Source organism: Pristiophorus japonicus, chromosome 23, assembly GCF_044704955.1.
Source record: "Pristiophorus japonicus isolate sPriJap1 chromosome 23, sPriJap1.hap1, whole genome shotgun sequence".
Lineage (NCBI taxonomy): Eukaryota > Metazoa > Chordata > Chondrichthyes > Pristiophoridae > Pristiophorus > Pristiophorus japonicus.
In genome coordinates this window covers 40,093,650-40,237,828 of record NC_091999.1, presented here as the reverse complement: position 1 = coordinate 40,237,828, position 144,179 = coordinate 40,093,650, and the positions used below count along the sequence as shown (strand labels likewise).

The following is a 144,179-nucleotide window of genomic DNA, read 5'->3' as shown; positions in this document are numbered from 1 at the left end:
TTCTCTCCCTCCTGAATCTGCGCTCAGGTTCCCATCCCCCTGCCAAGCAAGTTTAAACCCTCCATAACAGCATTAGCAAACCCCGGGAGGAAAATGGTAGGGGCCCTGTTGAGGTGTGACCTTATCCGGCTTGTACAGTCCCCAGCCCCTCAGGAATCTGTCTGTTCACCCTCGCCCCTCAGAATGTCCTGCAGCCTCTCAATGATATCCTTGACCCTGGCACCAGGAAGACAACCTACCATCCTGGAGTTATGTCAGTGGCCGCAGAAAGGCCAGTCTGTTCCTCTAACTATTGAAACCCCTTTCACTATTGCCTACCTGACCTTGCCCTTCCCCCCGTTCCGTACAGTTGAGCCACTCATGATACCTTGGACTTGGCTCTGGCTGTACTCCCTGAGGAACCACCAGTACAGAGAGTGAGATGCACTGAGAGGTGTCCTGCACTACCTGCCTGGTCCTCCATGTCTGTCTGGGCAGTCACCCACTCCCTCTCTGCCTGCACACTCTTATGCTGCGAGGTGACGACCCCCTGAAAGGTGCTATCCACGTAGCTCTCAGCCTCGCGGATGCAGTGACACTCGCTGCTGCTCAAGCTCCGAAACCCGGAGATCGAGCTCCTCCAGATGACGACACTTATTGCACATGTACTTGACCAGGACACGAGAAGCGTGGTTGTTCCACAATGACAGGGTTTCATCTGTTTAAACAAAAACAACTCCACTGTTATTCCCTGAAATAATCCCCGCTGCCCGGCCTGAATGAATCCATGTCATTCCCAAACGCTGCAATGTTTGCTCCACCTCACAGGGTTCCATCTCTTGAAATGCACTCCCCCAGCCAAAGTGCCTTGCCCAGTCCCAGTGCATGCCTCCCGCAGCCAAAGTGCCTTACCCCAGTCCCAATATATGCCTCACCCAGCCAAAGTGCCTTGCCCAGTCCCAATATATGCCTCCCCCAGCCAAAGTGCCTTGCCCAGTCCCAATATATGCCTCCCCCAGCCAAAGTGCCTTACCCCAGTCCCAGTGCATGCCTCCCCCAGTCCTGTTTCTCAGCACCACCTGCATGGAATGATTCGGGGACGGGGGGAGGCTAGACAGTGGGCGGGGCTTGTCGTCTGTCCGTCACAAAGTGCAGAACCAATAGTTCCCTTCGGTTAAATAAACCCCGGGGGGGTTCACACAACCCGAGTGCGGGCCCAGGCCAGAGTGACGACACTCCGCACCATCCGCTTCACACACACCCGGGCTCGGGCCCAGGCCACGACTCACAGCCCGCAGGCCCCGTGTTCACCCCCCAGTTCCAGGCCCGGCACACACTATTGGACCAGCCTGGACTCACCCTATTGGGCCAGCACAAAAGACCCAGTATAAACCGAGACAGGGTCTAGTGTAATATAAACAGGGACAGGGTGTAGTGTAATATAAACAGAGACAGGGTGTAGTGTAATATAAACAGAGACAGGGTCTAGTGTAATATAAAGAGAGACAGGGTCTAGTGTAATATAAACAGAGACAGTGTGTCGTGTAATATAAAGAGAGACAGGGTCTAGTGTAATATAAACAGAGACAGGGTGTCGTGTAATATAAAGAGAGACAGGGTCTAGTGTAATATAAAGAGAGACAGGGTCTAGTGTAATATAAAGAGAGACAGGGTCTAGTGTAATATAAACAGAGACAGGGTGTCGTGTAATATAAAGAGAGACAGGGTCTAGTGTAATATAAAGAGAGACAGGGTCTAGTGTAATATAAACAGAGACAGGGTGTCGTGTAATATAAACAGAGACAGGGTCTAGTGTAATATAAACAGAGACAGGGTCTAGTGTAATATAAACAGAGACAGGGTCTAGTGTAATATAAACAGAGACAGGGTGTCGTGTAATATAAAGAGAGACAGGGTCTAGTGTAATATAAAGAGAGACAGGGTCTAGTGTAATATAAACAGAGACAGGGTGTCGTGTAATATAAACAGAGACAGGGTCTAGTGTAATATAAACAGAGACAGGGCCCAGTGTAATATAAACAGTGTCAGGGCCCAGTGCAATATAAACAGAGACAGGGCACAGTGTAATATAAACCGAGACAGGATCTAGTGTAATATAAACAGTGTCAGGGCACAGTGTAATAGAAACAGTGTCAGGACCAAGTGTAATATAAACAGAGACAGGGTCTAGTGTAATATAAACAGTGTCAGGGCCCAGTGCAATATAAACAGTGTCATGGCCCAGTGCAATATAAACAGAGACAGGGCACAGTGTAATATAAACAGAGACAGGGTCCAGTGTAATATAAACAGTGTCCGGGCCTAGTGTAATATAAAGAGAGTCAGGGCCCAGTGTAATATAAACAGAGACAGGGTGTAGTGTAATATAAACAGGGACAGGGTCTAGTGTAATATAAACAGAGAGAGGGTCTAGTGTCATATAAACAGTGTCAGGGCCCAGTGTAATATAAACAGAGACAGGGTCTAGTGTAATATAAACAGAGATAGGGTCCAGTGTAATATAAACAGAGATAGGGTCCAGTGTAATATAAACAGAGACAGGGTGTAGTGTAATATAAACAGAGACAGGGTGTGGTGTAATGTAAACAGTGTCAGGGCCCAGTGTAATATAAACAGAGACAGAAGGGCCCAGTGGAATATAAACAGTGTCAGGGCCCAGTGTAATCTAAACTGTGTCAGGGCCCAGTGTAATATAAACAAACAGAGACAGGGTATGGTGCATTAATAACTAACACAAAGCCTAGTTTTACACTAGAAACAAGTCTTTAATATTGAAGTAATTTTTTGGCAATAATAATTGAAAGAGGTGATAGTGTCACACTAACAGAAGCCTTTAACACTTTAACAATACCAGAAACAGACTCGAAAGAATATAACAGAGACACAATCTACAGTTATCATAATAGAGGTGTGCACTCGAACTGGAACTACAGGGGCAGGTTATTTTCAGGTCAAGTGTAACAATTCCAGAGACAGGGTCCGGAGTAATAACAGCAAATGCATGGCCCACTGTGAGAGTAACAAAGACAGTGTTTGATCTAATAATAACAGAGGCAGACTCTCGTGTAAAATTGAACACAATGCTGGATCGAGTGTGATGGTCACACAGGCAGTGTCTAGTGCAACAAAACAAAGATTGGGTCTCCTCTAATAGTGTGTGCAAGTCAGGGCCTATTGCTATAACCTCATTCACCCATCCCCATGTGCTCACTGACCTACATTGGCTCCTGGTTAAGCAACGCCTCGATTTTAAAATTCTAATCTTTGGTTTCAAAACTCTCTATGGCCTCGCCCCTCCCTATCTCTGTAAACTCTTACAGCCCCACCACCCTCCGAGTTTCTGTACTCCTCCAAATCTGTCCTTGCCCATCCCTGATTTTAATCGCTCCACCATTGGTGGCCGTGTCTTCAGCTGCCGAAGCTCTAAGCTCTGGAATTCCCCCCTAAACCTCCACCTCCTCTTTCAAGGTTCTTTTTAAAAACTACCTCTTCGATCAACCTTTTGGGAATCTGTCCTGATATCTTTCTCTGTGGCTCTGTGTCAAAAATGTTTTCTTATTGATATCGATTGTGTTAAGCACCGTGAGATGTTTCATTGCATTAAAGGCGCTATATTAATGTAAGTTCTGGTTGTTTTCTTGTTGTAACAAATGCTTTGCCGAATGTGTGATAAGAGAGTCAAGGCCCACTGCAGTATGAATGTGTGGGTCAGTGTAATAACACCGGCACGGTCTAGTGTAACGGGAACAGGGAACAGACCCTGTCAGCCTGGGCTCAGTGGTAGCACTCTTGGCCGAGTGAGGGTTCAATTCCCAATCCAGAGCCCGAGCACATCATCTAGGCCCAGACTCCAGGTGTCAGTACAGAGGGAGTGCTGCACTGTCAGAGGTGCCGTCTTTCAGGTGAGATATTACACCGATGCCCTGTCTAGATTTTAAGTTGGATGTAAAAGATCCCACGGCCACAATTCAGAGGAAGAACAGGCGGAGTTCACCCCAGTGTCCTGGGCAATGTGTATCCCTCAACTTACATCACTGAGAACGGATTGTCTTGTCATCATTACATGGCTGTTTGTGGGATCCTGCTGTGCACAAATTGGCTGCGGCATTTCCTACATTACATCTCCTCCCCAAAACCCCCTCACCCAAACCCCTCCTTCACCCCTACTCTCCAACCCCTCCTTCAGCCCTAATCTCCAACCCCCTCACCCCAACCCCTCCTTCACCCCGACTCCCCAACCCTCCTTCACCCCTACTCTCCAACACCCCTCACCTCAACCCCTCCTTCACCCCTACTCCCCAACCCTCCTCACCCCAACCCCTCCTTCACCCCTACTCTCCAACCCACCTTACCCCAACCCCTCTTTCACCCCTACTCCCCAACCCTCCTCACCCCAACCCCTCCTTCACCCCTACTCTCCAACCCCCCTCACTCCAACCCCTCCTTCACCCCTACTCTCAAATCCCCACTTCACCCCTACTCTCCAACTCCTCACCCCAACCCCTTCTTCTCCCCTACTCCCAGCCCCTCTTGTGTCTTGAATTGCCTTCACTGTAATGGAAACTGACAATTGGAACCGGTCAGGATTTGAACGATATTTACAACAGATTCGAGATGTTCTGGGGAGTCAGAATCTTTCTCTATTCTGCCAAATTGAGGAGTTAGATGACCAACTTTCTCCTGTGAATATAGAGCTGGAGTATTGGGTCGTGATGTATTCACTAGTTCATCCTGTTGACTCTAAATATTAAGTCTTGTGGTTTCAGACATCAGATAATCAAGCTCAGGACAACAGATTGACTTTTACTGATGTTATTAACAGCACTGCAAACATACAGACAGTATAGTTACCGGATCCGGAGAACAGGGATAATGGAGTGGGTTCCCAGGGCTCCTCTCCCCAGGTGTGTCTAACAAGCTGCGGTTACACTGGCGATATTTATACTGAACTTGTTTGCTACATTCCAGATCTGACGCTGCTCAAACCATAACCACAAGGATATCGGTGCATGGTTCTGCCTGTGACCACAGGGCTGTGTCACTGCCACACACAGATACTGTTTCCTTGTTTCACATCTCCATACAAACACCATCACTTCACACATCCCCTTTCGACACAATTACAGGGGATATAAGCAATGACATGAGCCACATTAAACTACAAAAACATTTCCTGATAGCAAAGGTTCAACTGGGATAAATGTTCAGATATTTTCTGTTCAGGCAAAATGCAGAACAATCCAGCAGCTCACCAGCACCTTAACAGCGTCTCATCGGCCGACAGGCTTTCATTAAGTACATTTGCTGAGTGCATTTAAATTTAAAACCAGGTTTGCAGGCGTGATGCTCCATTCACACATCGAAGGTGAGAGAGATGCTGTGGGGCACACACTAAGTCCAGTATCTGAAAGTGATTAACAGACTGGGTTTTGTGTTTAGTGATCCCGGGTGTGTTGCCGACACCTTCCCTTGATACCAAAGCTCGGAGAGGGACTTTGGAAGGTAAGGGGAACTGGCACTTGTCCCTGAGAGTAACCGAAGGTATGAGAACTGAAATAATCCAGAGTTAGAAAGGAGAAAAGGTCCCAAAATTGAACAGTCGGTAACAGGACATCAATTAGAAACAAATACTCAACTGTGCGTTTGAAACAAAGCTGACCTGTTTTTAAATGGGACATGGGATATGGGTGTCACTGGCAAGGCCAGCTCTCGGCCAATAGGAAGAGCGAGGGGCGGGGCTGGAGGACTGAGCGAGCAGTTGGTCCTCCAACCAATCGGAGTGAGCGAGGGGCGGGGCTTGCGCCCCCCCCCAGTGGGCGGGGCTGGGCCCGGATCTCCCACACTGAGCATGACGGGCAGCGGCGGCCACAGTTGGTGGAGCCCGGATGATGTCGGACAGGAGACAGTCGACTGTCGGTGCGGGGCAGGAATTGGAGCCACGAGTGGGCGGGTGAACGTCAAACACCTGCTGTGGGCCCCAGGCCCCAATCACAGCCCAGAGACCCCGGGTTTGCCTCGTGGTGACAGGCCCGGGTCAGCGGGGTCACTGGCCGACATCTTGGACGGGTTAGAACATCAGAAATAGGAGCAACAGTGGGCCATTCGGCCCCTCGAGCCTGCTCCGCCATTTAACACCATCATGGCTGATCCAATCATGGACTCAGTTCCACTTCCCTGTCTGCTCCCCATAATCCCTTATCCCCTTATCATTTAAGAAACTGTCTATTTCGGTCTCAAATGTATTCAATGTCCCAGCTTCCACAGCTCTCTGAGGCAGTGAATTCCACAGATTTACAACCCTCAGAGAGATTCCTTCTCATCTCAGTTTTAAATGGGCTGCCCCTTATTCTAAGATTATGTCCCCTAGTTCTACTCTCCCCCATCAGTGGAAACATCCTCTCTGCATCCACCTTGTCAAGCCCCCTCATAATCTTATACATTTCGATATCATCATCTCTCATTCTTCTGAATTCCAATGAGTAGAGGCCTAACCTACTCAACCTTTCCTCATAAGTCAACCCCCTCGTCCATGGAACCAACTGAGTGAACCTTCTCTGAACTGCCCCCAAAGCAAGTATATCCTTTCGTAAATATGGAAACCAAACCTGCACGCAGTATTCCAGGTGTGGCCTCACCGATTTCTCGTATAGCTGTAGCAAGACTTCCCTGCTTTTATACTCCATCCCCTTTGCAATAAATGCCAAGATACCATTGGCCTTCCTGATCACTTGCTGCACCTGCACACTATCCTTGTTTCATGCACAAGTACCCCCAGATCCCATTGTACTGTGGCACTTTGCAATCTTTCTCCATTTAAATAATAACTTGTTCTTCGATTGTTTTCTTCCAAAGTCCAGGAGCTCACACTTTCCAACATTATACACCATCTGACAAATGTTTGCTCACTCACTTAGCCTGTCAATATCCTTTTGCAGATTGTGTGTGTCCTCCTCACACATTGCTTTTCCTCCGATCTTTGTATCATCAGCAAACTTGGCAATATTACACTCGGTCCTTTCTTCCAAGTCGTTAATATAGATTGTAAATAGTTGGGCTACCATCACTGATCCCTGCGGCACCCCATTAGTTACTGGTTGCTAACCAGAGATTGAACCATTTATTCCGACTCTCGATTTTCTGTTCGTTAGCCAATCCTCTATCCATGCTAAATTATTACCCCCAACCCCGTGAAATTTTATCTTGTGCAGTAACCTTTTACGTGGCACATTGTCAAATGCCTTCTGGAAATTCAAATAAACCACATCCATTGGTTCCCCTTTATCCATCCTGTTGGTTACATCCTCAAAGAACTCCAGCAAATTTGTCACACATGACATCCCTTCATAAATCCATGCTGACTCTGCCTGACCGAATTTTGCTTTTCCAAATGTCCTACAACTGCTATTTTAACAATGGACTCCAACATTTTCCCAACCACAGATGTTAGACGAACTGGTCTGTAGTTTCCTGCTTTTTGTCTGCCGCCTTTTTTAAAAAAGGGGCGTTACATTTGCAATTTTCCAATCTGCTGGGACCTCCCCAGAATCCAGGGAATTTTGGTAAATTACAACCAATGCATCCACAATCCCCGCCGCTACTTCTCTTAAGACTCGAGGATGTAATCCATCAGGTCCTGGGGATTTATCTGTCTTCAGTCCCATTATCTTACTGAGTACCACCTCCTTAGTGATTGTAATTGTGTTACGTTCCTCTCCCACCCTACAGCCTCTTGACTATCCACTATCGGAATATTGTTAGTTTCCTCTACCCATGTCATTGGTCCCGATGTGGACCACAACCTCCGGCTGTTCACCCTCTCCCCCCAGAATGCACTGCAGCTGCTCAGTGACATCCTTGACTCTGGCACCAGGGAGGCAACATACCATCCTGGAGTCACGTCTGTGGCCGCAGAAACAACTGTCTGTTCCTCTGACTATTGAATCCCCTACCACTATAGATCTTCCATTTTTCTTCCTCCCCCACGTGCAGCTGAGACACCCGTGGTGCCGTGGATTTGCCTCTGGCTGCACTCCCCAGACCCACCATCGCCCATCGTACTCAGAACAGAGAACCAGTTGGAGAGCGAGATGGACTCAGGGGACTCCTGCACTACCTGCCTAGTCCTCCTCATCTGTCCAGGGGTCACCCAATCCCCCTCTGCCTGCACCTTCTTAAGCTGCAGGGTGACCACCTCTAGAAACGTGAGATCCCCGTAGCTCTCAATCTCATGGATGCACCGCAGTAACTCCAGCCGCCACTCAAGCTCCAAAACGCGGAGCTGGAGTTGGTGCAGCTGGAGACACCTCCTGCACATGTGGTCGTCCCGGCTGTGTGAAGCTCCCAGGATTTCCCACATGCCACAGGATGTGTAATCCACGGGACTGAGCTGTCCTGTCATCCCTCTAGTTACACTCGCAACTATCAATGGAACTAAACTCTAACCTTTGAGAAATTCACCCAGCAACTACTCAGCACTCCGCTGATTTAATTAACTGGCTCTCCCTTAGATAATAAAGTTCACATATATTTAGTGGCAGATCTGACTTCCAACAATGCCAAAGGTTTCCTACTGAAAAGCAAAAGAAAAAGATTTACCAATCCACCAGCCAATCACTGACCCGCTTGGCTGTGACCCTGCACCAGCTGGTTCCTCCCGGAACTCTCCCCCCCCCCTCCGCATCCCGGACCGCCCCTCCACCCCTCTCCCCCCCGGACCGCCCCTCCACCCCTCTCCCCCCCCCTCCTCCCGGACCGCCCCTCCTCCATTCTCACCCCCCCCCCATATACGACCCGTCCTCCCCTCTCCCCCGACGGCCCCTCTCCCCCCCAGACAGCCCCCACCCTCCCACAAATGGCCCCGACTTAATGAAATCCTGTCGGCCTATGAGACGCTATTAAGGTGTCGGTGAGCTGCTGGATTGTTCTGCATTTTGCCTAAACAGAAAATAACTGAACATTTATCCCAGTTTAACCTTTGCTGATATGAAATGTTTGTGTAGTTTAATGTGGCTCATGTCCTTGTTCATGGCGGCTGTAATTGTGTAGAAAGGGGATGTGTGAAGTGATGGTGTTTGTATGGAGATGTGAAACAAGGAAACAGTATCTGTGTGTGGCAGTGACACAGCCTGTGGTCACAGGCAGAACCATGCACCGATATCCTTGTGGTTATGGTTTGAGCAGGGTCAGATCAGGAATGTAGCAAACCAGTTCAGTATAAATATCGCCAGTGTAACCACAGCTTGTTAGACACACCTGGGGAGAGGAGCCCTGGGAACCCACTCCATTATCCCTGTTCTCTGGATCCAGTAACTATACTGTCTGTATGTTTGCAGTGCTGTTAATAACGTCAGTAAAAGTCAGTCTATCGTGCTGTGCTTGATTATCTGGTGTCTGAAACCACAAGACTCAATATTTAGAGTCAACAGGATGAATTAGTGAATACATCACGACCCAATACTCCAGCTCTATATTCACAGGAGAAAGTTGGTCATCTAACTCCTCGAGTGGGCAGAATAGAGAAAGATACTGACTCTCAGAACATCTCGAATCTGTTGTAAATATCGTTCAAATCCTGACCGGTTCCAATTGTCAGTTTCCATTACAGTGAAGGCAATTCAAGATACGAAGGGGCGAGGGGGGGGGGGGGGGGGCACAGCAGGATCCCACAAACAGCCATGTAATGATGACAAGACAATCCGTTCTCAGTGATGTAAGTTGAGGGATACACATTACCCAGGACACCGGGGTGAACTCCGCCTGTTCTTCCTCTGAATCATGGCTGTGGGATCTTTTACATCCAACTTAAAATCTAGACAGGGCATCGGTTTAATGTCTCATCTGAAAGACGGCACCTCTGACAGTGCAGCACTCCCTCTGTACTGACACCTGGAGTCTGGGCCTAGATGATGTGCTCGGGCTCTGGATTGGGAATTGAACCCTCACTCGGCCGAGAGTGCTACCACTGAGCCAAGGCTGACAGGGTCTGTTCCCTGTTCCCGTTACACTAGACCGTGCCGGTGTTATTACACTGACCCACACATTCATACTGCAGTAGGCCTTGACTCTGTTATCAGACATTCGGCAAAGCATTTGTTGCAACAAGAAAACAACCAGAACTTACATTAATATAGCGCCTTTAATGCAATGAAACATCTCACGGTGCTTAACACGATCGATATCAATAAGAAAACATTTTTGACACAGAGCCACAGAGAAAGATATCAGGACAGATTCCCAAAAGGTTGATTGAAGAGGTAGTTTTTAAAAAAGAACCTTGAAAGAGGAGGTGGAGGTTTAGGGGGGAATTCCAGAGCTTAGAGCTTCGGCAGCTGAAGACACGGCCACCAATGGTGGGGCGATTAAAATCAGGGATGGGCACGGACAGATTTGGAGGAGTGCAGAAACTCGGAGGGTGGTGGGGCTGTCAGAGTTTACAGAGATAGGGAGGGGCGAGGCCAGGGAGAGTTTTGAAACCAAAGATTAGAATTTTAAAATCGAGGCGTTGCTTAACCAGGAGCCAATGTAGGTCAGTGAGCACAGGGGGATGGGTGAATGAGGTTATAGCAATAGGCCCTGACTTGCACACACTATTAGAGGAGACCCAATCTTTGTTTTGTTGCACTAGACACTGCCTGTGTAACCATCACACTCGATCCAGCATTGTGTTCACTATTACACTCGAGTCTGCCTCTGTTATTATTGGATCAAACACTGTCTTTGTTACTCTCACAGTGGGCCATGCATTTGCTGTTATTACTCCAGACCCTGTCTCTGGAATTGTTACACTAGACCTGAAAATAACCTGCCCCTGCAGTTCCAGTTCTAGTGCACACCTCTATTATTATAACTGTAGATCGTGTCTCTGTTGTATTCTATAGAGTATGTTTCTGGTGTTGTTAAAGTGTTAAAGGCTTCTGTTAGAGGGGATAGTGTCACACTTTGTTATTATTGCAAAAACGCTGTTTCAATTATTAAATACTTGTTTACAGTGTAAAACTAGGCCGTGTCTCTGTTTGTTACACGCCGGACCCTGTCTCTGTTTGTATTACGCCGGACGCTGTCTCCGTTTGTATTACGCCGGACCCTGTCTCCGTTTGTATTATGCCGGACCCTGCCTCCGTTTGTATTACGCCGGACCCTGGGTCTTTTGTGCTGCCCAATAGCGTGAGCCCAGGCTGGCCCAATAGCGTGAGCCCAGGCTGGCCCAATAGCGTGTGCCCGGGCTGGAACCGGGGGTGCAACCACTGGGCCTGCGACCGAGCCCGGGTGTGTGTGTAACAGACCGAGCCCGGCTGTGTGTGTAACGGACCGAGCCCGTGTGTGTGTGTAACGGATGGTGCGGAGTGTTGTCTCTCGAGCCTGGGCCCGCGCTCGGGCTGCGTGACCTCCCGAGATTTATTAACGCAGGGAACTATTTGTTCTGCACTTTTCTGATGGACAGGCGACAAGCCCCGCCGCGTGTCCTGACCCGCCCCCTCTAAGCCCAAATCATTCCATGCAGGTGGTGCCGAGAAACAGGACTGGGGTGAGGCATATACTGGGACTGGGGCAAGGCATATACTGGGACTGGGGCAAGGCACTTCAGCTGGGGGAGGCATGTACTGGCACTGCGGTAAGGCACTTCAGCTGGGGGAGGCATGTACTGGCACTGCGGTAAGGCACTTCAGCTGGGGGAGTCATGCACTGGGAGTAGGGTAAGGCACTTCAGCTGGGGGAGGCATGCTTGAGCATGGGGTTTGAGAGCTTGAGCAGCAGCGAGTGTCACTGCATCCGCGAGGCTGAGAGCTACATGGATAGCACCTTTCAGGGGGTCGTCACCTCGCAGCATAAGAGTGTGCAGGCAGAGAGGGAATGGGTGACTGCCCAGACAGACATTGAGGACCAGGCAGGTAGTGCAGGACACCTCTCAGTGCATCTCACTCTCTGTACTGGTGGTTCCTCAGGGAGTACAGCCAGAGCCAAGTCCAAGGCATCATGGGTGGCTCAACTGTAATGGGGGGGGCAGTTGGAAGAGGAAGGTCAGAGATACAGAGGGGTGTCGGGCTGGAGGAGGTTAGAGAGATAGAGAGGTGTGTAGATGCTGGAGGAGGTTAGAGGGATAGGGAGGGTTTAAAAGCTGGAAGAGGTTACAGAGGGGGAGGGGTCTAGTGCTGGAGGAGATTACAGAGGGGGAGGATTGTAATGCTGGAGGGGGTTATAGAGATAGGGAGAGGTGTCGGACCTGCAGGAGGTTAGAGATAGGGCGGGGTTTAGGGCTGGAGATTGCAGTGAGGGAGGGATGTAGGGGATGGAGGTTACAGAGATAGGGAGGGGTTTAGGGCTGGAGGAGGTTTTCGAGAACAGGATGAGTGTAAGGGCTGGAGGAGGTTAGAGAGAGAGAGATGTTTGTAGGGTCTGGAGGAGATTACAGAGATAGGGAGGGTTGTAGGGCTGCAGCTGGTTACAGAGATAGGGAGGTGTGCAGTACTGGAGGAGATTACAGAGATAGGGAAGGGTGTAGGGGCTGTAGGTTACAGAGATAAGGAAGGATATAGGGGCTGTAGGTTACAGAGAGAGGAAGGGGTGTAGGGGCTGGAGTAGGTTGCAGAGATTGGGAGGGTTGTAGGGGCTCAAGGAGGTTAGAGATAGGAAGGGGTATAGGGCTGGAGGAGGTTACACAGATAGGGAGTGGTATAGGGCTGGAGGAGGTTACAGATATAGGGAGAGGTGTAGGGCTCGAGGAGGTTACGGAGATAGGGAGGGTTGTCGGGCTGGAGGTGGTTACGGAGATAGGGAGGGGTGAAGGGGCTGGAGGAGGTTACAGAGATAGGGAGGGGTGTAGGGGTAGGAGGAAGTTCGAGATAGGGAATGGTTCAGGGCTGGAGGAGGTTACACGGATAGGAAGAGGTGTAGTGCTGAAGGAGGTTACAGAGATATGGAGGAGTGTAGGGCGGGAGGAGGTTAGAGGGATATGAGGTTAGAGGGATATGGAGGAGTGTAGGGCTGGAGGAGCTTACAGAGATAGGGAGGGCTGTAGGGGCTGGAGGTTGTTACAAGGGATAGGGAGGGTTGTCGGGGCTGGAGGTGGTTGCAGAGATTGGAACGTTGTAGGGGCTCGAGGAGGTTAGAGATAGGGAGTGGTGTAGGGGCTGGAGGAGGTTACACGGATAGGAAGAGGTGTAGTGCTGAAGCAGGTTACAGAGATAGGGAGGGGTGTAGGGGCTGGAGGTTACAGAGATAGGGAGTGGTGTAGGGGCTGGAGGAGGTTACAGAGATAAGGAGGGGTTAGGCTGGAGGAGGTTAGAGACAAGGAGGGGTGTAGGGTTGGAGGAGGTTACAGAGATAGGGAGGGGTTTAGGACTGGAGGAGGTTAGAGAGTTCGGGACGGGTGTAGAGACCAGAGGACGTTAGAGATAGGGAGGGTTGCCGGGGCTAGGGGAGGTTACAGAGATAGGGAGGGATGTAGGGTTGGAGGATGTTGCAGAGATAGGGAGGGGTGTACGGCTGGAGGATGTTGCAGAGATAGGGAGGGGTGTACGGCTGGAGGAGGTTACAGAGATAGGTAGAGGTGAAAGGCTGGAGGTGGTGAGAGATAGGGAGGTGTGCAGGGGCTGGAGGAGGTTTGAGAGATAGGGAGGGGTGCATGGGCTGGAGGAGGTTAGTGAGATAGGGAGGTATGTAGGGGCTGGAGGAAGTTACAGAGATAGCGAGGGGTGTCGGTCTGAAGGAAGTTAGAGATAGGGAGGGGTTTAGGGCTGGAGGAGGTTACAGAGAGAGGGAGGGGTGTAGGCGCTGGAGGGGATTACAGAGAAAGAGAGGGGTGCAGGACTGGAGGGGATTACAGACAAAGGGAGAGGTGTAAGGTCTGGTGGAGGATGGAGATAGTGAGTGGTGTAGGGACTGGAGGTTGCAGAGATATGGAGGGCTGTAGGGGCTGGAGGACATTACAGAGAGAGGGAGGGGTGTATGGCAGGAGGAGGTTAGAGAGATAGCGAAGGGTGTAGCGCCTGGAGGAGATTAAAGAGATAGGGAGGGGTGTATGGGCTGGAGGAGGATATAGAGGGGGAGGCTTGTAGTGCTGGAGGACGTTACAGATAAAGGGAGGGTTGTCGGGGCTGGGGGAGGTTACAGAGATCGGAAGGGTTGTCGGGGCTGGAGGAGGTTACAGATAGGAGAGGGTGTAGGGGTTGGAGGAGACTACAGAGATGGGGAGGGATGTAGGGGCTGAAGGAGGTTCCATAGATACGGAGGGCTGTAGGGATGGAGGAGGTTACAGAGATAGCGATGGTGTTGGGGCTGGAGGTTACAAAGATAGGGAGGGTTGTAGGAACTGGAGGTGGTTACGGAGATAGGGAGGGGTGTTGGGCCTGGATGAGATTAGAGGTAGGGAGGGAATTAGGGCTGGAGTTGCTTACAGAGATAGGGAGGGGTCTAGTGCTGGAGGAGGTTAGAGATCGGGAGCTGTGTAGGTGCTGAAGGTTACAGCGATAGGGACGGGTGTAGGGGCTGGAGGAGGTTAGAGAGATGTGGAGGTGTGTTGCACTGGAGGTGGTTACAGATGGGGAGGGATGTAGGGCTGGAGGATATTGCAGAGATAGCGAGGGGTGTAGGGTCTGGAGGAAGTTACAGAGATAGGGAGGGGTATAGGTCCGGAGGATGTTACAGAGATAGGGAGGGGTGTAGGGGCTGGAGGAGGTTAGAGATAGGGAGAGGTGTAGGGACTGGAAGAGGTGACAGAAATAGGGATGGATCTAGAGTTGGAGGAGGTTACAGATAGGGAGGGGTGTTGGGGCTGGAGGAGGTTATAGAGATAGGGAGAGATGTAGGGGATGGAGGAGATTAGAGATAGGGAGGGGTGTATGGGCAGGAGAGGTTACAGAAATAGGGAGAGGTGTAGGTCTGACGGAGATTGCAGAGATAAGGAAGGGTCTAGGGGCTCGAGGAGGTTACAGAGATTGGGAGGGGTGCAGCGATTGGAGGAGAGTACAAACATGGGGAGGGGTGTACGGGCTGGAGGAGGTTACAGAGATAGGGAGATAGGTAGGTGCTGAAGGAGGTTAGAGATAGGGAGGTATGTAGGTGCTGGAGTAGGTTGGAGAGATACCAAGGTGTGTAATGCTGGAGGAGGTTACAGAGGGGGAGGGTTGTCGTGCTGGAGGAGGTTGCAGACGTAGGGAGGGATGTAGGGGCAGGGGGAGGTTAGAGAGATAGCAAGGGGTGTCGAGCTGGAGGAGGTTACAGAGATACGGAGGTGGATAGTGGCTGGATGGGGTTAGAGATATGGAGGGGTGTAGGGGCTGGAGGAGGGTTAGAGAGATAGGGAGGGGTGTAGGGGCTGGAGGAGGTTTAGAGATAGGGAGGGATTTAGGGCAGGAGGAGGTTCGAGAGATTGGAAGGGATGTAGGGCTGGGGCTTTGGGGCTGGAGGAGGTTTAGAGAGATATGAGAGGTGTCGGTGCTGGAGGAGGTTGAGAGAGATAGGGAGGGGTGCAGGGCTGGAGGAGCTTACAGAGATAGGGAGGGTTGTAGGGCTGAGGAGGTTACAGAGATAGGGAGGGGTGTAGGGTCTGGAGGAGGTTACAGAGATAGGGAGGTGTATAGGGGCTGGATGGGGTTACAGAGATAGGGAGGTGTGTAGGGGCTGGAGGAGGTTTAGAGAGATAGGGAGGGATGTAGGGCTGGGGCTTTGGCGCTTGAGGAGGTTTAGAGAGATATGAGAGGTGTCGTTGCTGGAGGAGGTTAGAGAGATCGGGAGGGTTGTAGGGCTAAGGAGGTTTAGAGAGATAGGGAGGGGTGCAGGGCTGGAGGAGGTTACAGAGATGGGGAGGGGCTGGAGGAGGTTACAGAGATGGGATGGGGAGGGGAGGGGAGGGGAGGGGAGGGGAGGGGAGGGGAGGGGAGGGGAGGGGAGGGGAGGGGAGGGGAGGGGAGGGGAGGGGAGGGGAGGGGAGGGGAGGGGAGGGGAGGGATTTGAACACGAGGCTGAGAATTTTAAATCAGCGCCTCACTGGGGCCGAGGAGGGGGGAGAAGTGCAGGAACACAACCCCCTCACTACCTACCCTGCACTAATCCCCATCATCTGTTAAATCACCGGGAGTTCCAGCGACACTCCTACCCCTCTCTCTCGGTATTTATCCACTCACTGCCTCACTCAAAGCTTATCTCCCATTGACAGTCCATGTGAGTGCCCTCGTTGTCCCAGAATTGCTCCCCGTGGACACCGACTGACCTTCCCCGTGCCTCCACCGCCCTCCTCCTGTTCCGTGACGGCCAACAAATTCAGGTTGTGTTCCAGTCTGCAAGCGAAAGATCGGCGGTGGGGTGTATAAATTAAAACACATGGCGGGCCGAAGGAAGGGGCTTGGGGGGCCGTGTCCTGCCCACGGGCTGTATGTTTGACACCCCTGAGCTACACTGTCAAGCCCTGTAAGAGTTTTCTATGTTTCAATGAGATCACCTCTCATTCTTCTAAAGTGGAGAGAATATCGGCCTGGTCTACTCAATCTCTGCTCACAGGACAATCCCCCCATCCCAGGATTCAGTCTGGTGAACCTTCGTTACCATCCTCAATGGTCTGTACATCCTTCCTTAGGTAAGCAGCCAAACGGTACACAATACTCCAGGTGTAGTCTCACCAGGGCCTGATATAATTGTAGTAGGATGTCTAGGAGCAAGTTATTTTTTAAATGGAGAAAGATTACAAAATGCTGCAGTACAGTGAGACCTGGGGTCACTTGTGTATGAAGCACAAAAGGATAGTATGCAGGTACACAAAGTGATCAGGAAGGCCAATGGTATCTTGGCCTTTATTGCAAAGGGGATGGAGTATAAAAGCAGGGAAGTCTTGCTACAGCTATATAAGGTATTAGTGAGGCCACACATGGAATACTGCATGCAGTTTTGGTTTCCATATTTACGGAAGGATTTACTTGCTTCGGAGCCCGTTCAGAGAAGGTTCACGAGGTTGATTCTGGGGATGAGGGGGTTGACTTATGAGGAAAGGTTGAGTAGTTTGGGCCTCTACTCATTGAAATTCAGAAGAATGAGAGGTGATCTTATCGAAATGTATAAGATTATGAGGGGGCTTGACAAGGTGGATGGAGAGAGGATGTTTCCACTGATGGGGGAGACTCGAACTCGAGGGCATGATCTTAGAATAAGGGCCACCCATTTAAAGCAATGAGGAGGAGGAATTTCTTCTGAGGGTTGTAAATCTGTGGAACTCGCTGCCTCAGAGAGCTGTGGAAGCTGGGACATGAAATAAATTTAAGACAGAAATAGACAGTTTCTTAAACGATAAGGGAATAAGGGGTTATGGGGAGTGGGCGGGTAAGTGGAGCGGAGTACATGATCAGATCAGCCATGATCTTATTGAATGGCGGAGCAGGCTCGAGGGGCCGTACGGCCTACTCCTGTTGCTATTTCTTATGTTCTTATGTTTACTCTTATCCTCAAATCCTCTTGTAATAAAGGCTGACATACCATTTGGTTTCTTCATTGCTTGCTGTACCTGCATATTAACTTTCAGTGATTCGTGTACAAGGGCACCAAGGTCCCTCGAAACACCAACATTTCCCAATCTCTCACCATTTCAAGTAGCTGTTTCCAGTCCACTTTGGCTAAATCACAGATCAGCTTAGTAAAATTGGCTTTTCCCCAATTGAGAACTTTTATTCCTGGTCTATCTTTGTCCTTTTCCATAACTACCCTAAATCTAACTGAATTCCGATCACTAGCACCAAAATGCTGTCCCACTGATACCCCTTCCACCTGCCCAGCTTCAGTCCCTAACACTAAGTCCAGAAATTCCTCCTCTCTTGTTGGGCTTGCTACGTATTGGCTAAAAAGTTCTGCTGGTTGCTGACCCCTCTGCGAAGGGAAATAGGTCCTTCCTAACCACTCTATCTAGACCGCTCATAATTTTATACACCTCATTAAGGTCTCCCCTCAGTCTCCTCCGTTCCAAATAAAACAAACTATTAAGAGGGTTGGTGGGCTGGAGGAGGTTACCGAGATAGGAGAGATTTGAACAAGAGGATGAGTATTTTAAAGACTGATGTCACCAGCCATCTCGCCGAGCACAGAATGTAACTCACTACCAACAGGAAGGATGTTACTTTAACTACTAAATATGCATAATGCGGGGAAATCAATCTCTGTCCCTTTAACTAACAGCGACATGGAAAGAGGGAAATGAATGACCTTTAAACACCAGGTCCACTTGGCATCTGAAACTCATAATAGGAACTCATAAATAGAAATAAAATACTCACAAATGTTAAACTGTTTTGTTGACAAAAGAAATCTCGATTTAACTTTAAAAGATGAATTGTTTAACAGAGATTCACACAGACTCACCTGACAGGCTGACTCAGGATCCACCCCTCAAGCACCGTGATTGGTTGCAGAACACGCTGCTCCCTGGGCCCTCCGGCCTCTGACCTCTCTTCCTGTTGGTTCCCAGGGCAATCAATCACCACTCGCCAACATTACGCTGCCACATTAAGTTGAGGGGCTCGGAGGAAGAAATAAAATGAGGCCGTGAATGAGTTAAGAAATAAAATTAGAAAAGCATGATTAAATAAACAAGGAGAGGCAATGTAAATTAAAGGGTACAATCCTAAAGGGGGTGCATGAACAGCGAGACCTGCGGGTATATGTGGACAAATCGCTGAAGGTGGCAGGACAGGTTGAGAAAGCAGTTAAAAAAACTTACAGGTTGCTGGGCATCACAGAGTACAAAAGAAAGGAGGTTATGATGAACCTTTGTAAAACACTGGTTCGGTCTCAACTGGAGCATTGTGTCCAATTCTGGGCACCGCACATTAGGATGTGAAGGCCTAAGAGAGGAAGCAGAAAAGATTGACAAGAATGATTCACGAGATGAGGGACTTCAGTTCCGTGGATTGACTGGAGAAGCTGGGGTTGTTCTCCTTGGAGCAGAGAAGGTTGAAAGGAGAATTGATAGAGGTGTTCAAAATCATGAGGGGTCCGGACAGAGTAGATAGAGAGATACTGTTCCCATTGGTGGAGGGGTCGAGAACCAGAGGAGACGGACTTAAGGTGAATGGCAAAATAACCGAAGGTGACATCAAAAAAATCTATTTTATGCAGCGAGTGGTTAGGATCCGGAAAGCACGGCCTGAAAGGGTGGTGGAGGAAGACTCAATCACAGCATTCAAAAAAAAAGGAACTTGGATAAGTATCTGAAAAAAAACATTTTACAGGGCCGGGGGAAAAGGGAGGGGAGTAGGCAAAGGTTCGATGGGCCGAATGGCCTTCCGTGCTGTAACCATTCTCTGATTGTGTGAGCAGAACCACTCTGTTCCCTGACTCAATCTAAAGCCTTCCTGATTGTGAGCACCTCTGTTAAACCTGTCCTGCACCTTCACTGCTCCAAGGAGAACCACCCCAGATGCTGCAGCCATCATCTTATTGAATGGCGGCAGGCTCGAGGGGCCAAAGGGCCGACTCATCTCCTATTTCTGATGTTCTCATGTGTTCATGTCACTGGTCCCCATCCTGCACCTGCTCCCTGCAGTAAGATGGCCGCCGCGCATGCTCCCTGCCCTGCAGCGGGACAATGGAAAGTATTGTGATGTCGAGGAAGCCCCGCCCCTGTTGCTCCCTGCTCCCCGTGGCGGGCGGACCCGTGCTGCCTAAAGCTGGCGGCCGAACTCCCGGCAATCCCCGACAATAACCAAGGCCCGTCCCTGCCCGAAGGTGCCCCGCAGCCGCCACCCAAATCTCACCGCCTGCGCGTGTCCGTGAGTCTGAGTCCTCAGGGAGGCTGGGAGGACTGCCCGGGCTGATCATCCATCCTCCACGGCTGCGGGGGGGGGGGGCAAAACGTCGCCCGTCGGCAGCTAATCTCCCACAATAGGCTGGCACCGCGCCTGCGCACAACTCCGCCTCGCCTCACCTGGGCCCCGAGCTCAAAGGCTGCGAGCGGAGCCCCCCAACAAACCCCCCAACCACAACACTCAGCCCGCAGCCAATGGCGAGGCGGCGCGGGGCACCAGCCCATCCAGCGCCCTGCTCCGCGCCAATCAGTGGCGGGGGGGCGGGGCCGGGGCACCAATCAATCACTGGTCCCTGAAGGTGCTGACTCTGGCTGGGTTCAGTTCTACACTCACTGGTTCCTCTCCCCTGAAGGTACTGACTCTGGCTGGGTTCAGTTCTACACTCACTGGTTCCCCTCCCCTGAAGGTGCTGACTCTGGCTGGGTTCAGTTCTACACTCACTGGTTCCCCTCCCCTGAAGGTACTGACTCTGGCTGGGTTCAGTTCTACACTCACTGGTTCCCCTCCCCTGAAGGTACTGACTCTGGCTGGGTTCAGTTCTACACTCACTGGTTCCCCTACCCTGAAGGTACTGACTCTGGCTGGGTTCAGTTCTACACTCACTGGTTCCCCTCCCCTGAAGGTACTGACTCTGGCTGGGTTCAGTTCTACACTCACTGGTTCCCCTCCCCTGAAGGTACTGACTCTGGCTGGGTTCAGTTCTACACTCACTGGTTCCCCTCCCCTGAAGGTACTGACTCTGGCTGGGTTCAATTCCAGACACTGACATCTTTCACTTTGTACCTGCACCAAGATGGCCGCGCATGCGCTGTGCTACTCACTGAATCAAGATGGCGGAGCGCTGAACCTGCTCGAAGATGGCCGCCGTTAGCCGGGCCTGTGACCGGGAGAAAGCCCCGAAGCTGCATCCGCCGATAATCCGGTTATTATTCCGGGCTTCCGGCGGGCACGGGTTGTTTATGAAGCCTCCCCCGCTCCCCGCTGGTCCCTTACCCCGCTCCGTCCCGCTGAAAAAGAGACTCCTTAGGAGGCTGTCGAAAACACGTCTCTTCCGCCATTACACGCACGGCGCATGCTCCAAACACAGCCACGGTCCGCGCCTGCGCACTGAGCTCCTGCAGTCTGGATGCAGCACATTTTCCCCCGTAGGGTATGCTGGGTAGATAAGACCATGACAAACAGGAGCAGTAATGGGCCAGATACTGCAAGGGTTATATACAGAGTGAAGCTCCCTCTGCACTGTCCCAAGAAACAATCCCAGGGCAGGTACAGCGCAACTATTTTGTTGTTAATCTGTAAATCAAATGCCCCTGATTAAAGGGAGGAGGGCACTATAACCAACAAAATAAACTAATTAAACTTTACGTGGTAAACTTAAATCAAATTAAAATTTGGTTGCTCGAGGTGACGATGCACTCCAGTCCCTCCAGTGCCGACCTCTTACAGAAGGCCGCAAGCGTACCGGTAGCAGGTACAGCAGGGGTTAGAGACAGAGTGAAGCTCCCTCTACACTGTCCCATCAAACACTCCCAGGGCAAGTACAGCATAATTTAAATGCAGGGTAAACGTCTTTCAAAACAGCCAATCCAAAAATTCACAGGACAAGCACAACACAGGTTAGGTACACATTATCATCATCATAGGCAGTCCCTCGAAATCAAGGAAGACTTGCTTACACTCTAAAGGTGAGTTCTTAGGTGACTAAACATTCCAATACGGGAATTACAGTCTCTGTCACAGGTGAGACAGCCGGTCATTGATGGAAATGATGGGTGGGACTGGTTTGCCGCATGCTCCTATGCTTGGTTTCTGCATGCTCTCAGTGATGAGACTCGAGGTGCTCAGCACCCTCCCGGATGCACTTCCTCCATTTAGAGCGGAATTTAGCCAAGGGCTCCTAGGTATCAGTGGGGATGCTGCATTTTTATCAAGGAGGCTTTGAAGGTGTCCTTGAAAAGTTTCCTCTGATCACCTTGGGCTCGCTTGCCATGTAGGAGTTCTGAGCAGAATGCTTGCTTTGGGAGTCTTTTGTCAGCCATGTGAACAATGTGGCGAGCCAGGGTATCTCTGGAGTTGGAGCACGCCGTGTCCACAAGAGATGGACACTGCAGAGACTGGAGTGCATCATTTCAAGAGAGAACATAATTTTATTTTAATTAATTTGATTTGATTTGACAAAGGTTCCCTTTATGTTGAATTATTAAGTTGTGTTTTTGGTGCCCTCAAAAAAAAAACAAGGGGGCATTTTAATGAAAGTTTCTGGAGTGTGACCACCCTCCCCCCTTTAATCAGGGGGCACTTGATTATTGTTCGACTTAAAATAGTTGTGAACAATGTGGCCCACCCAACGAAGCTGGTCGAGTGTTGTCAGTGCTTCGATGCTGAGGATGTTTGCCTGATCGAGGAAACACCAGGAATGGTTTGATGAGAATGACCAGGAGATCCAAGAGCTAATAAATCGCAAGCACAGGGCATTTCTGAACCTAAAACAACAACCCAACTCGGGACCAGCAAAGCAGCATTACAGGTGGCTTCAGGCCGAGGTCCAAGAAAAAACCTGTGACCTAAAGCATAGATGGTTCGTTAAGAAATCACAGGAGATTCAGCAGCTGGCTGACAGCCATGATGTGTGAGGATTCTTCACATCAGTCAACGCCACCTACAGCACAACCACCCAAGGCACCACTCCACTGTTGGCCAAGAATGGGGAAACACTCATCAAGGACATCGAGGCAGCCATGACCCGCTGGAAGGAACACTTCGAAGATCTCCTTAACCGACACTCTGCCTTTGACTCGAGTGTCCTCGACTCCAACCCACAGTATGCTACCCACCACCATCTCAGCAAAACCCCAGCCCTGTACGAGGTGGAAAAGGCCATCTGCCAGCTCAAAACCAACAAGGCAATGGGAGTGGACAAAATCCCCACTGAGGCACTAAAGTATGGCGGAGAGGCACTATTGGCACAAATGCATGACCTCATCTCTCTCATCTGGAAGAAGGAGAGCATGCCTGGAGATCTCAGAGATGCAGTAATCGTGACCATCTTTAACAAAGGGGATAAGTCCGACTGCGGCGATTACAGATGAATCACCCTGGGAAAGCCATCACTTGAATCGTCCTCAACCATCTTCTCCCTGTGGCTGAGGAGCTCCTCCCGGAGTCACAGTGTGGTTTTCATCCTCTGCGGAGTATAACGGACCTGAGTAGTTACACAGTAAGGATCTCAATACACTCTCCCACCAGACACTTGCAGGGAAGGTACAGCATGGGTTAGATACAGAGTAAAGCTCCCTCTACACTGTCCCATCAAACATCCCAGGGCAAGTACAACATGGGTTAAATAGATATTAAAGCTTCCTCTATACTGTTCCATCAGACGTTCCCAGGGCAAGTGCAGCAGAGGTTAGACACAGACTACATCTCCCTCTGACTTGTCCAGCCATTCCAGGGCAGATACAGCATCAGTTCGATATAGAGAAAATCTCCCTCTATACTGTTCTGCTGGACATTCCCAGGGCAGGTACAGCACGGGTTAGATACAAAGTAAAGCTCCCCTTACACTGTCCCAACAATCATTCCCAGGGCAGGTACCACCAAGCTCATGGTCTACAGGGCTGTAGTAATACCCGCCCTCCTGTATGGCTCAGAGGAATGGACCATGTACAGTAGCCACCTCAAGTCGCTGGAGATATATCACCAATGATGTCTCCGCTAGATCCTACAAATCCCCTAGGAGGACTGGCACAGCAACATCAGCGTCCTTGTCCAGGCTAATGTCCCCAGCATTGAAGCACTGACCACACTTGATCAGCTCCGCTGGGCAGGCCACATAGTTCGTATGCCAGACACGAGACTCCCAAAGCAAGTGCTCTAGATGGAGCGCCTTCACAGCAAATGAGCCAAAGGCGGGCAGTGGAAACATTACAAGGACACCCTCAAAGCCTCCCTGAAAAAGTGCGACATCCCCACTGACACCTGGGAGTCCCTGACCAAAGACTGCCCTAAGTGGAGACAGTGAATCCAGGAGGGCGCTGAGCACTTCGAGTCTCAATGCCGAGAGCATGCAGAAATCAAGCGCAGGCAGTGGAAGGAGCATACGGCAAAGCAGTCCCACCCATCCCTTCTCTCAATGACTATCTGTCCCACCTGTGACAGAGTCTGTGGCTCTCATATTGGACTGGTCAGCCACCAAATAACTCACTTCAGGAGTGGAAGCAATGCTTCTTTCTATTTTTCCTCGATTCCGAGGGATTGCCTATGATGATGATGATGATGATGATGATGATGATGATGATGATGATGATGATGATGATGACAAGACAGGTTAGATGCAGAGTAAAGCTCCCTCTACAATGTCTCACCAGACATTCCCAGGTCGGTACAGCGTGGGTTATTAAAGGTTAAATCTCACTCGAGCCTGTCCCAAACAGTCCCAGGGTAGGTACAGCATAGGTTAGATACAGAGTTAATCTCCCTCTACGCCGTCCAATCAAACACTCGCACAACAGACACAGCACGGGTTAGGCAGAGAGTAAAGCTCTCCATGGACTGATCCATCAAACACTCCCATCGCAGGTACAGCACGAGTTAGATACAGAGTAAAGCTCACTCTACACTGTCCCATCAAACACTCCGAGGGAAGATACAGCACGGATTAGATAAGAGACAAAAACTTGCTCTACACTATCCCATCAAAAACTGCCAGAACAGGTACAGCATGGGTTCGACAGAAAGGTTTAGGCTCGGTTTTCCAGGACTTGGGACCTGGGCAACAGGAGGCACAGTCACCAATTATAATCAGGGATGCTCAGGAAGACAGATATCTCATGGGTGGGGGGCAGGATGGTGGTTGTGGGGCTGGAGGAATTTACAGGGCTAGGGAGGGGCGAGACAATTTAGGGGTTTGAAAATATTAGAATTTTCAAATCAAGGCGTTGCTTAACTAGAAGCCAATGTAGGTCAGTGAGGACAGGGGTGATGGGTGAGCTGGACTTGGTGCGAGTTCGGGCATGGGCAGCCGAATTTTTGATTAACTCTAGTTTATGTAGAGTCGAATGTGGGAGGAGTGCGTTGGAATAGTCAAGTCCAGAAGTAACAAAAGCATGGATGAGGGCTTCAGCAGTGGACGAGCTGAGGCAAGAGCGGAGATGGATGATGTTACAGAGATGGAAATAGGCAGTCTTAATTATGCCATGGATATCTGGTTAAAAAAAACTATTTCAGGGTTAAGTATGACACCAAGGTTGCAAAAAGTCTGGTTCAGGCAGAAGTTGGGGAGAGGGACGGAGTCTGTGGCTAGGGAACGGAGGTTGTGGCAATGACAATTACAAATATCAGAATATTTGACAGGCTATCATGTGCAAAATGTGTGGATGAGTTTGTAAAATTCAATCGGTTACAAAAACGGGTTACAGAAAGTAACGGATTTTGAACCTTATGCAAGATGGTTCAATAAAGGGTGGTTCAAAGGAGTTCAGTTGAGTTTAAACTGACACACTGCAGTTAAGTCTACTACAACTACAACTCGTACTCAAATGGAACAAGTTTGGGGTTTGATAGAAGGTGAACTAGGTGAGAAATGACATAAGTTATATTAAGAAAAAGCACTAAAATGGAATAGTCAGTAACAGAACATCAATTAGTCTCCTCTGATCACGGAGGAATCAAATATTCGACAGACTGTGTTTGAAACAAAGATAATTTATTCAACATTAATACACAATATTAATCTCCAGCTCAGGTATAGGGGTTATTAAGATCATCAGAAACAAAGTAGAGCTGCCAGAGTGAACATGTTTCAGTGCCCAATGCAATCACAGTAAATCCTGTTCTATTCACAAATGCAGCCTTTCTCCTCAGCCCATTCAAAACTGAGATAAGGAGAAATGTCTTCTCTCAGAGGGTTGTAAATCTTTGGAATTCTCTGCCCCAGAGAGCAGTGGAGGCTGGGTCATTGAATATATTTAAGGTGGAGATAGCCAGATTTTTGAGCGATAATGGAGTATAGGGTTCTGGGGAGCGGGCAGAGAGGTGGAGCTGAGTCTATGATCAGACCAGCCATGATCTTATTGAATGGGGAGCAGGCTCAGGGGTCCGGGTGGCCCACTCCGACTCAAATTTCTCATGGTCTTATGTACCCAGCATGCGCCGCGCGGAAGAATGTGCCGCACCCAGACTACAGGAGCTCAGTGCGCAGGCGCCGAACTTGGGTGTGTTTGGAGCATGCGCGGTGCGTGTAATGGCGGAGGAGACACCGTTTGGACAGGCTCCTTAGAAGTGGCCTTTATCAGCGGGACGGAGCGGAATAATGGACCAGCGGGGTGCCGGGGATGCTTCATAAACATCCGGTGCCCGCCGCAAGCCCGGAATAATAACCGGAATATCGGCGGTTGCAGCTTCGGGTCGTTCTCCCGGTCACAGGCCCAGACTAACGGCGGCCATCTTCGTACAGGAAGGCAGGTTCATCGCTCCGCCATTTTGGTTCAGTGAGTAGCAAAGCGCATGCGCTGCTATCTTGGTGCCGGAACAAAGTGAAAGATGTCAGTGTCTGGAACTGCACCCAACCAGAGTCAGTACCTTCAGGGGAGGGGAACCAGTTAGTGTAGAACTGAACCCAGCCAGAGTCAGCACCTTCAGGGGAGGGGAACCAGTGAGTGTAGAACTGAACCCAGCCAGAGTCAGTACCTTCAGGGGAGGGGAACCAGTGAGTGCAGAACTGAACCCAGCCAGAGTCAGTACCTTCAGGGGAGGGGAACCAGTGAGTGTACAACTGAACCCAGCCAGAGTCAGTACCTTCAGGGGAGGGGAACCAGTGAGTGCAGAACTGAACCCAGCCAGAGTCAGTACCTTCAGGGGAGGGGAACCAGTGAGTGTAGAACTGAACCCAGCCAAAGTCAGTACCTTCACGGGAGGGGAACCAGTGAGTGTGGAACTGAACCCAGCCAGAGTCAGTACCTTCAGGGGAGGGGAACCAGTGAGTGTAGAACTGAACCCAGCCAGAGTCAGTACCTTCAGGGGAGGGGAACCAGTGAGTGTAGAACTAAACCCAAACAGAGTCAGCACCTTCAGTGGAGGGGAACCAGTGAGTGTGGAACTGAACCCAGCCAGAGTCAGTACCTTCAGGGGAGGGGAACCAATGAGTGTAGAACTAAACCCAAACAGAGTCAGCACCTTCAGTGGAGGGGAACCAGTGAGTGTAGAACTGAACCCAGCCAGAGTCAGTACCTTCAGGGGAGGGGAACCAATGAGTGTAGAACTGAACCCAATCAGAGTCAGCTCCTTCAGGGGAGGGGAAGCAGTGAGTGCAGAACTAAACCCAGCCAGAGTCAGCACCTTCAGGGAAGGAGATGGAGGGGAGCCACTGAGTGTCGAACTGAACGCAGTCAGAATTGGTGGTGAAAATTGGGAGTGGAGGGAAAACAGTCTATAACATAAGAAATAAAAGCAGGAGTAGGCCATTTGGCCCCTCGAGCTTGCTCCCCATTCAATAAGATCATGGCTGATCTGATCCTGGACTCAGCTCCACTTCCCTGCCCACTCCCCATAACCCTTTATTCCCTTATCGTTCAAAAATGTGTCTATCTCCACCTTAAATTATTCAATGACTCTGCTTGCACAGCTCTTTGGGGCACAGAATTCCAGGGATTTGCCACCCTCATAGAGGAAATTCCTCCTCATCTCACTTTTAAATGGGCGGCTCCTTATTCTGAGACTATGTCCCCCGAGTTTTAGTTTCCCCTATGAGTGGAAATATCCTCTCTGCATCCACCTTGGCGAGCCCCCTCATTATCATTAAGTTTCAATAAGATCACCTCTCATTCTTCGAAACTCCAATGTGTATAGGCCCAACCTACTCAACCTATCCTCAGAAGTCAACCCCCTATCTCCGGAATCAACCTAGTGAACCTTCTCTGAACAGCCTTCAATGCAAGTATATCCTTCCTTCAATACGGAGACCAAAACTGGACGCAGTACTCCAGGTGTGGCTTCACCAATACTCTTTACAGTTGCAGCAGGACTTCTCTGCTTTTATACTCTATCCCCCTTGCAATGCAGGCCAACATTCCATTTGCCTTCCTGATTACTTGCCGTACCTGCATACTAACTTTTTGTGTTTCATGCACAAGACCCCCAAGTCTCTCTGTAATGCAGCTCTTTGCAATTTTTCTCCATTTAAATTATAATTTGCTTTTCTATTATTTCTGCCAAAGTGGATAACTTCATATTTTCCCACATTATACTCCATGTGCCAAATGTTTGCCCTCTCACTTAACCTGTCTATATCCCTTTGCAGATTTTTTGTGTCCTCCGCACAATTTTTGTAACAACAGCAAACTCGGTCGCTTCATCCAAGTCATTAATATGGATTGTAATTCGTTGAAGACCCAGCACCGATCCCTGCGGCACCCCACTAGTCATGTTTGTCAACTGGAAAATGACCATTTATCCCGACCCTCTGTTTTCTGTTGGTTTGCCAATCCTCTATCCATGTTAATACATTACCTCCAACCCTGTGAGCTTTTACCTTGTGCAGTAACCTCTTATGTGGCACCTTATCGAATGCCTTCTGGAAATCCAAATACACCACACCCACTGCTTCCCCCTAATCCACCCTGCTCATTACATCCTCAAAGTACTCCAGTGAATTTGTCAAACATGATTTCCCTTTCATAAAACCATGTTGAATCTGCTTGATTGAATCATGCTTTTCCAAATATCCTGCTACTGCTTCCTTAATAATGGACTCCAGCATTTTCCCAATGACAGATGTTAGACTAACTGGTCTAAATTGTCCTGCTCTTTGTCAGCTTCCTTTTTCAAATAGGCACGTTACATTTGCGGCTTTCCAATCTGTTGGGACCGCCATAGAATCCAGGGAATTTTGGTAGATTACAACCAATGCATCCATGAACTCTGCAGCCACTTCTCTTAAGATCCGAGGATGCAAGCCATCAGGTCAGGGGACTTGTCTGCCTTTAGTCCTGTTATTTTACCTAGTACTACGTCATTAGTGATAGTGATTGTATTGCGTTCCTCCCTATCTATAGCCCCTCGCTTATCCACTGCTGGGATGTTTTTACTGTCTTCTACCATGAAGGACTCTTACTATCTGTTTTTATATTTTGTGCTAGTTTTCTTTCATAATCTATCTTCCCTCTCAATCATTTTTTTTAGCCATTCTCTGCTGGCTTTTAAAAATGTCATACATCTCTGGCCTCCCACTAGACTTGGCCACACTGTATGCCTTTGTTTTCAATTTGATACCTCCCTTATTTCCTTAGTTAGCCACGGATGGTTATCCCATCTCTTACAGTCTTTGCTTCTCATTGGGATATATTTTTGTTGCAGGTTATGAAATATCTCCTTAAATGTCTGCCACTGCTCATCAACCATCCCATTCTTTAATCTATTTCCCCAGTCCAATTTAGCCAACTCTGCCCTCATACCATTGTAGTCTCCTTTATTTCAGCTTGGGACCCTGGTTTGAGAACCAACTTTCTCACCAACCAGAATATGGTTGAATTTGAAATTCAACCATATTATGGCCACTCGTTCCGAGAGGATCTTTTAGTACCAGATCATTTATTAATCCTGCCTCATTACGCAGTTCTAGATCTAAGATAGCCTGCTCCCTGGTTGGTTCCACAACATACTGTTCAAGGAAACTATCCCAGATACACTCTATGGACTCCTCCTCAAGGCTACCCTGGCCAATTTGCTTTGTCCATTCAATATGAAGTTTAAAATCACCCATAATTATTGCCGTTCCTTTATTACAATCCTCCATTATTTCTTGATTTATACTCCGTCCAACAGTGTAGCTACTGTTAGGGGCCTATAGACTCTTGTCCACCAGTGATTTTCCCTTTATTATTCCTCATCTCCACCCAAACTGATTCAATATCTTGATCCTCTGAGCAAATATCGTTTCTCACCAACGCACTGATCTCATTCTTTATTAACAGAGCTACCCCACCTCCTTTTCCTTTCTGTCTGTCCTTCCGAATTGTCAAATATCCCTGAATATTTCGTTCCTAGTCCTGGTCACCTTGCAACCACATCTCTGTAATGGGTATCAGATCGTACCCATTTGTACATATTTGTGCCGTCAATTCATCTATTTTGTTACAAATGTTATGTGCATTTAGACAAAGAGCTTTTAAATTTGTTTTTTTTCCTGTTTTTCCTGCTTTTTTCCTCTGTCCTTCCAACTCACTTTCTATATTTTTGCTTTCTAATTCCAGCTTTACTTCCCTCCCACTGAATCTATTCTCAGGTTCCCATCCCCTGCCAAGTTAGTTTAAACCCTCCCCAACAGCACTGACAAACCTCCCCCCCCGCCCCGGACGAGGATATTGGTCCCGGCTCTGTTGAGGTGCAACCCGTCCGGCTTGTACAGGTCCCACTTCCCTCCAGAAGCGGTCCCAATGCATCAGGAATCTAAAGCCCTCCCTCCTGCACCATCTCTCCAGCCAGGCATTCATCTGCTCTATCCTCCTATTTCTGTACTCACTAGTTCATGGCACCATGAGTCATTCTAAATATTACCCTAGACCATGTCACTGTTTGTTTATAATTACACATGACCCAGTCTCGGTTTATATTACATTCGACCCTGCCTCTGTTTATATTACACTAGACCCTGTCCCTGTTTATACTACACTTGACAGTATCCCTGTTTATAAATAGAAGTATAGAGTACAAACGCATGGATATTATGATGAACCTGTACAAAACAGGAGCAGCTGGGGTTGCAAGGGGGATAGAGTATAAAAGCAGAGAAGTCCTGCTACAACTGTACAGGGTATTGGTGAGGCCACACCTGGAGTACTGCGTACAATTTTGGTCTCTGTATTTAAGGAAGGATATACTTTCATTGGAGGGAGTTCAGAGAAGATTCACTAGGTTGATTCCTGAGATGAGGGCATTGACTTATGAAGAAAGGTCAAGTAGTTTGGACCTATACTCATTGAAGTTCAGAAGAATGAGGGGTGATCTTATTGAAACTTAAAACATACTGGAGGGCTTGACAAGGTGGATGCAGAGAGGATATTTCCACTCATAGGAGAATCCAGAACTAGAGGGCATACTTTCAGAATAAGGGGTTGCCCATTTAAAACTGAGATGAGGGGGAATTTCTTCTCTCAGAGGGTTCTAATTCTGTGGAATTCTCTGCCCCAGAAAGCTGTGGAGGCTGGATCATTGAATGTTTTTAAGGCGGAGATAGACAGATTTTTTGAGCGATATGAGAGTAAAGGTTTATGGGAGCGAGGGGGAAGTGAAGTGGAGTTGAGTCCATGATCAGATCAGCCATGATTTTATTGAATGATGGAGCAGACTCGAGGGGCCAAATGGCCTACTCCCGCTCTTATTTCTTGTGTTCTCCTTAGAGCAGGGAAGATTGAGAGGAGATTTGATCGAGGTGTTCAAAATCATGAGTGGTCTTGCCAGAGTAGATCGAGAGATACTGTTCCCATTGGCAGAAGGGTCGAGAACCAGAGGACACAGATTTAAGGTGATTGGCAAAAGAACCAGAGGCGACACAAGAAGAAACCTTTTTGCGTAGCGAGTGTTTAATATCTGGATTGCACGGCCTGAAAGGGTGGTGGAGGCAGACTCAATCACGGCTTTCAAAAGGGAGTTGGATAAGTATCTGAAAGAAAAACATTTGCAGGGCTGTGGGGTAAGGGCGGGGGAGTGGGACTAGCTGAGGTGCTCTTGCACAGAGCTGGCACGGGCTCGACGGGCCGAATGGTCTTGTTCCGTGCTGTAACCATTCTCTGATTCTATGGTTCTAACTCTCTCAGCATAAGCCTCTATTCCCTTCTCCCTCATATGCTGATCTTCAGTGCATCGATACTGGAAACACAGAGAGACCAATCCAGAGCCGCTCTGTATCAGGGTGGGTGCTGGATATGGAAGTCACTCCCTGGCCTCCTGTGTGGGTCTGTTTGTTGCATCAGTTTGACCTGGAGTGGAGAGGGGGAGAAGCTGCTTGGTTTAACCCCCAGAACCTCTGGGCCCAGTTGGGACCAACAATTTCCGATGAGAGACTGTCAACGGCGGTGGATTCTAGGGGAGATTAGGTTGTGAAACAGACACTGCCCGCACAATGTAGAAGCGTATTGTTTTAGGAACAAGTATTTCTGCAGAGGCTTTCAATATACAGATTTGTTTTAATCCATTCTTAGGATGTGGGTGTCGCTCGTAGGGCCAGAATATATTTCCAATTTCCATTTGCCCCTTGACAAGGTGATGGTGGGCCTTCTCGAACCGCTGCAGTCCGTGTGGTGAAGGCCCTCCCACAATGCTGTTCGGTGAGGAGTTCCAGGATTTTCACCCAGTGACGATGTAGGAACGGCGATATATGCCCAAGTCAGGATGGTGTGAGACTTGGAGGGGAACTTGGAGGTGATGGATTTCCCATGCACCTGCTGCCCTGGTCCATCTAGGTGGGAGAGGTTGCGGGTTTGGGAGGTTCTGTCAAAGTTCTGGTCGAGTTGCAGATGTTTAAATTCCCTCCCCTTCACCCCGCCCACCTCTCCCTCCTCCCATAGAGGCCAGAGTCTTGTGTCGGCCCAGACCGGTTGGTGGGTTCCCTTCCCTGCAGGACATTAGTGACCAGTTGGGTTATTACGACAATCCGTCAGCTTTCATGGTCACTTTATTTCTGCTGATGGCCGCACAAATAGCCAGGTTCATTCAGCTCAATTTCACAACCTGCCTTTGTGTTTTTGTGGGTTCTCTCTCACCCACCCTTTTTCCTGTTTGAAACTCACTTTACAGGGTATTAAAAGGGGAGGATTTGTCAACCAGAGGCTCAAACCAACCATCACATTAAGATCTGACGGAGTCACTCGATTCACCGGGAACGGAATATCATCGGCCTTTGACCATGGAAGCAAAAAGCACTGTTCACAGCGGGGAGAAACAGTACACGTGCTCTGTGTGTGGACAAGGCTTCAGCCGATCATCCAACCTGGAGAAACACAAGTGCAGTCACACTGGGGAGAAACTGTGTAAATGTGGGGACTGTGGGAAATGTTTCAAATACCCATCCCAGCTGGAAACACATCGGCGAGTTCACACTGGGGAGAGGCCATTCAGCTGCTCCGATTGTGGGAAGGGATTCACTCAATTTTCCAACCTGCTGATACACCAGCGAGTTCACACTGGGGCGAGACCGTTAAGCTGCTCCGATTGTGGGAAGGGATTCACTCGGTCAGCCGACCTGCTGAGGCACCAGCGAGTTCACACTGGGGAGAGGCCATTCACCTGCTCCGAGTGTGGGGAAGGATTCACTCAGTCATCCAACCTGCTGATACACCAGCGAGTTCACACTGGGGAGAGGCCGTTCACCTGCTCCGATTGTGGGAAGGGATTCCCTCGGTCCTCCCACCTGCTGGCACACCAGCGAGTTCACACTGGGGAGAGGCCGTTCACCTGCTCCGATTGTGGGAAGGGATTCACTCGGTCCTCCCACCTGCTGAGACACCAGCGAGTACACACCGGGGAGAGGCCGTTCACCTGCTCCGATTGTGGGAAGGGATTCGCTCGGTCCTCCCACCTGCTGGCACACCAGCGAGTTCACACTGGGGAGAGGCCGTTCACCTGCTCCGATTGTGGGAAGGGATTCACTACATCATCCCACCTGCTGGCACACCAGCCAGTTCACACTGGGGAGAGGCCGTTCACCTGCTCTGAGTGTGGGAAGCGATTCACTCAGTCATCCACCCTGCTGAAACACCGAGAGTTCACAAGTGACTGCAGGGGTGGGATTCTGCTGTTATTGCAGCTGTTAATCACATGTGATCTGAACCATGTTCATTTTGACAGTTGGGGTTTGTTTCCGCTGATGTCAATAACTCCTGTAACTGGACTGGAGTTTAATATTTGGGAGAAAGACAAATAAATTCTTGTTGCTTTCAACACATTGGTGTGGATTTCGTTCTTTCCCACCCGAGAGTTTAGCATCACCTGGCTGGAGCTCAGTGAGGACAATCTGGGCGGAGGATCGTATGGGGGAGAAATTCAGCCTGGACACAGTCCTTCAGGGTCACACTGAGAGGGGCAAATGGCACTTTGGTCTTTCTAATCACTCTTCATTGACAGCGAAGTCGCCATGCTGGTTCACCTTGACATTGTAAGGTACGGATGATATCCACCCAAGGGTGTTTAAAGAGATGGGACGGCTGCTCTGTCAGCCCCTTGCCCAGATCTCCATCAGCTCAGTAGAGTCATGGGTTGTTCCCCGAGATTGGAAGGTAGCACACATAGTTCAAATTTTGTAAATTGGCCACAAGTAGGGAACTGAAGGCCCATCAACGTGACCTCGATCACTGGGAAGGTGCTTGAAGGGATCCTGCAAAATGCTGTTTTCGATCATGGGGAAAGGGAAGGGGCCATTACAGATACTGAACATGGATTCCGGGAAAAATGGTCACGCCTTACAAACTAGCTTGAGTTTGTAAAGAAGTTGTTCGGTTGGTGAATGGGGGAATCCAGTTGACATTGTCTACCTCAGGATGTCAAACTCATTTTCTATGGTGGGCCTGATCCAATATCCTGGCACTTGGCATAGGCCACATTCAGCAAAAGCTATTAAAATAGGAATAAATGAAGAAAAACTGCATCGGAATTTACATTTAGATTTTATTTACTGCCACTTCTCCCGATCCCTGGCACCTCTTAGCTTGAGCATTCATGAACTGACCCTGCTCAAACCATAAGCTCAAGGATATCGGCGCATGGTTCGGCCTCTGACCACAAGGCTGTGTCACTGCCACACACCGATACCGTTTCCTTGTTTCTCATCTCCATACAAACACCATCACTTCACACATCCTCTTTCTCCACAATTGCAGCAGACATGAGCAAGGACATGAGGCTTATTAAAAGACACATTTCATTACAGCAAAGGTTACACTGGGAGAAATGTTCAGTTACTTTGCATTACAGGCAAATTCCGGACAAACCAGCAGCACACTAGCACCTGAGCAGTGTCTCATCGGCCTTCAGGCTTTTCTTAAATAGATTTTCTGCCTGGATATAAACTTAAACCAGCTTTGCAGGCGTGATGCTCTATTCACACATTGAAGGTGAGAGAAATGCTGTGGGGCACACACTATGTCCAGTAGCTGAAAGTGATTGACAGACTAGGTTTTGTGTTTAGTGATCCCGGGCATGTTACCAATACCGGCAAAGATGAAGCCCATGGAATAAAAGGGACAATGGATACTGTCTCACTTTGAACGAGTCAGAATGAGAAGCTTTAACAACAGCCGATGTTTCACAAAGGGAGACCTCACCAGACCAAAGGACATTGGTGACGTTTAATGGGCTGTTTGTGTCACTGGGCTACAGGAGGCTATTTGTGACAGAAGGAAAGCTGGTCACAGCAAACAGTTTCCCGACCTGTCCAGGGCCCACTCTGACCCCCACCTTCTCTCTCTCACCATTGATGGACACTGCTGCAGTAATTGCTCCTCTGACCTTTCCTCTCTTGTCCCTCCTACACCCCTAATACACGGCCCGCCACAATCTCCCTCCCCCGACATCATCACTGTGCTGGAATCCACACCAGTCTCCCCATCTGTTCCTTTTTCTCTCCCTGGATCCTGAAACTACAGTCTGAATCCCACTGTACTTAAGGAAGTGGCCATCGAAGTACTGAATGCATTGGTGATCATTTTCCAACAGTCTATCGACTCTGGATCAGTTCCTATGGACTGGAGGGTAGCTAATGTAACACTACTTTTTGAAAAAGTCAAGAGAGTGAAAATGGGGAATTATAGACTGGTTAGCCTGACATCCGTAGTGGGGAAAATGTTGGAATCAATTGTTAAATATAAAACAGCAGCACATTTGGAAAGCAGTGACCGGGTCGGTCCAAGTCAGCATGGATTTATGACAAGTCTTCGAAAAATTTTTGAGGATGTAACTTGTAGAGTGGACAAGGGAGAACCAGTGGATGTGGTGTATTTGGACTTTCAAAAGGTTTTTGACAAGGTCCCACACAAGAGATTGGTGTGCAAAATTAAAGCACAGGGTATTGGGGGTAGATAGAGACGTGGATAGAGATCTGGTTGGCAGACAGGAAGCAGAGAATTTGGATAAACAAGTCCTTTTCAGAATGGCAAGCAATGACTAGTGAGGAGCCGCAGGGCTCAGTGCTGGTACTCCAGCTATTTACAATATACATCAATGATTTAGATGAAGGAATTGAGTGTAATATCTCCAAGTTTGCAGATGACACTAAGCTGGATGGCGGTGTGAGCTGTGAGGAGGATGCTAAAAGGCTGCAGGGTGAATGGACAGGTTAGGTGAGTGGGCAAATGCATGGCAGATGCAGTATAATGTTGATAAATGTGAGGTTATCCACTTTGGTGGCTAAAACATGAAGACAGAATATTATCTGAATGGCGACAGATTAAGAAAAGGGGAGGTGCAATGGGACAAGGGTGTCATGGTACATCAGTCATTGAAAGTTAGCATGCAGGTCGAGCAGTTGGTGAAGAAGGCAAATGGCATGTTGGCCTTCATAGCTAGGGGATTTGAGTGTAGGAGCAGGGAGGTCTTACTGCAGTTGTCTAGACTTTTGCTGAGGCCTCACCTGGAATGTTGTGTTCAGTTTTGGTCCCCTAATCTGAGGAAGGACGTTCTTGCTATTGAGGGAGTGCAGTGAAGGTTCAACAGATTGATTCTCGGGATGGCAGGACTGACCTATGTTGAGAGACTGGTTCGACTGGGCCTGTATTCACTGCAGTTTAGAAGAATGAGAGAGGATCTCATAGAAACATATAACATTTTGACGGGACTGGACACGTTAGATGTGGGAAGAATGTTCCCAATGTTGGGGAAGTCCAGAACCAGGGGTCACAGTCTAACGATAAGGGGTAAGCCATTTAGGACCGAGTTGAGGAGAAACTTCTTCACTCAGAGACTTGTTAACCTATGGAATTCTCTACTGCAGAGAGTTGTTCATGCCAGTTCGTTAGATATATTCAAGAGTGGGTTAGATATGGCCCTTGTGGCTAAAGGGATGAAGGCGTATGGAGAGAAAGCAGGAAAAGGGTACTGAGGTGAATGATCAGCCATGATCTTATTGAATGGTGCTGCATGCTCGAAGGGCCGAATGGCCTACTCCTGCACCTATTTTCTTTGTTTCTTACTCACTCTTCCCCTCCTGAAGCCGACAAGCACTAAAACTGAAGCTTGATGGCCCTCAGTCCCCACTCCTTGATTTACCTCCACTTCTCTCCTCCTCTTTCCCCCTTGGTTCTGTTCCACACTGTGGGACTTGGGCCATCCCTGGGGATTCTCAGAATGAACAGGGGGATGTGTGTTGAGACAGGATGTCTCAGCTCTCCTCCTCTTTTGCCTTTGGTTGTGTTCCACATTCTGGACCTTGGGCCTTCCCCGGGGATTCTCAGTATGAACAGGGGGATGTGTGTTGAGACAGGATGCCCCAGCTCTCTACCTTTAAAGGGACAAGGAGATGACCAGCTGGGCTGAATGGCCCTGCTTTATGACATCACTGCAGTGCCTAGCAAACAAACTCCCTGAGCCCTGCTCATTATGGGCTGGGTTGAGCTCAGTGCTGTTCCAGGAAGGGAACCAGGAGCAGGATTCGACCCGTGTGGAGCCCAGCATTAATGGGGAGAGGTACAGGATCAATTTATACCTTATTGAATGAGAAATGTCAGTGTCCCTGACACTCCCTGTCCCTCAGTATCTGTGTCGGGGAGCGACCAATGGGTTCACTCTGTATGTAACCTGTGCTGTGCCCGACTGGAGAGTGTTTGATGCTGGCACGAGGTGCTCAGCTCGATAAGCACAACATTTAACCCAAAGATGATCAGATAACCCATCACCTTGTCATTGGACACAGGTCCTGAATGACAGAAAGGGTTTCTAATAATTTGGCTGGTGTCCTTGATCAAATTGAACCACCTCCAATCTGTCTTTAAAAATTTGTTTATGGGATGTGTGTGTCACCTCTCACCTCTCCTTCTAAATGCTGGGGAATATAGGCCATGTCTACTCATTCTCTCAGGACAATCCCCCCATCTCAGGAATCAGTCTGATGAACTTTCATTGCACTCCCTCTGCAGCAAGTTTATCTTTCCTTAGGTAAGGAGACCACTCAGCAGGGCCCTGTATAATTGTAGTAAGATGTAAGTACTCAAATCTTTTTGTACAAAGGCCATTATAGCATTTGCTTTCTTAATTGCTTGCTGGACTTCATATTAACTTTTAGCGATTTCTGTACAAGAACACCCAGGTCCCTCTGAACACCAACATTTCCCAATTTCTCACCATTTTAAAAAATACTCTGCCTTCCTATTTTTACTATCAGTGTCTAACTTAACATTTCTTCACATTATATTCCATTTACCATGTTCTTGCCCACTCACTGAGCCTGTTTCTATCCCTTTGAAACCTCTTTTCATCCTTCTCACACTTACATTACCAACTAGCTTTGTATCCTCAGCAAACTTCGCTATATTACATTTGGTCCCCTCATCCAAATTATTGATATAGATTGTGAATAGCTGGGGCCCAAGCACCGATCCTTGCAGCACCCCACCAGTTACAGCCTGCCAACCCGAAAATCACCCGTTTATTCCTATTCTCTGTTTTCTGTCCGTTAACCAATCCTTAATCCTTGCTCGTATATTACTTTCAATCTCATGAGTCCTAATTTTGTTTAATAATCTCTTGTGTGGCACCTCATTGAATGCCTTCAGTAAATCTAAATACAGTGGTCCTCCCTTATCTATCCTACTAGTTACAACCTCAAAAAACACTAACAGATTTGTCAAGAACAATTTCCCTTTAATAAATCCGTGTTAATTCTGCCCAATCCTGTTATCACTTCCGAAGTGTCCTGTTACCACGTGCTTAATAATAGATTGAACATTTTCCCGCTACTGATGTCAGGATTACCGGTACTGTACGAGTTAGATACAAAGTAAATCTCACTCCAGCCTGTCCCAAACACTACCAGGGTTGATGTCGAGTAAATCTCAGTCTACAACATCCTAAACATTCCCAGGGCAGGTACAGCACTTGTTACATATAGAGTAAATCTCCCTCTGCACAGTCCCATCAAACTCTCCCAAGGCAGGTACAGCATAATGTAGATAGAGGGTAATTCTCTCTCTAACCTTGCTCTACAATTGCACAGGACCTTGGTGAGACCACACCTGGAGTACTGTGCACAGTTTTGGCCTCTTTATCTCAGGAAGGGTATATTTGAGTTGCTTAGATACAGAGTACAGCTTCCTCATCACTGTCCCACCAGACATTCCAAGGGCAGGAGAAGGCCACCTGGCCCCTCGAGCCTGCTCCATCATTTAATAGGATCATGGCTGATTTCATCATGGACTCAGCTCCAGTTCCCTGCCCGCTGCATATAAACCTTTATTCCCTTATCGCTCAAAAATCAGTCGATCTCCGCCTTAAATATATTCAATGAACCAGACTCCACAGCGCTCTGAGCAGAGAATTCCATAGATTTACAACCATCTGAGAGAATAAATTCTTCCTCATCTCAGTTTTAAATGGGCAGCCTCTTATTCTGATACGATGTCTCCTAGTTTTAGTTTCCCTGATGAATGGAAATATCCTCTCTGCATCCACCTTGTCGAGGCCCCTTATTTTCTTATCTGTTTCGATAAGATCAGCTCTCATTCTTCTGAACTCCAATGGGTATAGGCCAACCTACTCAAACTATCTTCATCAATCAACCCCCTCATTTCTGGAATCAACCTAGTGTCCCTTCTCTGAACAGCCTCCAATGCAAGTATATCCTTCCTTAAATACGGAGACCAAAACTACACGCAGTACTCTAGATGTGGCCTCACCAACACCCTGTAAAGTTGTAGAAATACTTCTCTGCTTTTATACTCCATCCCCCTTGCAATAAGGGCTAATATTCCATTTGCCTTCCTGATTACCTGCTGTACCTGCATACTAACTTTTTGTGTTTCATGCACAAGGACCCCCAGGTCCCACTATAATGCAGCACTTTGCAATTTTTCACCATTTAAACTATAATTTGCTTTTCTATTTTTTCTGCCAAGGTGGATTACCTTACATTTTCCTACATTGTACAACATTTGCCAAATTTTTGCCCACTCACTTAGCCTGTCTATCACTTTGCACATTTTTTGTGACCTCCTCACAATTTGCTTTCTCAGCCATCTTTGTATCATCAGCAAACTTGACTACATTACAGTTAGTCCCTTCATCCAAGTCATTAATATAGATTGTAAATAGTTGGGGACCCAGCACCGATCCCTGCAGCTCTCCACTAATCACTGTTTGCCAAAAGAAAAATGACCCATTTATCTTGACGCAGATACAAAGTAAATCTCCGTCTACACTGCTCCATCAAACACTCCCAGGGCAGGTATAGTACAGGTTAACTACAGCAAAAAGTTCTCTCTCGACTGTCCCATCAAACACACCCAGGGCAGGTATGGCACGGGTTGGATACAGAGTAAAGCTGCCTCTACACTGTCCCATCAACCACTCCCAGGGCAAGTGCTGCATTGGTTAGATACTAAGTAAAGCTCCCTCTACACTTTCCAAATAAACATTCCTAGGGCAGGTACAGCATAATTTAGATTAAGGGTTACCCTCTCTCGAACTTCGCTCTACAATTGTACAGGGTTTTGGTGAGACTACACCTGGAGTACTGTGCACAGTTTTGCTCTCCTTATCTAAGGAAGGATATAGTTGCCTTGCTTAGATACAGAGTAAAGCTCCCTCAACACTGTCCCACCAGACATTCCAAGGCCAGGAACAACACAGGTTAGATACGGATTATATCTCCCTCTACTCTGTCCCAAGCATTCCAGAGTAGATGCTGCATTGGTTAGATACAGAATAAAGCTCCTTCGACAGTGTCCCATCCATCACTACCAGGGCAGGTACAAAACGGGTTAGATACAGAAATAAAGCTCCTTCTACACTGTCCCATCAAACACTGCCAGGGCAGGTACAGCACGGGTTAGCTACAAAATAAAGCTGCCTCCACACTGTCCCATCAAATCATAGGGCAGGTACAGAATGGGATAATACAGAGTAAAGCGCCCTCTACACTGTCCCATCAAACACTCCCAGGGCAGGTCCAGCACGGGCTAGAAATCTGACACAAACACCCCAGAGGTGCCACATAAAAAGTTACTGCACAAGATAAAGTTCACGGGGTTGGGGGTAATATATTAGCATGGATAGAGGATTGGCTAACGAAAAGAATACAGAGTCGGGATAAATGGTTCATTCTTGGGTTGGCAACCAGTAACTAGTGGGCTGCTGCAGGGATCAGTGCTGGGCTCTCAAATATTGACTATCTATATTAACGATTTGGAAAAAGGTACTGAGTGTAACGAACCCAAGTTTGCTGACGATACAATTATGGGAGGAAAAGCAATCTGTGAGGACACAAAACACCTGACAAAGGAAATAGACAGCCTAAATGAATGGGCAAAAATTTGTCAGATGGAGTATAATGTTGGAAAGTGTGAAGTCATGCACTTCGGCAGAAAAAATTCGAAGAGCAAGTTATTGTTTAAATCGAGAAACATTGCACAGTGCTGCAGGACAGCGGGATCTGGGGGTACTTCTGCAGGAAACACAAACAGAGAGTATGGAGGTACAGCAAGTGATCTGGAAGGCCTTGGCATTTATTGCAAAGGGGATGGAGTATAAAAGCAGGGAAGTTTTGCTACGGCTACATAAGGCCACACCTGGAATACTGCGTGCAGTTTTTGTTCCATATTTAAGAAAGGATATACCTGCTTTGGAGGCAGTTCAGAGAAGATTCACCAGGTTGACTCCGGGGATGAGGGGTTGACTTATGAAGAAAGGTTGAGTAGGCTGGGCCTCTCTACTCATTGGAATTTAGAAGAATGAGAGGTGATCTTATCGAAACGTATAAGATTATGATGGGGCTTGACAGGGTGGATGCTTCCACTGATGTGGGAGACTAGAACTAGAGGGCACGATCTTAGAATAAGGGGCCACCCATTTAAAACAGAGATGAAGAGAAATTTCTTCTCTCAGTGGGTTATAAATCTGTGGAATTCGCTGACCCAGAGAGCAATGGGAGCTGGGACATTGAATCAATTTAATGCAGAAATAGACAGTTTCTTAAACGATAAGGGGATAAGGGGTTATGGGGAGCGGGCAGGGAAGTGGAGCTGAGTCCATGATCAGATCAGCCATGATCTTATTGAAAGGCGGGGCAGGCTCGAGGGCGGTATGGCCTACTCCTGTTCTTATGTTCTTATGTTCTACTCTGCTCCGTTCCCTCTGATACCATCTCCCTGAACTCACTGATTATCACTCTGGGGATCCTGTCTCCCTGCTCTGCGCCATTCCCTCTGATACAATCTCCCTGAACTCACTGAAGATCACGCAGGGATCCACCAGTGACATTCGCTCCCTGTTTCCCTGAAGTTTGGGAACACTGTCCTTCACCATCTGAACTTTCCTTCGGAGCCACCCGACCATGGAACACCTACTGCGGTTTCTGGTCACACCCGAGTATCTTCCGGAATTTTCCATTGATGCCACACTGCTCTTCCTCTAAGCTCATGGGGTCCAGGCCTGAGGCCTCCTGTAGTAGAATAGTGCTTCGGGTTGCCGGGAGGGAAGAATCATCGGTGCTGCTGAAGAGGCTTGCAAGTGAATTTGGGAATGTGTGGAGTTGGTGAATATTGTAATATATCACCTATTGACAGATGTTAGAAGTTAGTATTAAGAAGCTTATTTTACACATCTTTAATTAATGAATGTTCTTTATGTTTGTAACCTCCTGTATATGCATTGATTGTCTGTAAAACTAGTTTTTAAATGATAGAAAATGGCAGTAAAACATAAAATGGGGTTTAAAATGGCCAAAGGCTGAGAAGCAAAGCGTCATGGTAAATTGAGCCATTATTATGTTATCCATTTTTGTAACTGCTGATACAGCTTCACTTAGAACTGGGAGGATCATGGCCAAAATTATTAATAGTTAAGATAAAGGAATGCAGCATGTACCATTTATTTTCATAATTTTGTAAAGCCAAGCTCAGTAATGAATTCTGTGTGATATGTTCTGTATAATTGTTCTCAGAGAACTGATTCCTGCCACAGAGATGGAGGGGAGATAGAGATAACATAGAAGGTCAAAGGCATTAGATAATATGATCTATTGTAAGGCGACAACAGCTACAGATTTTCACAGCATTTGAATGGGAGAAAAGGGGTATAAAGTAACAGCTCTTCTACTCAGAAGGCAGTGCGAATCAAGAGAACAGGAGAAAAGGAGTCGGCACCACGGTCAGCTCGAGAGGACGCTATCGATAATTAGGCTGTGACTATAATTTGTTAAGTATTACTTTTTATAACAGAAGGTATTTATTTGATAAAACTCTGTTGTTTTTACTCACTATACCTGTAGAAACATAGAAACATAGAAAATAGGTGCAGGAGTAGGCCATTAGGCCCTTCTAGCCTGCACCGCCATTCAATGAGTTCATGGCTGAACATTCAAATTCAGTACCCCATTCCTGCTTTCTCGCCATACCCCTTGATCCCCCTAGGAGTAAGGACCTCACCTAACTCCTTTTTGAATATATTTAGTGAATTGGCCTCAACAACTTTCTGTGGTAGAGAATTCCACAGGTTCACCACTCTCTGGGTGAAGAAGTTCCTCCGCATCTCGGTCCTAAATGGCTTACCCCTTATCCTTAGACTGTGCCCTCTGGTTCTGGACTTCCCCAATATTGGGAACATTCTTCCTGCATCTAACCTGTCTAACCCCGTCAGAATTTTAAATGTTTCTATGAGGTCCCCTCTCATTCTTCTGAACTCCAGTGAATACAAGCCCAGTTGATCCAGTCTTTCTTGATAGGTCAGTCCCGCCATCCCGGGAATCAGTCTGGTGAACCTTCGCTGCACTCCCTCAATAGCAAGAATGTCCTTCCTCAGGTTAGGAGACCAAAACTGCACACAATACTCCAGGTGTGGCCTTACCAATGCCCTGTACAACTGTAGCAACACCTCCCTGCCCCTGTACTCAAATCCCCTTGCTATGAAGGCCAACATGCCATTTGCTTTCTTAACCGCCTGCTGCACCTGCATGCCAACCTTCAATGACTGGTGTACCACGACACCCAGGTCTCTTTGCACCTCCCCTTTTCCTAATCTGTCACCATTCAGATAATAGTCTGTCTCTCTGTTTTTACCACCAAAGTGGATAACCTCACATTTATCCACATTATACTTCATCTGCCATGCATTTGCCCACTCATCGAACCTATCCAAGTCGCTCTGCAGCCTCACAGCATCCTCCTCGCAGCTCACACTGCCACCCAACTTAGTGTCATCCACAAATTTGGAGATACTACATTTAATCCCCTCATCTAAATCATTAATGTACAGTGTAAACAGCTGGGGCCCCAGCACAGAACCTTGCGGTACCCCACTAGTCACTGCCTGCCATTCTGAAAAGTACCCATTTACTCCTACTCTTTGCTTCCTGTCTGACAACCAGTTCTCAATCCATATCAGCACACTACCCCCAATCCCATGTGCTCTAACTTTGCACATCAATCTCGTGTGTGGGACCTTGTTGAACGCCTTCTGAAAGTCCAAATATACCACATCAACTGGTTCTCCCTTGTCCACTCTACTGGAAACATCCTCAAAAAATTCCAGAAGATTTGTATTAAAAGCAATTGGTGTGATCTGAACAAGAGTATCCTAATTTTGAATTATATATAAACCCTGAGAATAGTTGAATTGCTATAGTTAGCAAAGCGGCAAAAAGCTGCTAAGTAGTTAAAAACTACGTCTGGCCACCACGAAGGGACAAAACAAAGAGATAGCTGACAAAATAAAATATACTTATTAAACAAGTTAATTGGGGACTCTTGTATTTTTTTCTCTCCATTTAAAAACAGATTGTTGTGTATAAACAGCAGACGCAAGGCAGCTAGTTTGATCACCGATCGAACCTTAGGTGGGTTGATTTACGTCAACTGATAGTGACTATTATCTTCGTTAAGGAAGCTTAATTAAAAATAATTAATTTTAAAATGCCAGAGGAGTGTCTTTGGGAAGAGTATCAGAAAAAGTTAGAAAAAAGATGTGGCGAGTCGCAAGTGTAGACACTTTTGGTAGATTGCCTAGGGAGAAACCCGAAAGTGTCTGTTAAGGATGCGGTCATTTTTGTTGATGAACAGATTAAAGCTAAGAAATGGAAGCTGGGTAAGGCGATGAATCTAGTAACCTATGCAGCTTCATACTGCGCAGAACGTGAATCAAAGGCCGAGAAACATAGAAAAAAAAACATAGAAACATAGAACATCGGTGCAGGAGTAGGCCATTCGGACCTTCAAGCCTGCTCCACCATTCAATAATATCATGGCTGACCATTCGCCTCAGTACCTTTTCCTGCTTTTTCTCCATACCCCTTGATCCCTTTAGCCATAAGGGCCATATCTAACTCCCTCTTGAATATATCCAATGAACTGGCATCAACAACTCTCTGTGGCAGGGAATTCCACACGTTAACAACTCTGAGTGAAGAAGTTTCTCCTCATCTCAGTCCTAAATGGCCTACCCCTTATCCTAAGACTGTGTCCCCGAGTTCTGGACTTACCCAACATCGGGAACATTCTTCCCGCATCTAACCTGTCCCGTCCCATCACAATCTTATACATTTCCATGAGATTCCCTCTCATCCTTCTAAACTCCAATGTATAAAGGCCCAGTTGATCCAGTCTCTCAACATAGGTCAGTCCAGCCATCAGTCTAGTGAACCTTCGCTGCACTCCCTCAATAGCAAGAACCGTCCTTCCTCAGATTAGGAGACCAAAACTGAACACAATATTCCAGGTGAGGCCTCACCAAGGCCCTGTACAATTGCAGTAAGACCTCCCTGCTCCTATATTCAAATCCCTTAGCTATGAAGGCCAACATGCCATTTGCCTTTTTCACTGCCTGCTATACCTGCATTCCAACTTTCAATGACTGATGAACCATGACACCCAGGTCCCATTGCACCTCCCCTTTTCCGAATCTGCCGCCATTGAGATAATATTCTGCCTTCGTGTTTTTGCCACCAAACTGGATAACCTCACATTTATCCACATTATACTGCATCTGCAATGCATTTGCGTACTCACCTAAGCTGTCCAAATCAACCTGCAGCCTCTCAGCATCCTCCCCACAGCTCACACCGCCACCCAGTTTAGTGTCATCTGCAAACTCCAAGTTACACTCAATTCCTTCATCCAAATCATTAATCTATACTGTAAAGAGCTGGGGTCCCAGCCCTGAGCCCTGCAGCACTCCACTAGTCACTGCCTCGCATTCCGAAAAGGACCTGTTTATCCTGACTCTCTGCTTCCTGTCTGCCAACCAATTCTCTATCCACGCCAGTACATTACCCCGAATACCATGTGCTTTGATTTTGCACACCAAACTCTTATGTGGGACCTTGTCAAAGGCCTTTTGAAAGTCCAAATACACCACATCCACTGTTTCTCCCTTGTCCACTCTACTAGTTACTTCCTCAAAAAATTCCAGAGGATTTGCCAAGCCTGATTTCCCTTTCATAAATCCATGCTGACTTGGACCAATCCTGTCACTGCTTTCCAAATGCGCTGCTATTTCATCCTTAATAATTGATTCCACCATTTTCCATACTACAGATGTCAGGCTAACCAGTCTATAATTACCCGTTTTCTCTCTCCCTCCTTTTTTAAAAAGTGGTGTTACATTAGCTACCTTCCAGTCCATAGGAACTGATCCAGAGTCGAAAGACTGTTGGAAAATGATCACCAATGCATCCACTATTTCTCGGGCCACTTGCGTAAGTACTCTGGGATGCAGACAATCAGGCCCCAAGCATTTATCAGCCTTCAATCCCATCAATTTCTCCAACACAATTTCCCGCCTAATAAGGATATCCTTCAGTTCCTCCTTCTTACTCGACCTTCAGTCCCCTAGTACCTCCGGAAGGTTATTTGTGTCTTCCTTTGTGAAGACAGAACCAAATTATTTGTTCAATTGGTCTGCCATTTCTTTGTTCTCCATTATAAATTCACTAAGTCCGACACAAGGGACCTACGTTTGTCTTCACTAATCTTTTTCTCTTCACATATCTATAGAAGCTTTTGCAGTCAGTTTTTATGTTCCCGGCAAGCTTCCTCTCATACTCTATTTTCCCCCTCCGAATCAAATACTTTGTCCTCCTCTGTTGAATTCTTAATTTCTCCCAGTCCTCAGGTTTGCTGTTTTTTCTGGCCAATTAATATGCCTCTTCCTTGGATCTAACACTATCCTTAATTTCCCTTGTTAGACATGGTTGAGCCACATTCCCCGTTTAATTTTTACTCCAGACAGGGATGTACACTTGTTGAAGTTCATCATGTGATCTATAAATGTTTGCCATAGCCTATTCACCGTCAACCCTTAAAGTATCATTTGCCAGTCTAGTCTAGCCAATTCACACCTCGTGCCATCGAAGTTAGCTTTCCTTCAGTTCAGGACCCGAGTTACAGAATTAACTGCATCATTCTCCATCTCAATAAAGAATTCTACCAGATTATGGTCACTCTTCCCCAAGGGGCCTCGCACAACAAGATTGTTAATTAGTCCCTTCTCATTACACATCACCCAGTCTAGGATGGCCAGCTCCCTTGTTGGTTCCTCGATATATTGGTCGAGAAAACCGTCCCTAATACACTCCAGGAAATCCTCCTCCACCGCATTGCTACCAGTTTGTTTAGCCCAATCTTTATGTAAATTAAAGTCGCCCATGATAACTGCTGTACCTTTATTGCGCACATCCCTTATTTCTTGTTTGATGCTGTCCCTAACCTCACTACTACTGTTTGGTGATCTTTACACAACCTCCACCAGCGTTTTCTGCCCGTCGGTATTCCGTAGGTCTACCCATACCGATTCCACATCATCCAAGCAAATGTCCTTCCTTACTTTTGTATCAATTTCCTCTTTAACCAGCAACGCCACCCCACATACTTTTCCTTTCTGTCTATCCTTCGTAAATGTTGAATACCCCTGGATGTTGAGTTCCCAGCCTTGGTCACCCTGGAGCAATGTCTCTGTGATGCCAATTACACATATCCATTAACTGCTATCTGCACAGTTAATTCATCCACCTTATTCTGAATACTCGTCGCATTGAGGCACAGAGCCTGAGGCTTGTCTTTTTAACACACTTTGCCACTTTAGAATTTTGCTGTAATGTGGTCCTCTTTGTTTTTTGCCTTGGATTTCTCTGCTCTCCACTTTTACTATTCTCCTTTCTATCTTTTGACTCTGTCTCCCTTTTATTTCCATCCCCCTGCTATATTAGTTTAAATCCTCCCCAACAACACTAGCAAACACTCCCCCGAGGACATTGGTTCTGCTCCTGCCCAGGTGCAGACTATCCGGTATTTACTGGTCCCACCTCCCCCCAGAACCGGTTCCAATGTCCCAGGAATTTGAATCCCTCCCTTCTGCACCACTCCTCAAGCCACATATTCATCTGAGCTATCCTGCGATTCCTGCACTGACTAGCACGTGGCACTGGTAGCACTCCTGAGATTACTACTTTTGGGGTCCGACTTTTTAATTTAGCTCCGAGCTCCCTAACTTCGTCTCATAGGACTTCATCCCATTTTTTACCTATATCTTTGGTATCTATATCTTTGGTACCTATATGCACCACGACAACTGGCTGTTCACCCTCCCTTATCAGAATGTCCTGTACCCGCACTGAGACATCCTGGAGTCTCGGGTGCGGCCGCAGAAACGCCTATCTATTCCCTTTACAATTGAATCCCCTATAACTATAGCTCTCCCAATCTTTTTCCTGCCCTCCTGTGCAGCAGGGGCACCCATGATGCCATGAACTTGGCTGCTGCTGCCTTCCCCTGATGAGTCAATAGCAGCCAAAGCGGTGTATCTGTTTTGCAGGGCGATGATCGTAGGGGTCCCCTGCACTTCCTTGCTTGCACTGCTCTTCCTGTTGATCTTCCATTCCCTATCTGGCTGTGGACCCTGTACCTGCGGTAAGACCAACTCGCTAAACCTGCTATTCACATCATGGATGCTCCAGAGTGAATCAACTCACAGCTCCAGTGCCGCAATGCGGTCTGTCATGATCTGCAGTCAGATACACTTCCCACACACGTAGTCGTCAGGGACACCAGAAGCATCCCTGAGTTCCCACATAGTACAGGAGGAGCATAACACGTGCCCGTGCTCTCCTGCCATGACTTAATCCTTGGATTAACTTAATGAGGCAACAACAATGTTAAAAGTTTACTCACTGATAAAAGAAAGAAAAAGAAAAACTTACCCCCTTGGTTGTGACATCACCTTTTGATTTCTTTCTACTTCTTTTTTGCTGCCCTGCTGCAGCTGCACCGGCTGGGCCTTTATAGGCCTCAGTGATCTCCTGCTCCACCTCTCCGACACTGCCGCCGATCCCCGATCTCCCGCTGGACCTTTATAGGCCTCAGTGATTTCCTGCTCCACCTCTCTGACACTGCCGCCGATCCCCAGACTCCCGCTGGGCCTTTATAGGCCTCAGTGATCTCCTGCTCCACCTCTCCGACACTGCCGCCGATCCCCAGACTCCCGCTGGGCCTTTATAGGCCTCAGTGATCTCCTGCTCCACCTTTCCGACACTGCCGCCGATCCCCAGACTCCCGCTGGGCCTTTATAGGCCTCAGAGATCTCCTGCTCCGCCTCTCTGACACTGCCGCCGATCCCCGGTCTCCCGCTGGGCCTTTATAGGCCTCAGTGATCTCCTGTTCCACCTCTCCGACACTGCCGCCGATCCCCGGTCTCCCGCTGGGCCTTTATAGGCCTCAGTGATCTCCTGTTCCACCTCTCCGACACTGCCGCTGATCCCCGATCTCCCGCTGGGCCTTTATAGGCCTCAATGATCTCCTGTTCCACCTCTCCGACACTGCCGCCTATCCCCGATCTCCTGCTGGGCCTTTATAGGCTTCAATGATCTCCTGCTCTGCCTCTCCGACACTGCCGCCGATCCACGGACTCCCGCTGGGCCTTTATATTCCTCAATGATCTCCTGCTCTGACTCTCTGACACTGCCGCTGATCCCCGATCTCCTGCTGGACCTTTATAGGCCTCAGCGATCTCCTGCTCTGCCTCTCCGACACTGCCGCCAATCCCCAGACTCCCGCTGGGTCTTTATAGACCTCAGTGATCTCCTGCTCTGCCTCTCCGACACTGCCGCCAATCCCCAGACTCCCGCTGGGTCTTTATAGACCTCAGTGATCTCCTGCTCCGCCTCTCTGACACTGCCGCCGATCCCTGGAATCCCGCTGGGCATTTATAGGCCTCAGCGATCTCCTGCTCTGCCTCTCTGAGGCTGCCGCCGGTCCCCGGATTCCCGCTAAGCCTTTATAGGCCTCCCGAACTCCTACTCCGCCTCTCAACGCTACCGCCGGAATTGGAGGATAAGATATCAGCATTGAGAAAACAAAATTCGGCTAAGAATGAAGAATTGCAGAAAATAGATTCAGACAGTAAACAAATTGAGAATTTGCAGAGTCAATTTGCCTCAGCTACTGCATTAATGCAACAGCAGAATATCAATGCAAATCACGCAGGACTGCAATGAAAAATTACGCAATCTTGAGATTCAAAACGAAGATCTAAGCAGATAGAATAGCCATCTCACCAAACAATTATAGAACTCATGGGGAGCAATGAGGGAGGCTTTGCATCGACCCCAAAGAGAGGCAGACCATCAACCTTGTCAGGCTACGATCCGACAGTTTTTCAACTAGTTGGGAGTAAAAACATGCAGTTGTAGCCGCAGCAACGATGGAACATACCTGCTCAGATCTTAATGAGAGTCTGGCTCATTCTGGTTGAAATTTGGAGCCATTCCTCCTCGCTCTCTTACTGCTAAATACCACATCATGTGGTAATAATGACACAACAATTAAAAAGGATGAGAAAAAGGCTCCGCTCAAACCCCCGGCTATCGAAAACCAGTAAGTATCGTGACTTGAACTAATGTCACCTCAACTCAACACCAGATGACACTGGGGCAGATACTGATTGAGTTTCACCACCGGCACTCCTGTTTGGTAGGAGCTTATCAGCGTTCTCAGCCTTCAAAAACTAAACTAAAAAAGCCAGTTAGAAACCAGAAAACAAAACATACCTCTGCGCGTAGCATAGAAACTTGTGAAACAGGATAAGCATGAATTGCAGGAGAGAGAGTAGGAAGATCTAAGAACTCAGCAAAGGAAGGAAAAAACGGAACTAGAAAATATGTTGCTGAAATAAAATAATTGAAAAAAAATGCAAGTATGAATAAATTGAGCGTTAAAATATTCAATGTGTACTTAAAATTGAATTACATTTTAAGTTAGAAACGCAGGTGCCTAGTTAGTTTAATTATGATTTATGCAGCGATGGGTTTGTAATAATGGATGGGTTTGTTTAACAAAAGATAAAATTTAAGCCTCGAAGTTATAGTTGCTAAAAAAATGATTTGGACGTTTTAATTGGATTACAGTAAAAAAAATAAATGCGTGGTCTCATTTTAAATTAATTCAGATTGTAACAAAGCACTGTCTTTTCAATTTTGTTATTACAAGCTGAAAAATTCCGAGATGCTCACTTACCTGTCAAAATAAAACTTAAAAATTAATTACATTGGTTTGAAAGATAAGTGCCTTTAAAAAAAGCCTGCATAAATTTCTCGAAGCTACAAGCTAAGGGAAAATCCCCTCTCTTTTGCCTTTTGTGTAGAATGTGTTTCTGATGTTTGTTAAATACAAAAACGATTGTTTCTCCAGTTACATTCAGAATTTTAAAATTAACCTGGTCAGCAGAAAGTCGACACCATTTGGACACTTCCGCTGCCTGTGTCAAAGACAGTGCTGTGATCCTTCTTGGGACTGATAGGATATCAAAGGAATTTAATTCTGCATTTTGCAAATAAAACAGAACCTCTGTATGAACAGTTGAAAAATGAGTATGGGACAGACTTTCGACCGGCCTGGGGAGATATCCAGACAAATTCAGTAAAATGCTTTAAAACAAGCTATAATACAGGCAACTGCTCTTATCTCTCTGGATGGGATTCAGAGTGAACACCCACTCATCTCAGCAAGCAGAATTGGTAGCCATTATTCGCGCCACCCACTACACAGTATCTGAAGCAATAAACATTTGGTCTGACAGAAGCTATGTATGCCATGCAGTTATGGCCTTGCACCGATACCAAAAACTGCGTACTATTTGTTAGATAGTAAAATTTTAATACATTCTGGTCTCCTCCGTAAACTTTGGAAAGTGCTCCAGAAACGACTCGCCCTTGTCATATAGGCCACCAGAAAGATTCCTCACCCCATAACAATGGCCATAATGCAGCTGGTCAGTTGGCTAAAGAATCTGCAATAACCGGATTAAATGTACCAGGTTGCGTTTTTGAAACTCCCCAGATATCTGCTGTAGCGGCTGCCACTAAAACACAAGCCATCGACTTGCATAAACTCCAGTCCGAGCACGACACTACATGCGACGACGAGTAAGTCCATATGAGGCTATGACTGGGAACCAAATGTGGATACCAATAGACATAAACCTGGGGAATAACATACCACTCAAATGGACGGGTCCACATCAAATAATTGATAAATTAAATCCAGTTATGTGCCTATTGAAACATACATAGAAACATAGAAAATAAGTGCAGGAGTAGGCCATTTGGCCCTTCGAGCCTGCACTGCCATTAAATAATATCATGGTTGATCTTTCCCTTAGTACACCTTTCCTGCTTTCTCTACGTACACGTTGATCCCCTTAGCCGTAAGCGCCATATCTACCTTCCTCTTGAATATATCCCATGAACTGGCATCAACAAATCTCTGCGGCAGGGAATTCAATACGTTAACAACTCTCTGAGTGAAGAAGTTTGTCCTCATCTCAGTCCTAAATGGCCTACCTCTTATCCTAAGACTATGTCCCCTGGTTCTGGACTGCCCCAACATCGGGAACATTGTTCCCACATCGAACCTGTCCAGTCCCATCAGAATATTATACATTTTTATGAGTTCCCCTCTCATCCTTCTACACTTCAGTGAATAAAGGCCCAGTTGATCCAGTCTCTCCTCATATGACAGTTCAGCCATCCATGGAATCAGTCTTGTGAACCTTCGCTACACTACCTCAATAGCAAAAATGTCCTTCCTCCGATAAGGACACCAAAACTGAACACAATATTCCGGGTGAGGCCTCATTAAAGTCCTGTACAACTGCAGTAAGACTTCCCTGCTCCTATACTCAAATCTCCGAGCTATGAAGGCCAACATACCATTTGTCTTCTTCACTGCCTGCTGCACCTGCGTGCCAACTTTCAATTTCTGATGGACCATGACACCCAGGTCTCGTTGCACCTCCCCCTTTCCTAATCTTCCACCATTCAGATAAAATTCTGCCTTTGTATTTTTGCCCCCAAAATGGATAACCTCAAATTTATCCACATTATAGTGCATCTGCCATGCATTTGCCTACTCACCTAAGCTGTCCAAATCACCCTGCCGCCTCTTAGCGTTCTCCTCAAAGCTCACACCGCCATCCAGTTTTGTGTCATCTGCAAACTTGGAGATATTACACTCAATTCCTTCATCTAAATCGTAAATGTATATTGTAAAGAGCTGGGGTCCGAGCACTGAGCCCTGCGGCACTCCACTAGTTACTGCCTGCCATTCTGAAAAGGACCCATTTAACCTGACTCTCTGCTTCCTGTCTGCCAACCAGGTCTCTATCCACGTCAGTACATTACCCCCAATACCATGTGCTTTGATTTTGTACATCAATTTCTTGTTCGGGATCTTGTCAAAAGCCTTTTGAAAGTCGAAGTACACCACATCCACTGGTTCTCCCTTGTCCACTCTACTAGTTACATCCTCAAAAAATTCCAGAAGATTCGTCACGCATGATTTCCCTTTCTTAAATCCATGCTGCCGTGAACTGATCCTGTCACTGCTTTCCAAATGCGCTGCTATTTCATCCTTAATAGAAACATAGAAACATAGAAAATAGGTGCAGGAGTAGGCCATTCGGCCCTTCGAGCCTGCACCGCCATTCAACAAAATCATGGCTGATCACCCACCCCAGCACCTACCCCCACGACCCCTCCACCCCCTCCCCCGACCCCCCCAGCCGCAAGGACCACATCCAACTCCCTCCCGAACACATCCAATGAACTGGCATCAACAACTCTCCGCGGAAGGGAACCCCACAGGCCAACAACTCCCTGAGTGAAGAAGTCCCCCCCAATCCCAGCCCCAAACAGCGTGCCCCACTGGCTCCGGACCCACCCAACACCGGGAACACTCCCCCCGCACCCAACCCGCCCCGTCCCATCAGAATCCTTCCCAAACACCCCAGGATGTCGAGCCCCCAGCCCCGGCCACCGCGGAGCCACGCCCCCGCAACGCCAACCACACCACATCCACAAACCGCCATCTGCGCAGTCAACCCGTCCACCCCACTCCAAACACTCCCCGCACCGAGGCACAGACCCCCCAGGCCCGCTCCTCCAACACACTTCGCCCCCCCAGACCTCCGCTGCAATATGGCCCCTCCAGTCCCCCGCCCTAGATTTCTCTGCCCCCCACCTCCACTACTCTCCCCACCATCCCCCGCCCCCGTCTCCCCTCAACTTCCGTCTGCCTCCCCGCACAGGCTCCCATCTTGGGGGCGATAACCTTCTGGGGCAGGGAATTTTAGCCCCCAGCGTGGAAGTCCTGCTCCTGCCGCAGAATTGGCCTTACCGCCCCTCAATGGAAGCGGAGTGCAATTTCCCACACTCCACTTCCTTTGGGGGCAGTTACCGGGGCACGATTGGATGCTCCTGTGACAGTTGGAACTGGTGCTCTCCACTCTCTCGTCCTGTGACAGTTTGAACTGGTGATTGATTCCAATTAATGATTGATTCCAACATTTTCCCCAATGCTGATGTCAGGCTAACCGGTCTATAATTACCTGTTTTCTCTCTCCCTCCCTTTTTAAAACGTGGTGTTGCATTAGCTGCCCTCCAGTCGATAGGAACTGATCCAGAGTCGATAGACTGTTGGAAAATGATCACCATTGCACCCACTATTTCTAGGACCACTTCCTTAAGTACTCTGGGATGCAGACCTTCAGGCCCCAGGGGTTTGTTGGCCTTCAATCCCATAAATTTCCCTAACACAATTTCCCGCCTAATAAGGATATCCTTCAGTTCCTCCTACTGACTAGACCCACTCTTCCCGAGTACATTCGGAAGGTTATTTGTGTCTTCCTTCGTGAAGACAGAACCAAAGTCTTTGTTCAATTGGTCTGCCATTTCTTTCTTCCCCATTATAAATTCACCTGAATCCGACTGCAAGGGACCTACGTTTCTTTTCACTAATCTTTTTTCACTTCACATGTATATAGAAGCTTTTACAGCCAGTTTGTCTGTTCCCTGCAAGCTTCCTCTTGTACTCTATCTTCCCCTCTTAATTAAACCCTTCGAACTCCTCTGTTGAATTCTAAATTTCTTCCAGTCCTCAGGCTCGTTGCTTTTCTAACCAATTTATATGCCTCTTGCTTGGTTTTAACACTATCCTCAATTTCCCTTGTTAGCTACAGTTGAGCCACCTTCCCCGTTTTATGTTTACTCCAGACAGGGATATACAATTGCTGAAGTTCATCCTTGTGATCTTTAAATGTTTGCCATTGCTTATCCACCATCAACCCTTTAAGTATGATTTGCCAGTCTATTCTAGCCAATTCATGCCTCATACCGTCGTAATTACCTTTCCTTACGTTCAGGATCCTGGTTTCTGAATTAACTATGTCACTCTCCATCTTAATAAGGGATTCTACCATATTATGGTCACTCTTCCCTAAGGGGCCTTACACAACAAGATTGCTAATTTGTCCCTTCTCATTACACATCACCCAATCTAGGATGGCCAGCTCTCTGGTTGGTTCCTCGACATATTGGTCTAGAAAACCATCCCCAATACACTCCAGAAAATCCTCCTCCACTGTATTGCTACCAGTTTGGTTCACCCAATCAACATGTAGATTAAAGTCACCAATGATAACTGCTGTACCTTTATTGCACACATCCATTATTTCTTGTTTGATGCTGTCCCCAACCTCACTACTACTGTTTGGTGGTTTGTACACAACTCCCACTAAAGTTTTCTGCCTTTTGCTATTCCGCAGCTCCACCCATACCAATTCTACATCGTCCAGGCTAATGTCCCTCCTAACTATTGATTTAATTTTCTCTTTAACCAGCAACGTCACCCCGCCTCCTCTTCCTCTCTGCCTATCCTTCCTAAAGGTTGAGTTCCCAGCCTGGAGCCATGTCTCCATGAAGCCAATTACTTCATACCCGTTAACTGCTGTCTGTGCAGTTAATTCGTCCACCTTATTCCGAATACTCTTCGCATTGAGGCACAGAGCCTTCAGGTTTGTCTTTTTAGAATTTTGCTGCAATGTGTCCCTGTTTATTTTTTGCCTTGGGTTTCTCTGTCCTCCACTTTTCCTATTCTCCTTTCTAACTTTTTCTTCTGCCACCATTTTATTTCCATCTGTCTCACTGCATAGGTTCCCATCCCCCTGCCATGTTAGTTTTACTTCTCCCCAACAGCACTAGCAAACACTTCCCCTCGGACATTGGTTCCGGTCCTGCCCAGGTGCAGACTGTCTGGTTTGTACTGGTCCCACCTCCCCCAGAACCGCTTCCTATGTCCCAGGAATTTGATTCGCTCCCTTTTGCACCACGCCACGTATTCATCTGAGCTATCTTGCGATTCCTACTCTGACTTGCATGTGGCACGGGTAGCAATCCTGAGATTACTACTTTTGAGGTCCTACTTTTTAATTTAGCAACTAGCTCCCTAAATTCATCTCATAGGACCTCATCCCGTTTTTTTACCGATATTATTGATACCTATATGCACCACGACAACTGGCTATTCACCCTCCCTTTTCAGAATGTCCTGCACCCGCTCCAAGACATACTTGACCCTTGCACCAGGGAGGCAACATACCATCCTGGAGTCTCGGTTGCTCCCGCAGAAACGCTTATATATTCCCCTTACAATTGAATCCCCTATCACTATAGCTCTCCCACTCTTTTTCTTGCCCTCCTGTGCAGCAGAGCCACCCACGGTACCATGAACTTGGCTGCTGCTGCTCCCCTCTGATGAGTCATCCCCCTCAACAGTACCCAAAGCGGTGTATCTGTTTTGAATGTTCCGCATGGCCTAAAGGAAGAACCAAAACTGAAATGGTTCCATATCAATCAGATGAAACCTGTTCAGAACGAAAAAATATTATGCTTGGTTTTCTTGCACGTGAATGATGTGGATCTATACGCTTCTATTGCTACTAGGAAGTTTGGGATAGACAACGAAAGAAGAGCAGGACTGCAGAACACTCTCAGACGATAAATGTACTCAGCTCCTCTTTTTTGGAACATTTCCACTGGTTCTTGGTGGACTTAAAAAAATACATAATGAATCATATGGATGGAATTTCCCATTGTGGATGAAGCAGGATAATAATGTAACAACAGAATACACGGCAGGTTGTGGTGCTATAACGGAAGGTGTAGATCAGTGGAAAATAAAAGAAGTATACGGAGTATGTATGAGATGTCCATTTAGAGATAGGGAAGGCCGACAGGTATGGAGATTTCTGAAAAAGAGTGGGGGATTGTGGGGAGAGAAAAAAACAAGGCACAATAGCATCAGAAAAGAAAGCATACAACCAATTGTTTTGTCCTAGATGGTGGAAAAAACATGAAGGGCAGTACTCATGCATTGGGACACATATTAAACCTACCCACCCGGAAAATAAACCTGTCATGACTACATTCAAGGCTTGTGGAAAATATACCTACCTCACACGTGACAGAAGTGGGATAGGTGCACAGATGGTGAAATTTGAGGATGCTGTCGAAAGTGGTTTAAATGATAGAGGGGAATTCTGTAGTATTAGGTTTGAATCGTAAAATGAAAGTAATGACTCAGATCAGGATCAGAGATGCGGAACTATGTAAAATTTAAAGTTTGATTAAAGTATATTCAGTCAAGCACGAATGCCACAAGGTAGGGAACCAAAGGTTATAGGGATTAATATAGAAAATCTTCCCTGGATTAGAATAATTTCACATTTATTGTTAATTGTTCAACTCACATTGTTAATATGATTAATAGTGCACATCTTCAATTTAAAGCATCTCATACGCCAGACACAAACATGACTTAACGTTATAACCGCCCAAAACCGATTAGACAAAAGTCAAAATGAAAACTTAGGAAGTCCCTCCACCTCAAGGTAGGGATTGTAAGATATCAGCTATTGACAGATGTTAGAAGTTAGAATGAATAAGCTTATTTTACACGTCTTTAAATAATGAACAGCCTTTACGTTTGTAACTTCCTGTATGTGCATTGATTGTCTATAAAACTAGTTTATAAATGATAGAAAATGGCCATGTAATATAACGTGTTTCAAAATGGCCAAAGTCTGAGAAGCAAAGCATCATGGTAAATTGAGCCATTATTATGTTATTCATTTTTATAACTGCTGATAGAGCTTCATTTAGAACTGGAAGGATCATGGCCAAAATTATTAATAGGTAAGATAAAAGTATGCAGCATGTACCAATTCTTATCATAATTTTGCAAAGCCAAGCTCAGTATAATTGTGTGTGTGAAGGTCTGTATAACTGTTCTCAGAGAAGTGAGCCCTACCACAGAGAACGAGGAAAGATAAAGATAACATAGTAGGTCAAAGGCAGTAGTCAATATGATCTATTGTAAGCTAAAAACGGCTGCAGATTTTCACAGCATTTGAATGGGAGGAAAGGGATATAAAGCAACAGCTCTTCTACCAGGAAGGCAGTGCGAATCAAGACAACAGGAAAAAATCATCTTCAGAAGGAAAAGAGGATAACGGGTCGGCACCACGGTCTCGCAAGAGGACGCAATGGAGAACAGGCTGTGACTATAATTTGTTAAGTATTGCTTTTTGTAACAATGTAATTTACTTGAAAAATCTCTCTTGTTTTTACACAATATCCATGTAATAAAAACATTTGTTCTCATCTGAACAAGATTCTCCTAGTTTGAACTGAATATAAACCATGAGAATAGTTGAATTTCTATAACTTGCAAAGTGGCAAAAAGCTGCTAAGTAATTAAACATGTGAACGGCCTCTCATCAGTGTGAACAAACTGGTGTCCCTTCAGCTTCCCAGAGCTTTTAAAGCTCTTCCCACAGTCAGAACACAGTCAGTGTGAACTCGCTGGTGTATCTGCAGGCAGGATGAATAAACAAGTCCCTTCCCACACACAGAATAGGCGAACGGACTGTCCCCGGTGTGACTGCACCGATTAACTTTCAACAGAGACGAGGAACTGAATCCCTTCCCGCCGTGCCCACCTTCACCCGGTTTCTCGCCAGTGTGACGGTGCACATGTCTCGCCAGGTCAGGCGATCGGGTGAATCCGGGTCCACACTCGGGACACGTGTTTGATTTGTACGTGCTGCGATCGCTGCCCTCCCGTTCCATGAGCAAAGCCGATGATATTCACGTCCGAATGAATGACGTTACCCTGTCAGATCCTGACGTAATGTTTGGTTTCAGCTTTCTGTCTGTAAATGCTCCACTTCTAAAACCTTTCAAATACCAGTTTCGAAAAGTGATAAATGTTAATAAATGTCCCCACCTCCCAGTCCGGGGGCAGTGAAGCTGATTTTCAGCCGCAGCTGCTGCACAGGTTGGTTGAAAGGACCAACAGTAATGGCGGCTACACTACCCACAAGCCCGCGCGCTCCGGCCACCGCCCGGAGTTGTGACTGACGCCGCGCATGCGCCCCTTGCCCCGCCCACTCCTCCAAAGGCACCGGGTCCGCACCGCGCATGCTCATCACACACACAAACACACACACACACACACACACACTGGGACCCTATCAATCATCCTCCGCCCCCTCCCCCCATCCCCCGCCTGCTCGCTGGGCCCCTGAGTTTCAGGCTGCCGCGCCGGCATTTCTTTGTAAACATAGAAACAAAGTAATTTACAGCGCAGAAGGAGGCCATTTCGGCCCATCGTGTCCACGCTGGCCGACAAAGAGCCACACAGCCCGGTCATCAGCCCTGAAGTTACATATAAACATATGTACAATGAACAATGGTGGACAGATAAAGAGTACCCGGTCCAACCAGTACGCCCCCCACAACTGCGATACTCCATGTATCGCAACATTCTACTCTCCACAACTCCCAGAGCCATACGCTCTCCAGGGAGAGGCAAAAAAAACAGGTAAAAACTCAGGCCAATTGTAGATCAGAAAGAAATCTGGGAAAATTCCTCTCCGACTGCTCCAGGCAATCAAACCGATTCCAGGAGATCACTCTGGCCATATTCGATTCCCTGAAGTACTTACTATTGTATCTGCACCAGCCAACAAGAGGTTATCCAGTCGAATCCCACTTACCAGCTCAAGTTCCTTAACCCTGCAGGTTATGCTACCTCAAGTGCCCATCCATGCACCTTTTAAATGTGGTGAGGGTTTCTGCCTCTACCTCATTTCCAGGCAGTGATGTCCAGACCCCCACAACCCTCTGCGTGAAGAAGCTTTCTTTAAATCCCCTCTAAACCTTCGGTACTGGTGAAGAGCCGCAATCAGAGAGGGAAAGTGAGTTTTCCCCAATATAGATACATAGAAAATAGGAACAGGAGTATGCCGTTCGGCCCATCGAGCCTGCAACGCCATGCAATATGATCATGGCTGATCCTATTATTCAACACCTTATTCCCGCTTTCTCTCATTATCCTTTGATGCCTTTTGCGTGTAGAAATCTATCTATCTCCTTCTTAAATATATTCAGTGCCTTGGCCTCCACAGCCATCTGTGGTCGGGAATTCCACAGGTTCACCACCCTGTGAGTAAAGAAATTTCTCCTCATCTCAATCCTAAATTTCCTATCCCGTATCCTGAGAGTGTGACCCCTTGTTCTAGACTTCCCAGCCAGGGGAAACCTCTTCCCCGCATTCGGTGTGTCCAGCCCTGTCAGAATTGTAAATGTTTCAATGAGATCCCCTCTCATTCTTCTAAACTCGAGTGCATACAGGCCTAGTCGACCCAATCGCTCCTCATACGACAGTCCTGCCATCCCAGGAATCAGTCTGGTGAACATTCGTTGCACTCCCTCTAGGACAAGTATATCCTTTCTTGGATAAGGAGGCAAAACTGCACACAATACTCCAGCTGTGGTCTCACCAAAACCCTGTATAACTGTAGTAAGAGATCCTTGCACCTTTACTCAAATCCTGTTGCTGCTTATTGCACCTGCATGTTTGCTTTCAATAACTGGTGTACAAGGACACCCAGGTCCCTTTGTACATTGATATTTCCCAAGCTATCACCATTTAAATAATACGTTGTCTTTATGTTTTTCCTACCAATGAGGATAACGTCACATTTATCCACTTTATAATGCATCTGCCAAGTGTTTGCCCACTCACTAAACCTATCTAAATTGCCTTGCAGCGTCTCTGCATCCTCCTCACAACTCACAACCCCATCTAGTTTTGTGTCGTCAGCAAATTGGAAATATTACATTGATTCCCTCATCCAAACCATTTATATATATATTGTGAATAACTGGGGCCCAAGCACTGATCCCTGTGGTACCCCTCTAGTCACTGCCCGTTACGCCGAAAAAGAACTGTTTATTCATACTCACTGATTCTTGTCAGTTAACCAATCTTCAATCTATGTCAGGATATTACCCCCAATCCTATGTGTTTTAATTTTGTACACTAATCTCAAATTGGCAATTTATCAAAGTCCTTCTGAATATCCAACTCCACTGCATCACCTGGTTCTCGCTTATCTATTCTCAGTTACTTCCTGAAAAACACCAGTAGGTTTGTCAAGCACGATTTTCCTTTCATAAATCCATGTTGACGTTATCTAATCCCGTTGATATTATCAAAGTGTCCCGTTATCTAATCCTTTATAATAGACTCTAGCATTTTCCACACGACTGATGTTAGACTAACTGGTCTGTACTTCCCTGTTTTCACTCTCCCACTTTTTTAAATAGTGGGGTTACATTTGCCACACTCCAATCTGCAGGAACTGTTCCATAATCTGTAGAATTTTGGAAGATGTCAACCAATGCATCCCTTATTTCCATGGCTACCTCTTTTAGTATTCTGGGATGCAGACCATCAGGCACTGGGGATTTATCTACCTTCATTCCCATTAGTTTCTCCTGCAATATTTTCTTACTAATAATCATTTCCTTTAATTCCTCTTGCTCCCTAGACCCTTGGTTCCCTAGCATGTCTGGGACGTTATTTGTCTCCTCTTCTGGGAAGACAGAATCGAAGCCTTTATTTAGTTGTTCTGCCGTTTCCTTTTTCCGCATTATAAATTCTCCGGTTTCTGACTGTAAAGGACCTACATTTGTCTTCACTAATCTTTTTTTCTTTTTACATACTTGTAGAAACGTTTGCAGTCGGTTTTTATGTTTCTTGCAATTTACTCCCATACTTTAGTTTTATGCTCTTAAATCAATCTTTTGGTCCTTTTTTGTTGAATGCTAAACTTTTCCAAATCCTCAGGCTTGCTACTTTTTTTCTGGCAACTTCGTATGACTTCTTTTTAGATCTAATACCATCCTTAATTTCTTTTGTTAGCCATGGTTGGGTCACTTTTACTTTTGTGTTGATGCGCCAGAAAGGAATGTATAAATGTGACAAATCATGCATTCGTTCCTTAAATGATAGACATTGCATATCCACCACCATGCCTTTTAATGAATCTGCACATTCTATCATAGCCAATTCATTTCTCATACCTTCGTAGTTTGCTTTGTTTAGATTTAGGACCCTAATTTCGGATTGGACTACTTCACTTTCCATTTAATAAAGAATTAAATCATGTTATAGAAATACAGAAACATAGCAAATCGGTGCAGGAGTAGGCCATTCGGCCGTTCGAACCTGCACCATCATTGAATAAGATCATGGCTGATCATTCTCCTCAGTACCCCTTTCCCGCTTTCTCTCCATACCCCTTGCTCCATTTAGCCGTAAGGACCATATCTAACTCCCTCTTGAATATATCCAATGAACTGTCATGAACAACTCTCTGCTTTAGAGAATTCCGCAGATCAACAACTCTCTGAGTGAAGACGTTTCTCCTCATCTCAGTCCTAAATGGCTTACATCTTATCCTTAGACTGTGTACCCCTGGTTCTGGACTTTCCCAACATCGGTAACAGTCTTCCTGCATCTAACCTGTCCAGTCCCGTCAGCATTTTATATATTTCCATGAGATCCACTCTCATCCTTCTAAACTCCAGTGAATACAGGCCTGGACGATCCAGTCTATCCTCATATGTCTGTCCTGCCATCCCGGGAATCAGTCTGGTGACTCTTTGCTACACTCTCTCAATAGCAAGAACGTCCTTCCTCAGATTAGGAAACCGAAACTGAACACAATATTCCAGGTGAAACCTCACCAAGGCCCTGTACAAGTGCAGTAAGACCTCCCTGCTCCTATACTCAAATCCCCTAGCTATGAAGGCCAACATGGCATTTACCTTCTTCACCGCCTGCTGTTCCTGCATGCCAGCTTTCAATGACTGATGTACCAAGACACCCATGTCTCGTTGCACCTCCACTTTTCCTAATCTGCCGCCATACAGATAACATTCTGCCTTCGTGTTCTTGCCACCAAAGTGCATTACCTCACATTTATCCAAATGATACTGCATCTGCCGTGCATTTGCCCACTCACCTAACCAGTCTAAGTCAGCCTGCAGCCTCTTAGCATTCTCCACAAATCTCACACCGCCACCCAGCTTAGTGTCATCTGCAAACTTGGAGATATTACACTCAATTCGTTCATCTAATCATTGATGTACATTGTAAATAGCTGGGGTCCCAGCACTGAGCCCTGCGACATCCCACCAGTCACTGCCTGCTATTCTGAAAAGGACCCGTTTATCCCGACTCTTTGCTTCCTGTCTGGAAACGAGTTCTCTATCCACATCAGTACATTACCTCCAATACCTTGTGCTTTAATTTCGCACACGAATCTCTTGTGTGGGACTTTGTCAAAATCTTTTGAAAGTCCAAATACACCACGTCCACTGGTTCTCCCTTGTCCACTCTACTAGTTACATCCTCAAAAAATCCAGAAGATTTGTCAAGCCTGATTTCCCTTTCATAAATCCATGCTGACTTGGACCGATCCTATCATTGCTTTCCAAATGCGCTGCTATTTCATCTTTAATAATTGATTCCAACATTTCCCCCACTACTGATGTCAGGCTAACCGGTTTATAATTACCTGTTTTCTCTCTCCCCGTCACTCTTCCCTAAAGGACTCCGCACAACAAGACTTAATTAATCGCTTCTCATTGCACAATACCTAATCTGTTGTGATGGTAAATGGTATGTTGGCCTTCATAGCTAGGGGATTTGAGTATAGGAGCAGGGAGGTCTTATTGCACTTGTACAGGGCCTTGGTGAGGTTTCTCCTGGAATATTGTGTTCAGTTTCGGTCTCCTAATCTGAGGAAGGACGTTCTTGCTATTGAGAGAGTGCAGCGAAGGTTCACCAGACTGATTCCCGGGATGACAGGACAGACATATAAGGAGAGACTGGATCGTCCGGGCCTGTATTCACTGGAGTTTAGACGGATGAGAGTGGATCTCATGGAAATATATAAAATTGGGTATGGTGCCTGTTTCCGCATAGGCTGCTCAACATACAGGTCGAAAGAAAACACCTCGTATACACTCCAGGAATTTATCTTCCACGGTATTATTGCTAATTTGGTTTGGCCAGTCTAAATGCAGGTTAAAGTCACCTACGTTTACTGTAGTACCCTTGTTACACGCATCTCTAATATCCCGTTTGATGCCATCCCCGACATTACCACCATTGTTTAGAGGCCTATAGATAACTTCCACCAATGTTTCCTGCAACTTGGTGTTGCCTAGCTCCACCTAGACTGATTCTACATCTTGATTTTCTGAGCCAATATCCTTTCTCATTCTTAATCAGATTTCATCCTTTATAACAACGCCACACCACCCCCTTTTCCATTTTGCGAAATATCAAATATCCTGGGCGATCGAATTCACAGCCCTGATCACCCTGCAACCATGTGCCGTAATTGCAACTATATCGTATCCACTTACATCTATTTGCGCTGCTAATTCATGTACCTTATTACGGATGCTTCGTGCACTCAGATACAGTGCTTTTAGATTAGTAATTTTAGCATCATTAGACATCTTAACATTATTTTGTACTATAGCCCTATTTGTCTCATCGCTATTTTTTCTTACCTGGACCCTATTTGCGAGATCAGTTTTTTGTTTGTATGCTCTATCCCTTCCTGACGTAAACTGTGTATCATTACCACAGTCAGTTTCCTGCATTGCTTCCTTTTCTTTTCTCTAGCATTCTGGATTTCACTTTATTGTGAACCTCTCCCCCATTATGTACTTTAAAGCCCTATCTACCTCCCTGGTTATTCGATTCACGAGAATTGTGCTCCCAGCATAGTTCAGGTGTAGTCTGTCCCCACGGAACAGCTCTCTTTCTCGAGTATTGGTGCCAGTGCCCCAAGAATCGAAACCCACTTCTTCGACAACAACCTCTGAGCCACGTATTCATCTCCCTGATTCGACTGAACCTATGCCAGTTTGCTCGTGGCTCAGGTAATAATGCAGAGATTATTAGCTTTGTGGTTCTGTTTTCCGATTTAGAACCTAGCTGTTCAAACTCTCTCAGCAGAAACTCTTTCTTAGTCCTACCTATGTCATTAGTACCGACGTGCAACACGACAAATGGACCCTCCCCCTCCCACTAAAACTACTTCTCCAGCCCGGAAGAGTTGTCCGTTATCCTAGCACCGGGTATGAAACAAAATCTTCGGGACCCATGCTCTAGGTTGCAGAGAACCCTCTCTATCCCCCTAAAATTAATGTTCCCTACGACAACCACTTTCATAGAATAATAGAAACATAGAAAATAGGTGCAGGAGTAGGCCATTCGTCCCTTCTAGCCTGCACCACCATTCAATGAGTTCATGGCTGAACATGCAACTTCTGTACCCCATTCCTGTTTTCTCGCCAAACCCCTTGATCCCCCGAGTAGTAAGGACTACATCTAACTCCTTTTTGAATATATTTAGTGAATTGGCCTCAACAACCTTTTGTGGTAGAGAATTCCACAGGTTCGCCACTCTCTGGGTGAAGAAGTTTCTCATCATCTCGGTCCTAAATGGCTTACTGCTTATCCTGAGACTGTGACCACTGGTTCTGGACATCCCCAACATTGGGAACATTCTTCCTGCATCTAACCTGTCTAAACACATCAGAATTTTAAACGTTTCTATGAGGTCCCCTCTCATTCTTCTGAACTCCAGTGAATACAAAGCCCAGTTGATCCAGTCTTTCTTGATAGGTCAGTCCAGCCATCCCGGGAATCAGTCTGGTGAACCTTCGCTGCACTCCCTCAATAGCAAGAATGTCCTTCCTCAAGTTTGGAGACCAAAACTGTACACAATACTCCAGGTGTGCCCTCACCAAGGCCTTGTACAGCTGTAGCAACACCTCACTGCCCCTGTACTCAAATCACCTCGCTATGAAGGCCAACATGCTATTTGATTTCTTAACCGCCTGCTGTACCTGCATGCTAACCTTCAATAACTGATGTATCATGACACCCACTTCTCGTTGCACCTCCCCTTTTCCTAATCTGTCACCATTCAGATAATAGTCTGTCTCTCTGTTTTTTCCACCAAAGTGGATAACCTCACACTTATCCACATTATACTTCATCTGCCATGCATTTGCCCACTCACCTATCCTATCCAGGTCGCTCTGCAGCCTCATAGCATCCTCCTCACAGCTCACACTGCCACCCAGCTTAGTGTCATCCGCAAATTTGGAGATATTACATTTAATCCCCTCGTCCAAATCATTAATGTACAATGTAAACAGCTGGGGCCCCAGCACAGAAACTTCCCTCCCTCCCCCTTCCTCCCTCCCTCCCCCTTCCTCCCTCCCTCCCTCTTCCTCCCTCCCTCTTCCTCCCTCCCTCTTCCTCCCTCCCACTGCCCCGCTCCCGCTCCCTCACTCTGCCCCGCTCCCGCTCCCTCACTCTGCCCGCTCCTGCTCCCTCCCTTTGTCCTGCATCTTCCCTCCTACCCCGCTCCCTCCCTCTGCCGCGCTCTCTGATGTTGCCCCGCACAAAGATGGCGTGTTCTTTCCTCTTTACTCACCTGACTTGAACGGCGTTATGCACCACGGTGCCTTGGTTAATCTGCTATTCCACCCCGCAGTCTGCACCCTTGTCCACAAGCGTTTCAAGAACTTCAAATCTATTGGAGAAGTGCAGGGACTGAGGCTCCAGCAATACTAACTCCTGGATCCCCGTACCTGCCTCACTCGCAGTCACACCCTCCTGTCCCTGACTACGTGCCAATTCTAAAGTATTTAATTTACACGGTGTAGCTGCCTCCTGGAGGAAAAGGTCCTGGTAACTTGCTCCCGCCCTGATGTCTCGCGATGTCTGCAGCTCGGACTCCAGCTCCTCAACTTGGAGTTGAATTTTGTCGATTCGCAGACACTTACCGCAGATGTAATCACCCTGGACCTAAACTTCCAGAAGCTCCCACATATTGCAGCAGCTCCTGTTTCGCCATTACTTAATTTAATGAATTAGTTTAATGTTAATCAAATTATTTACCATATATTCTTTATTCAATTAGTTAAACAAATATAGTCAGTTTTTAGAATGCAGTTATATGCTATATGTTAATTCAAAAGAAAAATTTATCCCGCTATCACTACCAATCATGTACCTGCCTTACCTGTGATGTCACATAGCAGAGTTCTCCCCATCCGGAGCCGTGCAATCTCCTGGGAGAGGCAAAAAAACAGATAAAAACCCAGTCCAATTGCGGAATAAATCTGGGAAAATTCCTCTCGGTCCAGAACAGGTGATGTAAATGAGCCCAGGAAATCACACTGGCCGTCTTAAATTCCTTGAATTTGCAGATCTGCTTTTCTCCCCACTCCCGGGACTCAGTCTACTCCCGCAAATGAAATTGCCCAAGGTAGCCTTGAAGAAATGTTGATAGAGTGTTTTCATTCAACAGTATGTTACAGAACCAATCAGGTAGCAAGCTATCCTGGATCTGGTACTGTGTAATGAGTTAGGATTAATAAATGATCTCGTAGTAAGGGATCCTCGAGGAAAGAGTGATCATGGAAGGGTTGAATTTTAAATTCAGTTGGAGGGTGAGCAAGTTGGATATCAAACCAATATCCTGAAGTTAAATTAAGGCGATTAGAATGGTATGAAGGCAGAATTGGAAAAGTGGACTGGTAAAATAGATTAAAATGTAAGATGGTTGATAAGCAGTGGCAGACATTTAAGGAGATATTTCATAAGTCTCAAGAAAAATTTATTCCCGTGAAAAGAAAAGACATTAAGAGAAGGGAGAAGCATCGTGTCTAATTAAGGCAGTAAAGGACGGTATAAAATTGAAAACAATGGTATACAAAGTGGCCAAGATTGGTGGGAGGCGAGAGGATTGGGTATTTAAAAATCCAAGAAAGTACGATTAAAAAATTAATAAAGAAAGGGAAGATAGAATATGAGAGTAAACTAGCAAGACATGTTAAATCAGATAGTAAGAGCTCCTACAGGTACATAAAAAGTAAGAGAGTAGCTAAAGTAAACGTTGTCCCTCAGAGGATGAGACTGGGGAATTAATAATCGGGAACAGGGAAATAGTGGAGATTTTAAATATATATTTTGTATCGGTCTTCACGGTAGCAAACAATAAAAACATCGCAATGATGGACAATCAAGGGGCTCCGGGGAGGGAGGAACTTAAAACAATCTCTATCACTAAAGAAAAAGTATTTGGTAAAATAATGGGACTAAAGGTAGACAAGTCACCTGGAACTGATGGCTTGCATCCTAGGGTCTTAAAATAAGTGTCTGCAGAGATAGTGGATATATTGGTGGTAATCTACGAACATTCCCTCGAATGCGGAGAGGTCCCAATGGATTTGAAAACTGCAAATATAACGCCCCTATTTTAAAAAGGAGATACACAGAAAGCAGGAAACTATGGACCATTCAGTCTAACATCTGTCGTTGGGAAAATGCTGGAGTCCATTATTAAGGAAGCACGAGCAGGACATTTGGAAAAGCATAATATGGTCATGCAGAGTCAGCATGGTTTCATGAAAGGGAAATCACATTTGACAAATGTGCTGGAGCTCTTTGAGGGTGCAACACGCAGGGTAGAAGGCTGGATAATGGGGAACCAGTGGATGTCATGTATTTGAATTTCCAGAAGACATTCGATAAGGTTACTGCATAAGGGGCTGGGGCAATGTATAATCCGGTTGGCAAACGGTACCTAGTGGGGTGCCTCAAGGATCAGTGTCGGGGCCTCAAATATTTACAATTTACATTATTGACGTGGATGAAGGGACCGAGTGTAATGTAGCCAAGTTTGCTGATGATACAAAGGTGTTTGGAAAAGCAAGTTGTGAGGAGGATACAAAAGATCTGCAAAAGGACATAGACAGACTAACTGCGTGGGCAAGCATTTGTTGAATGGAGTATAACATGGGTAAGTGTGAGGCGATCCACTTTGGCAGGAAAAAAAAAAAAAAAATACTATTTAAATGGTGAGAAGTTACAAAATTCTGCAGGAGAGCGGGACCTGGGGTCCATGTGCATGAAACAAAAAAGATAAGTATACAACTGCACAGGTTACAGTGAGGCCACACCTGGAGGACTGTGTCCAGTTTTATTGTCCTTATTTAATTAAGCATATTTTGCATTGGAGGCAGTTCAGAGAAGGTTCACTCGTTTTATTCCTGAGATGAAGGGGTTGACTTCTGAAGAAAGATTGAGAAGGTTGGGAATTTACTAATTGGAGTCTAGAGGAATGAAAAGTCATCTTAATGAAACGTATAGGATTTTGAGGGTCCTCGATTAGGTAAATGCAGAGAGGATGTTTCACCTCGTGGGGAAATCTACAACTAGGGGGCATACTTTTAGAATAATGATCGCCCATTTGGAAGTCAGATGAGAAGGAATTTCTTCTATCAGAGGCTTGAAAATCTGTGGCATTCTCTGCCCCAGAGAATCCAACCTTGATCTTCAAATGTAGTCACTGCAATGTTTGCAATATTAGAGGGCAGCATCGCTCCACCAATTGAACTAATGTAATACACACAGTCCAATCATCTTGGCGATGGTTCCCTTAACCGAGACCAGTATATTTTTCTGTGGCATTATATGAGCGCAGTTCATGTTGATGGAGCACCATCAACATAACAATGATTAAAGGACCATCAGACTGTTTTCCATGGGAGGCGTTTCTTGTTTTAGTTCAGTTATCTACTGGTGGAGTGCTGCACTATCAGAGGCGCCCTCCTGCACTCCAGTCCACTACTGGTGGAACGTTGCATTGTCTGAGGCGCCCTCCTTCACTGCAGTTCACTACTGGTGGAGCGCTGTACTGCCTCAGGCGCCCTTCTTCACTGCAGTTCACTACTGGTGGAGTGCTGCACTGTCAGAGGCACCCTCCTTCACTCAGGTCACTACTGGTGGAGCGCTGTACTGTCTGAGGCACCCTCCTTGACTGCAGTTCACTACTGGTGGAGAGCTGCATTGTCAGAGGCACTCTCCTTCACTCCAGTTCACCACTGGTGGAGCGCTATAATGTCGGAGTCGTCCTCTTTCCAAGTTAGTGCTTGATCAGAGATTGCCTCGACCTTCTCTTCACATTCATGGTCAGTCAAATATAGGGCTATTTCAAGGAGAACATGGTGCTCTCGGTGTCCGCACGAGTATTGCCACACCAGCCAACATCAGCAAAACAATTTACCAGCTGCTGCGTGAAAAATTGCGGCTAATTTTCCTACACGTGCTCTTTACTAAAAGTGTGTAAATGTAAAACACTTGCTACATTTCTCACAGATAGGATGCAAAGCTGTTTTAATAGATATTAAAGAGATATTTTAATTTAAAATGAGTGTTTCCAGTTCAAATATATATTGCAATACACGTTTCCACTCAAACCGGGAAAGGTTGAACGGATCAGTGCTCGGGGCACCGCTCCTACTGAATCAATGGAATTGAGAAATCAAAGGAGCAGCATTATTATAAAAAATTAAGAACATTAGAAATAGGAGCAAGAGTAGGTCCTTTGGCCCCCGACCCTGCTCCGTCATTTAATAACATCATGGATGATCTGATCATGGACTCAGCTCCGCTCATTTCCCGCTCGCCAAAACCCTGTATTCCCTTATCGCTCAAAAATTTGCCTATCTCCACCTTAAATACATTCATTAACCTAGCCCTCACAGCTCTCTGGGTCAGATAATTCCACAGATTTTCAACCTCATCTCAGTTTTTAATGATCGGTCCCTTATTCTGAGACGATGCCGCTTAGTTTTGTGCCGCAATGAGTGGAAATATCCTCTCTGCATCCTTCTTGTCGAGCCTCCTCATTGTCTGATATATTTCGATAAGATCACATCTCACTGTGGGACCCCAGCTATTTACAATCTATATTAATGACTTATGGGGTAGCGTGTGCCAATTATACCCATCTCTCTGATCATAATACAAGCAAGATTTTGGATTAGCAGAGGCACCACCTTCAAACTTCCTGGACCCGACCGTACCCATTAACACCCGAAGCTGAGGTAGAGGTCTGTCAGATAGTGCAGGAAATAGAGGAGCAAAGTGAATTGAAGCAGGTAATAGCCTCCACTAATTCACCTGTGTGGCCGCTAAAAAATACCCGACAGGTCTTACCGACTGACTATCGATTTTGCCACGTTGAATAAGGCGACTCCCCCAGAACACACAATAGTGGCAAGTCCGGCCACAATTTTTAATGGCCTGGATCCAGACCATAAGATATTCACCGTGCTGGATATAGCGAATGGAACATGGGCCATACCCTTGGACAAAGAGTCGCAAGGAAAATTTGCCTTCATGGTAAAGAGAAAACAATACACATGGCCAGAGTACCACATGAATTCCATAACAGTCGGAGCATACTTCATCGAATATTGTCAGGGATGTTGGAATCAGTAGACGTAGGAGAAGAAAGGATCAAAGTAACATCTCTAGAATACATAATATCATAAGGGAAGAGACAGATGCCCGCGGACAGAAAGGAAGCAATTCAATCAATTCCCAGGCCAGGAACCGTGAAAGGGGTCAGGCAGGTACTAGGGCTATTCAACTGCTGCAGAAATTTTATTCCCGAATATGTCGAGATGGCTAACCTATACAGGACCAGGTAAAACCATCCCAAGAGCCAGTAAACTGAGGCCCAGATCAAGAAGCTGCATGTGTGCAGTTAAACAAGCTCTCACAAGTGCTCCAGCCCTGTGACTATCAGACCAGAATAGGCCTTTTCACGTCTATACCTACCATATTAACCATCATTATAACGCGTTAGCGATTCAATTACATGGGGACAGGCAAATACCAGTGGCATATTACTCAGATAAATCGCAACCTGTAGCTGTAGGACTGTCCAGGTGCGTTGCTGCCCCAGTCTGTGCGACTTGGGCCATCAGAGTTAGCGAACCAATAATAATGTCAGGATGCATTATTCTACATACCCAGCATACCTTTGTAGAATTACTTAACACTGGAAGGCTAAAAACGATGCACAAAGAGCAAGTTGGGAATCAATGCTCTTACTTCCCCAATGGGACGGTAACAATAATAAAAGACGCCTGTAACGCCCCTGCAGGGTGGATCATTACAGAGAGAGAGGAACATCAGTGTACCCCAACAGAAGAAGACGAGGGAAGTAGTCAGGCAAGTGAAACACCGCTTGAGGAGGCAGACATGGATCTATATGTAGATGGAGCTCGGTGTGATATCAATGGCACACCAAGGACGTGATGGGCCATGGTAGTTAGCAGCGGACAGGTCAAAGGGGAAGGACGGTTAGAAGAGAGTCTATCAGCTCAAGTGGTTGAATTAGTGGCTCTCACTCTGAGGATAGCTAAAGGAAAAAGTGTAAACATCTATACAGGCAGTGAATATGCTTTTGGAGTATTGCATGATTATATGATAGTCTGGAGCAGGTGTAGTTGCATGACCTTTGGAGGAGCACCGATTAAAAATGAGATTGTTAAGCACCTAGTGAAAGCCTCCCTCTTACCCCAGGAGTGTTCGATATTAACGATCAAAGAGCACATAAAATTAATGATCAGTATCAACAGGGGAATGCATGGACAGATGAAGCAGCAAAGCGAGTGACAGAGACAGGTACACTGGCCGGGGAAGCCCAAGGCGGAGCATGTATAATCGGACCTGAGGAAGTAAACATGCTTAAGTTACAGGAACCGGAGGAGTGGAAGCAGAGATGGGCCCAACAAGGGACCGACAGGATATGGAGGAAGGATGGCAATGTGCTGGCCCGGTATGCACTCAGGGGAGCCTATTAAATTCATACTGCGGGTATTTCCATACAGGTAGAAACAACATGATAAGCTCGATCTCCAGATGCTGGTGGTGGAAGGGATTGAGTAGAGATATAGGGGGCCACTGTCGAAGGCGCTTGATAAACATAAAATACAACCCAGGGGGAAAGTAAAGATCAGAATGGGACATCAGCCCCGACCGAAAGGACCTTGGGAAAACTTGCAGTTACATTTTACTAGTCAGTTACCCAGCAACAAGGGGAAGGCATGCTGCTTAGTTATAATAGACCAGTTTACGAAGTGAGTGAAAGCTTTTGCCACTTGAAATTGTTCAGCAAAAACCATGTCCAGGATCCTAGCAGAAGAAATAATGGCACTACAGCTGAACTCACATCAAGGTACACAATTCACAGGGAAGATAATGAAACAGGCCTGCGCTTAGGGATTAGGCAAAAATATCCCATATCAAGGAGACTGGAAAGGGATGGATAGATGGCATACCCCGCGGACAAATGAAGCTCAAGGCAACCCCTAGTCGGACGACAGGACTGATACATTTTGAAGTAAATAAAATACAGGAAATGGAAATTTGTAATGGAACTCTGTAAGCAGTTACATGATGTAAAGACACAGGCTAGAGATTAGCAAATCAAGGATTTAGAGAACGATACTAAGAAACAGAAGGTCCAACCACCCCAAATAGGCAGCCAGGTGATTACTCCAGAGAGGTCCAGGCTGGCACCCAAATGGACCGGACTCTATCAGGTAATAATGGTAAGTTATGATAGTTATAAGGAGTATCGGCAAGTGGAAACACTGGAACCAATTAAAAAAGCATGCTCACTAACTAACCGGTGACGACCGGGAAATATTGCTTTTTGCTGGACTCTGGTGCTCGTGGAAACAACGTGGGGTAAGGTAGCCTCATATCAAGGACAACAGACTGAGGGGTGGCAAGGCCTGTATTACAGGAACTCGGGCGACATTAGTTTAATAAAGAATCAAAAACACTAATGGTGACGGATGGAGCAACAGTAGACTTAAATAACGGACATAAAACAAGGTAACAAGGAAACGAAATAACATTGGGTATGGGCCAATAATACGGGACCATAATTAGTGGGAATAAGACCGCGGTGTGTTTTATAATCAGGAGGGACAAACATACTGCACCCGGGGAAGGGGGTGCAGATTTCACTCAACATCTATGAATGGTGGTGGAGGGATATCTCCATAGATAAACCCACCAACACGGCCCCACCCACTACTTTAGCAACATTGAGCACTACCAGTACCTTGACCATCACACACCCAGCGCCACAAACGTGCCCAACTCTGAACGCTGGGGCAAAAGAGAAATTAATAAGGCAGACCAAGGATAAGATACACTTCAGGGTACGTCAGCTAATTATTACTGTATTCCTAAATTTAAACAATATAACTACCCCCCAACATCTGCGGGTTAAAAAGTGTAAAAAGTATAAACCTAACCCTGCGAGCGCTTAAAGGCACTGAATCAAAAACCATGAAGATTAATGTGGAAAAAGGGACAGGTAAAAAACGGGACAGGGGAAAAAGAGGGATACTAGAAATGGTACGCCGCGGGATACACTGTAGGATACCCGGCGGGATACACGGCGGGTGTAGCGACACTATAGATCTACATACGATAGATGATTGAGTTAACGCCCTATCACGAACCTTACAGGGATTGCTGGAAAGGGATCAGGATAATGAAAAGATACAGGCACAACTGGGTAATGGCGCAGAAAGGGAATTGTTACAGAGGCCCACACATTGCGAGACCACGCCAGAATTTAAATGAATAGAGAAAAACGGAAGTTAAGTAAAACCATACAGACAGAACGAGTACGTACAGGATATGGAGCATGGTTGCTCAATGGAATACAACATAACATAGAGCAGCTTCAGAATGGAAAGGTGCCGGATTGGATAACACTCGATATATTTACCAACTGGACCTTAGTCAAAAACATGACTCATGCCTGCGAGATGTAGAGAAACAGTCATGCTTGGGTCCCAAAGGCCAGCTGTGTATCCGGACATTTAAATAGATTTTGTATTATCTATACGACATATGAGATGACAAGGCAAGATCCTCTACAGCAAACAATGTAGGAGAAATAAGGAATCAAACTCGCACACGGTACCATGACAAATCAGAAATGTAACTGAGGAGAACAACAGTACGACGAGTCTCAGCAAATATAGATTGTTATAAAAATAACCAGGTTGCTTTATGTCGAGATCCACTACGAATGATCAAAGATGACTGTGGATATAACCAAGTGGACGGATGCACCTTGAGTATCACCCCGCTAACACATTACTACTAAATTACCGCTGTTCCACGAGGTTATGGAGATTGATGTGTGAGCACCACGGCAACTGAAATGAAGAAAGGAACATCTCATGCACCATTATGGATATTGACCTCGGCTTTACTTCAACTTGACGAGACAGATATAAACGTATTTATTATAACCCCTGAGCTAAAGGAGGAAAGATCGATGGGACAATGATGGACATTACCTGAGGAGGTTATGCGAAGGCCATCGGGCCATAAGGAAAACCGATAATCGAACTGAAAGAGAAACAAACTAGACTGAAATGGATATCCCAGGCGGGGCAGAAATTCGGCTTTCATCCGAAAGTCAACAGCTTTAACAATGCAAAATTCCCCAAGTACTGCATTTGAGTGTCAGCCAAGATGATGTGCTCAAGTCTGAGGAGTAGGACTTACACACACAACCTCCTGATTCAGTCGAGAATGGAGTCACTGAACCAAAGCCGATACCAAAGTTCACAACCGTATTATTTTCCACAATTCTTTTAAAAAGTTCAAAAGGACATACCAAATTCATGGTGATGATTTCCATAGACAGTTGCACATACACAGAGACATACATACAGATAGACATACACAGACACACACACAATAACCAAAAATATACACTCATCAACATAGAAACATAAAAACATAGAAATTAGGTGAAATAATCAGTCATTCGGCCCATCCAGCCTGCACCACCATTCAATAAGATCATGGCTGATCATTCAACCTCAGTTCCCCATTTCCTGCTTTCTTTCCATACCCCTTAATCCCTTTAGCCGTAAGGGCCATATCTAACTCCCTTTTGAATATATCTAACAAACTAGCCTCAACAACTTTCTGCGGTAAAGAATTCCACAGGTTAAGCACTCTCTGAATGAAGAAGTTTCTCCTCATCTCGGTCCTAAATGATTTACCCCTTATTCTTAGACTGTGATCCTTGATTCTCGAACTCCCCAACAACAGGAAGATTCTTCCCGCCTCTAAGCTGTCCAATCTCGTCATAATTTTATATGTTTCTATGAGTTGCCCTCTCATTCTTCTAAACTCCAGCCAGCCCAGTTGATCCAGTCTCTCTTCATATGTCAGTCCTGTCATCCCCATAATCAAGCTGTTGAAGCTTCGCTGTACTCCCTCAATTGCAAAAACGTCCTTCCTCAGATTTGGAGAACAAACTGACCACAATATTCCAGGAGTGGCCTCACCAAGGCCCTGTACAACTGCAGTAAAATCTCCCTGCTCCTATACTCAAATCCCCTCGCTATGAAGGCGAACATGCCATTTGCCTTCTTCACCGCCTGCTGCACCTGCATGCCCACTTTCAATGACTGATGTACCATGACACCCAGATCAATATATACACAGAGTACCTTAGACAAATAGAGGGATAGACAGGCAGGGTCATTATCGCTACTTTGGCTGGCTTTTGCTTTTTTCTATCCGTTTGTATCGTAATATTGCAGATTAATGAAAGCAAGAAATCAGCGGCTGTGTTTAAAGGTGTGGGACGTTGTTCCATCTATCTGAAAGTCACTTTTGCAGGAACCTGGTTAAATTGTCAAACAGAATGAAATATGCTGAGAAACGTAGTCGGCAGGATTCAAATCTGCACGGGGAAACCACAATGGATTTTTAGTCCATCGTCTTAACTACTCGGCCATGACTACTGGTCCGCTGCCTCTTTCAATGTTACTCAGATAAAACTCAGTCATCCATCACTGTGCAGCAGACGGCCACAGAATCCTGAAACAGTCTCCGTTTGCTAAAAATCTGGAAGAGGCAATCTGCTCTTGCTGTATTTTTACTGTTCTATATTACTCTGGAACTTTTTAACATGAATCTATACCAAGAAACAAAAATAAAATTATGCATTTTGAAAAAAACTGCCGCTTTGTTGGGGAATTGAACCTCGGTCTCTCGCGTGACAGGCAGGAATACTCACCACTATACTAACGAGGAACTGAAGAAACAAGCTCTGTTAGAGCCGGAATCGAGCTGTGAATAGAACTGGACACCATTAGAAGCCGATCGACACATTGAGAGACAGAGACAAACCGACAAACAGGGAGAGACAGACAGCGAGATCGAGACAACGAGAGACAGAAAGTGTGAATCTGAGAAGGAGAGGCAGACTGAGTGAGAAAAAGACTCAAACACACATATCCAGAGATGTGTGTGTGTGCTCTGTAAAGAGAGAGAGGGAAAGAGTGAGAGAAAGACAGTGATAAATACAATTACAAGGAGAGAGACAGATAGAGAGAGGGAGAGAGACAGATCGACAGAGAGACAGAGATAGAAACAGAAAATGATGGAAATACTCAGTAGGTTAGAGACAAGAACTAACAGAGACAGGTCAAAAGAGACAGACAGACAGAGACATAGACAGACAGAAATGATGGGGAAGAGAGAGACAGACAAACAAAGAGATTGAGAGAATGCCATTGGAACAGAATTGGACACCGTGAGAAAGAGACAGACACATTGAGAGACAGAGACAAACAGGGAAACAGGGAGAGACAGACAGTGATATAGAGAGAAAGAGAGACAGAAAGTTCAGACTGAGAGGGAGGGTCAGACTGAGTGAGACAAAAACTCAAACACATACATACACATAGATGTGTTTGCGTGCTCCATAACGAGAGGGAGGCAAATAGTTTTGGAATGACAGAGAAAAATACAGGGACAAAGAGAGAGACAAAGAGGGAGACAGAGAGAAAGACAGATAGAGAGAGAGAGATAGACACAAAAACAGAAAATGATGGAAATACTCTACAGGTTTGAGACAGGGACTAACAGAGACAGGCAAAGACATGGACAGACAGAGATGATGGGAAAGACAGAAACAGTCAGACAGAGTCTGAGAGAATCCCATTGGAACAGAACTGGACACCATGAGAAAGAGACAGATTGAGAGACAGAGACAAACAGAGAAACAGAGTGAGTCAGAGAGAGGCAGACTGAGAGAGACAAAGACTCAAACACACAAACACATACAAAGCTCTCTAAAAAGAGAGAGAGAGGCAGACACTGAGCGACACAGATACATTTCACAATTTCATTTCATTATCGGCTCAGAGTGTCACAGAGTTCCAGAAAAATGCAGATTCAAAAGTTTAAAATTGGGTATCACTGAGCAGAATGGGAAGCAATCTGTGTTAAATTAAGAAGTTACCAGAACCGGGGTTTGAACCCACGCGGGTATCAAACCATCAGATCGCAAGTCCGACACATTCAACACTCATCCTTCCTCGTGCTGTCAGTAGCTGGATTCTGTGTCCATGAGGATCTGGGCTCTAACTCCACCCCCACAGGCACACACATGCACATAGGTTTTCAGTGAGCATTTTCGAACATTTTTAGTAATATTGACACGGGGGCAACTCTCCTATTCTGTTTCGACTAATGCTCTGGAAACTTTCACATCCACCCGAGTGTGCAGACGGAGCTTCAATTTAACATTTCATCCGAAGGTCAACAGCTTCAACAATGCAAAATTCCCCAAGTATTACATTTAAGTGTCAGCCAAGATTATTTGTTCAAGCCTCAGGAGTGGGACTTGAACACACAAACTCCTCATTCAGTCGAGAATGCTGCCACTGAACCAAAGTTCACAACCGTATTATTTTACCCAATTATTATTTTTTTTTAAAGTTCCAGGACATGCCAAATTCACAGTGATGGTATCCACAGACAGTTGCACATACACAGTGACATACATACAGAGAGACAGACACAGAGACACACACACACACAACCAAAAATATACACGCACCGACGGACATGCACAGAGTGCCTTAGATATTTCGGGGGATAGACAGGCAGAATCAATGTCGCTAATTTGGCTGATTTTTGCGTTTTTCTATCCGTATGTATCGTGAATATTGCAGATAAATGAAAATGAGAAAAAAAATGTCCGTGTTGAAATGTGTGGGTCGTAATTCCACCTAACTCAGGAACAGTTTTGCAGGTATCTGATTAAATTGTGAAATGGAATATAAAATACTGAGATCTGTAGTTGACAGGATTTGAACCTGCGCGATGAAACCCCAATAGAATTCTCGTCCATCACCTTAACCACTCGGCCACGACTACAGGTCCGCTAGCTCTTTAAATGTTACTCAGATAAAACTCAGTCATCCATCTCTATGCAGCAGACAGCCAAAGAATCCTGAAACAGTCTCCGTTTGCTCAAAAACTGGAAGAGGCAATCTGCTCTTGCTGTATTTTTACTGTTCCATATTACTCTGGAACTTTTTATCATGAATCTATGCCAAGAAACAAAAGTAAAATTCTGCATTTTGAAAAAACTGCCTCCCCGTCGGGGAATTGAACCCCCGTCTCCAGCGTGACGGACGGGGATACTCACCACTATACTAACGAGGAACCGATAAATATGAGCTCTGTCAGAGCTGGAATCCAGCTGTGAACAGAACTGGGCACCATGAGAAGCCGACAGACACGTTGAGAGACAGAGACAAACCGACAATCAGGGAGAGACAGACAGCGAGATAGAGACAATGAGAGACAGAAAGTGTGAGTCTGAGAAGGAGAGGCAGACTGAGTGAGAAAAAGACTCAAACACACACATATCCAGGTGTGGGACGTTATTCCACCTATCTCAGGATCACTTTTACAGAAACCTGGTTAAATTGTGGAATGGAAAATGCTGAGATCCGTCGTCGGCAGGATTGGAACTTGCACTGGGAAACCCCAATGTATTTGGGGTCCATCATCGTAACCACTCGGCCACGACTACTGGGTTTCTGCCGCGTTAAATGTTACTCAGATTAAAACGCAAGCATCCGTCTCTCTGCAGCAGAAGGACACAGAGTCCTGAAAAAGTCTCCGTTTGCTAAACCTCTGAAAGAGATAATCTCCTCTTGCTGTATTTTTACTATTTGAGATTGCTCCAGAACTTTTTAACATAAATCTATACAAAGGAATAGATGTAAAATTCTACATTGTTGAAAATGCTGCCTTCACCGTCGGGGAATTGTACACCGGTCCCCCGCGGGACAGGCGGAATTATTCACCACTATACTAATGAGGAACTGACGGGCACATACTCTATCACAGCAGCAATCGAGCTGCCTGCAGAACTGGACACTGTGAGAAAAAGACAGACATATTGAGAGACAGAGACAATCAAACAAACAGAGAGAGACAGACAGCGAGATAGTAACAAAGAGAGAGAGACAGTGTGAGACTGCGAGGGAGGGTCAGTCTGAGTGAGACAAAGACTCAAACACATACATATACAGAGATATGTGTGTGCTCCATAAAGAGAGAGGCAAAGAGTGATGAAAAGACATATGAAGACAAAGAGAAATAGAGATACAAAGAGAGAGACAGAAAATGAGAGAAATACTCAGCAGGTTAGAGACAGGGACTAACAGATAGGCAGAGAGATCGACAGAGGCAGTAATCTAAGGATTGCTACCAGTGCCACATGCTCGGCAGAGCACGAATCGCAGGATAGCTCAGATGAATACGTGGTTTGAGGAATGGTGCAAGGGGGAGGGATTCAAATTCCTGGGACATTGGAACCGGTGCAGGGGGAGAGGGGAAAGTACTTAACGGACGGTCTGCACCGGGGCAGAAACGGAACCGATGTCCTCGGCAAAGTGTTTGCTAGTGCTGTTGAGGAGGATTTAAACAAAAAAGGAAGTGGGTGGGAATCTGTGCAGGGAGGCAGAGGGAAGTAAAAAGGGGGCAGGAGCAAAAGGTAGGAAGGAAAAAAGCAAGTGTGGAGGTCAGAGAAATCAAGTGCAAATTCAAAAAGGGCCACATTACAACATAATTCAAAAAAGGACAAAGAATGTTTAAAAAAACAAGGCTGAAGGCTCTGAGTATCAATGCGAGTAGCATTCGTCATAAGATGGATGAATTAACTGCGCAGATAGCTGTTAACGGATATGATGTAATTTGGATTACGGAGACATGGCTCCAGGGAGACCAAGGCTGGTAACTCAACATCCAGGGGTATTCAATATTCAGGACGGACAGAGAGAAAGGAAAAGACGGTGGGGTAGCATTACTGGTTAAAGAGGAGAATCACGCAAGAGTAAGGAAGGATATTAGCTTGGATGATGTAGAATCTATAGTGGTACAGCTGCGAAACACCAAAGGGCAGAAAACGTTAATGGGAGTTCTGTACAGGCTACGGATCAGACTGAATGAGAAAAAAAACTCAAACACATAGATACACAGAGACATGTTTGCATTGTCCATAAACAGAGGGAGGCAAATAGTGATGGAATGTCAAGAAAAATACAGGTACAAAGAGAGAGACAGATAGAGGCAAAGACAGATAGAGAGAGCGAGACATAGAAACAATAACAAAAAATGATGGAAATACTCATCAGGGTACAGTCATAGAAACATAGAAACATAGAAAATAGGTGCAGGAGTAGGCCATTCGGCCCTTCTAGCCTGCACCGCCATTCAATGAGTTCATGGCAGAAAATTCAACTTCAGTACCCCATTCCTGCTTTCTCGCCATACCCCTTGATCCCCCTAGCAGTAAGGACCTCATCTAACTCCTTTTTGAATATATTTAGTGAATTTGCCTCAACAACGTTCTGTGGTAGAGAACTCCACAGGTTCACCACTCTCTGGGTGAAGAAGTTCCTCCGCATCTCGGTCCTAAATGGCTTACCCCTTATCCTTAGACTGTGACCTCTGGTTCTGGACTTCCCCAACATTGGGAACATTCTTCCTGCATCTAACCTGTCTAACCCCGTCAGAATTTTAAACGTTTCTATGAGGTCCCCTCTCATTCTTCTGAACTCCAGTGAATACAAGCCCAGTTGATCCAGTCTTTCTTGATAGGTCAGTCCCGCCATCCCGGGAATCAGTCTGGTGAACCTTCGCTGCACTCCCTCAATAGCAAGAATGTCCTTCCTCAGATTAGGAGACCAAAACTGTACACAATACTCCAGGTGTGGCCTCACCAATGCCCTGTACAACTGTAGCAACACGTCCCTGCCCCTGTACTCAAATCCCCTTGCTATGAAGGCCAACATGCCATTTGCTTTCTTAACCGCCTGCTGTACCTGCATGCCAACCTTCAATGACTGATGTACCATGACACCCAGGTCTCTTTGCTCCTCCCCTTTTCCTAATCTGTCACCATTCAGATAATAGTATGTCTCTCTGTTTTTACCACCAAAGTGGATAACCTCACATTTATCCACATTATACTTCATCTGCCATGCATTTGCCCACTCACCTAACCTATCCAAGTCGCTCTGCAGCCTCACAGCATCCTCCTCGCAGCTCACACTGCCACCCAACTTAGTGTCATCCGCAAATTTGGAGATACTACATTTAATCCCTTCATCTAAATCATTAATGTACAGTGTATTCAGCTGGGGCCCCAGCACAGAACCTTGCGGTACCCCACTAATCACTGCCTGCCATTCTGAAAAGTACCCATTTACTCCTACTCTTTGCTTCCTGTCTGACAACCAGTTCTCAATCCATGTCAGTACACTACCCCCAATCCCATGTGCTCTAACTTTGCACATCAATCTCTTGTGTGGGACCTTGTCGATCGCCTTCTGAAAGTCCAAATATACCACATCAACTGGTTCTCCCTTATCCACTCTACTGGAAACATCCTCAAAACATTCTAGAAGATTTGTCAAGCATGATTTCCCTTTCACAAATCCATGCTGACTTGGACCTATCATGTCACCTCTTTCCAAATGCACTGCTATGACATCCTTAAGGGACTAACAGAGACAGGCAAAGACATGGACAGTGATGATGTGAAAATGAAAGACAGTCAGACAGAGAGTCTCAGAGAATCCCTTTGGAACAGAACTGGACACCGTGAGAAAGAGACAGAGACAAACTGAGAAACAGGGACAGACAGACTGAATCAGAGAGAGGCAGACTGAGAGACAAAACTCAAACACACAAACACATACACAGTTCTCTAAAGAGAGAGAGAGGCAGAGACTGAGCGACACGGATACATTTCACAATTTCATTTCATTATCTGCTCAGAGTGCCACAGAGTCACAGAAAAATGCAAATGCAACAAATGAAAATCGGGTATCACTGAGCAGGATGGGAAAAATCTCTGCTTAATTAAGAAATTACCAGGAGTGGGGTTCAAACCCATGCGGGTATAAACCCATTGGATCTTAAGCCAAAAGCCTTCAGCACTCGGCTATCCTTGTCCTGTCAACGCTTGGACTCAGCGACAGGCAAAGAGAGGCAGACAGACAGATGATGGGAAAGTGTGAGCCAGTCAAGCAGAGAGTCTGAGAGAATCCCATTGGTACTGAACTGCACAACGTGAGAAAGAGACAGATTGAGAGACAGAGACAAACAGAGAAACAGGGACAGACAGAGTGAGTCAGACTGAGAGAGACAAATACTCAAACACACAAACACACACACCGCTCTCTAAAGAGAGAGAGCGGCAGAGACCGAGCGACACAGATACATTTTACAATTTCATTTCATTATCGTTTCAGAATGTCACATAGTTACAGAAAATTGCAGATGCAACAGGTGAAAATCCGGTATCACTGATCAAAATGAGAGGAAATCCGTGTTAAATTAAAGAGATACCAGGAGTGGGGTACGAACCCACGCGGAAAAAACTCATTGAATTTTAAGGCCCACGCCTCAACCACTCGTCCATCCTCATCCTGACAGAATCTGGATCCTGGCTCTGTGAGAATCTGGGCTACAACCCCACCCCCACATACACACACAAACACATAGGTTTTCAGTGAGCATTTAAGAACATTTTTTGTAATATTACACAGGGGCAACTCTTCTATTCTTTTTCGAGTAATGCTCTGGGAACTTTCACATTCACCCGAGGGTGCAGACGGAGCATCAATTTAACATTTCATCCGAAAGTCAACAGCTTCAACAATGCAAAATTCCCAAGTGCTGCACTTGCGTGTTAGCCAACATTGCTCAAGTCTCAGGAATGGGACTTGAACACACAAACTCCTGATAGAGTCAAGAATGCTGCCACTGAACCAAAGCCGATACCAAAGTTCACAACCGTATTATTTTCCGCAAGTCTTTTTAAAAAGTTCCAGGACATACCAAATTCAAGGTGATGATTTCCATAGACAGTTGCACATACACAGAGATATATATATAGATGGACAGACACACAGACACACACACACACACACACATAACAAAAAATATACATGCACCAACGGACATGCACAGATGCCTCAGACATCTCGCGGGATAGAGAGGCTGAATCACTGTCGCTACTCAGGCTGATTTTTGCGTTTTTCTATCCGTATGTATCGTGAATATTGCAGATTAATAAAAATGAGAAAAAATTGTCAGTGTTGAAAGGTGTGGGACGTTATTCCATCTATCTCAGGATCAGTTTTGCAGAGACCTGGTTAAATTGTGAAATGGAATGAAAAAAAGCTGAGAATCGGAGTCGACAGGATTCAAACCTACGCAAGCATAACTCAATAGATTTTTCGTCCATTGCCTTAACCACGCGACCACGACGACTGCGTCACTGCTTCTTTTAACGTTACTCAGAAAAAATGTAGTCATCCATCTCTGTGCAGCAGACGGCACAGAATCCTGAAAAAGTTTCCGTTCGCTAAAAATTTGGAAGAGGCAATCTCCTCGTCCTGTATTTTTACTGTTCTCTATTTCTCTGTAAATTTTTAATTTGAATCTCCACCAAGAAACAGAAGTAAAATTCTACATTTTGAAAAAATGACCTACCTTCGAGGAATTGAACCCCGGTCTCCCGCGTGGCAGGTAGGGATACGCACACCTATACTAACGAGGAACCAACGTGCATAGGATCTGTCAAAGCAGGAATCGATCTGTGAACAGAACTGGACACCTTGCGAAGGAGACAGACAAATTGAGAGACGGAGACAAACCGACAAACAGGGAGAGACAGACAGCGAGATAGAGACAACAGGGGACAGAAAGTGTGAGACTGAGAAGGAGAGGCAGACTGAGTGAGAAAAAGACTCAAACACAGACATATACAGAGATGTGTGTGTGTGATCTGTAAAGAGAGAGAGGGAAAGAGTGAGAGAAAGACAGTGATAAAGACAGTAACAAGGAAAGAGACAGATAGAGAGAGAGTGACAGGTAGAGAGAGAGAGACAAAGATATAAACAGAAAATGATGGGAATACTCAGCAGGTTAAAGACAGGATCTACCAGCGATAAGCAAAGAGAGACCGACAGGGAGAGACATAGACAGACAGAGATGATGGGAAAGAGTGAGACAGTCAGACAGAGAGATTGAGAGAATCCCATTGGATCAGAACTCGACACCGTGAGAAAGAGACAGACACATTGAGAGACAGAGACAAACAGGGAAACAGGAAGTGACAGACAGCGAGATAGAGACAAAGAGAGACAGAAAGTTTGAGACTGATAGGGAGGGTCAGACTGAGTGAGACAAAGACACAAATACATACATACACAGAGATGTGTTTGCATGCTCCATAAAGAGAGGGAAGCAAATAGTAATGGAATGACAAGAAAAAGCCATGGACAAAGAGAGAGACAAAGAGGGAGAAAGATCGAGAGAGAGGCAAAGAGACAAAAACAGAAAATGATGGAAATACTCATCAGGTTAAAGACAGGGAATAACAGAGACAGGCAAAGACATGGAAAGAAAGAGATGATGGGAAAGAGAGAGACAGTCAGACAGAGAGTCTGAGAGAATCCCTTTGGAAAAGAACTGCACACCGTGAGAATGAGACAGATTGAGAGACAGAGACAAACAGAGAAAGAGTGACAGACATAGTGAGTCAGAGAGAGACAAAGGCTCAAACATACAAACACATACACAGCTCTCTAAAGAGAGAGAGAGCCAGAGACCGAGCGAAACAGATACATTTCACAATTTAATTGCCTTCTCGGCTCAGAGTGTCAAATTGTTACAGAAAATTGCAGATTCAACAGTTGAAAATCCGCTATTACTGATCATAATGGGAGGAAATGCGTGTTAAATTGAATTGATACCAGGACTGCGGTACGAATCCACACGGGAAAAATCCATTGAATTTTAAGGCCAACGCCTTAAAAACTCGGCCATTCTCGTCCTGTCAGGATCTGGATTCTGTCTCTCTGAGAACCTGGACTTCATCTCCACCCCCTCAGACACACACATACACAGAGGCTTTCAGTGAGCATTTACGAACATTTTTAGTAATATTGACACGGGGGCAACTCTCCTATTCTTTTTCGAGTAATGCTCTGGGACCTTTCACATCCACCCGAGGGTGCAGACGGAGCTTCAATTTCACATTTCATCGAAAGTCAACAGCTTCAACAAAGCAAAATTCCCCAAGTGCTGCACTTGAGTGTTAGCCAATGTCATATGCTCAAGTCTGAGGAGTGGGACTTGAACACACAAACTTCTGATTCAGTCGAGAGTGCTGCCACTGAACCAAAGCCGATACCAAAGTTCACAGCCGTATTATTTTCCCCATTAATTTTTTATAAGTTCCAGGACATACCATATTTATGGTGATGATTTCCACAGACAGCTGCACATACACAGAGACGTATATACAGATAGACAGACACAGACACACACACATACATAACCAAAAATTTACACGCACCATCGGACATGCACAGATGCCTTAGACATATAGAGGAAGAGGCAGGCTGAATCACTGTCGCCACTTTGGCTGATTTTTGCGTTTAATATCCGGATGTATCGTGAATATTGCAGATTAATAAAAATGTGGAAAAAAATGTCAGTGTTGAAAGGTGTGGGACGTTCTTCCATCTGTCTCAGGATCACTTTTGTCGAGACATGGTTAAATTGTGAAATGGAATGAAAAATGCTAAAAAATCATAATCGGCAGGATTCGAACCCCTTCGTAGGAAAACCCAATGGATTTCTAGTCCATCGCCTTAACCACTCGGCCACGACTGCTGCATCTGTGCATCCGAAGACGTGACTGAGAAAAAAAACTCTGTCATCCATATCTGTGCAGCAGACGGTCAAAGAATCCTGAAAAATTCTCCATTTGGTAAATATCTGCAAGAGGCAATCACCTCTACCTGTATTACTCCTGTTCTATATTGCTCTGGAACTTTTTAATATGAATCTTTTCCAAGAAACATTAGTAAAATTCTACATTTTGAAAAAACTGCCCTCCATCAGGGAATTGAATCCCAGTCGCCCACGTGACAGGCGGGGATACTCACCACTATATTAACGAGGAACTGATGAAGAGCAGTTCTGTCAAAGCAATATTCGAGCTGTGAACAGAACTGGACACCATGAGAAGTCGACAGACACATTGAGAGACAGAGACAAACCAACAAACAGGGAGAGACAGACAGCGAGATAGAGACAACGAGGGACAGCAAGTGTGAGACTGAAAAGGAGAGGCAGACTGAGTGAGAAAAATATTCTCAAACACATACATATACAGAGATCTGTGTGTGTGATTTATAAAGAGAGAGACGGAAAGAGTGAGAGAAAGACAATGATAAAGACAGTGACAAGGAGAGAGACAGATAGAGAGAGAGCGACAGATAGAGAGAAAGACAAAGATATAAACAGAAAATGTTGGACATTCTCAGCAGGTTAGAGACAGGAACTACCAGCATCAGGCAAAGAGAGATAGACAAGCAGAGACATAGATAGACCGAGATGATGGGAAATAGTGAGACAGTCAGACAGAGAGATTGAGAGAATCCCATTGGAATACAACTAGACACGGTGAGAAAGAGACAGACACATGGAGCAATAGAGAAAAACAGGGAAACAGGGAGAGAAAGACAGCGAGATAGAGACAGAGAGAGACAGAAAGTTTTAGACTGAGAGGGAGGGTCAGACTGAGTGAGACAAAGACTCAAACACATACATATACAGAGTTGTGTGTGTGTGATCTATAAAGAGAGAGAGAGGGAAAGAGTGAGAGAAAGACAGGGACAAAAGAGAGACAAAGAGGGAGACAGATAGAGAGAAAGACAAATAGAGAGAGAGATACATAGAGACAAAAACATAAAATGATGAAAATACTCATCAGGTGAGAGACAGGGACTAACAGAGACAGGCAAAGGCATGGACAGACAGAGATGATGGGAAAGCGAGAGCTAGTCAGACAGAGAGTCTGAGAGAATCCCATTGGAACACAACTGGACACCGTGTGAAAGAAACAGATTGAGAGACAAAGACAAACAGAGAAATAGTGACAGACAGAGTGAGACTCAAACACATACACAGCTCTCCAAAGAGAAAGTGAGGCAGAGACTGAGCGACACAGATATATTTCACAATTTTATTTCATTATCTGCTCAGAGTGTTACCGAGTTACAGAAAAATGCAAATGCAACAGATGAAAATCGGGGTTCACTGAACAGGATTGAAAAAATCTCTGTTCAATTAAGGAATTACCAGGAGTGGGGTTCGAACCCACGCGGGTATAAACCCATTGGATCTTAAGCCCAACGCCTTAACCACTCGGCCATCCTGGTCCTGTCAACACTTGGACTCTGTCTCTATGAGAATCTGGGCTTCAACTTCACCCCCACAGAAACACACATACACACCGGGTTTCAGGGAGCATATTGGAACATTTTTCATCATATTGACACGGGCGCAACTCTCCTATTCTTTTTCGAGTAAAGCTCTGGGAACTTTCACATCCACCCGAGGGTGCAGACGCAGCTTCAATTTAACATTTCATCCGAAAGTCAACAGTTTCAACAATGTAAAATTTCCCAAGTACTGCATTTGAGTGTCAGCCAAGATAATGTGCTCAAGTCTCAGAAGTGAGGCTGACACACACAACATCCTGATCAGTCGAGAATGGAGCCACTGAAACAAAGCTGATACCAAAGATCACAACCGTATTATTTTCTCCAAGTTTTTTAATATTTCCAGGACATTCGAAATTCATGGTGATGATTTCCATCGACAGTTGCACATACACAGAGACATACATACAGATAGACATACACAGACACACACACACACAATAACCAAAAATATACACGCATCAACATAGCAATATAGAAATTAATTGCAGGATCAGGCCATTCGGCCCTTCGAGCTTGCACCACCATTCAATAAGATCATGGATTATCATTCAACCTCAGTAACCCTTTCCTGCTCTCTCTCCATACCCCTTGATCCCTTTAGCTGTAAGGGCCATATCTAACTCCCTTTTGAATATATCTAACAAACTGGTCTCAACAATTTTCTGCGGTAGAGAATGCCACAGTTAACCACTCTCTGAGTGAAGAAGTGTCTCCTCATCTCGGTCCTAAATGCCTCACCCCTTATTCTTTGACTGTGACCCTTGGTTCTCTAACTCCCCAGCAATGGGAACATTCTACCTGCCTCTCAGCTGTCCAATCTCGTCAGAATTTTATATATTTCTATGAGAGCACCTCTCATTCTTCTGAACTCCAGTGGATACCAGCACAGTTGATCCAGTCTCTCCTCATATGTCAGTCCTCCCATCCCCGGAATCAGTCTGGTGAACCTTCGCTGTACTCCCTCAATAGCAAGGACGTCCTTCCTCAGATTTGGAGAACAAAACTGAACACAATATTCCAGGTGTGGCCTCACCAAGACCCTGTGTAATTGCAGTAAGACCTCCCTGCACCTATATAGAAATCCTCTTGCTCTGACGGCGAACATGCCATTTGCCTTCTTCACCGCCTGGTGCACCTGCCTGCCAACAATCAATGACTGATGCACCTTGACACCCAGATCAAGATATACACAGAGTGCTTTAGACAAATAGATGGATAGACAGGCAGGGTCACTGTTGCTACTTTGGCTGGCTTTTGCTTTTTTCTATCCGTATGTATCGTGAATATTGCAGATTAATTAAAGAAAGAAAACAGCGGCTGCGTTGAAAGGTGTGGGACGTTCTTCCATCTATCTCAGAATCAGTGTTGCATGGACCTGGTTAAATTGTCAAACAGAATGAAATATGCTGAGAAACATCGTCGGTAGGATTCAAATCTACGCGGAGAAACCCGAATGGATTTTTAGTCCATTGCCTTAACCACTGGGCCACGACTACTGGCTCGCTGCATTGTTAAATGTTACTCAGATAGAACTCAGACGTCCATCTCTGTGCAGCAGACGGCCGCAGAATCGTGAAAAAGTCACCGTTTGCTAAAAATCTGGAAGAGGCAATCTGCTCTTGCTGTCACTGCTTTCCAAATGCACTGCTATTTCATCTTTAATAATTGATTCCTACATATTCCCCACTACTGATGTCAGGCTAACCGGTTATAATTATCTGTTTTCTATCACCCTAATGTGATGTTACATTAGCTACCATCCAGTCCATACGAACTGATCTAGAGTCGATAGACTGTTGGAAAATGATCATCAATGCATCCGCTATTTCAAGGGCCACTTCCTTAAGTACTTTCCAATGCAGACTATCAAGCCCCGGGAATTTATCGACCTTCAATCCCATTAATTTCCCCAACACAATTACCTGACTAATAAAGATTTCCTTCAGTTCCTCCTTCTCGCTAGATCCTCGGTGCCCAATATTTCTGGAAGGTTATGTGTGTCTTCCTTCGTGAAGACAGAACCAAAGTAATTGTTCAACTGGTCTACCATTTCTTTGTTCCCCATTATAAATTCGCCTGAATCTGACTGCAAGTGACCTGCGTTTGTCTGCTCTAATCTTTTTGTCTTCACATATCTATAGAACTTTATTATGTTCCCAGCAAGCTTCCTCTCATAATCTATTTTCCCCCTCCTAATTAAACCCTTTGTCCTCCTCTGCTGAATTCCAAGTTTCTCCAAGTCCTCAGGTTGCGACTTTTTCTGGCCAATTTATTTGCTTCTTCCTTGGATTTAACACTATCCTTAATTTCCCTTGTTAGCCACGATTGAGCCACCTTCCCCGTTTTATTTTTACTCCAGACAGGGAAATACAATTGTTGAAGTTCATCCATGTGATCATTAAATGTTTGTCATTGCCTATCCACCGTCAACCCTTTAAGTATCATTCGCCAGTCTATTCTAGCCAATTCACGTCTCATACGATCTAAGTTACCTTTCCTTATGTTCAGGACCCTAGTCTCTTAATTAACTGTGTCACTCGCCACCTTAATGAAGAATCCTTCCTTATTATGGTCACTCTTCGCCAAGAGGCCTCGCACAACAAGATTGCTAATTAGTCCTTTCTCATTACACATCCCCCAGTCTAGGATGGCCAGCCCTCTAGATGGTCCCCGACATATTGGTCGAGAAAAACATCCTCAGTACGCTCGAGGAAATCCTCCTCCACCGTATTGCTTCTTGTTTGTTTCGCCCAATCTACATGTAGAGTAAGGTCACCCTTGATAACTGTTGTATCTTTATGGCACACATCCCTTATTTCTTGTTGGATGCTGTCCCCAACCTCACTACTACTGTTTGCTGATCTGTACACAACTCCTCTAGCGTTTTCTTCCCTTTGGTATTCAGCAGCTCCACCCACACATGTTTCCCATCATCCAAGCTAATGTTGTTCCTGACTATTGCCTTAATTTCCTCTTTAACCAGCAACGCTACCCCACCACCTTGTCATTTCTGTCAATGCTTCCTGAATGTTGAATTCCCAGCCTTGGTCACCCTGGAGCTATGTCTCCGTCATGCCAATTATATCTTATTCAGTAATAGCTGCTTGTGCAGTTAATTCGTCCACCTTATTACGAATACTCCTCGCAATGAAGCACAGAGCCTTCAGGCTTGTTATTTTAACACATTTTGACCCATAGAATTTGGCTGTAAAGTGGCCCTATTTGATTTTTGCCATGGGTTTCTCTGCCCTCCAACTTTACTTTTATTCTTTCGCTTCTGTGCCCATTCTACTTCCCACTATCTCCCGTCGCCCTGCCATATTACTTTAAACCCTCACCAACAACACTCGCAAACACTCCCCCTTGGACATTGGTTCTGGTCCTGCCCAGGTGCAGACCTTCCGGTTTAGATCTGGTCCCACCTCCCCCAGAACCGGTTCCAAAGTCCCAGGAACTTGAATCCCTCCCATCTGCAACACATTTCAAGTCATGTATTTATCTGAGCTATCCTGCGATTCCTGCTCCGACTAGCAGGTGGCACTGGTTGCAATCCTGAGTTTGCGACCTTTGAGGTCCGACTTTTTAATTTAACTCTGAGCTCCCTTAATTCAGCTTGTAGGTCCTCAGACAGAGTGAATCAGAGAGTGACAGAGTCTCAAACACATAAAGATATACAGGCCTCTCAAAGACAGAGAGTGAGAGGCACAGATACATTTCACAATCCCATTTCTTTGTCAGTTGAGAGTGTGACAGAGTTACAGATTCAACAGAAGGCATTCGGATATCACTGAGCAGGATGGGAGAAAATCGGTGTTAAATTCAAGAGTTACCAGGAGTGGGCTTCGAGCCCACGCGGGTATAAAGCCATTAAATCTTAAATGCAACGATTTATACACTCGGCAATTCTGGACTTGTGACCCTTCACATTCTGTCCCTGTGAGAATCTGGGCTTGAGCTCCACCCTCATCGACACACGCATACACACAGGTTTTCAGTGAGCATTTCACAATATTTATATAAAAGTGACACGGGGACAACTCACTGCTCTTTATCGAATAATGCTGTCGGAACTTTCACATTCACCCGAGGGTGCAGACGGTGGTTCAATTTAATATTTCATCCTAAAGTCAACAGCTTCACCAATGCAAAATTCCGCAAGTACTGCACTTGAGTGTCAGATAAGATTATATGCTCAAGTCTCAGGAGTGGGACTTGAAGTCGAAAATGCTGCCGCTGAACCAAAGCCGATATCAAATGTCACAACCGTATTATTTTCCCCAAGTCTTTTTAAAAATTTCCAGGACATACCAAATTCATGGTGATGATATCCACAGACAGTTGCACATGATACATACAGATAGACAGACACAGAGACACACACACACATAACCAAAAATATACACGCACCAACGGACATACACAGAGTGCCTTCGACATAAAGAGGGATAGAAAGGCGGAATCACTGTCGCTAATTTGGCTGATTTTTACGTTTTCCTATCCGTTTGTATCGTGAATTTTGCAGATTAATGAAAATGAGAAAAAAATGTCAGTGTTGAAAGGTGTGGGACGTTATTCCAGCCAACTCATGATCCGTTTTGCATGGATCTGGTTAAATTGTAAAATGGAATGGAAAATGCTGAAATCGGTAGTTGGCAGGATCGACCCTGCGCGGGGAAACCCCAATGGGTCTTTTAGGCCATCGCCTTAACCACCCAGGCACGACTATTGGGTTTCTGCCTCTTTAAATGTTCCTCAGATAAAACTCAATCATCCATCTCTCTGCATCAGAACACCACAGAGTCCTGAAAAAGTCTCCGTTTCCTAAAAATCTTGAAGAGCCAATCTCCTCTTGCTGTATTTTTACTCTTCTATGTTGCTCTGGAACTTTTAATATGAATCTATACCGAATAACAGAAGTATAATTCTACATTTCGAAAATGCTTCCTCCACGACTATACTAATGAGGTACTGACGGGTATAGATTTTGAGATAGCAGGAATCGAGCTGTGAAAAGAGGTGGACACCATGAGAAAGAGTCAGACACGTTGAGAGACAGACACAAAAAGAGAAACAGGGAGAGACAGACAACGAGCTAGAGAAATAGAGAGAGAGCAAGTGTGAGACTGAGAGGGATAGGCAGACTGAGTGAGACAAAGACTCAAACACACACATACACAGAGATGTGTGTGTGTGTGTGCTCCAAAAAGAGAGGGAGGCAAATAGTAATGGAAAACCAGAGACAAAGAAAAAGACATGGACAAAGGGAGCGACAAAGAGAGAGAGAGATAGAGAGAGAGAAGATAGAGAGAGAGAGAGACAGAGATAAACACAGAAAATGATGGAAATATTCAACAGGTTAGAGACAGGGTCGAACAGAGACAGGCAAAGAGAGACAGACAGGCAGAGACATAGATGGACAGTGATGATGGGAAAGAGAGAGACAGTCAGACAGAGACACTGAGAGAATACCATTGGAACAGAACTGGGCACTGTGAGAAAGACACGGGCAGATTGAGAGACCGAGACAAACAGAGAAACAGGGAGGGATAGAGTGAGTCAGAGAGAGGCAGAGTGAGGGAGACAAAGACTCAAACACGCAAACACATGCACAGATCTCTAAAGAGACAGAGGTAGAGAGTGAGGCAGAGACTGAGAGACACAGATACATTTCACGATTCCATTTCTTTATCGGTTCAGAATGTCATAGAGTTACAGTAAAATGCAGATTCAACAGATTCTTACTGCAGTTGTACAGGGCCTTGGTGAGGCTTCATCTGGAATATTGTGTTTAGTTTTGGTCTCCTAATCTGAGGAAGGACGTTCTTGCTATTGAGGGAGTGCAGCGAAGGTTCACTAGACTGATTCCCGGAATGGCTGGACTGTGATATGGGGAGAGACTGGATCAACTGGATTTTTATACATTGGAGCTTAGAAGGATGAGAGGGGTTTCATAGAAACATAAAGATTCTGTCGGGACGGGACAGGTTAGATGCGTGTAGCTTGTTTCCGATGTTGGGAAAGTCCAGAACCAGGGACACAGCCTTCGGGCAGCCATGTCAACGTGGTGCCAATTATATCATATTCATTAATTGCTGCCTGCGCAGTTAATTCGTCCACCTTATTACGAATACTCCTCACATTGAGGCACAGAGCCTTCAGGCTTATCTTTTTAACAACTTTGTCCCTTTAGACTTTAGCGGTAATGTGGCCCTTTTTGAAAGGAATGACAAGGGTGTATGCGGTTACAGGAAGATGTGAGGGGAAACAAACATAATATGAGGGGAAGAGTACATCCGCGATGGACCAGTATGAGATCAAAAAGAATGGAAATATAAGGGGAATATCTTGATCCATAAGTCGGAGAGGAGGAAGCCTAATTATAGGTCCTCACCCTCTGGGAGACGGGAGAAGGATAGATGCGGGTTTGACAATACTACGGAAGGATGTGTCATTGGAATATACCCTGCCCGAACCGAACCCACACATTACACCTATCAAGGGCGAGGAGAATATTGTGTGGTAACTAGCCTGGGAACTTACGTTATTCCAAGACAATCGGTGTCAGTGGGAAGAGCACGCATGACAGGCCAGGAAGACAATGACATGAAATATAAGCGGTGAGATTAAGCAAGATATTGATCTTTACATGTAAGAGCAAGCACAATCAATTCCCCTGTTACTTGAAGATTTAACTGAGCTCAAGAAATAACGTTAAAAGATATTAAGAGCTGAAGGATAAAGCAAAAGAACTGGACAGTGAAATGAAGGATAACCTGAAAAACCCGCCTTGGTACTTGAGATTAGACATCCCTGGATAACGATCCTTTCAAATAACCTAGTGGCAGTACAAATAGTAATTGCCTTGAGTTACTATCTTGTTATGTAATAAGTGCAAAGACAGGCGAGGCTTACCCGAGCAAAGTTACAAGACAGGGATCAGTATTATATCCCATGTGTTAGTCCTAGTGTAGCTGATCGTGGTGTTGATGCTCCTGGGAGACTGTGCAGGCAGATACAAGAGAAGCAGAAAGAAGAGATTGGCCAAGGTCCGTAACCAAGAATGCAGAAAGCCTTTGCGAGATCCAAAGAAGGTTAATCAATCAAAAAGACGGCATGAATACCTTATCTGAGTCGTGAGTGTCCCAATCTTATTGCCTGATCAATGAAATCGAGGCGGGAGACACACGAATCAAGACAGAATAAGGCAGGGAAAGGAAAATTGTTGTTCATGGTGGGATATTTTTAAGGGCTGTGCAGTCCTCAAATTGATGTGGCATTCAATTGTGATAATAATGGTAGTGGAAGAGATATGTATCGTGATCCAACTATATCTGATGTGTAAGATCAGAGAGATATACAACCACGTGGTTCTAGCCGAACAGCAAACAACTTTGTTAATTGTGTAATGTAGGCATGATAGCGAGGCGAATAACTTTGTAATGCATGAGGGAAACAGCCAAGACCCCCGAGCTTATGCACTGTATGTACAAAAAGAAATATAAGTGGCGTGCCAATATCCCAGGGAAATGGTCAGGGGTAGTATGTAAAGACTCCGCAAAAGATGGAACTACAATGATCCCAGGGATATTGTCTTGATATCACCATTTCCAGCAGATGGATCAGAACATATATGTGGTCAGCTGATTATTGAGAAATAATCAGGGACCAACAGGGGGGGACTGAGAGGGCAGATTACAAATTGTAATTACAATTAATAACAATAATTGTGATGTTTTAAAATGGAGTTAACAGGTTTTTAAAATGGATCCCACAGCCTGTTTTTCAGACTGTGGGAAGCATATGTGGGATGCCTTCCACAGAGGAGCAGATGTTCCAATTCATAGACCAAAGGGAGCTGGGCACGGACACAGATAACATAGAATTTGAATTTTATAGCAAGATAATAGTTAAATTTAAAAAATCATAACAACATGTATTTGCATTTAATAATTAAGGCATATAGAAGCCAGATTGGAGGAATCGCTGTACCAATCATTCATGTATTAATCAATCAGCATGTATTAATTGTAACTTGCGTAATTATGTAATGCTATAATCTGAAACTGTATAACTTAAGATGCCTTTGGCAGTATCTTCGAGGATTCCTTCAAGGATAGCTCCCCTGCCGGCTTGTATTCATAAAACCTGCATTTAGTTTAAGGCTAACAGAATCCGAGTGGTGGTTTGAAGTTAACCCTAACAAGGTTAGAGAGATAGGGAGAGTTGTTGGGGCTCGAGGAGTTTAGAGAGATATGGAGAGGTATAGGGCTGGAGGGGGTTACAGAGATATGGAGGGGTGTCAGGCTGGAGGAGGGTACAGAGATATGGAGGGGTGTAGGGACGGGAGGAGGTTCGAGATAGGGAGGGGCGGGGCCATCGAGGGATTTGAACACGAGGCTGAGAATTTTAAAATCAGTGCCTCGCTGGGGCCGAGGAGGAGGAAGAAGTGCAGGAACACACCCCCCTCATTACCTACCCTGCACTAACCCCCATCATCTTTGGACTTTCAGAAGGCTTTCGACAAGGTCCCACACAAGAGATTAATGTGCAAAGTTAAGCACATGGGATTGGGGGTAGTGTGCTGACATGGATTGAGAACTGGTTGTCAGACAGGAAGCAAAGAGTAGGAGTAAATGGGGACTTTTCAGAATGGCAGGCAGTGACTAGTGGCGTACCGCAAGGTTCTGTGCTGGGGCCCCAGCTGTTTACACTGTACATTAATGATTTAGACGAGGGGATTAAATGTAGTATCTCCAAATTTGCGGATGACACTAAGTTGGGTGGCAGTGTGAGCTGCGAGGAGGATGCTATGAGGCTGCAGAGCGACTTGGATAGGTTAGGTGAGTGGGCAAATGCATGGCAGATGAAGTATAATGTGGATAAATGTGAGGTTATCCACTTTGGTGGTAAAAGCAGAGAGACAGACTATTATCTGAATTGTGACAGATTAGGAAAAGGGGAGGTGCAAAGAGACCTGGGTGTCATGATACATCAGTCATTGAAGGTTGGCATGCAGGTACAGCAGGCGGTTAAGAAAGCAAATGGCATGTTGGCCTTCATAGCGAGGGGATTTGAGTACAGGGGCAGGGAGGTGTTGCTACAATTGTACAGGGCCTTGGTGAGGCCATACCTGGAGTATTGTGTACAGTTTTGGTCTCCTAACCTGAGGAAGGACATTCTTGCTATTGAGGGAGTGCAGCGAAGGTTCACCAGACTGATTCCCGGGATGGCGGGACTGACCTATCAAGAAAGACTGCATCAACTGGGCTTGAATTCACTGGAGTTCAGAAGAATGAGAGGGGACCTCATAGAAACGTTTAAAATTCTGACGGGGTTAGACAGGTTAGATGCAGGAAGAATGTTCCCAATGTTGGGGAAGTCCAGAACCAGGGGACACAGTCTAAGGATAATGCGGAAGCCATTTAGGACCGAGATGAGGAGGAATTTCTTCACCCAGAGAGTGGTGAACCTGTGGAATTCTCTACCACAGAAAGTTGTTGAGGCCAATTCACTAAATATATTCAAAAAGGAGTTAGATGAATTCCTTACTACTAGGGGAATCAAGGGGTATGGTGAGAAAGCAGGAATGGGGTACTGAAGTTGCATGTTCAGCCATGAACTCATTGAATGGCGGTGCAGGCTAGAAGGGCCGAATGGCCTACTCATGCACCTATTTTCTATGTTTCTATGTTTCTATATGTTAAATCACCTGGAATGTCAGGGACACTCCTCCCCCTCTCTCTTGGTATTTATCTGCTCACTGCCTCACTCAAAGCTTATCTCCTATTGACAGTCCGTGTGAGAGCCCTCGTTGTCCCAGAATTACTCCCCATGGACACCGACTGACCTTCCCTGTGCCTCCGCCGCTCCCCTCCTTTTCCGTGATGGCCGACAAATTCAGGTTGTGTTCCGGTCAGCAAGCAAAAAATCGGGGCAGCGCGGGGGGAGGGCTCGTATAAATTAAAACACGTGGTGGGCCGGTTAGGGATTGGGGGGTTGGGGGGGGCGGGCCGTGTCCGGCCCACACGCCATATGTTTGACACCCCTGATCTACCCTGTTAAGCACTGTAAGAACTTTGTATGTTTTAAAATGAGATCACCTCTCATTCTTCTAAACTGCAGAGAATATAGGCCGAGTCTACTCAATCTCTGCTCACAGGACAATCCCCCATCCCAGGAATCAATCTGGTGAACCTTCGTTCCAATCCTCAATGGCAAGTACATCCGTCCTTCGGTAAGCAATCAAAAATGTACACAATAATCCAGGTGTAGTCTCACTAGGGCCCTATATAATTGCAGTAAAACGTCCAAGAGCAAGTTATTATTTAAATGGAGAAAGGTTGCAAAGTGCAATGGGACCTGGGGGTACTTGTGCATGAAACGCAAAAGGATAGTATGCAGGTACAGCAAGTGATCAGGAAGGCCAATGGTATCTTGACCTTTATTGCAAAGGGGATGGAGTATTAAAGTGGGGAAGTCTTGCTACAGCTATAAACATTTTTGGTGAGGCCACACCTGGAAAACTGCGTGCAGTTTTGGTTTCCATATTTATGAAAGGATATAATTGCTTTGGAGGCAGTTCAGAGAAGGTTCACTAAGATGATATAAGGGATCAGCAGGTTGACTTATGAGGAAAGGTTGAGCAGTTTGGGCCTCCACTCATTGGAATTCAGAAGAATGAGAGGTGATCTTATCGAAACGTGTAAGGTTATGAGGGGGCTTGACAAGGTCGATGCAGAGCTGATGTTTCCACTGATGGGGGAGACTCAAACTAGAGGGCATGATCTTAGAAGAAGGTGCCGCTCATTTAAAACAGATGAGGAGGAATTTCTTCTCTCAGAGGGTTGTAAATCGGTGGAACTCGCTGCCTCAGACAGCTGTGGAAGCTGGGACATTAAATAAATTTAGGACAGAAATAGTTTCTTAAATGATAAGGGGATATGGGGAGCGGGCGGGTAAGTGAAGCTCAGTCTATGATCAGATCAGCCGTGATCTTATTGAATGGCGGAGCATGCTCGATGGGCCGTATGGCCTACTCCAGTTCCTATTTCTTATGTTCTTATGTTTACTATTATTCTCAAATCCTCTTGTAATAAGCAACATATCATTTGGTTTCGTAATTGCTTGCTGTACCTGCATATTAACTTTCAGTGATTCGTGTGCAGGGACACCAAGGTCCCTCTGAACACAAACATTTCCCAATCTCTCACCATTTCAAGTAGCTGTTTCCACTCCAATTTGGCTAAATTACATCTCAGCATAGTAAAATTGGCTTTTCCCCAATTGAGAACTTTTATTCCTGGTCTATCTTTGTCCTTTTCCATAACTACCCTAAATCTAACTGAATTACGATCGCTAGCACCAATGCTCACCCACTGATAGCCCTTCCACCTGCCCAGCTTCAGTCCCTAATATTAAGTCCAGAACTTCCCCCTCTCTTGTTGGGCTTGCTACGTACTGGCTAAAAGGTTCAGCTGGTTGCTGACCCCTCTGCGAAGGGAAATAGATCCTTCCTATCCACTCGACCTCGGCCCCTCATTATTTGATACACCTCATTAACGTCTGCCCTCAGCCTCCTCTGTTCCAAAGAAAGCAAACTATTAAGAGGGTTGATGGGCTGGAGGAGGTTACAGAGATAGGGATGGATGAGACCCTGGAGAGATTTGAACAAGAGAAGGTGTATTTTAAAGGCTGATGCCACCAGCCATCTCGCCCATCACAGAATGTGACTCACTACCAATAGGAAGGATGTTACGTTAACTACTACAAATGCATAATTTGAGGAAAGTAATCTCTGTCCCTTTAACTAACAGCTACATGGAAAGAGGGAAACGAACGACCTTTAAATACCTGGTCCACTTGGCACTGAAGTGTCTGAAACTCATAATAGGAACTCATAAATAGAAATAAAATACTGACAGATGTTAAACTGTTTTGTTGACAAAATAAATCTTGATTTAACTTTTAAAAGATAAATTGTTTAACAGGGGTTCACACAGACTCACCTGATATGCCGACTCAGGATCCACCCCTCAAGCACCGCGATTGGTTGCAGAACACGCTGCTCCCTTGGCCCTCCGGTCTCTGACCTCTCTTCCTGTTGGTTCCCAGGGCAATCATTCACCACTCATCAACATTACACTGCCAGATTAAGTTGAGGGTCTCGGAGGAAGAAATAAAATGAGGCCGTGAATCTGAGTTAAGAAATAAAATTAGAAAAGCATGATTAATTGAACGAGGAGAGACAATATAAATGAAAGGGTACAATCCAAAAGGGGCTGCATGAACAGTGAGACCTATGTGGAAAAATCGCTGAAGAGACAGGAAAGGTTGGGAAAGCAGTTTAAAAAAGCTTGCAAGATCCTGGGCATCACAGAGTAGAAAAGCAAGGAGGTTATGATGAACCTTTGTAAAACACTGGTTCGGCCTCAACTGGAGCATGTGTCCAATTCTGGGCTCCGCCCATTGGGATGGGATACCCTTAGAAAGGGTGCAGAAAAGATTGACAAGAATGATTCACGAGATGAGGGACTTCAGTTATGTGGATTGACTGGAGAAGCTGGGGTTGTTCTCCTTGGAGCAGAGAACGTTGAGAGGAGAATTGATAGAGGTTTCCAAAATCATGAGGGATCTGGACAGAGGAGATAGAGAGATACCGATCCCATTGGTGGAAGGGTCAAGAACCAGAGGAGACTGATTTAAGGTGGATGAGCAGAAGAACCAAAGGCGATGTAAGAAAAATCTATTTCATGCAGCGAATCGTCAGGATCTGGAATGCACGGCCTGAAAGGATGGTGGAGGCAGACTCAATCACAGCTTTCAAAAGGGAATTGGATAAGTATCTGAAAGAAAACATTTGCAGGACTGGGGGGAAGTGCGGGCAGTGGGACTAGCTGGGAGCCGGCAAGGGCTCGATGGGCCGAATGGCCTTCTGTGTTGTAACCATTCTCTGATTGTGTGAGCAGAACGACTCTGTTTCCGGACTCAATCTAAAGCCTTCCTGATTGTGAGCACCTCTGTTTAACCTGTCTATCTCCGCCTTAAATATATTCAATGATCCAGCCTCCACAGCTCTCTGGGGCCGAGAATTCCACAGATTTGCAAGAAGAAATTCCTCCTCATCTCGTTTTTAAATGGTCTGAGGAAAAAGGCTGCATTTGTAAATAGAACAGGATTTACTGGGATTGCTTTGGGCCCTGAACCATGTTCATTCTGGCAGCTCTTGTTTGTTTCTGATTATCTTAATAGCCCCTATATATGGGCTGGAGATTAATATCTTGTATAAATGTTGAACAAATTATCTTCGTTTCAAACACAGTGTGTCGAATATTTGATTCCTCCATGATCAGAGGAGACGAAATGATGTTCTGTTACCGACTGTTTCATTTTAGTGCTTTTTCTTAATCTAACTTATATCACTTCTCACCTAGTTCACCTTCTATTATATCAAACCCCAAACTTGTCCCGTTTGAGTACATGAGTTGTAATTGTAGTAGACTTAACTGCAGTGTCTTACTTTAATCTCAGCTGAAATCCTTTGAACCGCCCCTTTATTGAACTGCCTTGCAAAAGGTTTGAAATCCGTTACTTTCTGTAACCTGGTTTTGGAACCGATTGAATTTTAAAATGCATCCACACATTTTGCACGTGATAGCCTGTGAAATATTCTGATATTTGTAATTGTCATTGTCACAAACTCAGCTCTCTAGCCACCGACTCAATCCCTCTCCCCAACTTGTGTCTGTGCCTGAACCGGACTGTTTGCAATCTTGGTGCCATATTTAATCCTGAAGTATGTTTTTAACCACATATCCACAGCTTAATTAAGAATGCATATTCCCACCTCTGTAACACCGCCCTTGCCTCAGCTCATCCGCTGCTGACCCCTCATCCCTGCCTTTCTTACTTCGGGACTTGACTATTACAACGCACTCCTGCCACATGCTCACCTGCATAAACTAGAGTGGATCCAAAATTCGGTTGCCCGTGCCCTAACTCTCACCAAGTCCAGCTCACCCATCAGCCCTGTGCTCGCTGAACTACATTGGCTTCTGGTTCAGCAACGCCTTGATTTCAAAATTCTAAAACTTATTTTCAAAACTCTTCATGGCCTCGCCCCACCCTAGCTCTGTAAACTCCTCCAGCCCCAACCAGCACCACATCGCCCCACCCCCTCCGCCCACCCATGTGATATCTATCTTCCTGAGCATCCCTGATTATAATTGGTGGCTGTGCCTTCTGTTGTCCAGACCCCAAGTTCCTGAAAACCCAGCCTAAACCTTTCTGTCTAACCTGTGCAGTACCTGCCCTGGCAGTTCCTGATGGGATACTGCAGAGCAAGCTTTTCTCTCTTATCTAATCAATGCTGCATCTTTCCACGGAGTGTTTGATAGCAGAGTGTAGGGTGAACTTTACTCAGTATCGAACCAGTGTTGTTCCTCCTCTGGGTATGTTTGATGGGATGGTGTAGAGGGGGATTTACTCTGTATCTATCCCGTGCTTTACCTGTCCTGGAAGTGTTTGATGGACATTGTCGGGGGAGCTTTACAGCATATGTAAACTGTACTGTACCTGCGCTGGGAGTGTTTGATGGGGCAATGTCGCAGGAGTTGTACTCGATATCTAACCCATGCCGTAACTGCGATGGGAGTGTTTGATGGATCAGTCTAGGAGCTTTACTCTCTGACTAACCCATGCTGTGCCTATTGTGCGAGTGTTTGATGGAACAGTGTAAAGGGCGATTAACTCTGTAACTAAGCAGTGCTGTACTTACCTTGGGAGTGTTTGGGACACGCTTGAGGATGATTTAACCTTCAATATCCAAAGCTTTATCTGCCTGGGAATGTCTGGTGAGACATTGTAGAGGGAGCTTTGCTCTGCATCTAATTCGTGTTGTCATCATCATCATCATCATCATAGGCAGTCCCTCGGAATCAAGGAAGACTTGCTTCCACACCTGAAGTGAGTTATTTGGTGGCTGAACAGTCTAATACGAGAGCCACAGACTCTGTCACAGGTGGGACAGATTGTCGTTGAAGGAAGGGGTGGGTGGGACTGGTTTGCAGCACGCTCTTTCCACTGCTGCACTTGTTTTCTGCATGCTCTTGGCGATGAGACTCCCGGATGCACTTCCTCCACTTAGGGTGATCTTTGGCCAGGGACTCCCAGATGTCAGTGGGGATCTCGCACTTTTTCAGGGAGGCTTTGAGGGTGTCCTTGTAACATTTCCGCTGCCCAGATTTGGCTCATTTTCCGTGAAGAAGCTCCGCATAGAGCACTTGCTTTGGGAGTCTCGTGTCTGGCATGCGAACTATGTGGTCTGCGTCGCGGAGCTAATCGAGTGTGGTCAGTGCTTCAATGCTGGGGACGTGAGCCTGAACGAGGACGCTGACGTTGGTGTGCCTGTACTGCCAGGTTATTTGTAGGATTTTGCGGAGACATCGTTGGTGATATATCTCCAGCGAGAAAAAGTGTCTACTGTCCATTGTCCATGCCTCGGAGCCATACAGGAGGGCGTGTGTTGCTACAACCCTGTAGACCATGAACTTGGTTGGACCTGCCCAGGGAATGGTTAATGAGACAATGTCGAGGAAACTTTACTCTGTCTCTAACCCATGTTGTATCTGTCCTGGGAGTGTTTGATGGGACAGTGTAGAGGGAGCTTCACTCTGTATCTCACCCGTGCTGCACCTGACCCGGAAATATCCGCTGGAATAGTATAGAGGGAGATTTTCTCTACATCTAACAGATGCTGTGTCTGCCTTGGAATGGCTGAGCCAAGTTAGAGGGAGATATAGTCTGTGTATAACCTGTGCTATACTTGCACTGTAAACGTTTGGTGGATTAGTATAGAGGGAGCTTTATTCTATATTGAACTTGTTAAGTCCAGAAAAAGTAATGTGATTGAGTACTGTAGACGTGAGTAAATGTGACCTGTCTCTTTATTCTAACTTCAGAGTGCACGGACAACATGGAATGTCTGCTTCTATACCCTGCTGCCAAGGGACGCTGGGATCCCTTGGGACTCCAACAGATACGTCCTGTGGTGGTGGTAGAATTCTGGTTACATAGGGTTGTATACATAACATCACTCCCTCCCAAAGTCAAGAGTACACTTATTTGCAAGTTGAGACGATCTGGGGCTTTTCGCTCCCGAGTCGATCGTCTCGGTACAAATGCAGGTGCAGGTGAGTTGCTTGGTTCTTCGCTGGTCTGCTGCGCAGCTGACCTTGCTGGGATGCTGGGGATGATGAGTTCAGCTTCGTGGTCAACCATGATGTTGGTTTCCACTTGTGTGTTTGTCGGAGGGTGGAATTTGGTTGCTTGTGGCTGCCTGTGAATCTCAGATTGGCTTGGTCCAAATGCTTTCTGCAAGTTAATCCATTTGCGAGTTTGGCCTGAAACACCCTCCTCCCTTCTTTGGCTATGACAGTGCCAGCAAGCTATTTGGAACCATGTCCATAGTTGAGTACAAATACAGGGTTATTGATTTCAATATTGCGTGACAAATTTGTGCAATCACGGTACATGCTTTGTTGATGCCGCCTGCCTTCGACTTGATCATGGAGATCAGGGTGAACGAGAGAAAGCCTTGTTTTGAGCACCCTTTTCAGGAGCTGCTCAGCTGGTGTACCCCGGTGAGAGAATGGTGTCTGGTGCAGTGGCTGAGCAGGACTCAGGATAGGTGGGTCTGCAGGGAGCCTTTTGACATGTGTATCAAGCTTTGCTTGATGGTTTGGACTGCACATTCTGTCTGGCCATTGGATGCGGGCTTGAACGGGGCAGATGAGATGTGCTTGATCCCATTGCATGTCATGAATTCCTTAAATTCAGCGCTGGTGAAGCATGGCCCGTTGTCACTGACAAGGACATCAGGCAGGCCATGCGTGGTTCGGAGGTTTTCGAGGATGGCAGTGGACGTGCTTACAGACATTATTACATACTCAATCCAGTTAGAATAAACATCCACAAGAACGAAGAACATTTTGCCTAGAAATGGGCCAGCAAAGTCAATGTCGATCCTAGACCACGGTTTGAAGGGCCATGACCGCTAACTTGGGTGCCCTGGGTGCATTGCTCAGTTGCGAGCAAGTGGTGCATTGGCGCACGCAAGACTCCAAATCTGAGTCGATATCGGACCACCACACATGGGGTCTGACTATAGCTTTCATCATTACTATGCCTGGGTGGGCACAGTGTAGGTCATGTTTGAACATTTACCTCGCTTTCTTGGGCAAAACCACTTGATTACCCCACAAAAGACAGTCCGTCTGTATGGACATTTCGTCTTTACGCTGCTGGAACAGTTTGATCTCTTCATGCATCTCTGCTGGGACGCTGGACGAACTCCCATGGAGGACACAGTTTTTACAAGGGACAGTAAAGGATCCTGGCTGGTCCAGGTCCTTATCTGGCGGCCGTAACGGGTGACTTTTCATTTTCAAATGCATTCATCACCAAGAGCAAGTCTGCAGGCTGTGCCATTTCCACCCCGGTGGTGGGAAAAGTAGCCGACTAAGGGCATCAGTGCAGTTCTCTGTGCCTCGCCAGTGGTGAATTACATACTTATATGCACACAGCGTGAGCGCCCATCTTTGGATGCGAGCAGATGCATTTGTATTAATACCTTTGCTCTCTGTGAATAGCGATATGAGCGGCTTATGGTGAGTTTCTAACTCGAACTAAATCCCAAACTGATACTGGTGCATTTTTTCACCCCGTAAACGCATGTCAGAGCTTCTTTTTCAATCATGCTGTCGGTCCTTTCGGCCTTGGACGAACTCCTAGACGCATAGGCGACAGGTTGCAATGTTCCCAATTCATTTGCTTATTGTAACACACGCCCGACCCTGTACAAAGATGCATCGCAAGCTAGCACTAAACATTTACATGGATCATACAGGACAAGCAGTTTGTTGGAACATAACAGATTTCGGGCTTCCTCAAAATCAGTCTCTTTTGATCTCCCCCATGCCTAATAATCTCCCTTGCGCAGCCATATGTATAGAGGTTCTAGCAAGGTGCTTAACCCGGGTAGGAAATTACCAAAATAACTGAGGAGCCCCAGGAAGGACCACAGCTCCGTCACGTTCTGTGGTCTCGGCGCATTCTTGATGGCCTCCGTCTTGGCGTCAGTGCGCCTGGTGCCATCTGCCACGATTCTTCTCCCTAAAAACTCGACCTTTGCCGCCAGGAAAACACACTTCGAGCGTTTCAACCTGAGTCCCACATGATCGAGCCGACTTAGAACCTCTTCCACGTTCTGCATGTGCTCGATGGTGTCCCGACCTGTGACCAGTATATCATCCTGGAAAACCACAATGTGCAGAACCGACTTCAGCAGACTCTCCATGTCCCTTTGAAAAATAGCCGCGGTCGATCGAATTCCAAACGTGCATCTAATGTCGATGAACAGACCTTTGTGCGTGTTGATGCAGGTGAGGCCTTTTTAAGATTCCGCCAGCTCCTGCATCATGTGGGCCGAGGTCAGGTCCAACTTGGTGAATGTCTTTCCTCCTGCCAGTGTCACAAATAGTTCATCTGCCTTGGGTTGCGGGTACTGGTCCTGCAGTGAAAAATGGTTAATCATTACTTTATAGTCCCCACAAATTCTGACCGTGACATCGCCCTTGAGAACCAGAACAACCTGACTGGCCCACTTGTTGAACTCCATGAGTGCGATGATGCCCTCTCGTTTCAGCCTGTCTAACTCGATCTTCACTTTCTCTCGCATCATATATGTCACTGTCCTTGCCTTGTGATGGATGAGTCATGTACCGGGAATTGAGTGGATCTGCGCCTTCGCCCTCAAGAAACTTCCGATCCCTGGCTCAAACAACAATGGAAACCTGCTCAGAACTTGGTCACATGAGGCATCATCGATGGATGAAAGCGCTCGGATGTCATCCCAGTTTCAGCGTATTTTTCTCAGCCGGCTTCTGCCGAACAGTGTGGGGCCATCTACTGACACTATCCTTAGTGGTAGTTCATGTACTGTTCCATCATAAGAGACTTTTTAATATGCTGTGCTGTCAGTTACAGGGATCAGCTCTTTAGTGTAAGTTTGCAGTTTGGTGTGAAAGGGGCTCAGCTTGTGCCTGTCGTAGGCCCTTTTCTCATGATGGACTGACTCGCACCCATGTCCAATTCCATGAATACTGGAATTCCGTACAGTTCAACATTTAACATGATCGGTGGATATTTCGTGGTGAAGGCGTGTACCCCGTACACTTCTGCCTCCTCGGTTTGTGTCTCTAGTTCAGTTTGATCCACCATGGATCGGTCTTCCACTGCAATGTGGTGCTTTGCAGTGTTTGCAGCTCATCTGCACATTCGCTGGAGGTGTCCCCTTGTTCCACAGCCTTTGCACGCATAGTGTTTGAAGCTGCATTGATGGGCTCGATGATCACCTCCGCAGTGCCAACAAGCTGTTAACTGCCTCGCATTAACGCTTTATGGCAGACTCTGAGTCATCTGAGATCAGGCAGCTGCAGGCGTGCACATTGTGCCATATGCATTCCTGCCTGAAAACGATTTTACTTTGTGCACAGTATTTGCCGAAACATCTGTACACTGCGAAATTTGTTTCGTGTTATTGCTGGTGGACATAAATGCCTAGGCTATCGTTATGGCTTTGCTCAGGAGCAGTGTTTCAACAGTCAATAGTTTGTGAAGGATATCCTCATGCCCAATGCAAAGCACAAAAAATCTCTTCGCATTTACTCCAGGCATCCATCAAATTCACAATGTCCTGCAAGATGCCTTATTTCACCGATGTAGCTCGCCACTTCCTGGCCTTCAGACCGTTGACATGTGTAAAATCGATACCTTGCTATCAGAATGCTCTCCTTCGGATTTAGGTGCTCCTGGACCAGAATACATAGTTCTTCATGCGATTTGGTTGTTGGTTTCACCGGAGCATGAAAATTCTTCATGAGGCCATAGGTTGTTGCCCCGCAGAGAGTGAGGAGGATCACCCTTTGTTTGGCAGCATTCACATTCCCTGCCAGCTCGTTGGCCATGAAGTATTAGTCGAGTCGCTGCATGAAGAGCTCCCAATCGTCCCCTTCTGAGAATTTCTCCAGGATATCAACAGTTCTCTGCATTTTCGCATGATGGTTCATTATCTCATCGCCAATTGTTATGTCCAGAATAAAGTAATGTGATTGAGTACTGTAGACGTCAGTAAGTGTGATCTTGGTCTCTTTTTTGTAACTCCAGAGTGCACGTACAGCATGGGAGGCCTGCTTCTATACAGTGCTCCCAAGCGATGCTGGGATCCCTTGTGACTCCAACAGATATGCCCTCTGATAGCGGTAGATTGCTGGTTACATCGGGTTACGTACACAACATAACCCATGTTGTACTTGCCCTGGGAATGTCTGATGGGACAGTGTAGAGGGAGTTTTAATCTGTATGTACTCCATGTCCGTTGTACTCCGTAGAGGACGAAATCCACATTGTGACTCCAGGAGGAGCTCCTCAGCCACAGGGGAAGACGGTTGAGGACGATTCTAGCGATGAATTTCCCAGTGGCTGGTAACAGGGAGACTCATCTGTAATTGCCACAGTCGGACTTGTCCCCTTTGCTAAAAATGGTCACGATTACTGCATCTCTGTGATCTCCAGGCCTGCTCTCCTCCTTCCAGATGAGAGAGATGAGATCAAGCATTCATGCCAATATTGCCTCTCCACCAAACTTTAGTGCCTCAGCGGGGATTCCATCCGCTACCATTGTCTTGTTGTTCTTGAGCTGGCGGATGCCCTTTTCTATCTCGTGCAGGGCTGAGGTTTTGCTGAGATGTTGGCGGGCAGCATGCTGCAGGATGGAGTCGAGGACACTCGAGTCAAAGGCAGAGTCTCGGTTAAGGACATCTTTGAAGTGTTCCTTCCAGCGGGTCCTGACTGCCTCAGTGTCCTTGTTGAGTGTTTCCCCGTTCTTGGCCAGCAGTGGAGTGGTGCCTTGGGTGCTTGAGCCATAGGTGGCCTTGACTGCAATGAAGAATCCTCGCACATCATGGCTGTCGGCCAGCTGCTGAAACTCCTGTGATTTCTCCACCCACCATTTGTGCTTTAGATCACAGGTTTTTTCTTGGACCTCGGCCTTAAGCCCTCTGTAATGATGCTTTGCTGCTCCCGAGTTGGGTTGTTGTTTTAGGTTCAGAAATGCCCTGTGCTTGCAATTAATTAGCTCTTGGATCTCTTGCTCATTCTCATCAAACCAGTCCTGGTGTTTCCTCGATCAGGCTAACATCCCCAGCATCGAAGCACTGACCACACTCGACCAGCTGCATTGGGTGGGCCACATTGTTCCCAACTATTTTAAGTAGAACGCTAATCAAGTTCCTCCTGATTAAAGGGTGTCGGGGGGTCACACTCCAGAAACTTTCAGGAAAGTGCCCACTTTTTTTTTAGCAACTAAAAACACAAATTAACAATTCAACATAAAGGTAACTTTTGTCAAATCAAATCAAATTAATTAAAATTACAACTTTGTTCCCTCTTGAATGATGCACTCCAGTCTCTCTGGTGCTCACCTCTCATGGAAGGCCACGAGTCTACCGGTGGACACTGCATGCTCAATCTCCAGGAATACCATGGCTCGACACATTGTTCACATGCCTGGCACAAGACTCCTAAAGCAAGGCTCCACTCGGAACTCCTACACGGCAAGTGAGCCTACAGTGGGAAGAGGAAACCTTTCAACGACACCCTCAAAGGCTCCTTGATCAAATTCAACAACCCCCCGATACCTAGGAGTCGCTGACAAAAGTCCGCCCTAAGTTGAGGAAGTGCATCCGGGAAGGCTCTGAGCACCTCGAGTCTCATCGCTGAGTGCATGCAGAAACCAAGCATAGGAGCATGTGGCAAACCAGTCCCACCCACCCATTCGTTCAACGACTCTCTGTCACACCTGTGACAGAGACTGTCATTCCCGTATTGAAGTGTTTGGTCACCAAATAACTCACCTTTCGAGTGTAAGCAAGTCTTCCTCGATTTCGACGGACTGCCTGTGATGATGATGATGTGTACCTAAACTGTGTTGTGCCTGTCCTGTGCGTTTTTGGATTGGCTGTTTAGAGTGACGTTTACCCTGCATCTAAATTATGCTGTACTTGCCCTGGGAATGTTTAATGGGACAGTATAGAGGGAGCTTTACTCCATATCTAACCGGTGCTGTACCTGACCTGGGAGTGTTTGATTCGTCACTGCAGATGGAGCTTTACTCTATCTAACATGTGCTGTACATGCCCTGGGAGTGTTTGATGGGACAGTGGAGAGGGAGCTTTACTCTGTATTGAACATGTGCTGTACCTGCCACCAGTAGGCTTGCAGCCTTCTGTAGGAGTTTTGCACCGGAGGGACTGGAGTGCATTATCACCTCCAGCAACCAAATTTTAATTTGATTTAAGTTTACCGTCCAAAGTTTAATTAGTTTATTTTGTCGGTTATAGTATCCCCACCACCCTTTAATCAGGGTGCATTTGATTTATTGATCAACAACAAAATAATTGTGCTGTAACTGCTCTGTGATTTTTTCTTGGGACAGCAGAGAAAGAGCTTTATTCTGTATCTAACCTATACTGTGCATGCCCTGGGAATACCTGGTGGGACAGTGCAGATGGATCCTTGCTGTGTATTTAATATGTGCTGTACCTGCCCTGGGAGTGTTTGATGAATCAGTGTATAGCAAGCTTTAAACTGTAACTAACCCGTGCTGTACCTGCCCTGGGATTGTTTAGGACAGTACAGAGGGAGCTTTACTCTGTGTATAACCCGTGCAGTATCTGCCCCACTTCTGCTCCGGTTTCTCATGCTCTTATGTACCCAGCATGCCCCGCGGGTGAGAATGTGCCGCACCCAGACGACAGGAGCACAGTGCGCAGGCGCGGGCCCTGGCTGTGTTTGGAGCATGCGCGGTGCGTGTAATGACGGAGAAGACATGTTTTGTCCAGGCTCCTCAGAAGTATCCTTTTCATCGGGACGGAGCGAACTAAGGGACCAGCGGGAAGCCGCGGATGCTTCATAAACAACCGGTGCCCGCCGTAAGCCCGGAATAATAACCGGAATATCGGTGGTTGCAGCTTCAGGGCTTTCTCCGGTCACAGGCCCAGGATAACGGCGGCCATCTTCGTACAGGTTCCGCGTTCGGCCATCTTGATTCAGTGAGTAGCACAGCGCATGCGCGACCATCTTGGTGCAGGATCAATGTGAACGATGTCACTGGAACTGAACCCAGCCAGAGTCAGTACCTTCAGGGGAGGGGAACCAGTGAGTGTAGAACTGAACCCAGCCAGAGTCAGTACCTTCAGGGGAGGGGAACCAGTGAGTGTAGAACTGAACCCAGCCAGAGTCAGTACCTTCAGGGGAGGGGAACCAGTGAGTGTAGAACTGAACCCAGCCAGAGTCAGTACCTTCAGGGGAGGGGAACCAGTGAGTGTAGAACTGAACCCAGCCAGAGTCAGTGCCTTCAGGGGAGGGGAACCAGTGAGTGTAGAACTGAACCCAGCCACAATCAGTACCTTCAGGGGAGGGGAACCAGTGAGTGTCGAACTGAACCCAGCCAGAGTCAGTACCTTCAGGGGAGGGGAACCAGTGAGTGTAGAACTGAACCCAGCCAGAGTCAGTACCTTCAGGGGAGGGGAACCAGTGAGTGTAGAACTGAACCCAGCCAGAGTCAGTACCTTCAGGGGAGGGGAACCAGTGAGTGTAGAACTGAACCCAGCCAGAGTCAGTACCTTCAGGGGAGGGGAACCAGTGAGTGTAGAACTGAACCCAGCCAGAGTCAGTGCCTTCAGGGGAGGGGAACCAGTGAGTGTAGAACTGAACCCAGCCAGAGTCAGCACCTTCAGGGGAGGGGAACCAGTGAGTGTAGAACTGAACCCAGCCAGAGTCAGTACCTTCAGGGGAGGGGAACCAGTGAGTGTAGAACTGAACCCAGCCAGAGTCAGTACCTTCAGGGGAGGGGAACCAGTGAGTGTAGAACTGAACCCAGCCAGAGTCAGCACCTTCAGGGGAGGGGAACCAGTGAGTGTAGAACTGAACCCAGCCACAGTCAGTACCTTCAGGGGAGGGGAACCAGTGAGTGTAGAACTGAACCCAGCCAGAGTCAGTACCTTCAGGGGAGGGGAACCAGTGAGTGTAGAACTGAACCCAGCCAGAGTCAGTACCTTCAGTGGAGGGGAACCAGTGAGTGTAGAACTGAACCCAGCCAGAGTCAGTACCTTCAGGGAAGGGGAACCAGTGAGTGTAGAACTGAACCCAGCCAGAGTCAGTACCTTCAGGGGAGGGGAACCAGTGAGTGTAGAACTGAACCCAGCCAGAGTCAGTACCTTCAGGGGAGGGGAACCAGTGAGTGTAGAACTGAACCCAGCCAGAGTCAGCACCTTCAGGGGAGGGGAACCAGTGAGTGTAGAACTGAACCCAGCCAGAGTCATTACCTTCACGGACCAGTGATTGATTGGTGCCCGGCCCCGCCCCCCACCACTGATTGGCGCGGAGCAGCGCGCTGGGTGGGCTGGTGCCCCGCGCCGCCTCGCCATTGGCTGCGGGCTGAGTGTTGCGGTTGAGGGGTTTGTTGGGGGGGGCTCCGCTCGCAGCCTTTGAGCTCGGGGCCCAGGTGAGGCGGGGCGGAGTTGTGCGCAGGCGCGGGGCCAGCCTATTGTGGGAGACTAGCTGCAGACGGAAAACTATTTGCCACCCCCCCCCCCCGCGGAGGATGGATGAGCAGCCCGGGCAGCTCGCTCAGCCTCCCTGAGGACTCACATACTCACGGACACGCGCGGGCGGTGAGATTTGCCGCGGGTGGCGGCTGTGGGGCACCTTCGGTTGGGGACGGGCCTTGGTTACCGTCGGAGATTACCGGGAGTTTAGCCGCCATCTTTGGGCAGCACGGGTCCGCCCGCCACGGGGAGCAGGGAGCAACAGGGGCGGGGCTTCCTCAATGTCACAATACTTTCCATTGTCCCGCTGCAGGGCAGGGAGCATGCGCGGCGGCCATCTTACTGCAGGGAGCAGGTGCAGGATGGGGACCAGTGACATCAATACATGAGAACATCAGAAATAGGAGATGAGTCGGCCCTTTGGCCCCTCGAGCCTGCCGCCATTCAATAAGATGATGGCTGCAGCATCTGGGGTGGTTCTCCTTGGAGCAGTGAAGGTGCAGGGCAGGTTTAACAGAGGTGCTCACAATCAGGAAGGCTTTCGATTGAGTCGGGGAACAGAGTGGTTCTGCTCACACAATCAGAGAACGGTTACAGCACGGAAGGCCGTTCGGCCCATCGAACCCTTGCCTACTCCCAGCTAGTCCCACTGCCCGCCCTTCCCCCAGTCCTGCAAATGTTTTTTTTCAAATACTTATCCAACTTTTTTTTTTGAATGCTGTGATTGAGTCTTCCTCCACCACCCTTTCAGGCCGTGCTTTCCGGATCGTAACCACTCGCTGCGTAAAATAGATTTTCTGATGTCACCTTTGGTTCTTTTGCCATTCACCTTAAATCCATCTCCTCTGATTCTCTACCCTTCTGCCAGTGGGAACAGTATCTCTCTATCTACTCTGTCCACACCCCTCATGATTTTGAACACTTCTATCAATTCTCCTCTCAACCTTCTCTGCTCCAAGAGGAACAACCCCAGCTTCTCCAGTCAATCCACGGAACTGAAGTCCCTCATCTCATGAATCATTCTTGTCAATCTTTTCTGCACTCTCTCTAAAGCCTTCACATCCTAATGTGCGATGCCCAGAATTGGACACAATGCTCCAGTTGAGGCCGAACCAGTGTTTTACAAAGGTTCATCATAACCTCCTTGCTTTTTTACTCTGTGCTGCCCAGCAACCTGTAAGCTTTTTAAACTGCTTTCTCAACCTGTCCTGTCACCTTCAGTGATTTGTGCACATATACCCGCAGGTCTCACTGTTCATGCACCCCCTTTCAGATTGTACCCTTCAGTTTATATTGTCTATCCTTGTTTATATCATCATGCTTCTCTAATTTTATTTCTTCACTCAGGTTCACGGTCTTGTTTTATTTCTTCCTCCAAGCCCCTCAACTTAATCTGGCAGTGTAATGTTGGCGAGTGGTGATTGATTGCCCTGGGAACCAACAGGAAGAGAGGTCAGAGGCCGGAGGGCCCAGGGAGCAGCGTGTTCTGCAACCAATCACGGTGCTTGAGGGGTGGATCCTGAGTCGGCCTGTCAGGTGAGTCTGTGTGAATCCCTGTTAAACATAGAAAATAGGTGCAGGAGTAGGCCATTCGGCCCTTCTAGCCTGCACCGCAATTCAATGAGTTCATGGCTGAACATTCAACTTCAGTACCCCATTCCTGCTTTCTCGCCATACCCCTTGATCCCCCGAGTAGTAAGGACCTCATCTAACTCCTTTTTGAATATATTTAGTGAATTGGCCTCAACAACTTTCTGTGGTAGAGAATTCCACAGGTTCACCACTCTCTGGGTGAAGAAGTTCCTCCGCATCTCGGTCCTAAATGGCTTACCCCTTATCCTTAGACTGTGACCTCTGGTTCTGGACTTCCCCAACATTGGGAACATTCTTCCTGCATCTAACCTGTCTAACCCCGTCAGAATTTTAAATGTTTCTATGAGGTCCCCTCTCATTCTTCTGAACCCCAGTGAATACAAGCCCAGTTGATCCAGTCTTTCTTGATAGGTCAGTCCCGCCATCCCGGGAATCAGTCTGGTGAACCTTCGCTGCACTCCCTCAATAGCAAGAATGTCCTTCCTCAAGTTAGGAGACCAAAACTGTACACAATACTCCAGGTGTGGCCTCACCAATGCCCTGTACAACTGTAGCAACACCTCCCTGCCCCTGTACTCAAATCCCCTTGCTATGAAGGCCAACATGCCATTTGCTTTCTTAACCACCTGCTGCACCTGCATGCCAACCTTCAATGACTGATGTACCACGACACCCAGGTCTCTTTGCACCTCGCCTTTTCCTAATCTGTCACCATTCAGATAATAGTCTGTCTCTCTGTTTTTACCACCAAAGTGGATAACCTCACATTTATCCACATTATACTTCATCTGCCATGCATTTGCCCACTCACCTAACCTATCCAAGTCGCTCTGCAGCCTCACAGCATCCTCCTCGCAGCTCACACTGCCACCCAACTTAGTGTCATCCGCAAATTTGGAGATACTACATTTAATCCCCTCATCTAAATCATTAATGTACAGTGTAAACAGCTGGGGCCCCAGCACAGAACCTTGCGGTACCCCACTAGTCACTGGCTGCCATTCTGAAAAGTACCCATTTACTCCTACTCTTTGGTTCCTGTCTGACAACCAGTTCTCAATCCATGTCAGCACACTACCCCCAATCCCATGTGCTCTAACTTTGCACATCAATCTATTGTGTGGGACCTTGTCGAATGCCTTCTTAAAGTCCAAATATACCACATCAACTGGTTCTCCCTTGTCCACTCTACTGGAAACATCCTCAAAAAATTCCAGAAGATTTGTCAAGCATGATTTCCCTTTCACTAATCCATGCTGACTTGGACCTATCATGTCACCTCTTTCCAAATGCACTGCTATGACATCCTTAATAATTGATTCCATCATTTTACCCACTGCCGATGTCAGGCTGACCGGTCTACAATTCCCTGTTTTCTCTCTCCCTCCTATTTTAAAAAGTGGGGTTACATTGGCTACCCTCCAATCTATAGGAACTGATCCAGAGTCAATGGAATGTTGGAAAATGACTGTCAATGCATCCACTATTTCCAAGGCCACCTCCTTAAGTACTCTGGGATGCAGTCCATCAGGCCCTGGGGATTTATCGGCCTTCAATCCCATCAATTTCCCCAACACAATTTCCCGGCTAATAAGGATTTCCCTCAGTTCCTCCTCCTTACTCGACCCCCCGACCCCTTTTATAACCGGAAGGTTGTTTGTGTCCTCCTTAGTGAATACCGAACCAAAGTACTTGTTCAATTGGTCTGCCATTTCTTTGTTCCCCGTTATGACTTCCCCTGATTCTGACTGCAGGGGACCTACGTTTGTCTTTACTAACCTTTTTCTCTTTACATATCTATAGAAAGTTTTGCAATCCGTCTTAATGTTCCCTGCAAGCTTCTTCTCATACTCCATTTTCCCTGCCCTAATCAAACACTTTGTTCTCCTCTGCTGAGTTCTAAATTTATCCCAGTCCCCAGGTTCGCTGCTATTTCTGGCCAATTTGTATGCCACTTCCTTGACTTTAATGCTATCCCTGATTTCCCTTGATAGCCACGGTTGAGCCACCTTCCCTTTTTTATTTTTACGCCAGACAGGAATGTACAATTGTTGTAGTTCATCCATGCGGTCTCTAAATGTCTGCCATTGCCCATCCACAGTCAACCCCTTCAGTATCATTCGCCAATCCATCCCAGCCAATTCACGCCTCATACCTTCAAAGTTAGCCTTCTTTAAGTTCTGGACCATGGTCTCTGAATTATCTGTTTCATTCTCCATCCTAATGCAGAATTCCACCATATTATGGTCACTCTTCCCCAAGGGGCCTCGCACAACGAGATTGCTAATTAATCCTCTCTCATTACATAACACCCAGTCTAAGATGGCCTCCCACCTAGTTGGTTCCTCAACATATTGGTCTAAAAAACCATCCCTTATGCACTCCAGGAAATCCTCCTCCACCGTATTGCTTCCAGTTTGGTTAGCCCTATCTATGTGCATATTAAAGTCACCCATTATAACTGCTGCACCTTTATTGCATGCACCCCTAATTTCCTGTTTGATGCCCTCCCGGACATCACTACTACTGTTTGGAGGTCTGTACACAACTCCCACTAATGTTTTTTGCCCTTTGGTGTTCTGTAGCTCGACCCATAAAGATTCCACATCATCCAAGCGAATGTCCTTCCTAACTATTGCCTTAATCTCCTCGTTAACCAGCAATGCTACCCCACCTCCTTTTCCTTTTATTCTATCCTTCCTGAATGTTGAATACCCCTGGATGTTGAGTTCCCAACCCTGATCATCCTGGAGCCACGTCTCCGTAATCCCAATCACATCATATTTGTTAACATCGATTTGCACAGTTAATTCATCCACCTTATTGCGGATACTCCTTGCATTAAGACACAAAGCCTTTAGGCTTGTTTTTTTAACACCCTCTGTCCTTTTAGAATTTTGCTGTACAATGGCCCTTTTTGTTCTTTGCCTTGGGTTTCTCTGCCCTCCACTTTTCCTCATCTTTCTGTCTTTTGCTTTTGCCTCCTTTTTGTTTCCCTCTATCTCCCTGCATTGGTTCCCATCCCCCTGCCATATTAGTTTAACTCCTCCCCAACAGCACTAGCAAACACTCCCCCGAGGACATTGGTTCCGATTCTGCCCAGGTGCAGACCGTCCGGATTGTACTGGTCCCACCTCCCCCAGAACCGGTTCCAATGCCCCAGGAATTTGAATCCCTCCCTGCTGCACCATTGCTCAAGCCACGTATTCATCTGTTAAAAGTTAAATCGAGATTTCTTTTGTTAACAAAACAATGTAACGTTTGTCAGTATTTTGTTTTCCTAGAGTTCCTATTATGAGTTTCTGACACTTCAGTGCCAAGTTAATCAGGTGTTTAAAGGTCATTCATTTCCCTCTTTCCATGACGCTGTTAGTTAAAGGGACAGAGATTGATTTCCCCGCATTATGCATTCGTAGTAGTTAAAGTAACATCCTTCCTGTTGGTAGTGAGTTACATTCTGTGCTGGGCGAGATGGCTGGTGGCATCAGCCTTTAAAATACGCATCCTCTTGGTCAACTCTCTCCAGGGTCTCACCCTTCCCTATCTCTGTAACCTCCTCCAGCCCAGCAACCCTCTTAATAGTTTGATTTCTTTGGAACAAAGGAGGCTGAGGGGAGACCTTAATGAGGTGTATAAAATTATGAGGGGCCTAGATAGAGTGGATAGGAAGGTCCTATTTCCCTTCACAGAGGGGTCAGCAACCAGCAGAACTTTTTAGCCAGTACGTAGCAAGCCCAACAAGAGAGGGGGAAGTTCTGGACTTAGTATTAGGGACTGAAGCTGGGCAGGTGGAAGGGGTATCAATGGGACAGCATTTTGGTGCTAGTGATCATAATTCAGTTAGATTTAGGGTAGTTATGGAAAAGGGCAAAGACAGACCAGTAATAAAAGTTCTCAATTGGGGAAAAGCTGATTTTACTAAGCTGAGATGTGATTTAGCCAAAGTGGACTGGAAACAGCTATTTGAATTGGTGAGAGATTGGGAAACGTTGGTGTTCAGAGGGACCTTGGTGTCCTTGTACACGAATCACTGAAAGTTAATATGCAGGTACAGCAAGCAACGAAGAAAGCAAATGGTATGTTGGCCTTTATTATAAGAGGATTTGAGTACAGGAGTAAAGACATCTTACTGCAATTATATAGGGCCCTGGTGAGACTGCAGCTGGAGTATTGTGTACAGTTTTGGCTGCTTACCAAAGGAAGGATGTACTTGCTGTTGAGGATGGCAACGAAGGTTCACCAAACTGAATTCCTGGGGTGGGAGGATTGTCCTATGAGGAGAGATTGAGTAGACTAGGCATGTATTCTCTAGAGTTTAGAAGAATGAGAGATGATCCCATTGAAACAAACAAAATTCTTACAAGGCGTGACAGGATAGATGCAGGGAGGATGTTTCCTCTGGCTGAGGAGTCTCGAACCAGGGGTCACAGTCTCAAAATAAGGGGTTGTCCATTTAGGACTGAGATGAGCAGAAACTTATTCACTCATTAATCTTTGTAATTCTCTACCCCAGAGGGCTGTGGAGGCTCTGTCTTTGAGCATATTTAAGACAGAGATCGATAGATTTTTGTAAATTAAGGTAATCAAGGGATATGGAATAGTGCAGGAAAGTGAAGTTGAGGTAGAAGATCAGCCATGACCTCATTGAATGGCAGAGCAGGCTCGAGGGGCCGAATGGCATACTCCTGCTCTGAAATCTTATGTTCTTATGTTGAAGTTAAATCAGTCTCAGAGCAGTGGGAGGCATTCAATGAAGAGATAATGAGGATTCAGAGGAAGAATGTTACCTTCAAGAAAAAGGGTGGGACTAATAAATCTAGAGTCCCCTGGATATCAACATAAGAAATAGTGGCAGGAGGAGGCCATAATGTCCCTCGAGCCTGCACGGCCATTCAATAAGATCATGGCTGATCATCGCCCTCAACGCCACTTTCCCGCCTGATCTCCATATCCCTTGATTCCCTTAATATACAAAAATCTATCTATCTCAACCTTGAATAGACTGAGCATCCACAGCCCTCTGGGGGAGAGAATGCCAAAGATTCACAACCCTCTGAGTGAAGAAATTCCTCCTCAACTCTGTCTTAAATGGCCTACCCCTTATCCTGAGACTGTGCCCCTAGTTCTTGACAGTCCAGCCAGGGGAATCAACCTCTCAGCATCTAACCTGTCCGTCCCCTTCAGAACCTTGTATGTTTCAATGAGATCACCTCTCATTATTCTAACCTCGAGAGTATATAGGCCCATTCTACACACTATCTCCTCATAAGACAGCCCTCTCATCCCAGGAATCTTGTGAACCTTTGTTGCACTGTCTCCAAGGCAAGTGTTTCCGTCCTTTGATAAGAAAACAAAACTGTGCCCAATACTCCAGGTGTGGTCTCACCAAGGCCCTGTACAATTGTAGCAAGACCTCCTTACTCTTTTCCTCCAAACCCTTGCAATAAAGGACAAACCATTTCCCTTCCTTATTGCTTGCGTACCTGCATGCTCACTTTCTGTGTGTCTTGCACAAGGACACCCCAAATCTCTCTGAACACCAATGTTTAAAAGTTTCTCATAATTTAAAAGATACTCTGTTCTTCTGTTGTTCCTACCAAAATGAATAACCTCACATTTCCCTACATTATACTCCATCTGCCACCTTACTGCCCACTCACAGTCTATATATATATCTTGCAGACTCTTGTGTTCTCACAGCTTACTGTCCCACCTAGTTTTATATCATCAGCAAATTTGGATACATTACACTCGGTCCCTTCATCTAGGTCATAAATCATAAAATCATCGAACTTTACAGCATGGCAGGAGACCATTTCAGCCCACCGCGTCCGTGCCGGCCAACAAACAGCTATCCAGCCTAATCCCACTCTCCAGCTCTCGGTCCGTAGCCCTGTCGGTGATGACACTTGAAGTGCACATCCGAGTATTTTTCAAATGTGCTGAGTGTTTCTGCCTCTACCACTCTTTCAGGCAGTGAGTTCAAGACCCCTACCATCCTCTGGGTGAAGAAAATTAACTTCGTATCTCCTCTAAACCAATTACTTTAAATCTGTGTCCCCTTGTTGTTGATCCCTCTGCCAAGGGAAACAGGTCCTTCCTATCCACTCTATCCAGGCCCCTCATAATTTAATACACTTTCATCAGGTCTCCCCTCAGTGTCCTCTGATCCAAAGAAAATTGACTCTGCATCTCCAATCTTTCCTCATAGCCAAAATTCTCCAGTCCAGGCAACATTCTTGTAAATCTCCTCTGTACCCTTTCCAGTACAATCACATCTTTCCTGTAATGTGGTGACCAGAACTGCACACAGTATTCCAATTGCAGCCTAACCAGTTCAAGCATAACCTCCTAGCTCTTGTATTCCATGCCTTGACGAATAAAGGCAAGTATTCCATGTGCCTTCTTAACCACCTTATCAACCTGGCCTGCCACTTTCAGGGATCTGTGGACCTACACTCCAAGGTCCCTTTGTTCCTCTACAATTTTCAGTGTTGTAGCATTTAATGTATATTCCCTTGCCTTGTTAGACCTCCCCAAATGTATTACCTCACACTTAGCTGGATTAAATTCCATTTGCCACTTTACTGCCCACCTGACCAGTACATTTATAGTTTCCTGCAGTGTGCAGTTTTCTTCTTAATTCTCAACCACACAGCCTATTTTAGTGTCACCTTCAAACTTCTTAATCATACCCCCAACATTGATGTCCAAGTCATTGATATATACCACAAAAAACAAGGATCCCAGCACTGAGCCCTGCAGAACCCCACTGGAAACAGCCTTCCAGTCACAAAAACACCGAATGGTCCACTACTGCAACTATTTTCTATGTTTCTATGACCCAACTTCCACAGCTCTCTGAGGCAGCAAATTCCACAGATTTACAACCCTTTGAGAGAAGACATTCCTCCTCATCTCAGTTTTAAATGGGTGGCCCCTTATTCTAAGATTATGCCCTCTAGTTCGAGTCTCCCCCATCAGTGGAAACATCCTCTCTGCATCCACCTTGTCCCGCCCCCTCATAATCTTATACGTTTCGATAAGATCACCTCTCATTCTTCTGAATTCCAATGGGAAGAGGCTCAAACTACTCAACCTTTCCTCATAAGTCATCCCCCTCATCCCCGAAACCTTCTCTGAACTGCCTCCAAAGCAAGTATATCCTTTCATAAACATGGATCAGGAAGGCCAAGATTCCGTTCGCCTTCCTGATCACTTGCTGTACCTGCATACTATCCTTTTGTGTTTCATGCACAAGTACCCCCAGGTCCCGCTGTACTGCAGCACTTTGCAATCTTTCTCCATTTAAATAATAACTTGCTCTTTGATTTTTTTTTCTGTCAAAGTGCATGACCTCATACTATCTAATATTATATTCCTTCTGCCAAATTTTTTCCCATTCACTTAGCCTGTCTATGTCCTTTTGCAGATTTTATGTGTCCTCACACATTGCTTTTCCTCCCATCTTTGTATCGGCAGCAAACTTGGCAACGTTACACTCAGTCCCTTCTTCCAAGTCCTTTAATATAGAATGTAAATAGTTGGGGTCCCAGCACTGATCCCTGCAGCACTCCACAAGTTACTGGTTGCCGACCAGAGAATGAACCATTTATCCAACTCTCTGTTTTGTTAGTTAGCCAATCCTCTATCCTTGCTGATATATTACCCCCAACCCTGTGAACTTTTATCTTGTGCAGTAACCTTTTACGTGGCACCTTGTCAAATGCCTTCTGGAAGTCCAAATACACCACACTCACTGGTTCCCCTTTATCCACCCTGTTTGTTACATCCTCAAAGAATTCCAGCAAATTTGTCAAACATGCCTTCCCCTTCATAAATCCATGCTGACTCTGCCTGACTGAATTTTGCTTTTCCAAATATCCTGCTACTGCTTCTTTAAGAATGGACTCCAACATTTTCCCAAGCACAGAAGTGAGGCGAACTGCTCTATAGTTTCCTGCTTTTTTTCTGCCTCCTTTTTTAAATAAGGACGTTACATTTGCAGTTTTCCAATCGCTGGGACCTCCCCAGAATCCAGGGAATTTTGGTAAATTACAACCAATGCATCCATTATCCCTGCTGCGACTTCTCTTAAGACCCGAGGATGCAAGCCATCAGCTCCAGGGGATTTATCCGCCTTTAGTCCCATTATCTTACTGAGTACCACCTTCTTAGTGATTGTGTTAAGTTCCTCCCCTCTGTAGCCCCTTGACTGTCCACTGTTGGGATATTGTTCGTGTCCTCTGCCGTAAAGGCTGATAGAAAATATTTGTTCAGAGTTTCTGCCATCTCCATGTTCCCCATTACTAATTCCGCGGTCTCATCCTCTAAGGGACCAACATTTACTTTAGCCACTCTTTTCCATTTTATATACCTATAGAAACTCTTGCTATCTGTTTTTATATTTTGTGCTCGTTTACTTTCATAGTCTATCTTCCCTTTCTTAATCATTTTTTTCAGTCATTCTCTGCTGGCTTTTAAAAGCTTCCCAGTCTTCTGTCCTCCCACTAGTTTTGGCCACTTTGTATGCCCTTGTTTTTAATTGGATACCGTCCTTTATTTCTTTAGTTAGCCACGGATGCTATATTTTCTTTTACACCATTTCCTCCTCACTGGAATATATTTTTCTTGAGAGTTATGCAATATCTCCTTAAATGTACACCACTGTTCATCAACCGTCCTGCACTTTAATTTATTTTCCCAGTCCACTTTACCCAACTCTGCCCTCATACCTGCATAGTCTCCTTTATTTAAGATTAGTACGCTGGTTAGAGATCCAACTTTCTCACCCACCATCTGAATTTCAAATTCAGATCATGCTATGATCACTCATTCCAAGGGATCCTTTACTTGGAGATTGTTAATTAATCCTGTCTCATTACACAGGACCAGATCTAAGATAGCCTGCCCCCTGGTTGGTTCCGTTACATACTGCTGAAGGAACCCATCACTTATGCACTCTATGAACTCCTCCTCAAGGCTACCCTGACCAATTTGGTTTGTCCAATCAATATGGAGGTTAAAATCACCCATGATTATTGCTGTTCCCTTTTTACAAGCCCCCACTATTTCCTGGTTTATGCGCTGACCAACAGAGTAGCTCTTGTTAGGGGGCCTATCGACTACACCCACCAGTGACTTTTTCAGCTTATTGTTCCTTATCTCCACCCAAACCGTTTCAACATCCTGATCATTTGAGCCAATATCGTTTCTTACTATTGCAGTGATTCCATCCTTTATCAAAAGAGCTACTCCACCTCCTTTTCCTTTCTGTCTGTCCTTCCGGATTGTCCAGTACTGCTGAATATTTAATTCCCAGACCTGGTCACCTTGCAACCACGTCTCTGTAATGCCGATCAGATCATACCCATTTGTATCTTTGTGCCGTCAACTCATCTATTTTGTTACAAATGCTACGTGCATTTAGACAAAGTGCCTTGTTTTTTTACACTTTTTTCCTGCTTGTTTCCTCTCTCCTTCAAACTCACTTTCTTTCTTTTTGCTTCCTAATTCCAGCTTTACTCCCCTCCCTACTGACTCTATTTTCAGGTTCCCTTCCCCCTGCCAAGCGAGTTTAAACTCTCCACAACAGCACTAGCAAACCCCCCGCGAGGTTATTGGTCCCGGCTCTGTTGAGGTGCAATCCATCTGGTTTGTCCATGTCCCACCTCCCCCAGAAGTGGTCTCAGTGCCTCAGGAAACTAACGCCCTCCCGCCTGCACCATCTCTCCAGCCAGGCATTCATCTGCTCTATCCTCCTGTTTCTGTACTCACTAGCTCGTGACATTGGGAGGAATCCGGAGATTACTACCTTTGAGGTCCTGCTTTTTAATCTCTCTCCTAGCTCCCTAAACTCTGCCTGCTGGAGATGGGAGGGAGGGGAAACAGTGAGTGTGGAATTGAACACAGCCAGAGTTAGCGCTTTAAGGGACAGGGCAGATGGGAGGGAGGGGAACCACTGAGTATACAACTGGACCCAGCCAGAGTCAGCACCATCAGGGGAGGAGATGGAGGGGAACCAGTGAGTGTAGAACTGATCCCAGGCAGAGTCAGCACCTTCAGGGGAGGGGAACCAGTGAGTGCAGAACTGAACCCAGCCAGAGTCAGTACCTTCAGGGGAGGGGAACCAGTGAGTGTAGAACTGAACCCAGCCAGAGTCAGTACCTTCAGGGGAGGGGAACCAGTGAGTGTAGAGCTGAACCCAGGCAGAGTCAGTACCTTCAGGGGAGGGGAACCAGTGAGTGTAGAACTGAACCCAGCCAGAGTCAGTACCTTCAGGGGAGGGGAACCAGTGAGTGTAGAACTGAACCCAGCCAGAGTCAGTACCTTCAGGGGAGGGGAACCAGTGAGTGTAGAACTGAACCCAGCCAGAGTTAGTACCTTCAGGGGAGGGGAACCAGTGAGTGTAGAACTGGACCCAGCCAGAGTCAGCACCATCAGGTGAGGAGAGGGAGGGGAACCAGTGAGTGTAGAACTGGATCCAGCCAGTGTCGGCATCTTCAAGGGATAAGAGGGAAACCAGTGAGTGTAGAACTGATTCCAGCCCGAGACAGCACCTTCAGGGGCAGGGACAGAGGGGAGGGAGGGGAACCAGTGAGTGCAGAACTGAAACCAGACAGATTCAGCATCTTCAGGGGAGGAAAGGAGAGGCAGTTGGAAGAAGGTTCATGAGTTGATTCCGGAGATGAGAGGGTTGACTTATAAGGAAACATTGAGTCGGGATAAATGGTTCATTCTCAGTTTGGGAATCAGTAACTAGTGGGTTGCCGCAGGGTTCAGTGCTGGGACCCCAACTATTTACAATCTATATTAGCGACTTGGAAGAAGGGACCGAGTGTAGTGTAGCCAAGTTTGCTGATGATACAAAGATGGGAGGAAATGCAATGTGTGAGGAGGACACACAAAATCTGCAAAACGACATTGACAGGCTACGTGAGTTGGCAAAAATTTAGCAGATGGAGTATAATGTTGGAAAGTGTGAGGTCATGCACTTTGGCAGAAAAAAAATCACAGAAGAAGTTATTATTTAAATGGAGAAAGATTACCAAGTGCTACTGTACAGCGGGACCTGGAGGTACTTGTGCATGAAACACAAAAGATCAGTATGCAGGTACAGCAAGTGATCAGGAAGGCCAATGGAATCTTGGCCTTTATTACAAAGGCGATGGAGTATAAAAGCTGGGAAGTCTTGCTACAGTTGTACAGGGTATTGGTGAGGCCACACTTGGAATACTGCGTACAGTTTTGGTTTCTGTATTTACGAAAGGATATACTTGCTTTGGAAGCAGTTCAGAAAAGGTTCACAAAGTTTATTCTGGAGATGAGGGGGTTGAATATGTTGGGCCTCTACTCATTGGAATTCAGAAGATAGAAAAGTGATCTTATCGAAATATATAAGATTATGAGGGGGCGTGACAAGGTGGATGCAGAGAGGATGTTTCACTGATGGGGGAGAGTAGAACTAGAGGGCATAATCTTAGAATAAGGAGCCCCCATTTAAAACTGAGATGAGGAGAAATTTCTTCTGAAGGTTGTGGATGTGTGGAATTCACTGCCTCAGAGAGCTGTGGAAGCTGAGACATTGTATAAATTTAAGACAGAAATAGACACTTTCTCAAACGATAAGGTGTTATGGGGAGCGAGCAGGGAAGGGACCTGAGTCCATGATCGGATCAGCCACGATCGTATTAAATGGCAGAGCAGGTTCGAGGGGCCGCATGGCCTACTGCTGCTCCGATATCGTATGTTAACCAGTGAGTGCAGAACTGAACAAAGCCAGAGTCAGTGCTTTCAGGGAGGAGGCACAGAGGTTTCGGGAGGGAGTTCCAGAGCTTGGAGCCTCGGCAACAGAAGACAAGGCCACCAATGGTTGGGCGATTATAATCAGGGATGCTCAGGAGGCAGAATTAGAGGAGAGTAGACATCTCTGGGGGTTGTGTGGCTGGAGAAGATTACAGAGATAGGGAGGGGCGAGACCATGGAGGGGTTTGTAAACCAGGATGAGAATTTTGAAATCGAAGCTTTGCTTAACCGGGAGCCAATGTAGGTCAGTGAGCACAGCGGGTGATGGGTGAACGAGACTTGGTGCGAGTTAGGACACGGGCAGCCGAGTTTTGGATTAGGTGAAGATTACGTGGGGTAGAATGTGGGAAGCCAGCCAGGGGTGTGTTGGAATAGTCAAGTCTAGAGATAACCGAGGAATGGGCGAAGGTTTCAGCAGAGGGTGAGCTGAGGCAGGGGTGGAGAGGGCCGATATTACACAGGTGGAAATAGGCGGTCTTGGTTTTCTGGGGATATGTAGTCGCAGCATTCTGGATAAGATCATCCGCCATTTTCATAGAATGAAAGTGCAGGAGACCATTCGGCCCATCGTGCCTGTGCTGGCTCTATGGTCGAGCTATCCAGTTAGTTCCACTCCCCTGCTCTTTCCCCATAGCTCTGCAAATATTGTCCCTTTAGTATTTATCCAATTCACTTTTGAAAGCCACTATTGAATCTGCTTCCACCGCCCTATCAGGCAGTGCATTCCAGATTGCAACAACTCGCTGCTTATACAATGGTTCCTCATGTCGCCTCTGCTTTTGCCAATCACCTGAACTCTGTGTCCTCTGGTTACCGACCCTTCTGCCACTGGAAAGTGTTTCTCCTTATTTAGTCTATTAAAACCATTCATGATTTTGAACACTCTATCAAATCTCCTCTTAACCTTTTCTGCTCCAAGGAGAATTACCGCAGCTTCTCCAGTATCTCCACATAACTGAAGTCCCTCCTCCTTCGTACCATTCCAGTAAATCTCTTCTGGTCCCTCCCTAAGGTGTAGATACCCTTCTGAAAGTGTGGTGCCCAGAATTGAGCACAATGTGTCAGCTGAGGCCTAACCAGTGTTTATAAAGTTTGGTCATAACTAAACATCAAATGCTGCTATTTGTGTGATGGGGTTTAGACGGGCGAGGATTATCCAGTCAGTTGGATGTGAGCTGAAACATGTGCACTTGGAGCGGGGAGCCAGGGACACGCTGTGTAACCGGGCACAGACACTCTGCACAGCCCACACATCACTTGTTTCCACTTGGCCCAGAAGGATGTATTAAATGCAACAATTCATTTGATTTGACTTTAAATAGTTTTGTTTATAAATTTAATTATGCTTCTCTAATTTTATTTCTTATATCAGATTCACGGCCCCATTTTATTTCTTCCTCTGAGCCCCTCAACTTAATGTGGCAGTGTCATGTTGGCGAGTGGTGATTGATTGTCCTGGGAACCAACAGGAAGAGAGGTCAGAGACCGGAGGGCCCAGCGAGCAGCGTGTTCTGCAACCAATCGCGGTGCTTGAGGGGTGGATCCTGAGTCGGCCTGTCAGGTGGGTCTGTGTGAACCCCTGTTAAACAATTCATCTTTTAAAGTTAAATCGAGATTTCTTTTGTCAGCAAAACAGTTTAACATTTGTCAGTATTTTGTTTCCCTGGAGTTCCTATTATGACTTTCAGACACTTCAGTGCCAAGTGGACCAGGTGTTTAAAGGTCATTCATTTCCCCCATGTCGCTGTTAGTTAAAGATACAGAGATTGATTTCCCTTCATTATGCATCTTTTGTAAGTAAACACAAATCCTTTCTGTTCGCAGTGAGTCACATTCTGCACTGGGGGAGACGGCTGGTGGCTTCAGGCTTTAAATTTCTCATCCTCTTGTTCAAATCCCTCCAAGGCCTCACCCCTCCCTATCTCTGTAACCTCCTCCAGCCCGCCAATCCTCTTAATAAGGAGAAACAATTTCCAGTGTCAGAAAGTTCAGTAACCAGAGGCACAGATTGAATGTGATTGGCAAATGAACTAGATGCTACATGAGGGGACTAATGAAGCAGCGAGATGTTCTGGCCTGGAACGCACTGCCTGTTCGGGTGCTGGAAGCAGATTCACTTGTAACTTTCGAAAGAGATAAACATGAGTTTAAAACATTTTCAGCGTTATGGGGCAAGAGTAGGACAGGAGTCCCCTGAGTGCATCTCGCTCGCTAACCGGTTTTCAGTTCTGGATACTGCTGGTTTCTCTGGGGAGTGCAGCCAGAGCCATGTCCACGACACCGTGGGTGGCTCAGCTGCACAGGGCGGGGAGGAAGAAGAGTGGAAGAGCAATAGTGGGAGTGGATTTGATAGTTAGGGGAACAAACAAGCGCTTCTGCAGGCACAGACATGATGCCAGGATGGTATGTTGCCTCCCTGGTGCCAGGGTCAAGGATGTCACTGAGTGGCTGCAGGACATTGTTGAGGGGGGAGGATGAACATCCAGAGGTTGTGGTCCACATCGGGACCAATGACATTGGCAGAAAGAGGGATGAAATCCTGCAGGCAGATTTTAGGGAGCTAGGAAAGAGATTAAAAAATAGGACCTCAAAGGTAGTAATGTCCGGATTACTCCCGGTGCCACGTGCTAGTGAGTACAGAAATAAGAGGATAGAGCAGATGAATGCATGGCTGGAGTTTGGTGCAGGAGGGAGGGTTTTAGATTCCTGAGGCATTGGGAGCGTTTCTGGGGGAGGTGGGACCAGTACAAGCCGGACAGGTTGCACCTCAACAGGACCGGACAATATCCTCACTGGATAGAGAGAGAGGGCACGGTATGGATAGAGAGAGAGGGCACAGTATGGATAGAGAGAGAGGGGACAGTATGGATAGAGAGAGAGGACAGTATGGCTATTGTTTGGAAGGCAGAGGAAACAAAGGCTAGAAAATAGACAATAAGGGAGTTTGGCAGCGCTAAATGCCAGTGCCAGTGTGTTTCAATGAGATCACCTCTCATTCGTCTAAACTCCAGAGAGTATAGGCCCATTCTACACAAACTCTCATCATAAGACAGTCCTCTCATCACAGGAATCAATCTAGAAATACTTCAATGCCAATGCAAGGAGTCTAGGGATTAAGGCAGATAAGCTGAGGGCACAGACTGTCTTGTGGGGGTATGATATTGTAACTATTAGTGAAACACGGCTCAAAGAACTGCAGGAATGGCAGCTCAACATTCCTGGTTACAGGGTTTTAAGACGAGATAGAGACGGGGATAAAAAAAGGAGAGCGCGTCGCAGTGTTGATTAAAGAAACAATTCCAGCTGTGGAGATGGATGATATGTTCGAAGGATCATCAAATGAGGCCACATGGGAGAAGTGAAGAACACAAAAGGGGCGATCACACTGCTGGGGATGTACTATAGATCCCCAAACAGTCAGAGGGAGACAGAAGAGCAAATATGTCGGCACATTTCTGATACGTGCAAAAATAATAGGGCAGCAATAGTCGGGGATTTCAACGACCCAAATATTAACTGGGATAGAATTAGTGTGAAAGATATAGAAGGAGCAGAATTCTTAAAATGCATTCAGGAGAACTTTTTTTAGCCATTACGTAGCAAGCCCAACAAGAGAGGGGGTGGTTCTGGACTTAGGTTTAATGAATGAAGCTTGGGCAGGTGGAAGGGGTATCAGTGGGAGAGTATTTTGGTGCTGGTGATCATAATTCAGTTAGATTTAGGGTCGTTATGGAAAAGGACAAAGATGGACCAGGAATAAAAGTTCACAATTAGGTTAAAACTAATTTTACTAAGCAGAGATGTGATTTAATCAAAGTGGACTGGAAAAAGCTTCTTGAAGGTAAATTAGTGTCAGAGCAGTGGGAGACATTCAAGGAGGAGATAGCGAGGGTTCAGAGCAAGTATGTTCCCTTAAGATAAAGGGTGGGACTAATAAATCTAGACCCCTCAGATATCAATATTAGAATATCAGAGATAGGAGCAGGAGTAGGTCATACGCCCCCTCGAGCCTGCTCCGCCATTCAATAAGATCATCGCCCTCAACTCCACTTTCCCACCTGATCTCCATATCCCTTGATTCCCCGAGAGTCAAAAAATCTATCTATCTCAGCCTTGAATAGACTGAGCATCCACAGCCCTCTGGGGGAGAGAATTCCAAAGATTCACAACCCTCTGAGTGAAGAAATTTCCCATCTCTGTCTTAAATGGCCTCCCCCTTATTTTGAGCCCCCGAGTTCTAGCTCTCAGCATCTCCCCTGTCAATACCCTTCAGAATCTTGTATGTTTCAATGAGATCCCCTCTCATTCTTCTAAACTCCAGAGAGTATAGGTCCATTCTACACAATCTCTCATCGTAAGACAGCTCTCTCATCCCAGGAATCAATCTTGTGAACCTCCATTGCACCATCTCCAAGGCAAGTGTATCTTTCCTTAGATAAGGAGATCGAAACTGCCCAGTACTCCAGCTGTGGTCTCACCAAGGCCCTGTACAATTGTAGCAATAGATCCTTACTCTTATACTCCACCCCCTTACTGCTTGCTGTACCTGCATGCTCGCTTTCTGTGTTTCTTGCACAAGGACACCCAAATCTCTCTCAACACCAACATTTAAAGTTTCTCACCATTTAAAAGATATTCTGTTTTTCTATTCTTCCGACCAAAGTGAATAACCTCACATTTCCCTACATTGTACTCAATCTGCCACCTTACTGCCCATTCACATCGTCTATCTATATATCTTTGCACTCTTGTGTTCTGCTCACAGCTTACTGTCTCACCGAGCTTTGTATCGTCAGCAAATATTACACTTGGTCCGTTTATCTAGGTCATTAATATAGATTGTAAATAGCTGAGGCCCCAGCACTGATCCTTGCTGCACCCCACTAGTTACAGCCTGCCGGAAGCCCCGCCCCTCACACACTCCAATTGGTTGGAGGACCAACCGCCCATCCGGTCCTCCAGCCCCGCCTCACTCTTCCTATTGGTGGAGAGCTGCCGTTAATCACCCGGGCAGTGTGAGCTGAGCATGTGCAGGCGGCGGTGGCAGACGCTGATGCAGGAGGTGAGCGAGCTCCAGGGAGCGGGTTAAAGAAACGCTGGGGACAACAACACCGAGTGCAGCCCTGGGCCCGGATATAAACCGGGGAACATTCTCCCCACACCGGGGGGGGGGATATAAACCGGGGAACATTCTCCCCACACCGAGGGGGGGGATATAAACCGGGGAACATTCTCCCCACACCGGGGGGGGGTGGATATAAACCGGGGAACATTCTCCCCACACCGGGGGGGGTGGATATAAACCGGGGAACATTCTCCCCACACCGGGGGTGGGGGGGATATAAACCGGGGAACATTCTCCCCACACCGGGGGGAGGGGGGGATATAAACCGGGGACATTCTCCCCACACCGGGGGTGGGGGGGATATAAACCGGGGAACATTCTCCCCACACCGGGGGGGGTGATATAAACCGGGGAACATTCTCCCCACACCGGGGGTGGGGGGGATATAAACCGGGGAACATTCTCCCCACACCGGGGGGGGGGGGATATAAACCGGGGAACATTCTCCCCACACCGGGGGGGGGAGATATAAACCGGGGAACATTCTCCCCCTCTCTGCCGGGTCCTGGGTCCGTTCCAGCCCAAAGGAGCGGTCAGTGCATGCGCTGTGTCTGCGTCAAACTCTCGGAGCGTCTGTAAATCAACGAGAAATAGTAATGGACCAGGGAGTGTCTGTAAATGAAGGAGCAATGGTGACTGAGCAGGGAGTGTCTGTAAAGAATTCTAGAATCACAGAATATTGCAACACAGAAGGGGGCCATTCGGCCCATCGAGTCTGCGCCGATACTTTCGGGGAGCAATCCGGTTATCCCGCTTCCCACGCTCTTTCCCCAAATCCCTGCAATATCATTCTGCTTCAAGTGTTTGTCCAATTCACTTTTGAAGGCCACTATTGACTCTGTCTCCACCGCTCCGTCAGGCAGTGCATTCCAAACCCTAACCACTCCTTGTGTGAAAATGGTTTTCCTCATGTGACCTCTGTTTTTGCCAATCGCCTCAAATCTGTGCCCTCTGGTTATTAGTGTTACAAACAGTTCCTCTTTTTATTCCATCTCATCTTCATGATTTTTAACATCTCTATCAAATCTCGTCTTCACCTTCTCTGCCCCAAGGAGAACAATCCCAGCTTCTCCAGTCTCCACATAAATGAAGTTCCTCATCCCTGGCACCATTCCAGTAAATCTCTTCTGTCCCCTCTCCAAAGCCTTTGTGTCCTTCCTGAAGTGTGCCCAGAATTGGGCCCAATCCTCCAGCTGGGCTCGAGCTAGTGTTTTATATCGCTTTAGCAGAACTTCCCAGCTTTAGTACTCTGTGCCTCGATTTATAAAGCCCAGGATCCTTTACGCTTTATTAACAGCTTTGTTAACCTGTCCTGCCACCTTCAAAGATTTATTAAAATCTTTAAATATTTCAAAAAATGGAGCAGATTGTAGAGTGGTCAGGGAGCGTCTGTAAAGGAAGGAGAAATGGAGAGTGGTCAGGGAGCGTCTGTAAAGGAAGGAGAAATGGAGATTGGTCAGGGAGCGTCTGTAAAGGAAGGAGAAATGGAGAGTGGTCAGGGAGCGTCTGTAAAGGAAGGAGAAATGGAGAGTGATCAGGGAGCGTCTGTAAAGGAAGGAGAAATGGAGAGTGGTCAGGGAGCGTCTGTAAAGGAAGGAGAAATGGAGAGTGGTCAGGGAGCGTCTGTAAAGGAAGGAGAAATGGAGAGTGGTCAGGGAGCGTCTGTAAAGGAAGGAGAAATGGAGAGTGGTCAGGGAGCGTCTGTAAAGGAAGGAGAAATGATGACTGGGCACGAAGCCTCAATTTAAAAATTCTCATCCTTGTTTTCAAATCCCTCCGTGCCCTCGCCCCTCCCTATCTCTGTAACCTCCTCCAGCCCTACAACCCTCCAGGATCTCTGGCCTCGCATTCCTGGCTTTAATCACACCATCATTGGTGGCCATGCCCTCAGCTGCCGAGGCCCTAAGCTCCAGAATTCCCTCCCTAAACCTCTCCCTCCTCCTTTAAGACCCAAACAACAGAAGAAATAGGAGCAGGAGTAGGCCATTTGGCCCCTCGAGTCTGCTCCGCCATTCAATAAGATCATGGCTGATCTGATCATGGACTCAGCTCCACTTCCCTGCCCGCTCCCCGTAATCCTTTACACCCTTATTGTTCAAAAATCTGTCTATCTCCACCTTAATTATATTCAATGCCCCAGCCTCTGCAGCTCTCTGGGGCAGAGAATTCCACAGATTTACAACCATCTGAGAGAAGAAATTTCTCCTCATCTCTGTTCTAAATGGGCGGTCCCTTATTCGAAGACTATGTCCTCGAGTTTTAGTTTCCCCTATGAGTGGATGCAAATATCCTCTCTGCATCCATCTTATCGAGCCCCCTCATTATCTTATATGTTTCAATAAGATCACCTCTCATTCTTTTGAACTCCAATGAGTGTAGGCCCAACCTATTCAACCTATCTTCAGAAGACAACCCCCTCAGATCCGGAATCAACCTAGTGAACCTTCTCTGACAGCCTCCAATGCAAGTATATCCCTCCTTAAATAAGGAGACCAAAACTGTACACAGTACTCCAGGTGTGACCTCACCAATACCCTGTACAGTTGCAGCAGGACTTCTCTGCTTTTATACTCTATCCCCCTTGCAATAAAGGCCAACATTCCATTTGCCTTCCTGATTACTTGCTGAACCTACATACTAACTTTTTGTGTTTCATGCACAAGGACCCCCAGGTCTCTCTGTACTGCAGCACTTAGCAATTGTTCTCCATTTAAATTATAATTTGTTTTTCTATTATTTCTGCCAACGTGGATAATCTCACAGTTTCCCACATTATACTCCATCTGCAAAATTTTTGCCCACTCACTGAGCCTTTGCAGATTTTTTGTGTCCTCCTCACAATTTGCTTTCCCATCCATCTTTGTAACATCAGCAAACTTGGCTACATTACACTCTGTCCCTTCATCCAAGTCATTAATATAAATTGTAAATAGTTGAGGACCCAGCACCGATCCCTGCGGCACCCCACTAGTCACTGTTTGTCAACTGGAAAAAGACTCATTTATCCCGACTCTGTGTTTTCTGTTAGTTAGCCAATCCTCTATCCATGCTAATTATTGCCCCCAACCCAGTGAGCTTTTATCTTGTGCAGTAACCTCTTATGTGGCACCTTATCGAATGCCTTCTGGAAATCCAAATACACCACATCCACTGGTTGCCCCTGATCCATCCTGCTCATTACATCCTCAAAGTACTCCAGTGAATTTGTCATACCTGATTTCCCTTTCATAAAACCATGCTGACTCTGCTTGATTGAATCATGCTTTTCCAAATGTCCCATTACTGCTTCTTTAATAATGGACTCGAGCATTTTCCCAACGACAGATGTTCGGCGAACTGGGCTATAGTTTCCTGCTTTTTGTCTGCCTCCTTTTTTGAATAGGGGCGTTACATTTGCGGCTTTCCAATCTGCTGGGACCGCACCAGAATCCAGGGATTTTTGTGAGATTACAACCAATGCATCCACTATCTCTGCAGCCATTTCTCTTAAGACCCTGGGATGCAAGCCATCAGGTCCAGGGGAGTTGTCCGCCTTTAGTCCCATTATTTTACCTCGTACCACTTCATTACTGATAGTGATTGTATTAAGTTCCTCCCTACCTATAGCCCCTTGATTATCTAATATTGGGATGTTTTTAGTGTCTTCCACCGTGAAGACCGATACAAAATATTTGTTCAATGTCTCTGCCATTTCCCTGTTCTCCATTATTAATTCCCCAGTCTCATCCTCCAGGGGACCAACATTTACTTTAGCCACTCTTTTCCTTTTTAACCCTCTTTAAAATGTGCCTCTTTGACCCTCGGTGTCAAATTATATCTGATAATGCTCCTGTGAAGCACCAGGGGACATTTTACAGAGTTATTTCAAGGCTGAGATAGATACATTTTTGGTGTTTCGGGGAATCGAGGGATATGGAGATCGGGCGGGAAAGTGGAGTTGAGGTTGATGATCAGCCATGATGTTATTGAATGGTGGAGCAGGCTCGAGGGGCCGTATGGCCTATTCCTGCTCATAACTCTTATGTTCTTAAAGGCGCTATATAAATGAAAGTTGTTGTTGTCTATAGAGGAAGGAGAAATGGTGATGGGTGAGGGAGAGCATTTGATCAGAACTGGGAGATAGGCAGATGGACAGCTTATAGGGAGTGATAGAGTGAGGGAAAGGAGAGAGAGAGACCATGTACACAAGAAATGAACTGTAAAGTTGGGTGGGGAAGAGGAGGTGGGGAAATGACAGCAGACAAAAGGAGGCACAATGGGAGAAGGGAGAGGAATAAAAGACACATAGAAAATAAAAAGACTTGCATTTATTTTGCACCTTTCACCACCACCAGATGCCCCAAAGCCCTTTACAGTCAATTAAGTTCTTTTTGAAGTGTAGTCACTATCGTAATGTAGGAAACGCAGCAACCAATTTACAATGTGATAATGACCAGATAATCTGCTTCACTGATGTTAAGGGAAAATATTGGTCAGGACATCGGGGATAACTCCCCTGTTCTGCTTGAAATAGTGCAATGGGACCTTTTACGTCCACCTGAGGGAGCAGACGGGGCCTCGGTTTAACATCTTATCCAAAAGACAGCACCTCCGACATTACAGCAGTCCCTCAGCACTGCACTGGAGCATCAGCCGAGAGTTTTGTGTTCATGTCTCTGGAGTGCGACATCAACCCACAACCTTGTGACCCAGAGGCAAGTGTGTTACCCACTGAGTCACAGCTGACACAAATACTGACATAGTTACAGCAGGTTAGCTCAGTTGGAGATGTTAGATGATGCATTTATCAATGCTTAGATATTTTTCTATTGCTCAAAATCAGTAACATTTTGGAAGGTTCAGGTCAAGGTTCACAGATTAACAATAAGAAATAGGAGCAGGAGTAGGCCATTGGATCCCTCGAGCCTGCTCTGCCATTCAATAAAATCATGGCTGATCTGATCTTGACCTCAACTCCACTTTCCTGCCTGCTCCACATAACTCTTGACTCCACTATAATTCAAAAATCTGTCTATCTCCCCTTTAAATATATTGACTGACTCAGCCTCCACAGCTCTCTGGGGTAGAGAATTCCAAAGATTCACCACCCTCAGAGAAGAAATTCCTCCGCATCTCCGTTTTAAATGGGCGACCCCTTATTCTGAAACTATGCACCCGAGTTCTAGATTCCCCCACGAGGGGAAACATCCTCTCTGCATCTACCCTGTCAAGCCCCCTCAGAATCTTACACATTTCAATAAGATCACCTCTCCTTCTTCGAAACTCCAATGAGTACAGGCCCAACCTGCTCAATCTTACTTCATAAGACAACCCCTTCATCTCAGGAATCAACCTCGTGAACCTTCTCTGAACTGCCTCCAATGCAAGTATATCCCTCCTTAAATAAGGAGACCAAAACTGTACGCAGTACTCCAGGTGTGATCTCACGGACACCCTGTACAGTTGTAGCAAGACTTCTCTACTTTTATACTCCATTTCCCTTCAATAAAGGCCAACATTGCATTTACCTTCCTGATTACTTGCTGTACCTGATGCTAACTTTTTGTGTTTCATGCACAAGGACCCCCAGATCCCTCTGTACCGCAGCATTTTGTAGTCGCCATTTAAATAATAATTTGCTTTTTTATTCTTCCTACCAAAGTGCATAACCTCACATTTTCCCTCATTATACTCCATCTGCCACTGTTTTACCCACTCACTGAGCCTGTCCATAACCGTTTGCAGATTCTTTGTGTCCTCCTCACAACTTGCTTTCCCACCTATCTTTGTATCAGCAGCATATTTGGCTGCAGTGCACTCCGTCCCTTCATCCAAGTCATTAATATAGATTGTAAATAGTTGAGGCCCCAGCACTGATCCCTGTGGCACCCCACTAGTTACAGTTTGCCAACCTGAAAATGATCCATTTATCCCGACTCTGTGTTTTCTGTTAGTTCGCCAATCCCACATCTATGCTAATATATTATCCCCAACCCTGTGAGCTCTTATATTGTGCAGTAACCTTTTATCTGGCACCTTATCGAATGCCTTCTGGAAATCCAAATACACAACTGCTACTGGTTCCTCTTCATCCACCCTGCTCGTTACATCCTCAAAGAACTCCAGCAAATTTGTCAAACCTGATTTCCCTTTCATAAAACCATGCTGTCTCTGCTTGACTATTATGGTTTTCTAAATGTCCTGCTACTATTTCCTTAATAATGAACTCCAGCATTTTCCCAATGATAGATGTTCAGCTAACTGCTCTATAGTTTCCTGCTTTCTCTCTCTCTCCCTCCCTTGTTGAATGGAGGTGTTGCATTTGAGGTTTTCCAATTCACTGGGACCTTGCCAGAATCCAGGGAATTTTGGTAGATTACAACCAATCTATCCACTTTCTCTGCAGCCACTTTTAAGACCCCAGGATGCAGGCCATCAGGTCCAGGGGACGTCCACCTTTAGTCCCAATAGTTTGTCTCGTACTTTTTCTCCAGTGATAGTGATTGTTTTAAGTTCCTCGCTCCCTGTGACCCCTTGATTATCTATTATTATTGGGATGCTTTTAGTGTCTTCCACCGTGAAGACCACACAAAATATTTGTTTAAAGTCTCTGCCATTTCCCTGTTTAATCCTCTCGGGGACCAACGTTTATTTTAGCTATCTCTTCCTTTTTATATATCTGTAGAAGCTCTGATTGTATTTATATTTCTTGCCAGTTTACCCTCAATCTATCTTCTCCCTCTTTATTATTTTTATTAAGTCAATACTTAAAGCCACACAGCAGAAGGAAAGAATGTTCCATAGAAACTAGAATTGTCTCTTCTGAATTTCGATCCTGTACTTACAGTGATGACTTTTGTAAACTCCTTTTGCAGGGTGTTAGAAGGGGAGGATTTGAAGAAGGGAAACTCAAACTAAACATCACGTCATGATCAGATAGAGTCACTCGATTCATCAGGACTTGAATATCATCGGCCTTTGAATGTGGAAGGAGAAATGTTTGTTTATTCTGTCTGTGGGGAAAGATTACAAACATCAGTGTGACTGAAAAAGCACTGAGACACACACACCCGAGTGAGAGTGTTTCAGTGCACTGATTGTGGAAAGAGCTTTAACCAGTTTCACAGCCTGAAAAACCATCGCACCATTCACAGCGGGGAAAACTGTAAACGTGTTGTGTGTGGAGGAGGCTTCAACTGATCATCCAACCTGGAGAGACGGAAGCACACCCGCACCACGGAGAAACCGTGGAAATGTGGGGACTGTGGGAAGGGATTCAGCTACCTGTCTGCGCTGCAAATTCATCAACACATTCACACTGGGGAGAGGCCGTTCACCTGCCCCGTGTGTGGGAAGCCATTCACTCAGTCATCCAGCCTGGTGAAACACCAGCTTGTTCACACTGGGGAGAGGCCGTTCACCTGCTCTGAATGTGGGAAGGGATTCATTCAGTCATCCGACCTGCTGGCACACCAGCGAGTTCACACTGGGGAGAGGCCGTTCACCTGCTCCGTGTGTGGGAAGGGATTCACTGTGTCATCCAGCCTGCTGAGTCACCAGCGAGTTCACACTGGGGAGAGGCCGTTCATCTGCTCCGTGTGTGGGAAGGGATTCACTGTTTCATCCAACCTGCTGGCACACCAGCGAGTTCACACCGGGGAGAGGCCGTTCACCTGCTCGGAGTGTGGGAAAGGATTCACTCTGTCATCCAATCTGCTCAAACACCAGCGAGTTCACACTGGGGAGAGGCCGTTCACCTGCTCCGTGTGTGGGAAGCGATTCACTCGTTCATCCCACCTGCTGGCACACCAGCGAGTTCACACTGGGGAGAGGCCGTTCATCTGCTCCGTGTGTGGGAAGGGATTCACTGTATCATCCAATCTGCTGGCACACCAGCGAGTTCACACTGGGGAGAGGCCTTTCATCTGCTCCGTGTGTGGGAAGGGATTCACTGTGTCATCCCGCCTGCTGACACACCAGCGAGTTCACAAGTGACTGCAGTGGTTGGATTCTGCTATCATTGCTGCTGTTAATCACATCCCGACTGAATCGTGTCCATTCCGACAGTTGAAGTTTGTTTCTGATGATAATAACCCCTATAACTGGGCTGGAATATAATATTTGATGTTTCAATAACAGAGTGTGTCGACATTTAATATTCCAAGATAAGAGGAGACTAATTGATGTCCTGTTACTGACTGCACCATTTTGGGGCCTTTTCTCCTTTCTAACTCTGGATTATTTCAGTTCTCATACCTTCGGTTACTCTCGTGGACAAATGCCAGTTCCCCTTACCTTCCAGAGTGCCTCTCCTAGCCTTGGTATTGTGGGAAGGTGTCGGTAACATTTCTGGGAGCCCTGAACACAAAACCCAGTCTGTGAATCACTTTCAGATACTGGACTTAGCGTGTGCCCCACAGCATCTCTCTCACCTTCGATGTGTGAATGGAGCATCACGCCTGCAAACCTGGGTTCAATTTAAATTTGAATTTATTCAGGAAATGTATTTAAGAAAATACAGATCACATCAAATAATTGGCAACGGTTTAGAGTCAACAAGATGAACAAGTAAATACATCCCGGCCCAATATTCCAGCTCTACTTTCACAGGAGAAAGTCTGTTATCAAACTCCTCGATTAGACAGAATAGAGAACAATGCTAACTCTAAGAATATCTAGCATCTGTTGTAAATATCTTTCAAATCCCGACTGATACAATCTGGTTTTCCTTTCAGTTGAAGGGAATGGAAGATGAGAGGGGTGTTGGCATCGGGAACTCGGTTAATTCAGCTTCTGAAAGGTGTTCATGTTTAGTTCATTGCATATCGGGGAAAATGTGGTTGTTATCATTAGAGAGAGATTTCACTGAGCAGCAGTTGGTGTTTGCAAACAACTGGCCGTGGATATTTTCATCATAGAATGTTTAGATTAGAAATATTATGTTCGAAAAAGAAGAGTTCAGAGACTAGTGGTTTGTGCTTGCCACAGGAAGACCAGTGTTTTACGTGCTTCTAACATTGTTGATGCATGGTGAAGAAAATGCAGACTTGTGTCTCTGGACTATGCCGTAGCCAAAGACTACCATATTAGACAATGCCAGTTCCAGTTGGATAAGAGGTTGATGGAATAGCAAAAGATCCAGCAGTTAAAACAAAATTATCTCCAGTTATCTGCAGCATGCTGACACAGTTGGACTTAAGAATTTAAAGTATTGAGTTAAATTATTGCGATCGATTGTTATAGAATTGAATTGTTGTGGAATGGAAAAGTAGCGAAGTTATGCTAAACTTGTATCGAACCTTGGTTAGACTTTGTGTGTGCAATTCTGGTCACCATATTATAAAAAGGATATGGAGGCACTGGAGAGGGTGCAGAGAAGATTTACAAGGATGATGCCAGAAAGGCGAGCGTGTACCTATCGGGAAAGGATGGACAGGCCGGGTCTCTTTTCTCTTGAAAAAAGAAGGCTGAGGGGTGACCAAATGTTTTTAAAATGATGAAAGGTTTTGATAGAGTAGACACAGTGTTTCCACTTGTGGGGACCAGCATAATTAGAGGCCATCAACATAAGATAGTCACCAAGAAATCAAATGGGGCATTCAGAAGAAACCTCTACCCAGAGAGTGGTGAGAATGTGGAACTCACTGCCACAGGGAGTGGTTGAAGTGAATAGTATCGATGCATTTAAGGGGAGGCTAGACAAGTATATGAGGGAGAAGGGAATCGAGGGTTATGTGGATATAGTTAGATGAGGAAAGAAGGGAGGAGGCTCGAGTGGAGCATAAACGCCGGCATGGACTGGTTGGGCCGAATGGCCTGTTTCTGTGTCCGAAATCCGATGTAATCCTATTGTCCAAGTCACACTGCTCGAAGGGGAAGATAAATGACTTGCATCCAAACGCGATTGTTACTTTTGTCTTCTTTGTAAAATGACAAAGTCTGGGCATAATTTGTTTGTGAAATTAAAACTGATTTTATATATATATATATATATATATTGCTAAGCATCACTGGTCAAACCTATGGGAAGGAACATTTAGCTGAAAATTGAGATAATTAAGTTTTATTTTTGAAAAAGTCCTGTCTCTGTGGTTATGTCCAAACTATGTATTCAGAAATAAGTTTTTGGGGGCGACTGTTATGCTAAAGGTAACTAACATCCTTCCTCTTGGAGACTGAATTGCTCTCTGGCATATTTTGGAGAATAAAAGGTCCAAGAACAGGTTCGGTTAAATAAAATTAAACAAAGAAACTGGGTCAAAACTTGGACCAAGTGGGAATGTTTGATCGATGTTTAAAGACAGTATGATAATATTGTATTTGACAGAAAAGTTCCTCTGTGCTCATGAATGAAATGGTGAACACTGTATAAAATGTAATGAGAGGAAATGAGTGAGGATATAAGAAGAAAACAGGAAAGTTACACCTCCAAATAGAAATGTTTCTTAACTCATTGTTCCTGGGTGAATTGTCATAAATCACCTGGGTACAATCTGGTGTTAATGTAAATTCTTGTTAAAGTCAGGGATGTGTAGGAAATTGCTAAGATTTCTCTGAGATGTTTGTGTCATTGCCTACACTGAACAATAAGAAAACTGAATTTGATCATCTGGTCACTACCCGAGACATCGGGACCGTGCAGAGGGAGATGAGCAAAGATCTTCAGACACCCCAGATCTTTTGATAAGATCACCTCAAATGGCTTGGATCAGATGTCACATGTGGCATGATACTGGGATACCGCTGCGTGTGTGTGTGAACGGGTCTCAGGCATGCTCAGTTATCGACAACAGCACAACATGAAATGGCTAATGTGGCTCAGGAGAGTGAGAGAACATTTTAAACCATCAAGGTCGTGACACATTCTCCATAGAGAAATCGACTTTGAAATAATCCGGATAGAGTTAAACACACTGCTACCTGTCAGAGGCATTAGAATTAACAGGAGCGAGAATGCTGACCAAATTAGGATTTCCTTACAGCTGGAATGGTCATCAGTTTCAAGGCCTCCACTAAGTACTGAACAAAGAAAGCTTGTAGAGAGGCTAAAAACAAAAAAAGTCAGCCTGTCTCTGTCTGGACAAGGTGGCCATGGCTGTGTACAGATCAGCTACAAGCTGAAGGTGGGAGATAAGGAGGCCAGACCTTACAAGCTCCATAAAAAAAACATGGATCCAAGTGAGAGGCGATCTCCAGTAGGAAACAGAGGACCTCAAAAGAGTTAGTTTTGTAATCCGTGATAAACCGAGGTATAGACCCTCAAAAGCATAATTTTAGTGGTAATAGAGAAAGAACCCTAAAGCGTGCTCCTTGGGAAGATTAGGAGACCAGGAAGACTCCCCTGAACCAGGTGTGTTGGAACACATCCTGACCCCAAACACTAAATTAATAGTGTTCACTTAAAGAGTTAGTATCACTCCAGGACAATAAGTAATTCAAGACCATTATAACATACTTCAATACAAACTTAAAAGGTAATGACGGCAGGTTATTTTAAAGTAAGAAATATTGTATGTTGATCAGTAATGTTAACTATTGGTTTGCCAAGTACAAACGCTGATCGTGATCATCATATGTGGGACTTAAATAAAATGACATCCCACCTCACAAAAAGAGCTCGACCTGTCCCATCCAGTAAAAGAACCCACATTTCATGGACTAGAAGTAACTGAATCAGGAAATGTATTATATAACAATGTGTGTTTTTAAATTGTTCATTGAAATCAAAAGTTTTAAAC

The 144,179-nt window shown here is 46.1% G+C and overlaps 1 protein-coding gene and 1 non-coding gene across 2 annotated transcripts; one reads left to right on the top strand and one right to left on the bottom strand.

The window, feature by feature from the left end:
* Nucleotides 1–32,623: 32,623 nt before the first annotated feature.
* On the top strand, nt 32,624–140,670 carry LOC139235354 (zinc finger protein 585A-like). The gene is made up of 3 exons (XM_070866495.1): nt 32,624–33,544; nt 139,502–139,614; nt 139,684–140,670. Exons 1-3 carry the CDS (start codon nt 32,680–32,682, stop codon nt 140,434–140,436), a joined length of 1,731 nt encoding a protein of 576 aa, XP_070722596.1. The 5' UTR covers nt 32,624–32,679; the 3' UTR covers nt 140,437–140,670.
* On the bottom strand, nt 89,129–89,211 carry trnal-uaa (transfer RNA leucine (anticodon UAA)). Its single transcript has one exon. It is a non-coding gene; the product is annotated as a tRNA-Leu (tRNA).
* Nucleotides 140,671–144,179: the final 3,509 nt, after the last annotated feature.

Excerpts from the sequence above, each read along its gene's own strand:
- LOC139235354 (XM_070866495.1), top strand. The coding sequence starts at position 32,680 with ATGGAAGCAAAAAGCACTGTTCACAGCGGGGAGAAACAGTACACGTGC. Across the intron at positions 33,545-139,501 it reads GAAACACCGAGAGTTCACAA|ACACACACACCCGAGTGAGA; the intron begins GTGACTGCAGGG and ends AAAAGCACTGAG. Across the intron at positions 139,615-139,683 it reads GCGGGGAAAACTGTAAACGT|AAACCGTGGAAATGTGGGGA; the intron begins GTTGTGTGTGGA and ends CGCACCACGGAG.